Genomic DNA, 141585 nt, shown 5'->3' with positions numbered 1-141585 from the left:
CGTAAACGGCTATAAAACCTCTCAGTTGAGCTGGGGAGGAGGCGCTTGAGGGTGGGCACGGGCCAGGCTGCAGTAGGATCGGAAGCCAAGACACTCCACTGAGCACCCCAAACTCAACCCTGGATCCCAGGACAAGGGGCCGGGGGTGGGGCCCTTGGGGGAAGGAGGGAGGGAGGAGACCCAGAGAAGATCTTCAAGCCCCTTGGGTGGTGTTATGGGGCTGTCTCATCCGGCTGCTCCCATGATGTGCTGTGTGGCCTCAGGCACGTCACTCAGTGGCTCTGTGCCAAGGTTCCCATTCCTAGGAAGACAATGACACACACCCAGATGAGGAACCACACAGAGAGTTCATCTGTCCTTTGTAAAGGAAGGGGGTGGCACATACTGGGCACCACCCCCAGGTGGGCATGGTGTCTTTGGAAGGCCTACTGTGTGCTGGATCCTTTGCCCAATCATCTCTAATCCTGACAACAGCCTGCTGTGGAGATATTGTTGTGGATAAGAAACCTCAGATTCACAGAGGTGCACACAGGAGGTCAGTTCCCAGGGAGCAACCCCAGAGCTGGTGTCCTTTCCGCAGGTGAAGATGAAATCCGGGTAACTGGAGGGACAACAGGTAAGACACTAGGGGGACTTCCGGACAAGGATGTGGAGTGCTAGAGGCCTTCTGGGCCCCTCCCCTCCCCAGGGGTGCCTCTCACCCTCCAACACTTCAGGCCCACCCAGTCTCCCCAGGGCCTAAGGATTTCTGCAGCAAATTCCCAAGCACTATACCTGCTAACATGGCCCCATGAAAGCCGTTCCTCCCCTGGCCCCACCAGGACTGGACCCCTGTCTCCTGGTCTCCTGGGTGGAGGGTGCTGCCCTCCCACAAAGCCTCAGGTTTCCACCACTTCTACTTTAGGAGCGATTTCTCTGGGAGGTGGAGTATAGTGCTCGGGCCAGAGTTCCAGGGCCCTGGGCCAGGTTCTGGTTACCCCTAATCCCCACTCCCACCCCTACCCTCTCCCAGGCTTTGGATGCCTCTTCCTTCCATGGCTCCAGCCCTTCTTTTCCCTCTGGACACCCATACTCTCCCTCTCCCATAGCTCCCTGAGAACTGGTCCCCCCACTGGTTATGCCATCCTCTCCCTACACCCTCACAATGCCTCTCCAGTACCTGATCTCCCCTTCCTTCCACCGTGAGCCCTAGCTCTCTTCGTCCTCTTGCCCAAGTCCCTTTAACTCCTGCTTGCCCGCTATGGTCACCCACCCTTTCCCTCCCTCTGGCGTCTCATCTCCCTTGCTTCCCAGATGCCCCTTCCTTCTGCGACCCCCAGACACTATCCGTCCCCTAATGAACCTGTTGTCTCTCTCCCCTGCGCTCCAGGATCCCCAGCCCCACGTCCCACCCTTTGTCCCCTTCTTGGGATGAACCAGAACAAACAGTAGGAAGGCTACCCTCCGCCCCACACCTCCCCTTCCGTGGTGGTTCCCACCCCCAACCCCACTTTTCTCTAAGTTTCCAAATCAACCTTCCTCCAATAATAATGATAAAGCAGGAAGCTGGGCCGGAGGACAGTGCAGATTTTTCTTCTTGACACGGAGTTTCCGATTAAAGGCAAAGGGACATAAATCCTCCTGCGTAATTGCTGTGCTCCAGCTTGGAGCCACTCAGAGGGGAGGCGCCCACGCCTCTGCCCCTGCCCCGGGAGCCCCACCCCCATCCTGAGCAGGGCTCATCGCCCCCAGCCTGGGGCTGGGCTAGGAAGGGGGAAGGGAATGACGCCAGGTGTCCAGAGGTTGTGGGAAGGGAGGGGCATACACCCAGCAGGGGCCCTGCCTTTCTTTCAAGGGGTCCCAGCCACAATGATGGACCGCTGCCCCATGGCCCGACTCTAAAGTAAGCGCCTTTCCCTCCAGCACCAGGCAGCCCCTCAACCCCGCACATTGAGAACACACTTTATATTTCTGCAAGGCTTCTCGGCATTCATGAGCTCATTTGATTCTTGTAAGGACCTTGAAAATTATTAAACAAATATCAGATGGAGGGAGGGGCCCAAGTGATCAGTCAGAACAACACCCCCTCGTTTTAGGGGAACTCGGGCTGCAGAAGTGATTGGCTAGCGGCAGAGCTGACCTAGCCCTCTCACTTACGAGGGGCTGACACTGCTGAAATCTATTTAACTAGGGCCTAAATAGCCTCCTCCCAAATGCTGGTCTCACCCACCGGAGAAGTTCTTTAAATAATCGAGAATGCTTGCTTTATCCCCTGTGATTAGGGAAAGAAGACTCTGTTAGTATATGTAAATTGCTCAAGGTCAAGGGTTAAGGGCAGAGCCCAGAGTCCCAGCACCACCTGCCTCCACCTTCACACTCATTCTCAGAATTTTACCTCCAGATTCTAACCTCTGGTGACTGCAGATTGGACTCTCAGCCTGGCCAGGAAAGCTGCCTCCCCCTCATGCCCAGTGAGAACCCTCCCCAACTCTGCCCCTCCATTCTTTTCCATCCCTGCTGCTCACTCTGCTCCTCCATGAAGCCTTCCTGATTTGAAACCCATGGTTCTCCTCTGTTTCTCCCTGCACTGAACAACTCCCTCCAGCTCTTGCTAAATCAGGTCCTAGATGTGAGTGTCCCCCGTCATCAGACTAACAGACCAGGCCTGTGTGCCCTCCCTCTGAATTACCATTTCCCAGTCCTCCCTCCATCTTCCCTCCCACACCTGCCCCCGGTCTAGGCCCAAAACACTTGGACAGAGACGTGTACAGATGTGTGTCCAGGGGACCCAGCAGTCCTGCCTCCTTTCCTATCAGTGGCTCTGTCCACAGAAGCCCCAGGTGTAAACGCCCATGGCTTCTGGATTTCCCTGGCCCTCTGGGGCCATCTGGTCTGCTGCCCTCCCAGACTCCCTACTTCCCCCATATCTCTAGGGAGTAGGGTCCTCTAGCTGAGACCAAGGAAAAGAGAAGCCACCTCCACCACATGCTCATTCTGCTTACCCACCTATGAATACACCAGGGCCCGACCGATTCAGGCAAGGCCTCCCAAGGTCTGACCTCTAGGCCTTCTGCCTGAGCTTTTCAGACATCCAGATGAGTTGGCAGCTGACTGGGTCCTTCTCTCAAGTCCTGACATCCTCCATGAGCCACCCAACCCACATCCATGCCCTGCGTACCCACGCTTCCCTCTGCCACAGTGAAACTATGGGGGCAGGGTCCAGGGAAGACTTTGGAGCCTTCAAGAAGGATGTCCTGTCTGGGTCAGGAGAGAAAACAAGTGCAGGGGAGCACGAAGTCCAGCTTGAGAGGCTCAGGTGCTCCTGCAGAGAGCCTGGGCGCATGTGCCACACTTGGGGTGGCACAGTAGCACTGCCTGGGCCGGGGAGTCCTTGGTGTTACAGTGGGTTTGGAGATGTTTGTATAGATTCTGGATGCTGGTGTAAGGCTAAGGATATTGGAGTTTCCCTGGAGATTATGGTGGGTTCTCTGGGCTTTACGGTAGGGTTCATCTGGGATTTCTATAAGGTAGTCTAAAAGGCTACAAAGCCCGTGCTTCTTCCTGGGCCTGAACAGGGCAGAGAACTCGGGCTATTAAAAAAAAAAAGCCAGGTGTGAGGCAGCAGAGGTGGCCCAGGTTTCCAGAAAATGGGAATAATCTGAGGTTGCAGGCAGTGAGGCCCTTCTCCACTCCACCTGGGTGTTCAGGCCCCAAACCCTGGTCAACAGCCTTATTTATTGGCAGTGAGGGGCCAGGAGTGATTGTTGGCCAGAGATTGGGCATGCTTGCAGCTTTCTGTAGGGAGCAAGGACCAAGGAGAGGATAGTCTTCCTGGGTGTGTGTCCCCAACAACCGGGCTCTGAGCTCCCCCCTCAAGCCAAGAGCCATGCCTGAGTGTTACTGAGGCAGGGGAAATCTGGAGGAAAAAGATATAGACCCTTCCTCCTGAACACCCCAGTCTTCCAGGGGTGATAGCCCCTCACCTTGGACCCAGACAAATAGAGAATTGTCCTTGCAGCTTAGTGACGGAAAACTTCCTGAGAGATGGGGGTGTGGGGCAAGGATTGGGCAGAGAGTTGGGAAGGGAAGGAGGGGGTCCCAAGCAGGAACAGGCTGAGGGCCGTTTCAGAGGTGATCAAGGGTTGGGGGAGCTCTAGCCCCAGAGGCTTGGTGAGCGGAGAGGAGTCATCACTCTGTGTCCGTCATTCACTCAGCAACCATTCGCCAGGGCAGCCACGTTCCGCGCAAGGCACCAGGACACACAGATGAACTAGAGAGGCAGGGACAGCCACTGGAGAGGCTCCTAGAAGCTAGGTTCCTGCTCTCACACTTGCAGAGTTCTGTTAGCTTCTACCTCCATGCCTCTCCAAACCGAAAGATGTCCATCATCCATAAGTTTAGCTTCCTTCTTCCCCAGGGTCCCACCCCTGCCCGAGCCCTTGCCCTAGCCCACTCAAATATGCCAGTCTGGGCAGACTTTGGAGCATCTTCCGAGCCACAGGGACAGCAGGAGGGATTGGGGTTAGATGTTCTGAGTGCTTCCCCAGCTACAAGGAGGAAGAGATCTGAGGAGCTGAGCAGGAGGCCAAGGAAGAGGTGTGTGAGCACGTGAGTCCAGGCCTGAGATCCTCAGGCCGGCTCTGCATCGCGCTGGGAGAGGCATCATTCATCCGCCCAGGGGTGGAGATGGGGCAGGGGGAGGGGAATGAAAAACACCCACAGCCCATTAACCTACTTTTGCAACTTCATTAAAACAGAGTCTCCGACATGTCGCCATAAATTGTCTTCTGAGGAAGAAGCCAGATCCAACATCCAGTTCTAGCCTTGAAGCCTCTGAGAAGAGGCTAGAATAACCAGGGTGGAAGGGACACTGGTTACGGGGAGGGATGTGGGTCACTGAGTGTCTCTGCAGGCTGGACCAGTCTGACTGCCTATTGCAGATCTCCTAGGTGGGCAAACCACTGTGTGAGGGGCGAGAAGGGGATTTTCTATTATATTATACAGTGCTGATCAAAACCTCACAGCAATAGCAGGGATGTGCTACAGAGCACAAGGGACTATATTCAGTATTTATAATAAACTACAATGGAAAAGAATTTTTAAAAAGAATATAGATATACAGAATAAATGTATAACCGAATCACTTTGCCATACACCTGAAATGAACACAACATTGTAAATCAACTGTGATCGTGAACATGTTAGTCGCCCTGTTGTGTCTGACTCTCTGCAACCCCATGGACTATAGCCTGCCAGGCTCCTCTGTCCATGGAATTCTCGAGGCAAGAATACTGGAGTGGATTGCCATTCCCTTCTCCAGGGGATCTTCCTGACCTAGGGGTTGAACCAGGGTCTTCTGCATTGCAGACAGATTCTTTGCCATCTGAGCCACCAGCAGTAGAACCCTCACAGCTTTCTGGAGTCCCTCGTAACAAATCTAACAGTTCCTCTCAGCCTTTCAAAGCCTCCTTCAAGAAGCCCCGTTCTGCCCCGAAGCCCCCTTCTGCCAGGCCTGCCCTGAGCCTTACACTCACAGCCTGACCTCAGCAGACCCCGGCAGCCTCCAGACAGCGTGAGGCTCATAGCACCCCGGCTAAACAGGTGGCCTGGTCCAGCTGAACCAGCACCGGTCCAGCGCTCAGCGGGGCTGGGCTGCCACTCCCCCGCTGGCTGATCTGGATCCAGCTGTCAAGTGAGCAGTGAGCTGAGTGCCCAGGCCCCGGAGAGGGACTGCCAGGGGTCCAATCTGACTTTGCCACGGAAAGACCTCAGCTAAGTTACTTAACCTCGCTGTCCCTTAGTCATCTCATAGGAATAATGACATCTCACACAGTTATTGAGTCTTAAATGGAATGCCCCATGGAAAATGCACAGCACTTAGGACCCGGCACATCCTAGTACATTATTGTGTACTTATTTATCTAGGCCTTCACAGGCCTGAAAAGGATCTTAGAGTTCATGGAATCTGATCCTTGCATTTTACCAATGAGGAAACTGAGGCCCAGGGAGGGGAAGTAACTTGAGTCAGAGTCAGAGCCCAGATTTAGCTTCGAGCCAATCCAAGAATCTTCCACAAAATGTTCTCTTGAGCCTGAATGTCTTCATTTGTGTAGTGAGGGTATTAGAGTAGATCACTGGTTTCCTTCTTTTATTATTTATTGTTATTACTATTATTGCCTAAGAACCACTTTTCAAACACCATGCCTAATGTGCAAAGGTGGACTAGGTCTAGAGAAAATAGTGGAAGAGCTGGAGGTGGTCTGAAGCCTGAGCAGCGGTCCCTCCTTCTGCCCTGGCCACCACCCCAGAGGCCAGCCAGGGTGTCACAGACCCCAGGACAAGCCCCTGGCCGAATGACCTCAGGGCTTCTGCCCCTGGCACTCTGGGAGACTGGAGCCCAGACAGAGGAAAAACTCTTTACAGCCCCACTGGGAGAAGAAGGAAAAGAGACTGCTGTGATAAGGTTGCTCTACATCCTGTCTGCACAGAAACCAGGCGGAGGGAGGGAGGGAGGGATGCAGGGAGTGGACCTGAGGGCTACCCAGGTGTCCACCGCCCTCAAGTGCCTCCACCCTCTCCAGGCTTCCCAGCTCTGAGCTGCCCACACTCCTGCCATAGCTGCAGCCCAAGAAAACATGGCCATAAAACAGACATTTGCTTCAATTTTCACTTGGAGGGGCAATTTAGCACAGGCTGTTTGCAAGCTGTCGGAATTCTTTACGAGTCTCTATCATGTTTTCCCAAAATGCTCCCCCAAGCGGCTTCCCGGGGTCAAAGTTCATACATAACTATTTAGGGGGAAAGGGAGTTGGAGAGAGCATGGGAGATTCTGGAGAGTGGGGAATATGTATTTTTAAAATCAGATCAAGAGTGGCTGGGCAACTAAGAGCAAGAGAAAGCCAGGTCAGGACAGTCCCTGGTCGGAGGTGAGTGCTGTGTGACTTTGCCCAGCCCTCCACCCACTCTGGGCCTCCCACAAGCAGAGGCCAGTCCTGGTCATAAAAATGAAACATTGTGACTCAGCCCCCTCCCCCTGCCCAGGGCCTTCACACAGTTATTCACAATGACCCTCGATTCACAACCAAACCAATCTCGTTGTGTCCTGATTGGCATTTCTGCTCACCAGCTCTCACTCCCAGAAACTTCAGTCCCCACAAACTACTGACCCTTCTCTGTCCTCAGTCTCCCCGTCTTGGTATCCATCCGCCACTTGTTTTCTAGGGTCCTCCTTCCCGAAGAGAAAGTGCTAGATTTTACTAAATCCTGCCAGTTGTTCCAAGGAGGGGAAAAGTCACTAACCCAACTCCTCCCAAAGCTGAACTTGGCTCCTCTTCCTCAATTTTCCCACAGTCCCATCCCCTCTTTCCTCAACAGCCGTGGGTGGAGAGACGTCAGTAAGAATAAACCTCCCACACCATAAACAGAGCAGCGCTCCTGGGTCTGGATGCATGGAGGTCCTGGGAGATCACAGAGTGGGAAGCCAGACCCTGGGGTCTCCTGAACACACTCCAGGTCCTTCCCAGTGCCCTGTGAAGAAAGTTTCATGCCTCTAAGTTCATGTGGAGGCTGGAGCACGGGGGCTTGGGGGAGGGAGCACTCTGGGGCCTTCATCCAACCCTCTCCCAGGGGTGACGTGGGAAGCGAAGGGGAGCCAGAGGCCATAATGTAGGACAGGGGTCTCCCCTCACTCAAGACCCCTCCCCCTTCCTCACATTTCTGAGGAATTTTCCTGGCCACTGTGGATAACTCCAGCCTCAGTATTCCCAGGGAAGGGTAATGAGGCAAGGGGGACATTTCTCAGGCTGGGAGAGATCCCAGAGGTCAGGTCAGATTGGGGGCAGGGTGGCCAGGGGACTATGGGAACCTGGGGTGAGGGAAATCACGTGATCCCTGCATAGCGCATGTGCCCAGGAGACTCCCCCCATCCCCCCGCCACCCCACCATCCCCCCGCCCCCCACCACCATCCCCCGCCCACGGCCAGGAGCAACTGGAAGCTCACCAGGGCACTCTGCAGCCCAGACTAAGACCTGAGTAAGGCTTGATGCCATGTACCCCCAGCTGACTGCAAGCGAAATGAGCAGGGTTCCCTAGGAACAAGACAGGATCAAGGAAAGAGAAAATAGGAGAACCCTCGTGAGAGGACATGAGAAGGGAAAGGGACCCAGATGCACAACTCCCCACATAACCGAGGCCCTAGATGTTCTGTGTGCATGAATTAAGCTTCCACCTACTTAACCTTCTCTAATGCCTAAAAGAAGCCAGAAACATTCATCCTATTTTTCATATAAATTGAGGGTGCGAGAGGTAGAGGAAGTTGTCCAAGATCGCACGAATCTGTCTAGGCCTGACATCAATCTGCTTTCTTCCTGGGTCAGGAACTCTCTGGACCTTTGAGTTTAATTGCCACTGAGCTAGTTACCACCCCCAGTCTCCTCACCCACTCTATTGAAAGGGGCCATACCTGCATCTACCTGAGGATATTTGTCTCCATCCTCATCACAACAGAAATACAGAATCCTCCAGTAGGGAGGTCTAACCTCCTTATGACACAGAGAGGATAAGCTGCTTGCTCAGGTCACATAGTCTGAAGTCTGAGCAGGGACGTGATCCAGTTCAGAGGGATGTTTTTCCCAGAGTCAGGTTCTGAACTGTTTACACATACACATGCCAGGTGCCATGTTGGCACCAGAGAAATAAAAATGAATAAATACAGGCCTTGCCTGGAGAGACTCAGAAGTGGGCCCCTTCCCCCCACCCCAATCTGCAGAAACACTTCTCCAAATGTCAAGGACATGGAAAGGAAGGAAGTTGCTGTAAGATGAGACAGTCAAGAAGGCCTCTTGGAGGAGGTGGGCCTAACCCAGTAGAGATGGTTGTGAGAAGAAGGCTTGTGCCCTGGTGATCCACGCAGGAGGAGGAAATGTAAGTGCACACAACCTGTCTTTCTTTAGGAAGATGTTCCTGTGGCGGATTATGGGAGACCAGGTTGGGAAGTCAAGTTGGAACCAGATCAGACTTTGAACACTAGGATAGACAGTCTGAGCCTCAATCCATGGGCACTGGGAAGTCATGGAAGGCTTTCATCTGAGGCAGGAGAGGGGACCCACACAAAGGAGTTTCTTAGGGAATTTACCCTGGAAGCAGCTCACACAGCAGACTGCTGGAGAAAATGTGTCAGTGTATCTGTGTGCTGTCTCTGGGGTGAGTGTGTGTGTGCGTGCATGAGTGTGTGTGTGCATGAGTGCACGTGTTAGTGTGATACTAAGATCAGGAAAATCTGGTTTCAAAAACCGCCCTGGTCTGCTCTTGGGAAGATGATGGATCAGCAGCTCCCCACCCCTTCTGTCTCCCTTGTAACTGCCCTAAATAGGCCACCTCCCCCAGATACTCCACAAGCCTGCACCCAGCAGGCGCAGGAAGAAACCCTCAGAGAAGGAGACACTCGAGAACACAGATCAGGGAACATCTCCTCACCTGAGACTTCCCCTGAATCTCATGACAGTAGTGAAGGCCACCCTGGACACCAGGAAAGGGCAGCAGAAGGCGAGAGCTGACTACTCAGCAGCCTATGAACTCAGAAGGGCAGTGAGAGGCAAGTGGTGGGGTACAGTTCAGCCAACCGGGACCCATGTAAACACAGGGAGGAGGGCAAGTACCCTGGAGAGACAGAAGTAGAGACCACTCAGAAAAGGGACCACTGGGGGGCACTGGGAGCCCACCTGCCCCTCACCTTCCTGCTCACTGTCCTCCTCACTGCAGGCACAGAGGAAGAACAAGGGGAAGAGCCGTCTAACCAGGACAGATATTTTATTTTGTCCTCCTTTGGGACCCAGAGTGCCAGAGACTCAGGCCACCTCTCTTCCCTTAGCTGAGAGACTCCCAGTGGTGGGGGGACTGTGATTAATGGATTTTGGTGGGGCTGTCATTACTGAGCCCTACAGTATCCATTAATAGTGATCAGAGACCATCACAGCCACACCATCATATCCACTGCCCCGAGGTTGTGGGGGCTGGTAGTTAGGATTCCTGGGGTTATTCACTGGCTCTACTGAGCCTGGCCTGGTTTCCCTTCTTGAATCCCATGAAGAATCCTAATTTGGGGATTCATAGGGTCTTAGAGGCAGGACAAACTTGGAGAGACAAATCCCGTTCCCTCCATGACCACCTGTCTGCCCACCTCCAGCCCAGGCACTAGCGCCCACCAGGCATGCTCTGCAGCGGTGATCTGCTAAAGGTGTGCCCCACCCCCCCCACCCCCCGAGACCTTGCTGCCACTGTGGAGAACACTGCTGGAGTTCTGCGCTCTTTACAATCCCAAGGTCTTCCCCAGCCCTCCCCAAGCCAGCCCAGACATAGAGCCTCCCCCACTGATCTGTGAAAGCTCCTCAACTGTCCAAGTCCAGGGTCACCCAGCCCCACCCCTCCAAGAAGCCCTTCCAAGTTCTACCTCCAACCCTGCTACTCTAACTCTAGCCTTCTTCTCCTGCAGCTGTTCGCTATGAGCCTCCCACCAGCCTGGAAAAGGATGATCTCATTCGCCTTCTAAGAAGTCTTCCAAACCTTTGCCTCCACATTTCTGACTTGTGCACAAATGTCCCTTGTCCCTGACTGCCAGGAGGTTCTCCTCCATGTTTAACCTGAACCTTGCCCTCGGTGGAGTGGACTTGGAGAAAGATCGTTTATCCAAAGTCCTGTCCCAGTCACGACGTTACAGCAGTGACGTGCTTTCGTTCCCTCTGTCAGCCTTCCAGAAACCCCCCACCACACCACAGCCCCAGCCAGTGCCCCCTCACGTCCTTCAGGCCTGGCTCTGGCTCAGGATGTCAGCCCAGCCCCAGTGGAGCAAGCAAGTGGGGAGCCGTCAGCCCTGCCCAGCCCTGCCCCCACCCCAGGCTTGAGAAGGAGGTAATTAGGAACTGTGCAGTCCCTGTCCCCCAACAGGTACAGCTGAGCAGCTGCATCCATCATCAGGGGCAGCTGCCAGAGAAGGGGAGGGTCACGTGGCCCAGCCGGACCAACAGGAGAGTGGGGGGAGGCTGTGGGGGCTGGGGATTGGCTGATCAGCAGCTGGAGAGTCAGGGCTATAGGGGATAGCCTGAGAATGACCTTGTGGGGACTTTAGCCCCCAGTCTCTGCTCCTCCCTAGACACCCCCCCACTTTCCCCCCATCCTTAACCCTCCCAGCCACCCTTCCCTGCCTTTTTCTCTCCTCCTCCAGTACCACTTATCTAGGGTACAGGGCCCCTCTTACTGTTTTATTTAAGAAGAAAATGGCCTCTTGCGTGCTTAATAGATCTGTAAAAGCATGTGTGAGTGGGAGGGGGTAGTTTTCTGGCCTGGACAAGGGCTGGTGACCCCATGAGAAACACTGTGGTTAGGGCTGGAAGGGAGAAAGGAAAGGAGGGCAGAAAGGAGGGAGGGGGTGCTGTTTGGATGGAGGAAGTGTGGGTACAGGTGCATTTTTCTCTAATTGCTTGTGTTGGTGCCAGGGCGTAAGTGTGAAGGAGCGTGTGCTGGCAGCCATGTGCAGGCGCCTCGCGTGGGTACAGCCTGGGACGTGTCTTGCATACTTGCACTAACCTGGGTACGTTACCTCATGCTGCAGTGCCCTTGGGCAGAGATGGGTGGTTTGACCTTGACCTTGTCCCTGTGCGTGTGCACAGGCTTCTGTCCACTTGTGTCCACAAGTATCCGGGCCCCTTCAAGTACACTGTTGCAACGGGCTTTCATCTTGCCAATTTCTGACCCAGAGAGGGGAGCCCTCCCGTGATTTGCCTGTGCCTGGGATCCCTCAGTACATCCCCCAGCTGAGTGGGCAGAGACCCTCATGCCCGCCCCCAGAGCTACAGGTCAGGGTGGCAGCTGGTGGGAGAGAAGAAAGGGAAAGAGAGGAGGGGCAGCCTCCCCAACACCTGTGAAGGTTCTTCGTTATATATGCAAATGTCCTCATTAGAGATGCAGAGCGCTTCCCAGAGCTAATGGCTGCTGCAGCCATTTCTGTGTGGAAGTGCTGAGCAGAAGGGGACTGCGGCTGAGGGAGAGGAGGAGGCGGGACCACCGCCCTCCCGTTGAACGGCACCCAGGCTCTCATTCCCCAAGCCCAGTCCTGAGCAGTCCTGGGGAGGGGGAGCCCGTGGGAGGGCAGGCCCAGCAGGATCAGCAGGCAAAGCTCTGGCACTTGGCACTGCCTGGCCCGTTACCCCGACCTGGGGCCAGCCCTGGCCAGCACTTGCCAGCACGGTCCTTTGAGGAGGGCCGTGGTGAAATGCACATCCCCCCATCACCACCTCTCCATCCACCAAGCCCAAAAGCCAGGGTTCCTCTGGGTCTGGGAGCCAGTGACTCTGGTTCCTGCTCCATAGAACCCGAGGCGCCTCCTCGATACTACCAGCCCAGCCTGAGACGTGGGCAGACTTACACTCAGCCTGCTTCCTAGGCCTCACTTCCTGCCACCTCTGCCATCGAGCCCGGAGGAAAACAGTCTCACTGTCGTTTTTTCCTGTCACCCAACCACAGAGAACAGAGCCTGGTTCTAGTCGCCGCAGCCTCTCAGCCCCATTGGACATCCATTTCCAAACCGGCCACTCCTCCCAGCTACCTTGGGCTGTTTCACCTTGCTGCCATCATCATGGCACCAGAGACCAACACAAACACACAGTGAGCTCACCCGGGCCCTGGGAAACGTGCAGTCACCCTCACCTCTGGGGCACACACTGGCCCACTTTAGGTGAACTTGCCCTCAGACACACAGTTACACCACGCCACCAGCCTCCACTGTCCTTGAGTACAGCCGGCACCCCATTTTGGGGACAGAGTCCACAGAGACGTCCCCTGCCCTACCCCCCACCTCTCCTTTCCCAGCTTCTCCCTCCCCCTCCCGCCCTCCTCCCTGGGCACCCGTTTGCCAGGGTTATTTATAGAAGCAAGCGATAAATTCAGTGTGTTTCTCGGCGCGCAAAGCTATAAATAATGGCACAGATCATTAAACCCCGAGAGCAGGCCCAGCCGCCCCGCAAACAAGATGAAGTGCAAACCACCACGTGAGCGGGAGAGAGGGAGGCGCAAGGCAGAGCCCCAGACCCCGGGCCGCAGGTTCCAGCCTGCACCCCGCAGCCTGGTCCCCCTGAACTTGGGCCTCCGAGGAGCCTGCCTGGGTGGGCACTAGGGGCGGGGAGAGCAGAGGTGGAGCCTGGGCATGCACGCTGGCCCCCTGGGCTCACCCCCACCTAATCTCCACGCCCTCCCTCTCTCCTTCTTCGTCCTCTTTCCCACCTCCCGGACCTCTGCCTCTCTCTGCACTCCCTCACTGTTCTTCCATTTTTCCAATGTTTTCTTCTTCCAAGATTCCTCTTTCCCACCTCTCCCTCTCTCTCCACTTGTTCTCCACCCCCTGCCCTTCCGTCCCCCCAATTCCGAGTCTGCAGGCCCCAGGAGGGGCCCTGATCCCACCCCAGAGCCCTCAGAGGCAGAAAGTCCCCCGTCAGCAGAACGCTAGAGCTGGCTGCTGATTCAGTGTCTGTAATCTCCCAGGCGGAGGCGGCCGTGGCAGCGGGGCGGGGAGGGGGGACAGGGAAGATGGATGAGGAGCAGAAGAACAAAATGGCACGGACACCAGGGACGGGCTCCAGGCTGAGGCAGGTTCCGGGGAGTAAACCAAGACCCAGAGCTCAGCCCGACCCCACCACCGCCAGCTGGTCAGTGGGGCAAAAGAAGTGTGTGCGGGGTATGAAGGCCGGCGCCACGGGAAAGAGCAGGCAGATGGAAAGAAGCAGAGAGGAGCAGGCAGGGTGGCTGGCAGGTGTTGGAAGAGCCAGAGAAAGAAGGGTCAGAAGGAAGCCACAAAAATCAGGGGCACCGAGGCAGGGCTGACCCCATCCAAGCCCACCCACCCCTAGCTCCAGCGTGGACCCCGGGCAGCCACCCTGAATCTGAGGGGAAGGCTTTGGGGTCCTGAGAGGCTACCACAAGCCTCCTTCCTTCGCTTTCAGAAGGCTCCTCTACCCTTTGGGATTCACCCAACTGCACTCAGACCTACTTTTTAGAGGTCTCCCTCAGTCCCTGCTTTAAGTCACCTACATTCCAGGGTTTTCCACGCCTTCACACTGGGAGGGGGAGGTTCTTAACCACTTCCTGGCTCAGTGTGGGCTTCCTTCCGAAGGACAGAACCTAAGTCCAATAGGTGCCATATCAATTTGATTGAAGCCTAATTAAACCCAGGGATGGTGGTCAGCTCTCAAGCGATGTCAGGCAAATAGACTTCACATGGGACTGCGGGACGCAACATCAACCAGAATGTGTGGGTGCTGGGGGCTGGGAGATGGCAGGATGGGGCAGGATGGTCCAAGCCTCTGAAAGTTAAGGGGATCCATGGGCCTGAGGAAGGCGCAGCCTGGCCTTGTGGCCAGGGGTGGACGAGAAAAGCCTTGGAGCCTTCCCGCCTGGCCCTGCCCTCCATACCCCACGGCCGAGGAGGCCATCTGCTCCTGCTCGCTCCGCTGTCGGGTGCTTTGATGCAGAGCTCCGTTATTTGCCCGGGAATTTATAGTAGGAGCCAGGACAGCAGCTAAATCCCCCGGCCACAGAGGTAAATCAGCTGCCGCGATGGGCCGGAACGAGGGAGCTGTCGGGCTGGGAGGCGGCACAGCGGGGCTGGAGAGGAAAACACTTGTCCCTGCTCCCTGGGGACGGCAGCCAATAAATCCCCTCAGGCACCGATTAGGGCTGGCAGCCGGACCAGACCTGGAGGGCTGAGGGTGCTGGTGGCAGAGATTACACCACAGCGGGCAGCTCCCACAGAAACCGGCCGCATCCCGGGGCGGGCCATGAGGACTTCCCAGAGCAGCTGAGCCAATAACAACGGATGGAAAAGCAAAACCAGGTTTCCCAGGAACTGAGAGGGTGGCCACCACCTAGGAGAACAGATTCTCTAGAGCCCAAATGCCTGGGCTCCTATCCTGGCTCAGCTATTGATTACCTGTGTGACCTAGGCAAGTTACTCACTTCCCTGAGCCTCAGTTTTTCCATCTGTAAAATGGGGCTGACTAAACAAGGTGACAGGCATACAGTGTTTAGAGCAGTGCCTAACAATGTTGTGTTAGTGGTACCATCACGCAGCACAAGCCATCCATGCTATGTTAGAACTGGTCTTGTGCAGAGAAAGGAGAAGGGAGCAAATCTAGGGCTACCAAGACATTCAAAGAAAGAGGTCTCTTAACCCCACCGAGGAGAAAGTGAGAACAGCTTCTTCCGGGGTCACTGTCGATGGATTCCTGCAGGTAGGGGCACAGGCTCCTTGGTCACACAGGCTGGACTTCAAGTTTCAACACCTATTAACTACGAGTCCTTCAGCAAGACATTTCACTTCTCTGCAACTGATTGTCTGCATCTGTAAAATGGGGCCAGTAATACCATTCACCTCACAGGGTTATGGAGAGATTACATGAGATCAGACATAATCGAAGTGTTTACTGGTGCCTTGCCTGTGGTAAGTGCTCATTAAATTTTCACCTTGTTATTACTGTTATTTCAGCATGGGAGTGAGGGCTACACAGTGGATTCTAAATCCAAGCAGTGAAGGCGACAGGGAGACAGAGGAGGGGAGAGGGGCTAAAAGCTGGGGGCAGGGGCAGTGGAGTCAGTAACAGGAAAGGGGACCCGAAAAGGGAAAGGGAAGACAGAAGCAGGTGGGTAAAGATGGGAGACTTGGAGCCAGAAAGAGAAAAGGAAATGGCAGAGAGATGGGGGACAGAGAGAGATGGGGAGATGGAGAGAGGGAGAGGAGAATCCTGGGGGTGGGTGGGTGGGGGGCCCCAGATCAGGAGGACAAATGAATGGGGTCTCAAAGCAGGAGGTGGGGAAGTGGGAGGGGGAGAAGGGGCCTGTGGGGCATACTGAGGGGCAAGGGAAGTGAGGAGAGAAGAAAGAAGAAAAGTGATGGGAGTTCAGGCTGAGAGACAAAGGAGGGAGAGCAGTATCTGGAAAAAGAGCCAGCTGAGCTGGCGCGGCCCGTTATGCAAAGGCGATCCCAGCCGAGGCTGTGCTGCCCCCCTCCTGCTCTCATTTTCAGCTTGGCTTCCCCTGGCCTCCCTCTTGCACCCTCCTGCCATCTTCTACCTTCTCAGCCCCATGCCCATGGGGGGTTGGGGGCGGGTAATAAGGGAGGGCAAGGGGCTTGGGCTCTGCTCCCCAGGGGCTGAGGAGGAGAGAAGGAAACAGTCCCCAAAGTAGAACAGAACCCAGGTCCTCACCTCCTTCTGGCATCTTCCCCTTCATCAGTATGAAAAGAAGACAGTGGCCAAAAGAAATGCAAGAATGAAATAATAATAATAATAATGGCAGCTAAAACATTAGCAGTCTGCAGTTTACAAAATGTTTACAAGCCTCAAGTCTCCCAATACCCCTCGTGCTGTAGGCAATATCACTATCATCAAGGAGTCTAGCCTGCTTCCTACCTGCTAAGTGCGTCACTCGATCTGATCACTCCTCTTGACAATAAGCCTATTATCCCCATATTACAGATGGCAAGCTGGGGGCTGGATCCTATGCTCCATCTCTGATCTCTGATCTCATCTCTGATCTCTCCCATCTTTGCTACACCCTCTTTTCTATTCTCTCATCTCCTCTTGTCTTCTCTTGATTCCCCTCATCCAATGGGGCCACCTCACTAAACTTCACCTTAGCTATTTGTTTACTCCCCACCCCCATAGGGATAGGCAGGAGCTGGTGTGACTACATGGAGCCTTTCATGGGGGGTGGGGGGTGCCACCTGGCAGGGAGCAATCTAAAAGAAATCACACAGCAGAGGAAGTGAACTAGGACAATGTCTTCAAAGATGCTGGTTTTCCCCACATTCCTCCCTAAAAGATCTGAACCATGTAAGACACAGATTAAACAGAACCATTAAAACACACATGAAAGAATAAGACAGGGTCAACAAGTTGGGGTGAGAGAATGTCCCCAGGAAAGGAAACCTAAGGAGGGAGAATTACTGAACACTGAAAATACATGAAACCAGGGAGTAGCTGAAATCCTCCTTGCCACCACCAAAACCCCTTTACCTGTTCATTGGTCATGGACCCAGCACCCACTGTATGCCACGCATCAAAGGTGTGGTCAACGCCAAGGTCACAGACTTTTCTCTTCACTCTATAAGAAGACCCCCTGGAGAAGGAAATGGCAGCCCACCCCAGTATTCTTGCCTGGAGAATTCCAGGGAGAAAGGAGCCTGGTGGTTGCAGTCCATGGGGTTGCAAAGAGTTGAACTGAGCGACTATCACTCACTCATCACTACAAGTTTCAGGAGGTTTTACCTGAGATGGGCTGGTTGCAGTTCTTATAGAAGAACTGACAGGACTCTGGGCTCAATGAGCAGGAGAGTGGTGAGGACTATAAAGGTTGGAGGCCATGGGACACAGGGAGAAAGAAGGGCCCACACAACATTGTCCCAGGCTGGGGTGTCCCAGGCTGGGGTGTGTCTGTGGCAGCTTTAATTTCCTGCCCCAGGCCTCTCTGGGACAAGGCCCCTGCCTGCCTGTCAATCCATTCACCTTGCACACGATGCTGTTGACACCTGCTCCTGGCTACTTCTGCTCGTTAGCACATCAGCACAGGGATCATCAGGAACCAAAATAAATCAGATGAAAATAATATCCCACACTCTCCCACAGAAACAAAATCTGCCCTCGCTGTTGGCACAATTTCTCGCCTGTGGGAAGGGTGAGCGCAAGTGAGAGTGACAGAGGACACGGGCAGGCGGGGAGGAAAGACACGGATCCCTGTCAGGGAGAACCCCAGATCTGCTGGGCGGGGACCCTCCCACAATCACAAAAATGCTGTGCCTTCCCTAGAAGCCAGCAAAAAACAGACCTGGAAAAAAAAAAAAAACAGGGCCCACACCTGTATATGACTGTGGATGAGATAATGTACGTGTTAAACCTAAAAGTTGGTTCTCAGGAAGGCTGACACCTAGACTGGCCGGCGCTAGAGGTACTGGGAATGTGACCAGTTTAACATCTTAAAATGCTTTGAGGGAATGTGAGCAGCTAGTGGGGCTTCAGACTGAAGCCCAATCCTAGGCAGGTTAAGTGGGTTCAAGCATTCACCAGCTCAGATCAAACCATGCTCCACCCACTCAGCTGCCATGAAAAACTGGCCTCCTTTTCCCCTCCCTCTCCCTTTCCTGAAGCGGTTTGTCCTCGTCAGGGACTCCTGGGTAAAAGAACCTAAGTTAGGTTAGGAGTTAGGACAGAAGATCATAAAACTTCCCACATAATAAAATCTGCTCTTTCCCACAGTGGGGGGAAAAAAAATCAACAACACCCCCAACTCTTCCCAAACCCAGGCATCACTCTCTCACCTCCAGAGCCTGACCAGGCCTCCAGTGAGTACAGAGATGAACAAGACAACTCACAGAGATGGATCCCTCCCCGGAAGCTCAGGTAAACCAATAGGTGGCAAAGCCTTTCCTGCAAGCACCTCTTCCAATACTTGGACCTCCCTTCCATGGCTCCCAAAGGCATACAGAATAAATCTGCCTTCATGCCAAAGCACTGATTCCTCAGACTGACATCTAGAGCCCTCCTTAATACAGACCCATACTGAGCTCCTCTAATTTCTCCTTCCTCCATCACCCTCCCCTCCCCAGCTGCTGATCCCCATCTGCAGCACGCTCTGAACCATCCTGCTTCCAGCCCAGATTCCCTGGAATGCCCTCTCTACCACTTTCCAGGGCTCCCATAGGCTCACCAAAGCTCTCCCCATCCTCCTCCAAAGCCAAAAGCAAACCCACCTTTCATTCATGTTTATTGTCTCCCTTTTCACAAGACCAACTTCCTGGCTATCCTTCACTCACTCGTTCACTTGTGTGCTGAGAGGCAGTTTGGGGAATGTTCATGGAATTGGGTGAAGACTCCAAACCTGTTCTGAGACTCCCAGTGGTCTTAGAACTAAGTGGGCAATCCGTGACGCAGAGGTGGCAGGTGTCTCCAGAGCACCTTTACGCCATCCAGACTGGATCCTAGGGAAATGAGGCTGCTGCTGAGGGAGACACTACATGTGCTTCTAGGCTTCCTGCAACTGTTGGGAATGGTACTTCTGAGGGGCTCTAGGGGCCATTAGACCAGAGGTGGTGGTAGGCTGCCTTTCTTCCTCTGACTCGTCTCTCTGTCACTCTCTCAGTTTCTCTCAATCATCATAATTCTCTTTTTTCATTAGGCAGGGGCTTCCTTCTGCCTGAGAGACACCTCCCCTTACAGCTATGCTTCTCAAAATGTGACCCAAGCTGGGACTTCCCTGGTGGTCCAGTGGTTAAGAATTTGCCTTCCATTGCAAGGGGTGTGAGTTCAATCCCTGATCAGGGAGCTAAGATTTCACATACCTTGTGGCCAAAAAAACAAAAGCAATACTGTAATAAATTCAATAAAGACTTTTAAAAATGGTCTAGATTACAAAAAAAAATCTTTAAAAAAAAATGTGATCAGAGAATCTGCAGCATCAGCATCCCTGAAAACGTGCTAGAGATGCAAACTCACTGGCCCCAGCCAATCCAGTCCTCCAGTTTAACAAGATCCCCAGGTGGTTTGTATCCACATTAAAGTTTGAAAGAACTCGTTTAAAGAACCAGAAAAGCTAGGCTCAGGGCCCAACAGGGAGGCTGAATGCGCCTCACATATTCATTCATTCGTTCATTTATCCTTTCAATAAATATTTAATAAGCACCTACTGGGTGCAAAGTGCTGTGCTAGGCACTGGAGGAGGACATGGTGACCGATTCAGCTCTGGGTGCACAGGCTGGAGATGGTGAGGTCAGCCCCCGGTGTGGAGGAAGGGGGGTAGGGAGAGACAGAGGTGGGAGGGGTGGGCGGTGGGTTGGGTCAGGAACAAGGGGGGGCGTTCGACTGGAGACTCTCAAGACCCTGACACTGCTAAAGGATCCCTCCTACCTCTCAATACAGAGGATCAATCAGTGAGATGGAAAGGAAGCAGCAATGAGAACAAGGGAGAAAGCTGAGCTGGTAGAAACGGAAGATGGATACGAGGAAAAGTGAGTCCACAACAGACTCTCTGAACTACCCTCGCTGGTCATTCCAGAGACATGCTGGGTTTTACTTCCCGAGACACTGAGTGTCCCCTCCAGGACGTGCCCCACCCCACCTCCAGGCAGATGGCCTCCCACAACAGGGGTGCTCAGTGCCCCTGGGAATGGAGGACAGCGTCAAGCCCTCCAGTACCCCCCCCCCCACTCTGGGGGCTGAGAGGGGAGGAGATAGGTCACACCTGGAGGGAAGTGGCCCTGGCTGGGGGATTTGAGAGGCATAGGGATAGCAAGAAGCACACAGACGCCGGCGGGGGGCGGGGGAGGGGGTTCAGATGAAAGGGACCAGGGCGTGGAGAATGAACTGTAGGGAGGCTGGTTGGGGAGCTGCTGCGCTCAGCAGGGCAGGCAAGACCATGTCTTGGCTAGGACTGTACAAGTGGAGAGTGCGAGATGTGGTCAGGTTTGGGACATATCTGGATGACAAGGCTGATAGAACTTGCATACGGATTGAGAATGAGAGGTGAGGGAAAGAGAGATAATGATGACTAACTCCTGGGTCTGGGACCTAAGATACCTGCTAGATTAGCATAATCCAAAGTGATCTGGGGAAGGTTCTGGAAGAAAGGGTTGGAGCAAGCTTTGGAGAGAAGGAAAGACCTAGGACCTCAAGGGGGGAGAAGAGAGTCCATGTTGGGAAGTCATAAGGAATGAGAGTGAAGAGATGGGAAAAGAAGGGGGAAACCATCCAGGGGTCCATAGTTCAAGCTTCTTGAGGGCAAGAATAGTATCATCTGTAACCCCTAGGGTCCTTCATTGCTATTCTGCACATGGTGGGTTTAATCAGGTACTCCGTAAACATATGTTGCTTATTGAGAAGTGACCCAAAAGGCAGGGTAGGGTGGTATAAAGAGCACTCAACTGTGTCTCGGGAACCGTGGCCACCTACTGCCAGAAGGACCCTGGGCAAGTCACTGTCTCTCAGGGTCTCGGATCTTCAGGTCCTTTCTTGCCCCAATCCTCTTTCCTTGACTCTAAGATTAGGATGCTAAGCTTCGGGAGGCACTGTAGGTTCTTGAGCAGAGGTAGTATGAAATGGGCAGTCTGGAGGGAATGAAGCCAAGGCCCAGAGAGCGGGTCAGCATCATCTAGATGTGGGTCAGTGAGGGCCTGCCCACTCCCAGGGTGGCTGGGAGTGAAGAATGATCCAGTCAGGAGCCCCCCACATCTCACACCCAAATTTTCTTTGCTGTGATGTCTCAGCATTTGGGGGGAGTTTTCTACAACTCCACAACTTCTCCATATTGAAATGCTTAGACTCAGTCATTGGATGTCCTTTATGCTCTTTCTGTTCTCACTCCTTAGGGGATCTTAATGTCCTTGAGGACCCAAATTTTATATCTCCAGCCTGGACTTCACACCAAACCCAGATCTGTATGTCACTCAGCCTATCAGACACCCCTACTTGGTTGCTTAACAAGCATTCCAAACCTACCATGTCAAAGGACTTCCTTAGTGGTCCAGTGGTTAAGAATCTGCCTTCTAATGCAGAGGATGTGGGTTTGATCCCTGGTGAGGAAACTAAGATCCTACACCTAGCCGGGTAACTAAGCCCTGGAGCTGGTGCAATGAAAGATCCCACATGCTGCAACAAAGATACTGTGTGCCATAATTAAGACCCGATGCAGCCAAGTAAATATTTTTTTTAAAACTCTAACATGTCAAAGACTGACACCTCCCCCAAACCAGCTTCCTCCTGCAGTACTCCCCAAGTCAGCTCATAGCAACTCCAGTGGTTCTGGTCACTCAGGCCAAACCCCTTGGTCTTATCCTGACTCCACTCATTCCCTCACACCCTCCACCAGGTCCATTTGCAGATTCCTGGCCTCTCTGCAAAGTACATTCAGAATTTGACCATTTGTCATCACCACTGCCACCTCCCTAGTCCAGGCCGCCATCATCTCTTACCTGGTACTGCAGTAGGCTCCTGCCTGGTCCCCGCACTTCTGCCCTTGCTTTCTCAATTGAGCTCAACACAACAGTAAGCATTTTCTATAACAATACAAGGCAGATCGTGTCACTCGCCTGCTCAAAACCCTCCAGTAACTCTCCATCTTACTCAGTGCTAAAGCCAGAGCCTCACAATGACTTATTCATCCCCATGTGATCAGGTCCCCATTACCTCTCGGACCCACCATTCACCCTCTCCCTTACTCTCTCTCTCCAGCTGTATCAGCCTCATTGCTGTTCCTCCAAAAGCAGACACGCTCACATCAGGGCCTTTGCCCTTGCTGTTCTCTTTGTTGGAATGCTCTTCCCCCAGAAATCTGCATGGGCCCATAGCATCTGGTAAACGGCAGGCTCCATATGCTGAGAGGCCTGAGCAGGGATGAGACAGGGAATGAGGAGGAAGAGGAGATGCTAATGGAGCCTGGTCCCACAAAAGAAACAAAATGGGTCATCTTGCTTTCTCTGTCTTCCTCCTCTTGAGGGACTTGCTCCATTCTAGTTCCTTTAGGAAGGGCCCCATTCTCCCTCCCAGCCTGCAAGAGCCTCAAGCGCACATCCCTCCAGGACTCCATGGGCCTCCTGAAAAGGAAAACACTTCACTCCTGTGACACTGAATAAGACGACCCTCTCTGCTCGGCTCCAGGGGACCGGTGGAGAAGAACTGGTCTCCTCCAGTCATTCATGCAAGAACCTCATCTTCACCACTGTCCAGCGGGGCCTGAGCGAGTGAAGTCCATCACCTTTCCCCGCTTCTCAATCTGGGCTTTCTTTTCCTCCTCAGCCCTGCCTTGCTGCTCCCAAGCATCAGGCCCCCCATGCCGAGGAGTGACGGCTGGAGTGGCAGCCCAGCCTCGGGCCTCGGAGTGCTGGGGGGCAGGCTCTGGGTGTGGGGGGCCATCAGAGAGGCAAGGAAACAAGAGAGAGAGACGCGGTGCTGAGATGGTGATCCAGAGGGAACCAAGAGAGCATCGGCCTGAAAACGGGGGTCACACTCCGGGGCAGAAAAGGGGAGAGAAGCAAGAGCTGACAGATGGCAGGAGCTGGAGACAGGGAGTGCGAGAGACAGTCTCACCTCCCCCAGAGACAGACGGACGGACAGAGAGACACGCCAGAGGAAAGAGCCTGAGAGACCAAGAGCACCCGGGAGCGAGGGACGGCGGCCGAGACTACCCAAAGAGACGGAGGGAGGCACGGACAGGCCAGAAGGCTGCAAAGAAGGCAAGGGAGAAAAAAGAGCGGAGGCGGGAGTGGCGGGCGCGGGGCGGGCGCAGCGGAGCGGGCGCGGGCGCCGGGAGCCGGCTCGTAAAAGCTGCGCCGAGCGGGGAAATTGCCGCCAGAATCGCTGAGCTCCACAAAACGCCGCCCGCGCGGCCCGCCGCCGCGCCCGCTCCAATCTCCAGCCTCATCGCCGCGCGGGCTGGTTATGCATTTAAATGTTATTTAATTGGATTGCGGAGGAGCTGGGGGCCAGAGCGGCCCCCGCCCCCTCCCCGCACGCGCCGCGCGCCCGGGCGGCTGCCTCCTCCACAAATCTGTTTTCCGAGTCACAGATTGCCGCGCACCCCCTCCCTCCCCGCTCCACCACCCCGACGACTCCCCTCCGCGTCTGGGCTCCTTCTTCTGTTCCCTCCTCCCAAACGGAGCCAGAGGACACTCAGAAAGACACAAGTCCTCTGAAGATGCCTGAAAACGCAGGGGCTACACAGAAATACTCCAGACGCACAGGGACCTAGAGGCAGCAAAAATGGGTCACGGTGAATTACACGAGTGTCCATCTGGGAGATTTTTCAAAATGCAGAGACAAAAAAGATCCCCATGGATCACAAAAGTACACAAATGCATGCAATAAACCTGAGACCCACACTCTATAGGAAACACATCACCCTACCCCTTGAAATGGTTGTGACAAAGTGACACCACCATACAAGTGGCAAGATCATGCTAACTCAGTGAACTCTCATAGACCTTCCTAAAGCCTGAATATTCAGTGGAAGGACTGATGCTGAAGCTGAAGCTCCAATACTTTGACCACCTGATGCAAAGAGCTGACTCACTGGAAAAGACTCTGATGCTGGGAAAGACTGAGGGCAGGAGGAGAAGAGAAGAACAGAGGATGAGATGTTTGGATGGCATCACCGACTCAGTGGACATGAGTTTCAGCAAACTCTGGGAGATAATGAAGGACAAGGAAGCCTGGTGTGCTGCAGTCCATGGGGTCACAAAGAGCCCAATATGACTTAGATACTGAACACAACAAAGCCAGGTAAGGAGTAAAACACACATTCAATCTCAGAGCAGCCATCACACCCCAATAGCTTGCTCATTGGTGATGCATTTCTGGTGCTGGAAGGCAAACCTTTCCTTCAAAGACATGTTTTTCCTCTCCCAGTTCACAGCAGAAAGCATCATCAGATGAGGTTCTGAGAGGCAACTGCATCAGTCATCAAGTTTCTTAAAACTGAACAAACAAAACTGAATCAAAATCACAGCAGGTGAACACTGGAAAGGACTTCCTCAGAAAACAGAAAGTTCAAGATCCCAAGGGGTAAGACTGGGCTTCTCCCGGATCAACTGCAGTAAGAGACGCATTCTGCAGCCAGGACTAGGAGTCAGCCCCATCAAGGTAGATGGAAGGACAGAATGACCCGCTGAGGCATGTCCCCCACACACTCCCCGGAAATTGCTGGCCTGAAATGATCCGGGTCAAGTTGCTTCAATTAATGAAAATGGAAATGACAAGCTGGCTTGGCGCAGGCCATCAAGAAGGACTATTCTGGGCTCTCAGCCACTCCCTCTGCCAACTGGGCCTAGAGACTGACATCAGACTGAGATCCTCAAGAAGGAATTAGGGGCAGAAGAACAGGCAAGAAGATGTGCAGGAAAATCCCATTGCAGTTGTTTTGTTTTTGACAGAATGAGGACCAAAATAAGGAGAGAGAAAAAGGGGGAGAGAAAGTTTCCCCAAATACATTAAATACATTATAATTCAACCTTGACTGGTAAGCTTGGGCTGGGGCCAGGCTTGGCATTAAGATCTCTGAAGAAGAAAGCAATTTAGCCTCTCCCAAAGCAATTTATTTCTGTATCAACTGATGGTCATACCTGGGAAGTTTATCCATGTGTCTAACATCAATGTCTCATGCTCCAATTGAAATTATTTCCTTCTTTAGGGCATTAGGAAAAAATAGAAAACTGCTGGCCTACATCCTCCTAAAGAGGAATATTCGGAGAATTAAGACCTAGCCTGGGCTGGGCCTTAGTCTCTATTCCTCCCCTCCATTCCACTCATCTTTGCCCAGTGTATGCCCAGGCTGTTTCTGACCTTTTTTGTTTCAGCACCTGGACACCCCCTAACATACCTACTGCTGTTTTCCATCCTAGAGATTCATGGAACAAGAGATCAAAAAGGAAACCCCCTTTTCATCTCCCATAGAGCCAAGCCCAACCCCTGGTTCCAGCCAATCCTGGCCTGGAGCTCATCCTTGCAGATAGGGCTGGGAATTCTTGGGGCAATCTGACACCATGGTCCCCTTTTTTGAACACCCACTCCATGGAAGTGGCAAGACCCAGAAGGTGATGATAGAAGAACTCCCCAGCCACCACCCTATCCCACTGGCACACAACCTCTTGCCCACATGGAGAGCTGATCCCTTCCTCAGTCCATGTACCCAGAGCACTGTGTTTAGAACTTGCTCACAACACCTCTTCCGCTTGATTTATACTATAATCATATGCTTGTATCTCCTAGGGTCCGACAGTGAGCAATGTGAGGGCAAAGAACCATCTAATTTACCTCTGTCACCCTCTGTGGTACCTAGTGTAGGGAAAGGCACACAGCAGACATCAATAAATGTTTGTCAAATTGGGGAAGTGAAGGACCACACAGCAGTCAGACACGACTCAATCTTCCTTTAAGCCATCCTGTTTCAGAAAGGGGAAAAAAAAAAAAGAGGAAAAGTCTCTTTCCTCCCAACACACTCCATCCTGCAGAGTTTCAGAAGCACCCCTACCCCCAAGCCCAGTTTGGTTTCTATCCAGTTGAATATGTATACTTGTGTGCATGTGTGTGTGCATGCATACATGTTGGGGTGGGACTTAGAAGACCCCATCACTCCTCTGAACCAGAACTGGCATCACCATCACTGGCAAAAAACAATAAACTCTGAAGATACTCATGCTAATGGATGGACACTCTGGGGTAGATCTCCAAACCCAGATCTGAGCATGGCTTGTACATTCATCCTGGACACCTACTGTGCACCAGGTGTAGGGTTATACACGACGAAAGGAATATGAGACCCTCTCCTTGCCTCCAGGACACCCAATGCAATCCTGTCTTCACCTTGGCTGCATGTCCAGAGTACAAAGAGAAAAACAGATACGAGGCTGTGCTTCAGACCTCCCTAACCAACATCTCTTATTAAAGTGGAGCTGGGACACTTTCCTTTTTTAACACCTCTACATGTGAACTGATTCACAGTTCTATCCAATAGAACTTTCCACGATGATGGAAGTTCTGTGTCTGCATCATCCAATCAGTAGCCACTAGCCATGTGTGGCTCTTGAGCACCTGCAGTATGGCAAGTGACTGAAGAGTTGAATTTTTCACTTTGCTTCATTTTAATTAAACTGCCATGCATGGCTAGTGGCCAGCGAATCAGACTGCAAAACTCTTGATGATTTCACATCACTTCAATTTGGCTTTAAAATACTTTTCACAACATTGGTTTTTTTGTTTTATTTGGCTGCACCATGCAGGTTGTAGGAGCTTAGTTCCCTGACCAGGAATCGAACCCAGGCCTTGGCAGTGAAAATGCAAAGTGCTAACCATTGGGCTGCCAGGGAACTACCTCACAGTATTGTTTTTTTTCCACAATATTATTTTGTAGCAGCTGACATCACCATTCCCTTTGGCCCAGGAGAAAATAATGAGATTCCCCTCCCTAAGAACCCTCCCATTTGTACTGAAGAACCTGCTTTAGAATGGATGGGGAGTAGGGGCCAGTCTGGTGGGTTAAGGCCCATCAGCCAGCTAAACCATCACACCAGCCTCCATCCCCAGACTGGAGAAAAGGCAGTGAGTACCCATTTGTTGGTGGTTGACATGAGTCAGGGAAGAAAAAGCAGCAATGTTTCAGGTGTCTGTTATGGACTGAATTGTGACTCCCCAAATGCCTATGTTGAAGCCCTAATCCCCAAGTGACTTGGAGAGATATCTGGAAATAGAGCCTTAAAGAGGCAATTAAGTGAGGTCAAAAGGGTGGGTGGGACCTTCATCCAAGAGACAAGGTGTCCCTTCTAAGAAGAGAGATACCAGGGAAGTGCAACAAAGATCACAGGAGGACACGGCAAGGAGGCACGCCCGGGAGAGAGGCCTCAGGAGAAACCAAATCTGCTGACATCCACACCTTGGACTTCCAGTCTCCAACACTGTAAGAAAATAAATTAAGTCCCCCAGTCTGTGGTATTTTGTTATGGCAGCCCTAGCAGACTAACATGGTGCCCTTGGGGAAAGGGAGGCCTAGGACTTTTTCAGGCCCAGGGATGTATTAAGCCCCTCCCTAAAAAGATGCACCCCTAGAATTGAGGGCAACACCACCACTAGAAGCCAGATCCAGCAGTGACTCTGCCACACCTAAGTCATCAAGTCATCATGTTGGTCACTATTCAAGGGCCTTTACACTCTGCCCAACCCTACCCCTACCACCTCATGATTCTCACCCCAATGCTAGGCTTTCACACTTACCAACTCTATCACCCCCAGACATCTTCCCTACAAACGAATTCCCTCCCTTCCCATTCCTGACCCCACTGCACCTACACTGCCTCCTGTACCGGCCGGCCCCTCCCTCCTCCATCTGTTGGCTGTTTTACGTGCATGTGTTCTATGCACCTCACTTCCTTCACTGGACTGCAAATCCTCAAAGATTAGCCTAGCATTCAATTCCTTTCACAAGCTGGTCCCAACTTACTCTTCTGCTTGTTTGCCCAGCTGGGCCAAGTCAGTATTAATCTACCTGCCAGCCCATGAATCTAACAGTGCTCTTCTCTATGCTCTCCAAAACTGTCTCGATCTCTAAAGCCACCTGAAATGCCACCTCCTCCAGAGAGCTCTCCCTGACTACCTTAGCTAAATATATAAGGGAACAATGGCTTCGATCTCCGTGCAATTACTTCAGTGCCTGACCCAGTGCTCTGCAACATGGGGCAATAACTACATAGCAAAATTGCACTGACAACAGAAAGAGGAAAGGAGTCTAAGGCACATGGGGGTTCAAAATTGTAATTATTTTTTAATATGGCTGTGCTGGGCCTTAGTTGCAGCATGTGGGAGCTAGTCCCCTGACCAGGGATTGAAACTGAGTCCTCTTGTAATTCTGATGCCAACCACCTGGAGTTAGCAGAGACCCCTCAGGTTTAAGGGCAAAGTGCCCAACAAGACTGGGCAAAGTGCCCAACAAGACTGCCCTCACTGCAGATGCCAACTTCAGGTGCAGGGGTCCTCAGGTCACCTGCACTGCTGACTAACTGGCTATGAATTCAGGGGTTCCTACACTCCCCTTAGGTTCAATAATTTGCTAAAATGACACAGAACTCAGGAAAGCACTCCACATATTATTACAGTTTTATTATAAATGATACAAATCAGGGTGAGCCAAGTGAAGACACATAATGCAAGATCTGGGAGGGTCCAAAAGTGATTTCATGTCCCTTCTTCCCTGGAATCAGGACACACCACTCTCCTGACATACCTATTTGTTCACCAGTCAGGAAGTTCACCAAAGTCTCCGTGTCCAGAGTCTTTATAGGGTTTCATTATGAAGGCAGAACTGATTGAAATCATTAACCACATGGTTGAGTTCAATCTCCAACCCCGCCTCCCCTTCCTGGGGGTCAGGCTGATATTGCCTGGCTTGAAGTCCCCACCCTCTGATCACATAGTTGGTCTTTTGGGCATGGTCAGCCCTCCTGAGTCAAATTTCAGCAGAAGCTCATGTGTAGTCTGAGGGTCCCACCATAAACGACAAAACTCCCAGCGCTTGGGAAATGCCAAGGACCAAGAGGTTCCCTCTCAACAACCAAGAATGGAAGCCACTCAATTTATTTATTATACAATGGGGAGGACACATATTAAAAATATTATTTTGAGATCTGGAGATGGTCTATACCAGGAGCTAGAGTCCAATCACGTGTTCCTTATTAAGGTGGTCTATGCTCCTGACTAGATTCACTTTCCCAGGGGCCGACATGCAGCAGAGGTAAGAAATGAGTTAGCTGGAGATACCAGGCTCCCATCCACCCATCAAAGTGCCCCAGATAGCAAACAAACCACTCGACAGGCCTCTAAGAGAGATCCTGCAGCTCTGGCAAGGTAATTAGAGACTTTATACCATTACCCAGCCACCCAAGAGAACCTTTTGCAAACAGGAAGAGGTAAGGGAAAATATAAACTACCACCTTCCACCCCTGACGTGCAGGAGGGAAAAAAGGGCCAACACAAAAGGGTTTAGGAGCTTTTAATGCTTAGCCTGAAAAATCACAGGCTGGGTTTTCCATAAACTCATTGGTCCATCTCTGGCAGGGCAAGACCCTGCCCGTCACTCAGGATATGGGTGGAGGCCCAGACCCCCACCCCTCCCCTCACCCCAGTCTTCAGGGCAGAGGGGCTTCCAGTGTAGTGTAGTGTTGTGCTCCCCCAACCAGGAGGCAGGAAAGCCAGAAAAGCTGTAGTGAGCACCCACGTGCCAGGCACTACGCAAGGCACTTCTAAGTGTTATCTCAGTCAACCCCCACACCAGCCGGGTGAGGCAGGGACCCCCTGTTATAGATGAGGATCCTGAGGCTTGGAGAGGTCAATCCGCTTGTCCAAAATCACAAAGTGCACAAGTCTCAGAGCTGGGATGGAAATCCAGGTCTTCTGGCCTTTGCCATGCCGCCACACTGACCTCCCCCTGACCCACCCTCAGCCTCTCATCAGAAGTTCACTTTTAGCAGCCACGACTCATGCTTTGTCCCAGTCCCTGTGGGGAGACGGGGGAGCTGCAGGAAGCCGTTCTAGGACAGGTGGAGATCCGAGTGGGATCTTTTCTCTAAAACAGCAAATAGGACCTCAGAAGTCACTGTTGGGGTCACTCTGCCGAAGAGAGGCTCCAGGGAAGCAGCGAGGTAGAGCGGCTCACAGATGTTGGCTCTCTGTGGAGTTGGGTACCACAGACGGAAGGAAGGTGAAGTGAGTAATCAGGAGGGCAAGCAGGAGCAATGTCAAAACGGCAGGTCCCCCAAACTGAGGAGCCCAAGGGGACCTTGTGGCTCCAGTCCGAGGCGTGTGGTCATCCGCTGGCCCAGAAGGAAAGGCCTTGAACATGTCCTGTGCCAGCCGCAGGGCTGCTCAACTGGTCAACAGCGGCAGCAGGCCCAGCTCGTTCAGTCTCTCCTTGGCCACCGCCTCCCAGCCCTTGTTGGCCTGTGGGCTGCGAGGGGAGGGGTGCAGGAGCCCCTCCACCTGGACCTCGGGCATCAAACCGGCCAGAGCCCGCCGCGCCCGCTGCTCAGCCAGGCGGCCCACGCCCACCACCAGCCGCACCCCCAGCAGCTGCACCTGCCGGCACAGGGCCGCGTCACACACCCCGAGGAGCTGCTCACGCTGCTTGGCCGGCAGCTCGGCGGGGGTGATGTTGCGCCCGCTGGGAGCCAGAAGGAGCAATGGACACAGGTTGTGGACGAAACAGTGACGGAAGAAGACCTCGGGCTGTCCACAGAGGTTCCGGAAAAAGCCCCAGAACCGGGCACCGCTCACCTCGGACTGAGGACACTCCAGTCCCAGCACTGGTCGCTTGGGGTGCTCCTGGGGAGGGGTCCGCACAGGCCCCCCAAGGCCCAACCAATCCCGGACTACACTCACTTCCCCAAAGGGCACCTGTGAGGAGGAGAGACACACGAGGGCTTGGAACTGGAGACCTGACGCCTGGGGTCTGGACCAAGCAACCCCTTTCCACCTTCCAGAGGGATCTAGCTGTCTCCCACTGTCCCCACCCCCACCCCAAGGCTGGAAACTAGGATTCCTGGCCCTTGTCTGAGCCTGTCCATGTTTCTCCAGTTTTTTATGTGGTCTATGGTGCAGAAGAATCTACCCTGACTAGCCTTTGGGACCAGGCACAATAAACATGAGGGGATATCCGGCCCGACGCAGGGAGTGATAGGTAATGGGGGGGGACAGACAGATGGCCTGGGACAGAAAGGCGGCCAGGGTGAGAGGAGACACAAGGACAGGGCTGACTGTTGCTCCCCGCGTGCCCTCTCAGCCTCAAGCCTCGGGCTGTCATTTCCATTGATCATCATTGATCACCTTTCAGCCCCCAGTTGGGGTCAATAAAAGCGATTGAGCCTCCTGCCCTGAAGCCTCTTCCCCTCCCCCATCTGCCAAGCACCCCCACGGAGGGGCAGTCGCTCATTCGGAGGTCTGAGAGGGAAGCAGGCAGGCCCTGCGGCCGGCTCTGTTCCAACCTCTCCTCGACTAAGAAACAGAACCCGGGCTGTCAGAATGCCCTGCCTCTCTTCCCTGATCACCCGCTAACCAGTCTCCCCTGAGGAGCCCTGGTCCCTCTCCTGACCCCAACAACACTCTAAGGAGAGGGGAGATCCGGCAAGGCAAGGTAAGGATGGGGCTGGCGGAAGGAAGGGCTCTCAGAGGCAATTAGTGGACCGCTCACAAGGGAAACGGAACTACCATTAATGTGCTTGGTTAACTACAGGCAGCGAGGCCGGGAGAGTGTCTGAGACCACAGGAGCCAGGGTATGAGGATGGGGGTGGGGGGCGCACCCACATGTGTCCACCGTCATGCACACACTCCTCCACAGCACATGCAGCCAAGCGTCCACCCTGGACCCTCCCACTCCACCCCGCAGGGGAACCAAGCTCTTTACCCCCGTCTGGGCCATGCCAAAGGGTCCTGGGTTCATGCCCAAGAAAAGCACTTGCTTGGGGCCCTGGCAGTAGCGGGTCACGTAGCTGCGATGTGGCTCCCACGCATACTCCACAGGGTTGTAGATGATGCCCACGAGCTCGGAAAACTGCAGTTGCCTCAGCTCATCGTTAAGCCGAAGCTCCTCCTGCAGGAAGCCCTCGGCCAGGCTTCGAGGGGAGGGCTGGGGCTCCATCAGGGCACCTGCAGGCTGGAGGTGGGGCCCCGATGGGAAAGGCTGGGGTGCAGCCATGCCACCGTCACCTGGAAAACAGATGGACAGGCCCCAACAGCCCCAGCTGTCGAGTGGGAGGGGTCCAGGCTGACCAGGGGCCTTACTACCATTCCTTGGGCTCAGAAGAGACTGTCAGTTAGCCCTCAACCTCGAGGCAGGTCTTCACTCATCCCAGTTCCTGGTAATGAAGGGCCTTTCCTCTCCTGGATTCAAGTGCTCTTCCTCTTCATAAAGCACCTAGTGAGCATGGCCCGTAACCACCAGTCATCCCCCTCTCCAAACCCCCTTTCCACCAGGCATAGGTTTAGGGTCACTAGCTCCTAGGCCATGCCGAGGTTTTCAATGACTATTTAGATGGCAAACTTTCGGCACTTTTACTGTCATCCTTAATAAAACAAGCCCATCCAGGACGGGCTGTGTTCTGGAAACCAACGAGCTGAAGGTGCACAGCCACAGCGCAGAGACTAATTACAGAGCTGATTTCAACAGATCCCAGGTGGTGAGCAACTGTTCTGTGCCAGGTACCCCTCAATGAGGCATATAACAACCCCATGAGGTGGGCATTACTGCTCCCATGTTACAGGTGAGAAAACTGAGGCTTAGCAAGATCAAGCAACTTGCTGAGGGTCACGCATTTAGCAAGTAATGCAGCTGGAATCTGAACCAAACCATCTGACACAAGGCTTTGCTTTTCACCACCCATACCCATCTTGCTTGAGACAGTTTGATCAGCCACCCTGCTAATTCTAGAGCCCCCCGCCAACCCCAACCCAGATTTTTGCCCACATTCAAGAATCCTCAGTGGTGAGTGAGACAATTAGCAGACTCAGACTAGACTCCTACAAGCTATGAAACCACGGCCAGAGCTTCAGGTTTCCTCATCCAAATACTAAGAAAAATAATATCCACTTAAAAATACTGGAGACCCATGTGGCTCAGTGGCAAAGAATCTGCCTGTGATGCAGGAGACATGGTTTCAACCCCTGGGTGGGGAACATCCCTTGGAAGAGGAAATGGCAAACTACTCTAGTATTCTTGCCTGGAGAATCCCATGGACAGAGGAGCCTGGTGGGCTACAGTCCATGGGGTCACGAGTCGGACACAACTGGGAGACTAAACAGCAACACTTAAAAATATTACTATAAGAAATGGAATAAGATGTGTAAATGGCGGTCAGGGGAGCAAAGTGGGAAACGGAAGAGGACAAGAAAGAGGGAATAGGGAAGAGGCAGAGGCAGCACCCCAGCTAGCTTTGTAACCCACAAAGGCCACTCCTTCCAATCTTCCTTCTCATCACTCCCATGTGAACCCAGAGGCCCAAACTGATCATTCCATTCACACTTTCAAAATGCCTTTCCTATCTGAACTCCCAAAACCTAACACATGCTATTTCCACAAACCCAACTTTTCATAGACTCCTTGACTAAAGCAGGACTGCCCCACCCCCCCACACAAATTTGAGTCATACCTGCCCTTCCAGATGAAGCTCGAATTCTCCCTCTGGGAAAGTTGTCCCTCTTCAAGACACCGCAGCATTTGCTGTAGCTTCCCAGCCCTACCCAACCCAAATAGGTCTGGAGTGGGGCCTGGGAAGCTGTATTTAAACAGGCTTCCTCAAGAGATTCCGATGGTTGGTGATGGCTGAGAACCACTGCATGTCACCATGGTTAGTGGCATCTTCATGAATTCACACCTTGCCTCCTAGACTAGACTTGAGGCAGATCAGAGAGGAAGCCCTGTTTCATTTTCCTCCATATCTCCAAGGTCCCAGCTTCTATCTGACAGTTAACTGTGTCCATCTCATCTTTTTTCAATGCTGTTTAAAACTACCTTCTGGGAGTTCTGTGGTTGCCTAGTGGTTAGGATTCCTGCTATGAACTGGATTCAATCCCTGATTAGGGAACTGAGATTTTGCAAGCTGCGCAGCACGGCCAATATAAATAAGTAAAAATAAAACTACCTTCTACCAAAGATCCTTTCCTGACAGACTCCTCTTCACTTCTACACCCTGAGCTGACTCAAGGCTCAGCTGACCGCTCTTACTCTCCTTGCTTCTAAGTGTTTGCCAGGCTCTGGGCACGTTTCCATCACATCTGGGCCTCCCACAGGGCAGGGATCATGGTTCTTCTCCCTCTTAACCCCATGTGCAGGTCAAGAGTAGCCTCTTCCCCCAGATGGGATCACAAGGTTGACACAATAGCTTGATCCATCAACCTGTTCTCTGACCCTAGCCTTGGCAAAGTGGGAAAGAGAGAGGAAAAAAATCTTAACTATGCTCCAATATAATATAAAAATTTTAAAAGTCAGGGCTAAACTTAGGAAATCCTTCCCTAGACTGCTCTCAGAAGTCTTTCACTGATCTGTCCAGGTGGCTACCCAGGGCCAGCTGAACTCAAACAGGCTGAGCAGGGAGCTGTGGACAGCTTAGCTGTCTCCGGGGCCCATACAATGCCAATGCTAGCAGACTGCCTGCTCCAAGTCTGGCATCTCTCTCGGGTCTTAAGGTTGAGCCTACCTTTGATCTTTAGGGACCCATCCTGAAGACAGCAAGGCCAGGGATACAGACAAGAGTGACAAGGCCTTATTTTCAATGTTCTAGAATTTCAAAGCCTGATCAGAAGGCAAGAGCTACAGGCTGTGTGTCAACTGACTCTAATTCTAGTCCCGGTTTCATCTCTAAGATTCTCTTAAGCAAGTCATTTAACTGTCTTCTCTATGAGATGAAAATCAAAATTCCCATCCAACCTACCACCAGCTGTTAACTCATTTTTTCCCCCCAATATTTATGAGTCTCTTACATGATAGGGCTTGTGGTAGTCTTTTGGTGGGAGAGAAATCCAAAATGAATAAACGACTCATAAACGACTGTGACATGGCAGATAAACAACTGTAATACACTGTGACATACTGTGATTCCAGCTTTAATGTCCTGAACAAAACACCATAGAAGCCCAAAGGAGAAACCAGGAAGTTCTATGTAAAGTCACCCACGGGCAGAGATCAAGAAATGTCTGTTTCTGAAGTAACTGATAAATTACAGAGTCACATTAAGCACAAGTGGAGGGTGATCCACCGGTCAGTCTGGCCACCTAGGCTCTCTGGCACTAAACACAGTAAAGGCAAAAGGAATCCAAGACCATCTCCACTCCCGTGTGCCTTGGGGGCACTTCAGGAATCCACATGGACAATCAGCAAATCCTTAAAACCAATAATGATAACAATAATACTAACAGAGCATGGACTCAGAAACAACACTTCATCTCTCCTCCTAGTTCGAGGGGGCTGACAAGTAAGGATCCACAAGAAATCTCCACGTCCGCCCGCGGGCTCCGCCCGACGGGAAAGCCTCGTCTCAGCAGGTCTCCGGGGCGGTTCCATGGGCTCGGCTCTCTCTGCGCCGGGCAAGCCCCTGACGGAGAGAGGGGCCCCGAAACACAGACATTTCCACTCTCCACCTGTCACCTCTGGCTAGCCCGGGGAGCCCTAGCCCGCCCCCCAACGCCCCAGGTTCCCAGACTCCTACTTCCTCACCTGGTCCAGCGCCCCATCCGGTTTCCGGTTCCTTTTCCCACCCCAACCCCCGCCGGGCGCAGAGGACCGTGGGAGTTGTAGTCCACTTTGTTTAGGGAAAGAGATTGGCATAGCTGCCGCCACTTCCGCCGGAAATACTCAAATTCCCGGAAAGTGTGCTAAGTTCGCCATAAGTAACTCTGGGGGTTGTAGTTTATTCTTTACACCAGGGCTAAATCCAGACGACTTGAGAAGTGAGAAGCTAAGCTCTGTAAGGACCTTGACGATCCTGGGCTCTACATCACCTTTCCAAAAGTTCATATACTTTTCCCAAAGGGATTGTGAATCAAGGAGCTTCAACTATCTGCAGTCTCTTAACTCACCTGAGGGTATTAACAATGGCTACAGACTATTTCTAGCCCTCCTGCTGCTCCAGATATGAGAGACTTCTCCTAAAAAAGAAAAACAAAAACCAAAAACACCTCTCCTATGCAGCCCTCCAAGGACTGTATATAGAACACCCACGGGAAAAAAAAAAAAAAAAGAATACCCACGAAAGCACTTCTGGCATCTCTAATTAAACTCCTTAGTAATAACTTTGAGACTCTTGCATCCCTCATTACTGTCCAAGCCCCTTTACCATTTCACTTCTCTCCCTCCTTGGCCCTGCTGTCTACCCAGCCCTATTACCTTCCATCCTTCCCAGTCCTACCTCTGGGAATACTCTGTCCAGGACACCTTCCTTGACCAATTCTATGTTTGCATCTAACAGTTCATCCACTCCCACCTTCCCAACCCAATACTAATATCCAAAGCTGTCCCACTCCTAGCTTTGTTCTTGTCCTGTGGCTGGATCTGTTTCTGTGTCCTGACTATACTATTGTCATTAGACTGGAAACCCCATAAGGTCAGTTATCTTGTAGATTCTTCCCATCCCCACCCCCTGAATGGCCCCAGCACAGCCATGACTGAGACCAGAGGAAAGCAGTCTCCCTGCAGGTGGAGACCAATGAATCCCAGAAGAGGAAGAGGCGAGAGAACAAGGATGCTACCCACTTCTCTAGCCTCCCCTGCTCTCCTGCTGCTGCTAAATCACTTCAGTCGTGTCTGACTCTGTGCGACCCCATACACGGCAGCCCACCAGGCTCCCCCATCCCTGGGATTCTCCAGGCAAGAACACTGGAGTGGGTTGCCATTTCCTTCTCCAATCCCCTGCTCTCCTGCCAACAGATAAAAACTTAAAGGGTGCAGCAGGAGCTTTAGGGAGCTGTGAGCAGTGACCCTCTGAACCACAGATGAGAAACCACCCCTACCCTTGTAAGACTTTGGAAACTGAATTAATCATCCCCTTCAACAAAGTCCACTATTTCCTGAGGTTTCATTTGTGCCATATTCTCTCCCTCTCTGTGTCTTTGACTCTTTTTGCCTATGTATATGTATCTCTATCCCTAGTCTCTTGTATAGTCTCTCTCTCCTTCTGTATACATCTATCTCCCTGTCTCTGCGTTTTTCCTCTGGAATGAATGAAATAAGAGTATCCTGACTTTCGGACTGGCTCTTCACTCAGGCGTCTCTATCTCCATAGATCTATGCATTTCTGTGTTTCTAAACAAAAATTAGGCAGGGAGGGGAACCATGCTGGTGGCATTATCTTATTGCTTAAGAATTCTTGGAGGGAATTCCCTGATGGTCCAGTGGTTAGGACCCAGTGCTTTCACTATTGTGGTCCCAGATTCAGTCCCTGGTCAGGGAACTAAGATCCCACAAGCTCCACGGCTTGGCCAGAATTTTTTAAAAAACGTCCAGGAACCTCCCCATCCCTTTGACAACATTCCTGCCACCTCACCCGTCACCCATTGCTGCCAAGCACCATCAGGTTGTCGTTATAGCAGCCTCTCCACACTCCAAGTCAGCCGGCAGGACAGTAATAAGTGAAGTGACTGACAGGCAAGCAGAGATACCCCAGGACCCTGACCTACGATTCCATCTTCCTGGAAGGGCTACATAACTGTTTCTGTCCCTGTAAGCCCATTCACCCCTGGAAACCCAAAAATAGGGAGTCCCGACATGGGGAGAAACTAAGTCTTGGGCAACCTGAAGTCCCTGTAGCTGATCCTAGAGTGGCCTGAGGGCCTTCTCTGTCTCTGGTCCATGCTACTCCTCCCCACCTGGTGAGTCCCTCTCAGGAAAGATGGACGTGAGGAGCTCTCCCAAGTGGGGGTGATTAGAAACAGAGATCAATAGACTTTTAAGAGATGGAGCCTGAGAGATGAAACTTGGGCTGGGGTGAGGCTTCCCACCCTGCCTTGTCCATGTCAGTCTCCTGGCCCTCTGGGAAGTCTCCAAGGGGCTGGCTGGCATCCACGGATAGAACTTGTGGGGAAGGAGCAGAAGCAGACCTAAGCTGTGGCTTGGGCAGAGCCTAGAGAGTGGCGTCACTCTGTAGGGGCCAGCAGGGTTTGGGACAGGGTCCTCAGCTGCCCACCAGCCTGCTTCTGGAGCTGGAGCCCAGGTGGTAAGGGGTTAACCTGCGGGCTTGTTTTCCTTTGGTTTTCTTGGGCTGCCTGGGTTGTATTGGGCCACGAGCGCCATCTATCGGCCTCTGGAGGTCCTCGCTCTGACTCCCAGCTTACTTGGGCTTCCAGGCTGATCTTTCAGGTCTTTCCCTGCTATCTCCAGGCTCCTAGGGGAGGAGCGGGGAGCTGTCTAGATGCAGGGCTCCAGTGTGAAAAATAGCTATGGGGATTGGAGAAGGTGAGGGCCATGCTCCCCCTCCCCAAGCACCGGCATCACCCTGTTAGCTCCTGCCACCTGTGCCCTTGGGAACCCCAAAGCTTCAGGTGTTTGACGTTCAGTGTAGCCGTGTCCCTCTGCCCCAGTGCACCGGGGGCTGTCTCAGTTGCCCTCTCAGTCAGCCCAATAAACATTTAAAGGCATTGGAGTGGAGAGGCAATGTAGCAGAGGACTTTAGAGTGTGGTCTCTGGACTCAGACCGCCTGTATTAGAATCTCAGCTCTGCCACTTACTAGTAGTGACTTGGGCCAAGTGGCTTAATTTCTTTCTGCCTCAGTTAGCACAACTGTAAAATGTGATGATCACTGTAATCCATGTCTTCTTTTGTGATAATTAAATGACTTAATTACGTAAGGTGCTTAGTACAGTGGGTAGCACAGGGTTGGAGATCCATAAAGATCCATAGTTGTTGTTGCTTTATTATGGCCATATGCTAGGATCTCAGGCAGATACTAGTCTGAGGACCCCAGATCCAGGCCACAGAGCCACACCAGATACACAGGCACGAGGACAAGATTTGGCAATTTGTCCCCGGATATTTCCACAAAGAAATGAGCTAGATTTGGGGGCTGGAAGTTCAGGATTGCGAGGAAAGTGGTTTCAAAGTCAACAGGAGATGGGATGAGGGGAAGCTGGAGGAAGGAAACGCATTAAAAAAGAGGCATTAAATTTAAAAAAAAGAGAGACATGAACAAGCCCTTTAAATGACCTTGATTTAGAGAGGTGGCAAGGAGTCTCTGGGCTTCCCTGGTGGTTCAGATGGTAAAGAATCTGCCTACAAGTGGGAGACTCAGGTTCAATTCCTGGGTAAGGAAGATCCCTTGGAGAAGAAAATGGCTACGCACTCCAGTATTCTTGCCTGGAGAATCCCATGGACAGAGGAGCCTGGCAGGCTACAGTCCATGGGGTCTGAGTCACAAAGAGTCAGTCATGACTGAGTGACTAACACTTTCACTGACACTTTTGAGGAGTCTCTGATGCATGGGGTGAGCAAGGACCACTGTACCGCAAAGACCTGTCCTCCTTGGTACAGGCTGCAGTCTCAGGGTTTGATTAGGCTCCCCACGCCTCCAAAGATACATCATATCACAGCCACATCCCAGAGCTTGCAGGGACTTAACCCTCGATGTTTCTCCCCCAGGTGGTGAGGTGGTGGGGTGAGGGAGGGGACTCACAAATGGAGAAAGCCATCCGCACGTCCCATGAGTTCTGCTCCCACCTCATTCCTGGACCTGAAGAACCAAGGGGAACTTGGCTGTGAATCCATCCATTTGTTTCTTAACAGGTATAGTCATCTCCCTGTCTTTCTGCCTTCACCTACCTCACTGGGAAATGGGTACATAGAATTCTTCTCCAAGGGGCAAGAATGAAAGGCAGAATGATACCCTCTCGGTTAAGACAGAAACACAGAGCCAGTGGGGTCCCTAGTCCAGGCTTCCCACTCCACCACCCCCTCCTCAGCCCCAAGGCAGCACAGACCAGCTTTATGGATTGATGGCCCTTCGCTGGAGGCAGGTGACAGCTTCCAAAGTCTCTCCAACTCAGGTGCTCTCCCTCTCCTGGGGCCTGGGCGCCTGGGTCCCCAGGAGAGGAGCAGGGACTGGCTGGATGGGTTGATTTGCATGGCTTACTTGGGAAGCAATTATCGGAGGAGCTGTCAGCTCAGCGCAGTGCTCTCCTCACTAATCGGATTTCACCAGAGCCTGGGGCTGGCAGGGGTGGGGGTGGGGGTGGCTGAGTAATTTGGCTTGATGCAGTGGTGGGAGATGTCGGGGCCAGGAGGCTGGACAATCTGTCTGAGTGGTGTGAGAGTTGTCCAGAGCAATTATTCTGAGGCAACCACACAGATATCAGACAGACAGACAGCCAAGGCGACTCATCCTATCGCAGCGCCCTGCGACCAGAGATGAAAGTTGCACTTCGGGCAAAGTGGGAGATATGTCTCCCACAGATCGAGCCAAATTGAGCAACTGAGAAGAGAGGTCAAGAAGAGTCTGGGAGAGGGACCAAGTAACCAAGTGAGAAGAGGACCCCAGAACCCCAGCTTCCAACCTACCCCCGACCCAGGCCCTGTCCTGCCTTGCCCTCCCAGTATACCAGCCACAGGGCAGGGACTTGACCGAGTCTCCCAGCCCAGCTCCTCTCCCTACATTGCTTCCAGATCCTCTCTGGTCCCGCAGCCTTCTACCTGCCCCCTCCTTCCTAACCACCCTGCCCCCGGCTCCCTCTCTGCCCAAGGTTTGCAGGGGACTGTTGAGCCCGCTCCCTGCCTCTGTCCTCGTCCCATACCTTCCAGAGCAGTGACGAGGATGATAGCAAGAAGTCGCCTTTACTGAGGGCCCCTTCTAGACAAGACAGCACCATAAGAACTTGATGTGGATTCTCCCACCTAATACTCACACTAACATCATGAGGGACATGCTCTCACATCCCCGTGTGCTGATGAGGACACTGCTGCTGACCCAACTTCCTGAAGGAGGGACCACACCTGGTCTTGGCATCCCAAGCTACCAGGACAGCCTGGTGTGTGGCTCACGTACAGTCAATGTCTGTTTACTGAAGTCATGATTGAATGAATGATTTACCCTCTCCTCTACTTCCGGCTGACCTCTAGCCGGGTTCCATCCCCGTCCCAGCTCGCTCCTGTCCTGACCCCCCTCCCCTCCCCATCACAGCTGGAGCTCCCTCACACCTCTCCATACACTCTGTGCCTGACATCAGACAGCCTGACCCCCTCATCTGCTCCTGCCTTTGCACAATGGCCCATCTTGCCCTGCCTTGCCTGGAACATTCTTCCCTCCCCATTTCTCCCACTGAAAACATTCTACCTGCTCCCCAAGGCTCACATCAAACGCCACCTCCTCCTGCAAGCATTCCCTGATCCTCCCTTAGCTGGTACATCTCTGGTGACCCTTGTCACCAACTGTTCAGTTTCACTTATTGCTGAAATGCCTCATGAGCCCTGCTAGAGAGCGACGCTGAGTTTTCCCTCCTGAGCACAGGCCCGCCACCTTGTACCTAGTGCCACGCTGAGTCACTCAGTCATGTCCGACTCTTTGTGACCACGTGGACTGTAGCCCACCAGGCTCCTCTGTCCATAGGGATTCTCCAGGCAAGAACACTGAAGTGGGTTGCCAGTTCCTTCTCTGCCTTGTACCTAGTAGGTGCTCAATAAATATCTGCTGAAAACATGAATGTCTGTTCTCTGTTTTCATCTCATTTGGAGATGCTTTTATGGTGGGTTGAAAGGATCACTAAACCTTCAAGGAATTGCAGAGTTGAGGGTTTGGCACTTACCAGCAGTGTGACCTCGGGAAGATCATCACCTTTCTGGACCTTGGGCTGGGCATTTCATTCTTCACCTAGAAGGCAGGATGACAATGCCCACCTCACAGGACATGTGAGGCATCCTTGTCTTATTTGCATATCTGTCTCTGAGCTGTGGGGATCTGTCTGTCTCTCTCCATCTTTCTGCCTCACCACTGAGCCTCTGCCACTCAGGCCCCCATCAATTCAGGCCCAGAGCCCAGGAGTCCTACCACATCTCCCTCCCCGTCACTCAGGCATGTCGATTTTCCTGATGCTACCATTCCCTAGAGGGAGGGGAGATGGTCTCACCCTCTCCCAGGGAACCCAGTGGACCAGCCTCACCTTGGCTCCCTCTCCCCCTTAACAAGTGAGACCTTGTGTTTTTCCTCTGAAAATATTAATAATAAAGAAACAAGGCACTGGGCATGGAACTGGATGCAAATTGGCCCCAATTCTCAGCCCAAGGAAGAGAACGCCTGAGCTACGGACTCAGAAAAATCCTGTGCTCGTTTGCATGTCATTTGCATTATATTTACATGTGATCAATTTCATGTTCAAATGCACAATCCTCCATCCCCAGTTTTTCTCCCCCAGGGTCCCCTCAGCCACTGCCCCCATCATACCCCCACCCCAGCCCCTGTCCTTCTTCCCCTGACCCCTGCCACAACCCACCTCATCCTTTTCCTCCTTCCTGCCAGGGTCCCCAGCCCGCCCCCTTCCTTACCCGCTAGGACCCACTTGCCCCACATCCAAAATAGATTCCTGGGGTCTTACCCCTCAGTTCAGGAGGGACATCCCTGCCTGCCCCCTCCCGCCCTGAGCCGGGCGGGCACAGCAGACAGCAAGCGCGGCTCTCAGCAAATCCCAGCCCCATTCAGCCTGGTGATTAATGGCGCTGCCCTCCCCATGAACCTGCCTTTAATACTGAGGAAGTTATGAAACCGCTATACATCAGCAGCTCCGGCCCCACTGCCCCCGCCCGCCGCCTCCTCTCCTCCACCCCCCACCCTCCAGCTCCCTCTTCAAAATCTCATTTGGGCTCCTGCCGCCCGGGCCCACCCCTCCTCTGGCCTTTGCTGGGAGGAGGGGGTGTCTGCCCCTGCCGCCATCCTGGTGAGGACCCACATCTCATTTTCCCTTCCTCTCTCCCCCCTGCTCCGCCCTCTCTCCCTCCCCACCCCCCACGGCTGCATCTCCGGACCCATTTAGAATTGCTGACATTTTATCTACATTACATACATCACTCCGTCCCCAGCAGCCATCTCTCATGGATTGTCGGGGGGGCGGGGTGGTCCTGAGCTTGGGTAGATGGTGGGGAAAGAGGGTAGAATTGGGGAGATAGATGGCACTTCCTCTCCACCCCTTTGCCCTTGGACCCTCTCCCTGGCCACCTGGGAGGTTGTGCAGGCTGGTAACCTAGCCTCCTCATGTGAGTCCCTGCTGTGTCACCACATGGAAAGACCTTTCCTTAGACTGCATTGACTAGGAAAGTCCATGTTGCCCAACACCCCCCCATCCTCCACAGGGGCTCCGCCACAGGAGATTATGAAGGTGGTTGCTTAACCTCTTTTAGCTGACCTGTACTAGTATTTCCCATACCTATCTATCGGGAAGTCCCTCTGAATGTCTAACCAGTGTTCCTCATGCTGCAGTCATTATTTTCTTCTTGCTTTGTCCTTAGAAGGTTGAAAAGCAATATTACCTCTCAAGTGAAGTAAACCTTTTGTTCCAATGCCTGAACAGACATAAATACGGCCACCAGCCCACATCCCTGAGTCTTATAGAGGCAATAAGAGGGTGGGACCCACCCTAGGCAGGAGGAAACTGAGACCCAAATTCAGGAAGAGGAAAGGCGAGAACCTGTCTGAGACCAAGAGACAAGGACTCAGGGATCCCACAGTCCCACTGAGCAGTTTTCTCTCCACAGAGGGATGGACAAGGCTGAGGGCAGCAGCAGATATTGAGGTCTAGACCAACGGACAGAGAGCCGAGGGGGAAAAAGGAGGAGCCGGGAGAGAGACAGGCAAACAAAGAAACAAACAAACAAAGAACCAGACAGACAAAGGGACCATCAGCCCGGGACAGGCAGACAGGCGGGAGGAAGCCCACAGAGGCGCTGGCGCAGCGTGGCCTCGGCTGGACGCATGTCTGTCTCCATCAGTCAGGGTCTCTGGGGCTTGTCGCCCACTGGGTCCAAATCTATCCACTTCCCCGGGAGTGCGCATTCTCCACAGGCCTTTCCACGCCTTGTCCCTTACCCTTCCGCCTCCCAGCCATGCCCCATCCCTGCCATTCCTCTCCCAGGTCATCTTTCTGACCTGCCCTTCACTCGCCATCTCAGGGAGACTCAGACACTTCCTGTGGGCTTTGGGAGGCACCCAGAGGAACCCGGCCAGTCCTCCAGGCATGGACAGGACAGGCAGGGCTCCAGCTCGGGGGATAGCTCCCAGGCCTGCAGAAGGGAAAGTGCAGCACGGCATGTGTCCCCACGTCTGGCCAGGCTCAGCCACCGAGGCCGGAAGGGACCCGCTCCCCTCCCCCCTCCAGTGCCTCAACTTCAGACAAAACAGACCTTAGGCAGTGGGTCTGGGGGGGAGTGGCTGATTTACATATGGTTTGCATCTCATTTGCATGTCCCTGATTCCCACTTATCCCACATACCCTGTTTCGCCAATTGCAGGCTCTCTCCAGCTCAATCTGGTCCCTAGAAGGGCTGGGGGCGGAGAGAGGGTGGGGCTCACACACTGGTGCCTGCCAGTCTTCCCTCCACACCCCCCTGCCAGCACAAGTCACATTTCTGCCCAGCCAATGGGCATTTCCTCTCCTACCTTAGAGCTACCCTCTCAACCCCATTTGCCAGCCACACATGGTCTTTCAGACATGACTTTCACTGTCCTGCCTCTGACCTTTGTCCCCACATGTCCCCCAGCCTTCCCCACCCCTCTGTGTTTAACTCAATATTAGCATCCTTCAAGGCCAAGCACTAAGCCCTCTCCTCTTCCATGAAGACCTCACTGATCACACAGCCCAGAAGGATCATAAAATTACATTTCTCAATACTGGAAGGCACTTCAAGAAACCCCATGGTTTGTCTTACTGGTTTTCAAGTAGACAATGCATCACTATCCCATTTTATAGAAGAGGCAACTGAGACCCAGAATCAGTTAAGTTTCCCAGTATAGGCAATATAGGCAGCAAGCAGGGAGGAAGTTTGAGCCCAGGACACCCTCTCAGTGTTCCTTGTCGTACCCTCTCCTTGTCATTCATTTATCTGGGAGCAGTGCCATGTTCTGGGAACCCTCTTTTCTGGTCAGTGAGCAAACCACTGGATCTTATTGCTTAACTTCTCCTAGATTGGGATTTTAGTCTCCCAAAATCTTCCAGGGTTCCACCACAGAGGACTACTGCAGTTCCCTGAATTCTCCATGCCCTTTCCTAGCAATATGTCTTTGCCCATGTTGAGTCCCCCTGAAAGGTCTGCCTTTCTTCCCACCCCTTTATGAAGTAGGAAAACTCCAGCTCATCCCTCAAAACCCAACTCAACTAATCACCTCCTCAGTGAAGCCTTCCCTGATTTTCCTCCATGGCTCCCTAGCACCATATTGAAGCCTCCGAGGCAGTACTTGCCATAATCGTGCTGACGTCCCAGCCTCCCTCCTTAACTGCGAATCCTTCAAGGGCAGGGGTCACCACATCCTGTTCAGCTCTTTCCACAGAGCGCACAGTGTTTAATTGGACCAGATTTCATCACTTTCTTCCTTCCGCAGCCCAGGCCCATGAACAGAAGCATCAACCTCTTGGGGAGGTCAACAAAAAAGACCAAGGAGTCAGAACCACGTGCAAAAGAAGTCCCAGGAGACGGTCCAGGAGTACAGGATGTGCGTTTCTTAGTTTTCTAAACAATCCCTTTCACCTAGCTTAATGCCTCAAGGAGAGAGAAAGGTGGAGGAAGAGAGAAATAGAGCTGAGGGGAGGATTGGGAACAGGAAGAAAAGAGGTGGGGTGAGGGGGCAAAGGGGAGAAGAGCAGGGAGGAGAAGCGGGGAGACCAAGCCTTTGATCCTCAAGCATGTCCAACATAGACCCCGCCTGTGGCCCTAGTATCATGTTTGGTCCCTTTCTCCCAGCCAGGAACATCTCTCCTGCCCAAGAACAAGTGAGGCTGGTGGGAGGGGGCGAGGGGCGGACAGGAGCACCTGCTGTGCTTCTGCCCCCAAGTCCCTTCACACACCTTGTCTCACAAAGCTCACCTGAGCTGCGGGAGCTGTTATTCCCATCCTACAGTTGGGAGTACTGAAGCAGAGAGGTACCCCATTTGCTTTCATGCACTGGGGTCGAACCCCAAAACTCTGCTCTCTCCACAACCCCAGGGCCCTCTCGGCATTGAAGACACACGAGAAAGAGGGGCAGATGACATTTCACGCCCCACATGGCAAGTCGAGGTGCAGAGGACAGGGGGTACCAGTCACCTCCACACTCCATGGAGGAGCTTGAAGTGCAGGGCCATCTCCCACTGCAGGAAGGGCCCCTCCCCAAACTTACATCAGTGAAGTCTGCCTAGTAGGTCGATGACGTTTAATCTGCTGTCATTTTTTCCTTCCCCCGTCAGTGATCACGGCAATGGAGAGATCAGTTCAGATGTTTTCCTATGAATGACCCTTCACAGGGCTCTTCCCCATCCCCAAAGTCCAAGGATCCAGCAACTTCTGTGGTTCTCGGATGCCCAGGGGCAGGCACTGGTATGGTACCCAGCCCTCCTCTCAAAGCCTTACTGGGGAAGTAAGGTGGGAGCGTGGGATCACAGAGGACTTCCCCCTTTCCCACAGAACCAGAGCCTCCTCCCAGATGAACGGGCAACTTCCCTGTGTCTAGCCTCGCTCAGATATCCAACCCAGTGACTTGTGCCTTTCTTGGTCGGGAAGTCCCTCCTGATGTCTAGCTTACATCTTTGCTGCTGCTGCCTGTCCAGTGCTCGGCTGTAACAGAGCAGAGTCTGCGCTCTAATGGTCAGGGGATGGGGAAGAGAGGAAGTTCTTCACTTTAAGCCTGCGAAGGGAGGAGTGGCAATACAAAAAAAAAGGAAGATGGGGCTCACTCACTCAGCCCCATCTCTATGCCTCAAAGCAAGAGGAATGGAGGGTAGACGGCTGAAGACTTCCTGACAGAATTGGATGATGAAGGGCAAAGGCGGTGTGCCCCTCCAGTGGCCTCCCAGCCTGGCAGAGACCCCTTAGCGGCAGCTGCAGGAGAATGGTCGGCACTTCCAGAAAAGCCCAGGGCGCCGACGCTGCTGGGAATCCCTGCGGCTCCGCTGGAAAGGAGAAAAACCTGATCCCAGAGCCCCCTTGTGGTCACACGCAGGCAGGACAGGCAGCTCTGCCTGCCGCGATCCCCAGGGATGGCGGGGTTGGAGACCCTGGAGCCCGACTCAGGGAGGCAGCTTCCAGTGCCCCATCTCTGGAGAGACCCACTCTGCAGCCCTGAGCTCATCACACCCCCCCAGTTAACCCCAGGGACAAGGTGTGGACAGAGGCCAAAGTGTCTCTGCAGCCCCGTGTGAAGGGCTAATGCAAAACCTCGTAAGTACAGTCAGGCACGCACACAGGAACAGCCACGCACACTCCTGGCTCCACAGATGTAACGGCACACACAGCGGTCTCCCGAGAGGTGGCTCCCACAGATTCTCTGCTGCCCCCGTCCTGAGAAAGAGAGGGATATTGGAGTGGGTGGTGAGGGCATAGGTCCAGAGCAAGGACCATGGCCAAGGCCAGGTTGGGAGGGTGCCCTGGCCCATCCCTCATCCTCAATGGGACCCTGAGGAGCCCAAGACCACTACCACCCCCACACCAGTGTCAATGAAGAGGTCAGAGGATTGGTACAGACTCAACCTAACAGGGGCTTGGGGGGTGTGAAGAGTGGGGAGTGGGGAAAGGGAGAGAGAGGGTCATAAGCCTAGGACTTACCCCTTGGATCCACAGCCTTCTTTCAGGACTGTTCTCTTTAGCTAGTTGGAAGTCCTTCCAAGCATCTAACCTCGATCCTTCCTGCTGGGATCAGAGAAGATTTCTCCCTAGGGATTACTCTGTGTTGTTATGAACTAAACAAACACTTCTGAAACCTCAGGAGGAAGCGGGTTTGGGGAAGGGGGTTGGTAATGAATGAGAGGGAGGGAGCAGGAGGCAAGGGGGAGGTAGGTGGGACAGGTGGCCCTCAGGAAGGTGGGGTTTATGACTCTTCTCCCCACCCATGAGGAAGGAACGGAGATTATGAACTCCCTCTGAAGGAGGCCTTGGGGCAGAAGACAGGGAGGACTTTCCAGAAAAAGACTGATGAGTCTGAAAATATTTTAGATTATTACAAACTGCAGACGATAGGGAGAGAGAGGAAAGGCAGAGCAAGAGAAAAGGTCAGGAAATGGAAAAGGGAAACATCTTTTCCATGAAAAAGAAGAAAAATGAACACAGTGGAAACAAGAGCCGAAGACCTGCCGCGGTGAGGACCTGTGATAGGACTGTTGATCCTAACCGCTCTGGGCTTCCATCTACTCCCTGTTCACCGAGATGGGAGCGACAGGACCTGCCTGGACTCTCCATGAATGCAGCCCAGTGGCTTCCTCCCAGGTGCCCACTGGTGACTGAATCAGAGCAAAAGGCAGGAGGGGCCCTGGGAGACCCCACAGCCTTCCAACTCCACCCCCATCACCTGTTGTTGTTGTTTAGTCACTAAGTCATGTCCGACTCTTGCAACCCCATGGACTGTAGCCCACCAGGGTCCTCTGTCCATGGGATTTCCCAGGCAAGAATACTGGAGTGGGTTGCCACTTCCTACTCCAGGGGGATCTTCCTGACCCAGGTATCAAACCCACATCTCTTGCGTCTCCTGCATAGGCAGATGGATTCTTTTCCCCTGAGCTGCCAGGGAAGCCCCCCATCACCTGTCCATCCATCAAACCATTATGGCCTTAGGGCAACAAGGTAGGTGCTGACCCCAGAGCCTGTGGATCAAAGGGACCCAGGAATGTGAATTCTAACCAGCCCTCAGGACATTCTGAGTCAACATCTGAGAACTGCTGACTTACCTTGCACTGTCATTTTTCAGGGGAGGGAAATGAGAGGCCAAGCAACCTGCCCAGGTTGCCATCTGCACACCCACACGGTCCCCACACGTGCAGTCAGGGAGAACTTCTCGTTTCTTTCTGGATGCAGACTCCAGGAAAGGTCTTCCTGGCCTTGCCTCTTGGTCCTGACTCATGGGGTTCTCTGTCCCCTCTCTGACCTGTGTCCAAGGGCTCTGGCCTCACTGGGACCTGAGTTGGGTCTGAGTCCCTGATGTCCATCCCAGCACCTAACATACAAGAAGCGTTCAATAAACATTTTGTAGAATGAACAACTCTATTAGTCAGTCTCTTCTAACCTCCACCCTGGGGGCAGGAACTTCCTCGGAGTCCCTGGGAAGAGGCCAGGAATTAATCTGCTGGCTCCTGTTCCCTCCAGTCTGGGTCTTAGAGGGAGCGGGGACCAGCTCCCTTGCCAGTTTTCCAGAGCCAGCCCCAACCAGGGCCAAGAGAGGGGCAGGACCCAGCTCTGCTTCTGGGGCTTGCTCCATGAGCAGCTGGCCTACTTGTCCTCCAGGTAAACACGCGAGGTCAGGAGCCGGCTCGGGAGACCAGGCAGGGCTGGTGGCATGAAAAGACCAAGTGTAATGGGTGTTCCACCCCTACTCCGCAGCCAAAGGCCAAGAGAGGGACCAACCTGAATGCCAGTGGGGCAAGACTCGCATGGTCCACCTCAGGGGGTCTGTCCACTCTGAAGGTCTCCTGCTGCAGAAGGCCAGGTGGACACAGACTGGAAAGATCCGACTGAGCAGGAGAAGAAGACAGTAGGGTGGTCCAAGGAAGCTAGTCAGCACCACCTACCATCACTCCCGCAGTCGTGTGCTGGCAGGCTGGTAATGGACTGGAGAGAGTCAACTAGAGATGGCGTGAGCTTAGGAACCCCCAGGGCTTAGTGACAGCAAAGACAGCAAGGGTCAGAGGGGAAGAAAAGAGAGAAAGCAAAACATACACAATGGCACCCATGCAAGGAGGGCAACTTGCCTCCATCTGCCTCAGTTTCCCCTTTGATGCTGTTGTCCGTCATACGGACTCATCACTCATCACACAGCCACTGCCCAGCGGCTGAGCTTCCCTGCAGATTCCCAGAGCACTGAGGACCCCCTCCAGGAGGAGTGCGGGGTACCTGACAAAGGCAGGCATGTGCGTTCTTGTTCCGGATCTGCCATGAATGTGCTTTGTAATTGTCAGAAAAAACCTCCCCTCACTAGGGCCCTAGTTTTCCCACCTGTTAAAGCACAGGAGGCACACCGGGAGGACTTCAAGATCGCCTCCACCTCCACTCCGAGAGATAGTGATGCCACGTGCGTAGAGATGGTATAAGGCAGTGGTGGGGAAGAGAAAAAGTCTGCACTCAGAGTCCAGATGCATCCGTGCCTCTTCTTCTCAGATGGGGACACTGAGGCCCAGAGTGAGCCCATCATGCCAGGACCTCGAGGACCCACAGACCCTCAGTGACTGACATGTGATCGCGCATCAGCAACCTCAACACTGCGGTAAGGAGCTTACAGAAATGCAACATCTCAAGCCCAGCCCCAGACCGACTGGACCAGAATCTGCATTATTTTGGCCATGCCAAGTGGCCTGTGGGATTTTGGATCCCCAACCAGGGATTGAACCTGGGCCCTTGGCAGTGAAAGCATGGAGTCCAAACCACTGGACAGCCAGGGAGTTCCCAAGAATCTGCATTTTAACAAGATCCCCAAGTGATGTAAGGTTTGAGAGCAGCAGATGGCCAAACACGTGGGTTTCACATGGATCCACTCAGGCCCAGCTCCTATGCCTACTGTTCCCTCCCCTGCAAAGTGATGAAAAAATTTCCTTCACAGGGTCATCAGGAGGGCTGGGGTCCACATGGAATGAGAAGTGTTTGGCACAGTGCTTGGCCCGCGGTAGCCTGAGGAAGCAGTCATTGCTTCCTAGTTATTGGAACTAGGGCTTGCACCATCCTATGATACATTATCCTTAGTGCTTGGAGCTTTCTTGGGACAGCCTGGTTACCTGCTGGCTGTGTGATCTCAGGCAAGGCACTCAACTTTGCTGTGCCTCCATTGCCTCACATGTAGATTGAGAGTAGTCAGAGCGCTTCTCCTGTAGTTATTGAAGGACTAAGTAATTGAATGATCTGATGCATGTGGCAATAACTACTTGATAATTTTTTTTTCATTTTTTTATTCAATAATCTTTTTTTGGCCACTGTGCAGCATGCAGGATCTTAGCTCCCCAACCAGGGATCAAACCTGTGCCCCCTTCACTAGGAGCAAGGAGTCCTAACCACTGGACCACTAGGAAAGTCCCTCGACAAATATTTCTACTGCTATTATTGCAAGGGCTCTGATGTCCAGAAACCTAGTTTTCTTCACCCTGCTGGGTCATGAGGAAGAGGCTGGGTCAGAACCTCTTGGAAGGGGAGTCAGGAAGGGGAGGACTGGACCACTGCCAGCAGCCGCCATGCCCAGGGACGGAGCAGGCACTTGCTCCAAAGCCTCATTTCTGAATGAGACTGTATGTGTGCCTAGATCATGCTGATACACAAACACCCACTAGTAATAGCACCAGGGTAAGAGTTTGAAGGGGCTTCCCTGGTGGCTCACGGATAAAGAGTCCACTTACAAAGCAGGAGTCGCAGGAGATGCTGATTCAGTCCCTGGGTCAGGAAGATCCACCAGAGGAGGGCATGGCAACCCACTCCAGTATTCTTGCCTGGGAGAGCTACAGCTCCACAGGGTCACAAAGAGTCAGACACGACTGAAGATACTTAGCATGCAAGAGTCTGAAAGCTTTGCCGCAAACTTGGTGTGCGCGCCTTAACAAGTAGCTTGCCTTCTCTGTGCCCTCAGCCTCCTCATCTGAAGAAGAGGATCGGGCCATTAAACAGTCTCTGAACATTCTGATTCGGCGGTTCTGCTCCATTGAAAAACACACACCTGCCCGCCCTCCCCCTACACATCACAACATGGGTAACCGCAGGGCAGCCAGCACTCGCCCCTCCCCACCTCACCCTCACCCTCACACACACACACACACACACACACACACACACACACACACACAGGTCCAGAGGCCAGATGGAGGCATTCTGGAATCAGCCTAGCCAGGCGGCAGACACTGGGCTCTTCGCAAGGCCCCTCCCGCCCCTTCCCTCCACAGGGCCAGGTGAGCTGGGGCACACCCCTTCCCAGGCAGCACAGTCAGGTGTCTGCTGCCCCCTCCTGGCCAAAGAAGGGATGGCTGCCTGGCCTGCGGAGCCAGACCCAGGGCCTGCAGGGGTGGGACGTGGCGGTCCAGCCGGCACCCTAGTCCTTAGAGTCACCTCCCCTTCCGTTGCTTCCCTTCCAGGATCCAGATGAAAGCTTGAGAAAAAAAATGAGGCCAAGAAAACCCATTGGCTAATTCGGACCCCTGGGCGAGGAACAGAGACGGGAAACAGAAATAAATACCAGACATACTAATATTTATTATATTAGCACAGACACTTCATATGAGCCTGGCAGGGTCTTAAGCGCTTTACACATATTACCCCATCTAGCATGACCTGCCACTTCACAGTTGGGGAACAAGGCAAAGTCACCTCATTACATGGCCAACGGGGCTCACGTAGGGGCTGACCCACCCCTCAGAGGAAGGAGCTGAGAAGGACCAAACAGAGGGAGAGACTCGTGGACGCAGCTACAGAAACGTGGGAGAGGAGGGGCTGGAGAGGCGAAAGGAAAGAGCAGCAGGATGGCCGGGAGAGGGAGGGGTGGAAGGCGGGCTCCCCTTTGACCCCAGGGCCCCAAAGATGCTATCAGGCCAGACCCGCCGGAAAATCCTTCCTGGATCCCTCCACATTCCAGCCTCTGCCGGGCTGGTTTTACAGCCTCTCGGTGCTGCTGGACACTGTTTATGGCAGCCCCATTCTCCAGCCCTTGTCTCCAGGCCCCAAAGGCATCTGGCCAGGCTGAGGGAGGCTTGTGAGGGCAGGGGTCCCCCGCCCAGCCTCCCAACCCCTCCTTTGAACCCTGCTGGGCGCCGGAAGGAGGGGGCTGGGTGGGCGCCACAAGGGCCCCTTCCAGACTCCTTCCAAGCTCCTACTGCATGTCTGCGGGGAGGAAGCAGTCTCTTGGGCCTGGGCCACCCCACGAGGACCGAGTCCCAGCTCTGCCAATTCCTTGGACACATGATTTCCCATGATTTAACCTTCCCCAGCCTCAGTTCACCATTATGTAAGATGAAAATAACAGTACCTCACGGTTATTTTGAGAACTTGACATATTATAAAGAAAGCATCTGCTCCAAATGGTAGCTGATATTATTAGCTATTACAGAACTTGTAAATGAGGCAAAGAACTAGAGAGTCCCACCCCATTCAGTGGTCCTAGAAAGTTTCCACTAATTCTATTTTCAAGCCAGTCCCTCTGTGCTACTAGCAGGTTGGGCCCCAGGCCAGGCCCTTCAGCCTCCACACCCTCCGCCTGGGCTTGGGTGTGTTGCCCTCTGCTGGCGGTGGGCAGAACTGCAGTCTCCTCCCCCGCCTGGGGGCCTAAACACCAGGGGCTTTGGGAGGAAAGAGGCACCAGGAGGTGGAGAGGTTGCTCCGGTGCAGCAAGTACCGGACAACCTCTATGGAACCCAGAAAAAGACCAAGGGCAATAGGACCCAGAGAGGGCTCGGAGCAGGAGTCAAGGACTGGAACATCTGTATTCTAGGGAAAAGTTTGGGTGGATGAAGCTGAATGGAAGAGGAGGGATGAAGGAAGGCTTTCTAGAAGGGCTTCCCAGTGATGCAGGGAGAGTTGAGGGGAAGGGAGCGAAGGAAAGTGTAAGACAGCTCCTTTCCAGAGACGTGCCCACCAAAGACAGCGAGGGCTAGGGGACCACATACCTCCAGAGACACACAGAAACGGGGGCATTAGGGATGGGAGAAGGACGCCCTCTCGCACACTCCAAGGATGGGAAGAGGTTAATTGAGTCTGTCTGCAGGCAAGATAAAGACTCCAGCGGAGCTGGAGCTGGTTCCCTGGAGTGTCTTCCAGATAACTCTCAGAACCTGGCTGAAGATGAACAACTCCCAGGGAGATCGGGAGGGGAGAGCCAGGAACCCAGCCTCCTCCACTCTCCCGCCCTCCTGTCCACTCCCCCAGTCCCTTACAGAAGTCGGGCCAGAGGAAGAACTTGCAACCACGGCTAAGGATGCACAGCATTACCCTTCCTGGCCCCCAGGCACTGAACATTTATGGATCCCCCCTCCTCTGGCTCCCTGGCCCCTGCCCACCACTGGGCAATTTCCTCAGAAGGGAACTCAACCTCCAGGGACTCTGGACACTAGACCTCTCCTCAAAGTCATCAGCAACGAGTCCTTGAGCAATGTCAAGGCCTGCAGGGCTACAGTCCCCCTTTTCTGAGTCTCCAGACACATCAGGAGGTCTGCTCTCCCCTCTTTCAATTCCTTTCCCACCAACTACCCCCTCCCTACCCCACCACCAACCCAACTGTCAAGAATTCCAAACAAGAGGCTGGGTTCCAGGCCCCGTGTTTGTGTTTATCTCATGACAGGCTCTGTCTTGTCAGAAGCTGCCCCTGTGCCTGACCCCCTGCCCACCCCCAGAGCTCTGCTGAGAGGATACATTGAGCAGGGGTGCCCACAGCCCAGGGCCTCGGGAGTGTGGGTCCCATATCCTCAGAGCAGCCTGAGCCCCAGACAGGTGGAGCTGAGCCTGCGAGGGCCCCCTCCCCACCCCTTTCAGAGAAGAGTCTTGAGGAAGGGCCTGCAGAGAGGATGTCAAGAGCAGGAATAAACACAGGGCATGGGAGAGAAACTGGAGCTCCAGAACTGAAACTGACCCTAAGCAGGTCATAAACAAAGCAGGACTACAGTAAATAAAGAGTGAAACCCACCATAAACAGAAAGTGAAATGGACTATGACAGAGGGACCTGGGGTCGTTAAAAACATGATCACTGACCCCTTCCCAAGAAAGCCATGAAGGGAAGGGGCCCGGGAACACCTGGCCCAGGGAGGAGGAGGCCTGGGGAAGGGACAGCGTGAGGGACAAGAGCTGACTGCTCACTGATGGGGCACCACCATGAATGTGAGTCGACGTAGCAAGAAAGATGGAAATGAAACTTAGAGAATGACTTCCTGGTGTCAAGGGCAAGTGTCATCTGCCACCACTTTGCCTTTTCTGTTGATCCTCACATCTCCCCTCCCTCCAGCCCCACAGGGCAGTGGGCAGAGTCCCGGGAAATAGCCAAGGGGGAAGATTCAGAAGCTGAGGCCCACTCCAAACCTCAGGAGAGAGAAGCACCTGAGTAGGGTGGGTGGTATGGAAAAGAAGGCACAGAAGGAATCGTCAGATACCCCAACAAGAAAAAAATATGAAATACTGGAGTCAGCGGGGCTCCAAGTTCAAAGGTAGAGAGCCAGCCCTCTGCACCCTCCCTTCCTTCCTCCCCCGTTCTCCTTGCTGTCTCACCTTCCCTTTCTCCTTCTTCTGGTCTCTACCTCCTTTACTGCTCCTCCTCTCTGGTGGCATCCACCCCATTCCAAAGCATCATTCCAAAACTCTGAGTCAATCCCAGCATCACTCTTCTGTATCAGCTGACCCAACAGACAAGGGCTGTAGGGACCTCCAGCACATTAAGGACTTGTCTCTGTCTTTCTGCCTCTCCCTCTCCCTACCAGGGCCCCCTGCATTTTCACCCTGTCCATACACACTCACACGCACTCACACTCACACATCCTCATAAGTGCAAGTTCTCACTTTCATGTCATCTCTGTGTGCACGTCCTGGGCTGCCATGTCCTGCCTCCACCTGAACTCTGGAAATCAGGAAGAGAAGGATGAAGTTGGTACCTGCCCTTGCCAAAAAAGGAATCCAGGTAGATCCCCTTCAACTCCTAATCTGTAAGCATGAGTAGGGGCCAGGGAGGTAAATGATGGGGCCTATGCTGCTGCTGCTAAGTCGCGCCAGTCGTGTCCAACTCTGTGCAACCCCATAGATGGCAGCCCACCAGGCTCTGCTGTCCCTGGGACTCTCCAGGCAAGAGAACTGGAGTGGGTTGCCATTGCCTTCTCCGATGGGGTCTATAAACCTCCCCAAATTTTCCAAGGACCAGGAGAAGGTCCAGACATCATCAGCCTTTAAAGCCATAACCTGCTCCATTGCTGCCCCCCCACCCCCACCACACAATTACTATTCATAGTGCACAGCTGGGTGATTAATGACCTGATTAATAATTACTCAGGCTAATAAAATAATTAATTAATTTGGCAAGTCATTATTTATCTGTTCATCCTCAACCTGAAACTCTGCAACTAGGAGTTTGGGAATCTCCCCTCCAGGCTCTTTCAGAAATGTGATCATTAATGTGAGTAAGGAAGGATGGGGGGATGGTCCCTCTTCATCCTGAGATCCTCCCAAGGTAGGAGAAGAGACAGCCTGAGGGCTTTCTGAGAATGCAGATGGGAAGGGCTGCAACAAACTGACCAGGCAACCTCAAGCCCTGGAAGGAGCTGATTAGGGAGGTTGGGGCTGTGGGGGAGGGGGAAGGACACTTTTTGGGGAGGAGGAGAGGAGACCATAACAGCGAGTTGGGGATGGGGAGCCAAACACCCAGGTTTGGGGAATTCTTGGATGTATTCTCTCCAGCACATGATCGATGACACCATTTTCAACAAATGATCTTTATCTCGCCTCTTGTCTCCCAAATTTATGATGTTGCCCCCAAGCCCCAGGCTAGACAAGCAAGGATCGGGTGAGTCCTGGGGTGGGAAGGGGGCTGACTTGGGGTGAGGTCCAAGAATCTGTGGGGTGTCTCCGGGACTCTGCAGAGGGGAGAAGTCTCCCTCTATCATCTATTTCTGGGCTCTTGAGAAACATAGCTCTGCACAGGACTTAGAATTGAGTTTCTAGAACCTACAGAGTCTGGACCAACCCCCTCCCAATAGGGATGGGAGAAAATAGGGACAGCTGATCTCCTGGGGACTGGGAAGGGAGGCAGAATCCGGCCCCTAGGAGGGAGATGATTGGCATATCCAGCCAGTCTTTAAATAGGCAGAGCTATCTGCCACATTCCAGGCAGAGGGGCATACACAAAACACGGATTCTCTGATGTCTGGGGCCATTCACTGTAAGTTCAGACCTGTGGTAGGCTACCAGTATGTGCAAGGACAAATAACCAAACCTTGCCCTAAAGGCACTCAAGTTCCTATGGGGGAAAACAGACTTGTAAATAGATAATTCCCTCTGCCTTAAGTACCATTTTTTAAAAAGTATATAAAATCCACAGGACCACAGAAACATCCTGCCTGGGGGTGTCAGAGAAAAACAAAGAGGGGACATCTGAACTCAGCCTTGAGGGGAAAGTTCCTACTCTCCCCAAGTGTGAATGGAAAGTAGTGCAGAGACACGGAAGATCGAGAGCTGCTTGGAGAGTTATCAAGGATGGAGGTGGCCTGAGCAGGAGTCTAAACCTTTTCCTGCAGGTAGTGAGGAGCTAGGAGAGGTTTAAGTAGGATAGTGACCTGCCCTTTGGAAAGAGAATATGGAAGGCGCAGAAGAGAGACGATAGCAGAGGGTCCAGTTATAAGGGTGAATGAAGCATGTCCCCGCTAAGAGATCCCGAAGGTCTGACAAGTCAGGACCAGGTAGTGGTCTGGAAGCTGGGAGCAGGCAGTTTAGATTTCAAGCCTCCATGAGTCTGAGTATAGAGACTCTAAGCCTCAGGCTGCAGCGATTTTCCTCACCACCCACAGCCATCCCACCAGCGAGGGTAGAGAGAAGGGCAGGAAACCTGGGACTAGGACTTTGATCCACCCACAATTTTGAGGGGTGGGGAAGAGCCAGACCCTCCTCCACAGAGCTGAGAAATAGGGGGATTCTGGGCCAGGCCTGGCTGGAGGGTCAGATGTCTGGGTTCAGCACGGCTTCAGCAGGGGGCGTGGACATGAGACCAGAGACAAGCAGAAACCCGCCCAATGGGTGGGCACAGGGGAGGGGCCGCGCGGCGGTGTTCCCTGTCGCCAGCAGAGGGCGCGCAGGAGGCAGGCCCGATCTGGAGTTAGCCGTATTGAGTTGGCCTCGCGGGCCCGGGCGCCCTCTGCTGGGGGCCGATCCTGGAAACTCGGACCCGCGGCTGCAATAGGGGAGTCGTCTTCCATCTCTCCCGCTGGGTTACACCCAGAATTCCGCAGGAACATGGGGTTTCGCCCTGGAATAATAGATCCTAGGTCTGAGACAGCCGGTTCTGGGTTGAACTTCCATAGCTCACAATTTACGTAAAATAATACTTTCTCATCCATTTTTTCCAGATCTGGAAAGTGAACAAGACGGGTACATCCCCATTTCACAGATGGGGAAATGGAGGCTTCAAACCGCGGTCATATGGTTAGTAAGTACAAGACTTAAATCCAGGCCTCCACCCCAAGGCTATACTTGATGTTCTTGGTGGTGGTGGTGGTTTAGTCGCTAAGTAATGTCTGACTCTTGCGAGCCCGTGGACTGTAGCCCTCCAGGCTCCGCTGTCCATAGGATTTTCCAGCGAAGAATACTGGAGTGGGTTGCCATTTCCTTCTCCATTCATGTCCCTACTATGTGCTAGTCAACGTGTGGTCACTGTTCACAGATGAAGGATCACCCAGGGAAACAAACTAGAGGGCCAAGAGGAAAACTAGTCCGGCTGGCACGCGCAGGGCAAGCCCCCCTTTCCCAGGGGTAGAGAGAGGCCACTTAAGGAAGTGCTCTGAGCGCACCGAAGGGCGGGGCGCGGAGGGCCGAGGTGCAGCAAGAGGCAGTGTGCAGACCTTCGTGGAGATCTGTGCCGCAAGCGTGAAGTCCGAGACTCTTAACCTGGACTCATCCAGAGACAGCTCGCCCCTCCCGGCAGGGGGAGGGCTCCCAGCAAGCCCCAGGCGGGGGCGGGTCGCAGAGCCACCCAGAGTCTCTCCCGGTGGGCGGTCAGACTGAGCGCACCTGGCCGGACACCGCCTACCCCTTGGGTCCTGCAGCCGCTTCCGTCGGGGAAGGGCGGCTGCCTCCACCTACGCTTCTGCCAACTATGTCTAACTCTGAAACTACATTACCTTTCCCAACCCGGCCACCCTTGACGGACTTCCGTGGTTTCGGGTAACTCGCCTCCAGCTCCTGAGTACAGGGTATCATTACCCCCGCAGGTCTGACTCCAAATGGGGAAGTCCTTCCTGATGTCTGACCACCATTCTGCCTGCTGCAGCTAAACCTAACAAGTTCTGTCCTCATGGGAGAAAGTGGGTGCTTTAACTTTCCTCCTTTTAGCTAAAGAATCCAAGCCTCCAGCCCCTTTTCCACATCTTATTTCCCCATCTTGACAAGGCCTCTTTTTAGGGATCCTCGTGATCTTCATTTCTCTTGCCTTTCCTGGCCAAAATAATCCAAAGTGTTTTCTGATTGGTTGTCCTCTCCCTTCCAGTATCCCCTCTCTGTACCGGACCTCCCCAGCTGTGCTGATGTCCAAGTCCAACTCGCCAGGATCCACAGACGGCCTGTTTCCCCAGTAGGGCGCTTAGTGCGCTGCCTCTATGGTGCCCTCCGGTTTTTTTGAGGTTCCCTCCCCAGCTTCTGAACAGGACACCGCCACGTCCTTTCATTCATCTCAAAAACATTTACTGGGCGCCTACTATGTGTCCGGCCTGAGTTCCTCCCCTCGACTCACTCGTAGCCTTCTGCTGCTTCCTAGGCTTGAAGGAAGGAGCAGGAGATCCAAGAGTGCCAATCTCCAGTCCGGAGCTCGAGTCGAGAGAGCTGAAGGTCGTCTGCAACCGGGTGAAGCCACGAAGGTAGGGCGGGGCTGGTCGGACGCCTGCGGGTCTGAATGCTCGGGAACCGCAGAGAGGACACTGCGCCAAGCGCCGGGGCCTCCCAGCGCTCTGACCTGGCGCAAGGATTTCTCATTCTTAGCGCAAGGAAGACCCCTTGTGGCCGTTGTGGGAAGAGCAGGCAAGAAATGAGGGCAACAGCCGGGAGATGACAGTCCCCAGCCCGACTCCCTTCCAGGTCTAGCCTGGCGGGGGGTGGGGTGGGGGAGGTGAGGGGGTGCTCAGTGGCTAGCCGTGCCCGGAAATCCTTCCTCCCTCTTCCACACCCTCAAAACTCAACACTACCTCGGGAGTAGTGTTCTTACCAAATCACAGGGAAAATGTCTGAAACAGTAGCACATGTGACTGTGGTTAGACATCTGGAAGGACTTTTCTAGAAGCGGTTGGGAGGACTCAACTCATCGCAATGAAAGGATGAAAGGAAACTGACCTTCCGACCCTCCCCAGGCGGTGAGGAGAGATTCGTTACTGAGGCTGAGGCGAGTGTGGGATTATCAGGCCCTGTGGTGCGGCTGCCTCCGCTTGGAGAAGGAAGCTCTCACCATCCCGGATGCTCAGAGAACGCTGGAGCCGGGCCGTCTCTCTGCCCGCATCCTAGGGGTGAGGGTTGAGGAGTGGGGTGCACGAGGTCATCGGGAACAGGAAGGGGACTCCACGTTCGTCACAGCAGATTGTCACAGTCCTGAGAGGGGACGGTCAGGGCAGGGATGATGCACCCACACACACTGTGTCTGAGGTACGCCACTCCCCACCCCATCCCCCTTGGACGCTGCAGGCGACCGAGCCCTGTCCGGGCAGCATGAATTTGCATACATTTGCATCCCCAGCTGCGCACAGCTGCATCCGGTTTTGGACCATAAATTCGTGGCGGGTGGCTCCTGGCCAGCGGGCCCCGCGCGGCGGGAGCCTTCTTTCCGCGCGCCTCCGCCGGGTCTGTTCACGCCTCGGGCGCTAGCGGTTTCTCACGCCTCCCCGAGCCGCCTCCCCCCGGTTCGCGCCACCTTCCGGGCGTCTGTCTGCCTCTGCTAGCCCCAGGCCAGGCCTAAAAGCCCATATCCCCGTTCTTCGTCTCTCTGGGTCAAGCGACGTATTCCTCTTGCTCTGACGCTTCAGGCCAAGGATTTCTGGGCAGATTTTCCTGCCAGGACTAAAGCCTTCTAGGTAGTAGTTCTGCTTCCGGAAGCCCCTTGCCAAAAACAGGTCTAATCATGGTCAGCATTTGAAATTCTATGGACTCCCCAGGCCTGCAGAATAAACCGTGTATTGTTCACGCTCACCAAGGAAAGCCCCTAACATTTCGTCAGCATCTCTCTTCTTTATCTTTAGCCTTGTCTCCTGCATCACAGCCAGACCCAGACACATAACAGCGTGTGCTTCAGTAACACAAAACTGCAGGAGGGTATTTAACTCCCCGGGAGCCCTCTCCCTCTGCCTGACCTTTACCTGCTCCTCGGTTCCACCTAGACTGCCCCTCCCTTTTGTCTGCTGGCCCAACATGTCCTTAAATCGATGCTAAAACGTTTCCTCCTCTGGGAGAAATTTGTTCCCACCCTAACTTCTCTTAGCCTTGGCAATTTGTAGTGACATCTGTTAACTACTCACAGTATAAACGTTTGGTTAGTTGCACCCACCAAATTGTTAAGACAGGGACTGTTTGTTGCTGGCTCTCCCCACCAGGAGATGTTCAGAAATATGAATGAATGAAGTTGCAGTTCCCCTAGGCACTCAGAGTAGAACACACATATGAGACATTATGCTGGCTTCAAGCATCCTTTACAAGACATTTGTGAGGCCACTTCCTACCCTAACCCCATTCCCTTTTGGTCCAAGCACCTCTCCACTGGAAGACTGTGAGGAGTGAGAAACCGGGATTATGAGTAGAGAGTCGGTGCAGTGAAAGAGCACTGGACTCAGAGTCATGAGGCCTAGGGCTGCATTACCTTGGAAAAGTTACTTCTTCCCACGGAGGGTGTTTCCTCAACTGGGAAGAATGGGAAGAATACTGACCACTTAATAGGGACTTCATCATGATTGAATGAAATAGTTCATGAAATGCCTGAGTGCCTGCTCAGTCACTTCAGTCATGTCCGATTCTTTGCAACACCATGGACTGTAGCCCGCCAGGCTCCTCTGTCCTTGGGATTCTCCAGGCAAGAACACTGCAGTGGGTTGCCATGCCCTCCTCCAGGGGATCTTCCCAACCAGGGATCAAACCTGCGTCTCTTGCATTGCAGGCAGTTTCTTTACCACTGAATCACAGGGGAAGCCCTCATGTATGCTTGCTCCATATCAAAAAGTGTTGGATTTCTTGAGATTCCTGGCAGACGACGTGAGGATCCATCTTGCTCCCGCCCCCTGGGGAAGAGAGCATCTCCACTAACAGTCCAAGCCAAGACACTTAGGGGCCTGAGGTTTCCAGGGCCTCCACTTTCAGCAGTCTGCATTCTACAGGAACGCAGGAGATAGCAAGACATTTACCCAGGGAGGTGGAGGTCACACCCACCTGTCCGCGGATGGTCCTCACTGCTGTTCCCCTAACGGCTACCAGGGGGCAGCACAAACCCCCAAATCACCTCAGGCTGCCTGACCACTAGTGGCAGGTACCTCCTGGGCCATCTCAGAACTGAGTCCTGGTCCCTGACTCCCTAGTCTATTTCTACCATCCCCTCCCAGGCAGGTCTTGGTGACTCCCCAACCCCCACCCCTCGCCCAGCGCCTCCTGCTTTTTCTGCTGGTTTTGTGTTCTCTTGGCCAACTCACAGCAGACTCCCAGGCCTCCTCAATGCCCAGCCTCCCCTCAATCACGACCAGTCTTGCCCTAAGTAGGCATCCCAGGATTGAGGAGGGCACAGTTCAAGCCTCTGGGAACAGAACACAGTAAAAGTTCTGGGGAGGACAGACCTGGGTTCCAGGCCCGACTCTATCACTAATCAACTGTGACACCTCAGGCAGACCACAAAGGGCTTGGTTTCTCTCAGAGTTGTGAGGTGTCTGTGCACTTGTTGCTCTATGTGTATCTTGCTCAATGTTGATCCCTCTGCCTCTGCCCAAGGTTCACCCTACCCCTGCTCAGGCCAGAGCCTCCCTCATACCAGCCGTATGTCTGGCCTGGTCTCGACCTCTCTGAGCTGGTGACAAGACCCACCAACCTGCTGATGTTCCTGGATGCACAGCCCTCCGCCGCCCCATCTCACAGACAGGAAGCTGGATGAAATTGTCCCTGTCAAGACTCTCCTCACCTTTCTTTTATGGAGATGGTGACCAGGAGGTGCCTGGGCACAACTCAGCTGCCCTTCCCTGCCATGATGCTTCTTCCTTCACTCTCCACCATACCTCATCCTTCTCACCTTTCTTTTGACTCTCTCTTCTTTTTCTCTCCTTTTATGCACCCACCATTTCTATTTTCTCTCTCCTCTGTCTTCTGAGGCTTGGTTTCTTCCCATCCTCTCACCCTCTGGAACCCCTATTCTCTCTCCATTGTAGATGTTTCCCCTGCTCTCCTAGGAGAGCTCTCCAGCATCTCCTTTCAATACCCATCCAACATCTTCTGGTGCTTCAAGCACCAGCCTCACTGATAAGGGTGTTGAGACCCAGACAGTGCCATGCAGAGAAAGCAGGAGGGCGGGAGGGAGGACTGGAGCTGAGGCCAGAGTGTTTGGGCAGGGAAGGTCTTGCCAACCACGTTAGTGTTCTTGGTGAGTTTCACACTTGCTGGTAACAAGGGAGGCCTTCCCTGATGCCTCAGATGGTAAAGAATCTGCCTGCAAAAAAAAAAAAAAGAGAATCTGCCTGCAATGCCAAAGACCTCAGTTCCACTCCTGGGTTGAGAAGATCCACTGGAGAAGGTAATAAGGGAGACAAATCCAACCTCCCTTGATGTCATGGTTTTTTTTTTTTTTTTTTTTTAGGCCATGAAGCATGGCTTGTGGGATCTTATTTCCCCAACCAGGGATTGAACCCGGACCACAGCAATGCATCTCATTGTTTAAATTATGTTTACATCCTTGTTCACTGTCCATCTCTCAGAAAGTCTGTAATGACCATCCCCCAGCACCAACTATATCCTAGACTGTGAGCTCAGAAGGAAGAAACAACATATCACTCCATCCATAAAGCTCTTTGCTTGGAGAGGCCTCCAGGATGCTTGGGAGGGGACAGAAGAAGGCACGTGGACACAGAGGGGACAGAGGAACAGTTGAGGCCCAGAGTTACAGGTCTGGGACTCATGAGCTTTATCATTCGTGGTGGCTGAAATGATGAGAGTGGTTGAGCTATCTCAGGAGGAGGGAACCCAGGAATGAGAACCAGAGCTGAGGGTGGAACACTGGAACCATCACTAGTTCAAAGGTACGAGGCTGAGTTGAAGCAGCCAGAGAGGTAGAAGGGGGCCTTCTAGACCCCAGGTCCTGGTAGAATCCATATGTAGTACATTCATATTAATTTTAAGAAATAATTGTTAAGAATATATACTGCTATTTGTGTTTCACCTGGGGTTAAAAAAAAGAATATATAGTGCTATGGTGCTATTTTATGATAAGCAAAAACATACAAAATGGTGAGTGCTGAGTGCTCAGTCATGTCCTATTTTTAAGACCCCATGGACTATAGCCCACCAGGCTCCTCTGTCCATGGGATTTCCCAGGCAAGAGTACTGGAGTGGGTTGCCGTTTCCTCCTCCAGGGGACCTTCCTGACCCAGGGATTGAACCCACATCTCTTGTGTCTCCTGCATCTGCAGAAAGATTCTTTACCACTGCGCCAACAGCACACAATGTGAAAATATGAATTTGTCTTCTATGGGCAAAAATCTGATTATAAATAAAATAAATATATGTATTATATTAATATGATAGGATTATGGTTTTTCCACTTTTTCCTTTTATCAACTTTTTGTTATGATTGTAATAAAAGATAAAATATTTTGTGAAAAATGAAATAATTATTCAACATTTGAGCTAACTCCCCTCAGGAAACTGACAGCCAGCACGGGAAATTAATTTAACCAATATCATACAGCCTATGAATGACAAAACCTGACTTGAATTCTCATCTGATGATTTTTTTCCCAGTTCTCCAGGCTGTTCTGGGCTGGTGCCTTGGCTAATTCTGGCGCAAGGTCAGTTGTGAGCGTCTATTTCCTCCTAATTTCTCTCAAACCACACTTTACCCTGCCGCTGCTTGTGCCCTTGACCTTCCCGCAGGCTTGCGAGCCTTGCAGCAGCAGGCTGCCCGAGGCCCTCTCTGGCCTCTCCGCCTTTCCACCTGAGTAGACACAGTGCCTGCAATTTTCTGCTTCTGATCTGTATGGCTGTCCTGGTACAGAGCTCTGAGCAGCTTTCCTTTGCCACCATTAATGACTTCCTCCCCTAGGCCCACAAGGCGTCTTCCAGAGCCTGTCCTGAGCACAGTTCAAAGCACCTCTCAACCATATTCATAAAGGGTTTGGGGATGATCTTCTCCCTGAATTACCTAGGTCATTGCATTCCCTCCATTAGAGTGACTCGACTGGGACTCCATGGAATTTAACATATTCAAATGAGCAAAAACATATATTCAGAATTGTTGTTCTGTCGCTCAGTCGTGTCTGACTCTTTGTGATCCCATGGACTGCAGCACAGCAGGCTTCCCTGTCCATCACCACCTCCTGGACTCATGTCCATTGAGTCAGTGATGCCATCCAACCATCTCATCCTCTGTCATCCACTTCTCCTCCTGCCTTCAGTCTTTCCCAGTTTCAGGGTCTTTTCCAATGAGTCAGTTCTTCGCATCAGGTGGCTAAAGTATTGGGGCTTCAGCTTCAGCATCAGTCCTGCCAATGAATATTCAGGATTGATTATACTCAAATTAACACACCCCTTCAACTCTCATACACACACAGACCTGCCGTTTCCGTGGTGGCAAAAGGGGAGCCGTTTGCCTGATCCATTTTGGGGGGATAGCAACAACTATTTTGTTCTGAGAAATCACTAATGCACATTAGCAGACCCTTGCCTTCAGTCAATGGGACCCCAGTACAGCCACCCCACCGCACCCAACACACTCCTCTCAGACGCTTCCTGGGATGCTGGAAGCAAAATTGGGCGTTGAAGGAAGACATATCAGGATTTCAGGCACTCCACCTCCTACACCAGGGTGGGGAAAATGAAGTTATTCAGGATGCAGAAGGGCGTTCCAAGTTTAGAACAGTTTCTAGATTTTCTGGGTGGTCATCCAGTCCACAGCAAAGATGATTCTAACTCAGGACACATGAGGGTAAACACTACATTGATTCACTGCCCAGAGCTCTTCAGAAGTAAAGTTCCAGCCCTCTGCATCGGGTGAAGGAGAACATATTATGCCTGGACGCAGAGGGTTCAGTCTTGAAGGGCCTTGCGGGCTCCGCGGTGAGCGTTCTCGTTCCTCCTACCTGTGGTACGGCACGCGCGCATGCGCACATGCCCCCAGCACGTCATGGTTTTCCAAGCCTCCTTTCCTCCCATCCTTCCTCCTTTAATTCTGGTCTCCCAGTCTTTCACAGGGACATCCTTGTACCCCCTTTTCTCTCCCTCCCTCCCTCCCCTGCTCCACCTCCTCCAATCCAAGCTTGCAAGTTCTTCCCCAATCCTGCCTAACCCAGCTCCTTAATCCTAACCAGAAACCTCTGATCCAAACCCTCAGATCTGCAATGAGTGAAAAACCCCATTTATTTCAATGGGGTGAAATAAAGGGAGGGGATGAGAGGTCAGATGACAGTCCCTCACCTCCCTCTACAAGGCAGGCTGGGCTGGCCTTTTGGGGTGAGGGCGGGAATTTGAGAACTGTTTTGACTTGCCCTTGATCCCCTAAACTGATGAATGGGGCAACAGGAGTCCCCCATGAAGAAAGTTTTTACTCCCATGATGAAAGGCTGCAACAAATTCATACAGAAGTAAGTATCCAATTGGCTTAGCTGGACACTAAAGATCAGTGTTTTCCAGCCTGGTTACAACACCCGAGACTCCAGTCATCTCAAGGAGGGTTATGAAATTCTCAGAAGTTATTATCTTAAAAATTCTCACAGAAAAATATCACACAATGAATTGACTTTGTAGGGATGGCAAGGTTTTTTCTCCCCTACAAAATCATAAAGAAACTAATAAAAATAGAAATGGTTTTTCAAGGTTAAGAATCCTTGTTTTAGACATCATTGCTGAGAAAATCAGAAGGGCTGAGGGTAGAGAGATGCTCCAATCCCCAGAAAAAGGAAAACGGGTGATACTCTTCCCCATTCCTCCAAAGGAGAAGTGGGGGAAAAAAACATACTTTTCATTTTCTCTCAACCCCTTCGCTCAAGGCCTCTTACTGTCTACTCTTAGTAACATTAAAATAAAAGAACAAGGAGAGAAAAAAAGGGGAAAAATTTTTTTAATGATTTTAAAAGGGAAAAGCAGAAAGTGACAGCAGGTGACAAACAGGAGAAAAAGTCAGGGGGTCAGGTGGTGGAGGAGAGGCAGGAAGGGTGAACACGTGGAGAGATCCTGTGTCCTAGTCCAGGAATGGACGTGCCTGCATCCTCCCCAACAACACCTTTGAGGAACAGACAGCCCCTGCTCTCACCCAGGATCAAAGTGGCAGCTCCATCCCCTCCAGCTCCCAGCTCTAGGTGCAGACTGGAGTGGAGAAGTGAGACAGGGATTAGAGGCAGGGGGGCTGTGACAGATGCCAGAGCCTGGTCAGCTCCAGGTCTCTGGGAGCTGACTCTCCCGGTTCTTGCCGGGAGAGTTGAAATGGAAAGCAGCAGCAGGTTACAGTTGGGGCTGAGAAGTAATGCAGAAACAGGCTTCGAGAAGAGGTGCTGCATGGTCTTGGAAGTAGCAGGAGTGGTCCATGACATTCCTGCACAGCCCAGGCAGGGGGTTCAGCATCCCTGCCCGCCCCTCCCTCTCCTGGCAGACCTCATCTGCCCCGCCCCCACCCTTGCTGCAGATGGAGAAGCAGAATTTCATAAGCTGCAGCAGCTGTGGCCAGTGCCTCCGCTCCTCACCAGCTTCCTTCCCCAGAAGAGAGCAGCAGCAGGAGGGAGGGGTGGAGGGGGAGAGAGGAAAGGGTGCAATAATAACCCCAAACCTTTTCATCTCAGCAGCCCCCATATTTATCAGCAAGCTCAATTCTCAGCAGCTCTTTCTCTCTCCTTGGCTCATAACCAAATGATCGCACAAGGCTTTGCTGAGAGGAGGCATGAGGCCGCTGAGCCCGCATCGCCTCTCCCAGTCTGGGGGGTGGGAGGGAGTGGGGGGCACCACATTATACAGAGAAAGAGATGCACCTGTTTCCAGCAGTGGCGGGGGTAGAAAGAGCTCATAAAGAGTCCCAGGTTGTTGCAAGAAAGATAATAATTTGATGGGGTTGAAATTAAATGTCCAAATTGAGGCTGCTTATGGACTTTGAAGGGGGTGGAGAGAACATGGGGGGTAGAGACCAGAAATGAGAAGAAAAAAAAAAGACAAAGAAAGAGAAAAACACACACGATGGAGTAGACAAAAGGGAGAAACCATAAAAAACACCGAGGCACAAATAAAGACAGAAGCTGCGAGAGGAGGGAACTGGCACCTGGAAAGCAAGATGTTACAGCTGCCGAGGGGGCTGGGGGAGCAGGAGAACCCTGGGAGGAGGAAACAACCAGACCTTGCATTCGTGTCTTCACCAGGTTCACAACTTTATGCAGGCGAGTCTATGTGGGTTCTCCCTCCCCCTTTACCCTCCATACTGTGCCCACGTGGAGTGCTCACACACCAGTTGGACAGGCTTTGCCTTATCTGTCCCCCACCCACCACCATGGGTCACACGCCAGGCCTGGAGAGCCTCTTGGCCTATCCACAGGCTGTTAACGGACTGTGTTCTGCACACACTCTGGTGCAGCAGCTCCCAGCACGGGGGCTCTGGGGCCCCCCTCTCACTTCCTTCCAAAAGCGGGAGGCTGCCTGGGGGGCTGCTTCCTCTTAACAGGGCGATTTCAAGCTATGCACTCAAGCCATCCAGCTAAGCACAGACTCCCACGCGGCGGCCCTCCATCTCCCCCAGGCTGTCGGGGGGCCTGCATTGATTTTGCGAGCTCCGCAGCCCTTCAGTGGAGACAAAGGGGGAGGCATGCCTGGCCGGCCGGCCAAAACCTCATCCGGCATGCTGAGGGCCAGGGTTCCCGGGAGAAGAGTGATGAGCGGCGGAGAGCTTCGCTGAGTGCCGGGCAGGCATACTCCGACACACCGGAGGGAAACAAAACCAAGACACGGCTGTTTAGGAGTGGGAGCGAGTGTCAAAACTCCAGAATCGTGCTTCCTGACGGGCCCAAGGCAGAAATAAAGTGGCGTGATGGTGAGAGAACTAGAAAGAGATGGAAAGGGAAGGGGGCAAGCAGTCCCCAGCTTCAGAGGTAGGAAATAAATAATGTCCAGAAGGGTCTGGCTCTGAAGTGGACCAAATGGCTCTCCTGTCCCATGTTTATGAGGTCATGGACCATTAAACCAGCCAACCTACAGATGTCTTCATAAGACTTTACGAGATTAGACTGGGGAGACCCTATAACTCAGCAGCAAGAAGGGAAAACAGGAGGGAGAATTGCAGATAAGAGATGGTGGAAAAGGAGAGGAGGTGCCTCTCAGTGGGAGGATGTCTGGGTTCTGGCATCCCTCTGTCTTCACTTCTCGCCCCTGAGGTTCTGCCCATGTTCCTATGAGATTCAGAACTGCGACAGGCTTACATTACCCAGCAAATGCTTAATTATCTGTTTTCTTTCTAATCCAACTTCCAATTGCCCCCCAGCCCCCACCATGCCCCACAATCATTGGATGCTCAATTCCTTTGGTATTTGTGAAGCAAATCAAAAAGATCATATTTATAAACTCACATGTATTGGGATTTTCAAACCTGTTTGTCCATGTGGTTTTCCACAAATTCAGGAACTAGGAGCTGACTTTTCTAGGGTCCCTAAAGGTTAATGTTTATTCTTCCAGTCATTTGGAGCAGACAGGAGCTCTACTCAGAAGGAAGGCACGGAATCTGAAGGGGTTAAGGGAAGGAAGGAACAGGGTACATTCTCTCATTCCCGCAGCCCCTGCCACCCTGTGGTTGTTTGCAGAAAGTCAGAGACCAAGAATGCTTAGAAAAAAGCCCTTTTCTCCCAGCTCTTTCAGAAACCCATGTGCTGCTACTGGCTGACGTTTGAGACCAAATTAAGGAGGGAGGGTAAGACCCACATCTTCAAACCACCACTCTGGATCCGTACTTGAAAAGCAACCATTTATTAGAACCAATACAAGAGTATGAAAAGAGGGAAAGGGGGTGGACGGAAGAGGGGAGAGAATGAGGTCTGCATCAGATGTCAGGTGTGGAAACACGTAAATTGCCTACTTTGAAACATTTACATTTAAAAGGCGAACATATATATATATCACTTATCCTAAAAAAAAAAAAAAAATCAAAAGCAGACATGTTTGGCTGAAATATAACCAAGAAACACAACCAAAACTCCCCCACAAATCAAAAAAGGTCCATAGAGAACTCAATTTCCCATTTTTCCATTCAGAAATCTGGCTACAAAGTGTGATTTGTTTTGCTGCTCAGGATGGTACTGAGTGCTTGAAGAAACCCAGCTCCTGAAGTCTCTCGGAGCCCATCCTGTGGGAAGGGGTGGGAAGGCCTGTGGGCTGCGGGCAAATCAGCTCCTGACTACTTGGCAGGATGGCAGGCGGTGCTCTCTCCATCCTCCAGGCCTCCCCAGAACCGCCTGGTGCTGCTGGCGCGGTGAACAGGAGTCCACGAAACACCAAGAACTGGAATGTGACTGCGGCGAGGGGCCAGGACCTTGTGCTTTCTCGTGGGTTACACATCTAGGGCCAAGGAGAGGGAGAGAAAGAGCCCTACTGGGAAGAACAGGAGCCGGCTGAGCCCCTAGACTGAGACGGAGAGTAAGGCTCTTGAGTCCACACCTGGGCAGATAGTGTCCGAAAGTTTTCCCGAACCAGAAGGAAAAAAGGTCAGTCAGGTTCAGACTGTGGACACTGAGAAAGAGATGACAGATGCTGAAAACAGTGAACTGGCTGAAGCTCTCAGGAGTATCAATGCCCAATTCTGAGTGTTAATCATGTCCCCAGAAAAAAAAACTTCTACTGTGGCTCTTTGTTTGGTGGGGGATGGAGGAAGCAGTTACGTTTACTGAACCAGCTGGTTCCTATGAGGCGGCGGAGGCTGGAGGACAGGTGTCTAGAAGAGGTGGTGACCCAGATATCCTGGGATCAGTTCAGGGAGTGAGAACATAAAGCACGCCCACGGTGTGTACTTCGCTCCTGAGACAGCTCCAGTATGTTCCAAGCCTTAACTCCCAACCTGCAGAGAAACAAGCAGCAGCACCCGACTCCTTAATCCAATGCTCTCAGGTCTCAAACAGCTTCTTTTTGTGGATGCAAGACAGAAATACTGAGTGCCGTGCCCCGTAACATCCTAAGTTAAGTCTGAACTATGAAGACTCATTCATGAAAACACTGTCAACATCTGAACTAGCAGCTTTGATGAGGGGTGGGGGGCAGAGAACTTGCCGAGGTCACTAAGTAGTTCCAGCCTTGGGACAACTCAGTGAGGACAAAAACCTAGACTTCGGCTCAAGGCATCCTCCATCGAGGACCCTTAAGTATTCTGTCAACTATGATTTACAATGCCTCACGACACCCCTGTGAGGTAGGTCAGTATTATTACCCCCATTTGACAGATGGGGAACTGAGGCATTGAAAGGAGTGACTTGCCCAAGGTCAGCCATTATGAATCAGTGGAGGAGCTTGGCACACAGTCAAAATCCACTCAATTCTTGTTCCACACCCTGGAGCATTTTTCTCAGAGTGCACTTGAGAGCAAAAGAAGTCGGTAGGCACATCTCACTCTGCAAACCAGATGAACTTAATCAACCCTCAAGTATTAACTGATGGCCTATTATTTATCCAGCATAACACAAGGAGTCTTGGAGAAGGAACAACCTACTTCCGAAAGTCATGCGTTAATGGGCGTTTTGAAAATAAAGTTACACTTTAAACATTAAGGGCATGAATTCTTTTATAAAGAAATACTCAGTTTATCATAAGATGTGAAGGACTAAGTCACACTGACTTCTCATAGTTCTATACTGAGTAACCCAAACCCTGAAATTCAGAATGAAGCGAGACCACGCTCAAGCAGAAAGCCAAGAACCACTTCCTCAGCGGCAGTGGGGAGTGCTCTGAGCTCCACGCTGGTGGGGAAAGGCCACCAACAGCAGTGGCAACTTTCTCTACAGGCTCCCCTGGGAACCTTGGCACCAACCAGCTGCTGCCACTCGTCCTTCCCCCATGACACCCAGGGGTGGCAGCTTTCCACCCTTTCTGCCTCAGCTCAACCTCAGGAGTTGTGGTATCTTCACATCAGTTCAAGATGAAGGAGACAGATGGTGACACTTATTTTTCCATTTAGGGAGAGGGTACGAAGTGGTATGAAGTGATCTCTATTAACTAGTCAGAGACTCTTGTAATATTCCTACCTCCTGCCAGAGGCCTAAATCTTTAACAAAAGGCAAAAGAAAAACATATCCCCACCCCCTTTGGATTTATACTGGATTCTGGTAGAAATCACTGACTGTTATCCTAAAACTAGGGGATAAACTAAACTAAACCCACAGCCAGTACTGGTTTAGAATCAAATTGTAAGCTACTGGAAACTGCAAAACACTGACTTGAACCTTTAAAAGTGCCGTGATATGATGACACTCGACATCTTCTAAAGTCTTTTTGAAGAACCTCCAGGCAGGAAGCACCTCCTTTCCTCCATACTTGCAGTAGCCAAAGCAATAGGATCCTACGTACATCAGAAGCTCAAACAGTGAGTTAACACACACAGTATCACGTTCACCAGGGATACTCTAGTTCCAGGAAGGACCAACCACTTCAAGACCTAAATATAAACCTTTTTTCATTGATTGCTGATCACACTGGGTAAGTCCAGGTGATGAGAAAGTTCAAGACTGATTAAAGCAGCAGTGACAGTTCAGGGTCAGTCTGCATTAGAATTCTTCAAAAAGCATGACAAACTGGCCATTGGGTCCTGGGTCAACTGTGAGGGTCACACTTATCAATGCCAGGGGACATCACCAAATTAAAAAAGAAAAAGAGAAAAAGGAGAGGAGAGAGAATGACAAGATAAAAAGTTCATTGCATTCAATTTAGCCTAATTTCTTGATAATAGTTTCCTATTAGATTTTCTGATTAATACTGATGGCTCTTACCTAGGCTGTGATAATTAGGTTTTGATCTATTGTGACATTAATGATCACAATCAGTTGACTTTGAAATTGTCTTAATTAATGGCTCTTCCCTTGTTGGCTGCCTCCAGTGCAGGGTCTGTCTCCTCCCCTACCACCTTGTTTTAACTCCTTCTCTTACTGACCTCAGAGACAAATAGCAGGAGGATCACTTTATTCCAATGAACCAAGATTTTAAACTATCTTAAAACATCTCTCTGACAGAGGAGCAACATGAAATGTTAGGTGAAATGAGGATCAGAACAGAAGGCTAGAAAACATGCTCTCAACAAAGAGGAAATATTCTATCTGAGAAAACAGTCAGTAAAGCACGATGTTAAAGTGGCAAAGACAAACTGAAGAAACTCTAAAAAGATGAGGTAGTTTAAAATTCAAGAAATTCAGCGCAAGCAAAAAGAAACTAGAATCTTTATGAAGCTATCCAAAGAACCTTCACCTTTAAGTCAACTTTCAATTAATCCAACTCTCAATTATGCAGGCAGAGAAAAGTATCATTTTTCCTGTGGTCACATGGTCAGAACTAGGACATTGCTTAAGGTCAGACTGTTTCTTAGCATGGCTTTCTTAGCATGGCTCGGCCTCACCCTGGACCTCCCCAGACAGATTAAGTCCAAAACTCCAGGTCACATGTATTTCTGGGAGGCTTCCGCATAACTGACGCAAATATCTCCTTAGATATCACCATCTTGCAGCGTGAAATAAAACTACACTGTCCAGAACAGAGGCCCAGGTGTCATCAGATGGGCCCAAGCCTTCTTTTCAGCACATCTTTTGTCACTGGAAAGTATGTCCCTGTTTTAAGCTCCAAGTCAGCCTCATGTTAATTCCTTCAAAAAGGATGAGAAACTGAAAAGGGTGTGAGCAACTCTTGATCTGCAAGGAATACATTTTATAGAATCTACGATGAAGTAACAACACAAAACTGGCTCTGCAACACAGTTGATGCTTTCCACAAGTAAGGATTAACTATACTAATAAATACTTCGGCAAAGAACCTAGGGACCAAACCCAGGGGTTCTCAACCCCCTCTTAACCTGTTGTTCTCTCTCAGGAGTAGCATTTCTAACTAAACCTGTTATCTTTACTTTTTGGGCTAAAACAAACCCTTGCAGTTCATCTATGGCCAGTTACCTTGGTTCATCCAAGGTCACAGATCTTTTCTACACACGAACCTAACCATCACCCTACTACTCTAGAACCACAAACTACACCAACCAGTGGTCTCTGCCCCCAAATATAAAATATGTGCCCATTTATAACATTTATTACACTATGCAACGGTATGAAAATTCTCTGAGGTCAGGGACTGCATCTTTTTGAACTTTGCATCCCCAGGGCCAAAAAACTGTCCATTGAATGAAGTAAATGCTGATGTACACTAATGTGACAGGAACTGGATAGCTCAATACAAATCCAGTGACTAACTGGGCGGGTGGGGACCCCAATTCTGCGCATATGCTTTTAGGGGCAAGCCAGGTAACACCTCTGTTTTTGAAAAATGTAACTTTTATGATGAGTGGTAGAGCCAAAATGAATAAATACACTGGGTTTAGACCTTTCCTCTCTCTGCCCTGACAAGTATGCTTGCTTGGTGGTCTAGTTACAACAGTACACACCTCAGCACTCTTAACCTTCACTCTAAAAACCTAAACCAAAAGGATGGAGTTACGGGTGCTAAATGAGCTGTTTTTTTACCTCGTTTGTAAGAAACCATTTCCACATCTCAAATCCAATGACATAACCCTTCCTGAGGTTCTTGTGTCACCGCGATCTTATTTTAGGCCCCAGAATTCAAACCCTAAGGGCAAAGACAATCACTCGCTGGCCCAAACATGGATCCCTCTGACCCCTCTGCACCTTAGGTAAGCTGGGCTAAAAATAGATCCAACCAAATCACAAGATGAAAATCACAAGCACCTTCCCCCAGGCCCCAGGATTTGGCCTAAAGATAAGGAAATTGAACTGCAGGAAGGCTACAGCACAGGAACAAAGAGTTAAGAATAATTGAAAACTGCCCAAGAACAAGACCAGCTTTTCTTCAACAATAAAAAGTAGTACAGATATATGGCTGAGGGACTGCCAAGAACCATCTAAACTTTCGAGTGTTAGAATACCACAGATCCAAATGCTCCCTTGAGCAGAGGAAAACTGGACTGCAGAAGGAAAAATGATATAGCCCTCTCCAGGTTAAAAACGGGTGCTTCCATCAGGGCTGACATTCTCTAACAGCTGATCTTAACGTGAGGGCTTCTGTCCAGCCCAGGGCTCAGAGAAGCAGCCATGCTGACTTGGTAGACTCTGCTGCTCACAGCTCTGCCACATTCTGTGGCAGGAGAAATCCTTGAATGCTGATTACAAGAAACTCAGCATTAGTAAGATGTTTTGAAAGAGGACTAACACAGGAAAAACAGATTTTAAGCCCCTGAGACTTAGGTATTTAAGAGTGCTTAGCTCAGGGCTACTAACTGTTCTGAGAGGAGAAAGCCCGAGGAAAGCAGGTTTCTGTTCAGGCTGCAGTTCTCCAAGGGCCTGGACAGCTACTTGACACAATCAAATGCTGGAGGTACAGGCAGGCGTCTAGTTTCCTTACTTCTGAAGGGCTGGGATGAGTACTGGCGCTGGCTCCCTCTATTCCTACAGAACTGGCTGGAGAGAACAAGTTGTTTGGGCAGCACACAGTATAAGACCTTGATTTCAATAACTGTGGACAGAAAAAGATGAATGGAGTGAAAACTAAAGTATTAAAGCAGTGATGAACAGAAGACAATACTGGGGGTTTTTTGTTGAAAGAAACCAGATTTTGATGAATGTCTTAAACATCACCCATAACTCTGGCAACCATGTGTCCCAGGTTTCTCAAGACCAATCTCAGCACCAAATAATTCGGCTGTATTTTTTTTTGTCCATGGCCTAGATTTGCGCTCTAAAAACGTGGTCACTGTACTGTTTACATGCCCACTCCTCCTGGGAGACACACACTAGCTACATGGATGAGCTGTCATTTTCTCCACCTGCAAATTGAGAGACCCGGATCATCTCCTCAGCAGCTCTGGCCTACTCTTGTCCTGTTCTAGCACATCCTAATTGATATCCTTAGTTACTCGCATGAAAAACCTCTTTTCTGACCATCCTTTCTTTCAGATGCCCATCAGATTAAGCACTAACAGCTGTCAATTATCCAGCCCTTGATCTAGGCCTCTAATTCCTTTAGTTAGGGAAGATAGAGATTAAACTCCTACCCATGTGAGGTGTGGGTTATGAGTTCTCACCCAATCACATTACCATTCAGAAGGATTTTCTTGGATGGCTAAAACCAAAAGCTTCATTGTTCCAGTCTGTCATGTCACTGCAGCAACAGCTGTCTTCTCAACTGTGCAGTATAATCTTTGACATAATTTATACAAGCACACAGAATTCAATCAGCAGCTGAGCAGGGAAGCAATGTTAACAAATGCTATGAATGGGTATATGATTTGCATATTATTTGGCTCATCTGTGAACTGGATCAATCTCTCCTTTCCCCTCATTACTCTGAAAAATCTAGAGATGGTTGAATGCTCCTGGCCAGACAGCTATATGTTTTAAAAATCAAAACCAACCACAAAAACAACCTCAATGGCTGGTGAACTCTAGAGTTAAGGCTATTTCAAGCATTTATTCTTATTTCCTCAGCTTCAGGCTGGGACAAGGATGTTCAAAACCCTGCTATTTCCTTACTTTTAGTCTTGATTCTCTAGCCCCCTTTAACTACAAGAAAAAAAGGGAAAAGAGAAGTAGGGTGTTTCTTGGGGAACAAAGGCTGAAGGCAATAATCAGAAAAATAATCTCTCAACATAATGGCAAAGCAGGAAGAAGCCAAAAAAGAAATACTTTGCTGAGTTGGGGAGAGGCTGTATCAACATGCTAATGCTGGGGCCTGTCATTCTCAGAGGTTGATAGTCTTCCACAGAAACTAAAAAAAAAAAAAAAAAGATCCAACTAAGAGTTTTAGGGTGGAAAAACGGAAGGGAAGTAACACTTTGGGAACTCTTGGTGGCAAATCCAGAAGTCAACAAAGCAAGGAATTTATGATTATAAATGCTATGAATATTTAAAATTGATACTGTGGCCAGTGGCTCCCCTCCAAGAATTCCCCACTGAAAATAATGGCGTGGAGGGGAAAGTGGGGTCCACTGAGAAGTCTGAAGCCTCTTTGGTAACACGACTGCTTTGGGAGGCCACAAAAACTGGCAGGGTTGGAGGGTGCTTAGCACCTTGGCACAAGCACCAGGCAGTCACTCACACCTATGTAAATATATAATCCAAATGGGAGAGATGGAAGGAAATCACACATACATGCCAAATGCGATAGTAAAGACAACTGTATCCTACCCCATCATCCTCATGTACTAGTAGCTACAAATTTCCAGTTAATAATCTTGTCATTTTCTAACAGACTTCACCAACTTGCAGAAGCCGAATCAGGGATTGCTAAGAAATAAGGCCAAAAGTCCTGGGGGTAGAAGGAATGCCTTGACAAATCTGAAGGTAAAATTTCAAGCCCTCCAAAGGATGCCACTCTTCTGGGAGGATGGTGAGGACGAACGGCACAGGGTGGCCCAGAAGACCACATCAGGAACCCTGTATTCTCCTGGGTAGAGCTGAATGAGGTTGGGAAAGCCCCAACAGGTAGGCAGTTGCTATTGGCTTTTTAAAAAGACGGGCAACATCTTTTCCATCCCAACATCTCAAAACAAAGGCTAGCTGGTCATCAACATGTTCTAAGAACCAAAGCACGAAACCAAAATTCAACATCATTATAACAAAATCCCCCACCTAAAAAGCAACCAACCCTGAAAAGATCAAGACTCTAAGGTGATTAAAAAGTTAAAATTAATCTTGAGGTCACAGGGGAGCAGAGGGAAGAGAGTAGGGCAAAGGAAAAAATGCTGGGAATTACACACAGTATGTAAATGCCTGGTCTTCACAGAGAGACACTTATCATGAATCAGACCATCAGTTATGCTACAAGAGAACCAATACCAACATTTCTCCTGTGGAGCACAGTGATAAGCACATTTTTTATGGATGTGTTTAGGATAGAAGGGGATGGGTAGAAAGGAGAGGAGGCAGGGAGCTGAATGTATTATGTACAAAGAGAAATGACAGAGACCACCCCCTCCTTTAACTCTTTGCTGTTTCTTTCTCTTTGTTTTCCGCATCCTCAGGATATGCATGCCACGTCAGTCTCTCTTCATAAAATGCTATCACAATTTGTGGACATTTAACATTGGCTTCTTTTGCAAGAACCAGGTCTGCTTCATCTGTGTCTTTCCTGGAGAGAAAGAATATGAGACTTAGAAAAGAGGAAGAATCAGAGTCTGTCCAAACACTGGCTTATATTACTGAGTTATGAATTAGCTGACTTGATTTCCTCTTCATCAAAGGGAAAAGGATCCTAACGGCTCCATGATTTCAAGGAGAAATTTAAGTCAGTGAATCAAATTGTTAGTAAACATCATTTAACTACTACATCAGGAAGAAACAGAAGTCTTCAGCTAGAATAGATGGAACACACAGCGGGTTTAATTAAAAGACTGGAAATTAAACTACTATATAAATTCTGCTCTCATAAGTTTTATTTGTGTATATGAGCATGTGAGTGAACACACAATCAAAGCTACATTCAGCTCTATTGATAACGCATAAATTGCTCAATCCAGTTTCTGGATCATCTGAATCATGAAAGGGTCCTGACCCTCCTTATCTCTTGACTCTTTTAAACACTCATTCTTTTGGTCAGAACTGGAGGTTGGAACAATAAGAAAATAGAAATTTAAGTCAGCAAAGAATGTAAAACCTAGTCACTAAAATATAATGTAGTAATTAGCTGCAAATTCAATTACCCAAGTTACACTTGCTTTACTATCCAGTGTAACAAAAAGAACAAAAATCTAGCAAGTTCCTTAACCAGGATTCCAAATCAAGAAAAAAAAAATTTTTTTTTAATTAGAATTCCACTGAAATGTGGGAAAAGACAACTAACTCCTTTTTATCCCCTTCCACCTAACTCCTTTTCTAGAAAGCGGAGATGCTGAACTCATGGAGGTAAGCATTATGGGTAGGAAGAGGAGGGGGAAAACACACAGCTTAGAGCAGCTACCCAAATTTGGATTATGGTGGAAAAACCTAGTTAATATGTGAATGTAAGTCATTAAGTTCCACATATGGATAAGTGGGAAAAGCAGTCAATACAGCTCCTGACTTTGGAGAGATTATAGTGGTTCTTCAAATGTAGGCTTCTGGGTAATTTACCAGCAAAATTTCAATCAGATAAAATATTAAACCTCCTGACTATCCAACTTTTAAGGTAATTAGCTTCCTTAGTGGCACTGTAGCAGGAACCCTCTATTTAGAGATCAAACTTAAATCACAAGCCAGAACACTTGGAAACAGAGAGGTAGTGGGGCTACACCATAAATCACTCTGTCTTTAAGAAACCAAGCTGAGGGGAAGTAACTACACTTTCCTCTAAGAGCTATTCCCTCCACCGGATGAAATAACTTGTGCTTTGGCTACTATTATCCTTAATGCTTTTGTTAAGATTACTTTTCTCTTTTACACATTATTCAGCGGTCTTGGTCTTCAGTGGTGGCAGAAAGCCTCACTCAATTTCTGTCCCATGGCCACAGGCTCATGGTGTAACGGTAAATGATTCAGAACTGTGTAAATAAATGGTTAGGTCATGTTTATATGTTTCCTACCTCAATCCTACCATTTTCTGGTATGTGGGCTAATGTAATTTGGCTTAATACCAAAGTTTTACAATCTTAAATCCACTCTGAACCATAATTCCCATTTAACACTGACAGCGGATATCAGTTAAAAATTTAGATCCCTGACGATCAGAATTCTTAGCTGGAGAATACTCAGTCTTCCACACGAATTCAAGTCACCGTAAAGAAACACAATTGCAGAGGGAGGCCCAATCTCTCTCACCATTTCATTAGGAACATTAAGTCACCACAGGAATCTGTCGCCCCAATGATCTTTTCTGGTTCCAGTCCTCTCTCAAAGCCCCGAGCGATATCATTGCTCTGCTATAAACAGAAGATAAAGAAAGGTTATAGCTTGGAGCTAAGAGTAAAAAACCTCCCTGTTTCTCAGCTCAACAAAGCACAACCTAAGTTAATATTACTGGATACCATTTTTGTCACTCAATTCATAAAGTTCTTAGAACTTCAGAAATACAATACTAGGTCAGCCAGTAACAGAGATGCTAAGAGCTATTTTGCATGAAGATGCAGCTGTCCTTCTAGTATTCCATCAAAGGATTGGGAGTGGCCCCTAAAACTGCTTAATATCCCTTAAATATTCTGGAGTCATCATCTAGGAACTCCTCTCATCCCCTAAAATATCCTTAAACTTGCTTCTCAGATGATAAACAAGTCCAGGTAAACTAAATCCTTTTTCATTCTATAAACTTCAAGTATACCACCTCTCAATCTTTGTTTTCTGGACTTTCAGTTCATCTAACACTCACCAGTATTTTTAATACTTCTTTTCGCATAGCCATCTGTACTTACAAATGAACAGTGATTAAGAAGGGATTCAAAGAACTACTGTAAAACAGCAAATTTCTTTCAGAGATCACATACTATAATTCCCATGCACTAGGGAAGAGGCCCTGATCTGTGCCTGTCCCCTCCTGATGGAGATAGGTTGTTAGCTTTATAGAGTAAACTGGAGAGGGATTTAAAGCAAAAAAATTCTGTAGGGGATTATTCAAACTTGGTCAAATTGCAGTCATGCAATCTAGATAAGGAGCACAGGATTTGATTCAGGTGTGACGGCACTGGTGAGAGCAAAATGGTGAAATTTTATACAAACCAGGTAATTTAAACAACCTTACTATGGAAGATAATGCCAGCTTATCTAATGGTAACACAAAAAAGACTTAGAAAGACTGCCCAAATGAACTAAATCGCCAATGTCTGATTTTCATGATAAAATCTCTGATCTGCCATTCATCTTGCTTTCTTCTGAGAGATACAAAGCCTTCAGTATCCAGGTGGTCCCAAAGATACCAGGACCCGTACAGAGCAGGAAATCCCATGCATGAATCAGGGGACATACAGGCTCAAAAGCATAGCCTCTTTTGGGGCGCTTAAAGGGAGGAGGTTCCCAGATGTGCACACAGCTGCTCACAGCTGGAATGCTGGCACAGCAACCAAGTCGTAAATCATAGCTGGCGGCTGAAAACAGTTCGCCACATCGGGAGGGAAGAGAAGAAAAATGTTCAAGCTGCTGAAAAGGAGCCGAGGCGAGGAAAATGCTAAAATCATCACACAGGCAGTAATCTTAAATCAGGCATAATGCCGACTAACAAATTTCTTCCGCAGTGGTCTAAAGAAAGAAATGAAATCCCCTCCTGCACCTTTAAAATATACAATCACCTATCTTCCCAGCTGCCTACATGACAGCCATCAGCACTGCTGAGAATGCTGCCAGGGGCCCCAGGTGAACATTATAATGTAAGGACATGGGTGTTGGGGGGTGGTTTTCAAGGTCAGCAGCATCAAAACCTGGCCTAGGAAGGAAACTGCACTGGCCAGCGTCTCAAAGTCAGATTGCTCCTTTTTTTTTCTTGCCCCCTCCCCCAGACTACTCCTTTTTAAAAGAATAGAAACCTTAGGTTGAGGAAATACACACTATATGTCAAAAATGGCTACAGAAGTCATGCTGTGTTGTTTCTTGGTCTCCTTACTTAGCTAGAATATGCATCAAATGACAAAAACCAGAATACAAAGGACTAATAAAAAAGTAAAAAGAAAGATAGAGCCAAGTCTTAGCTCCTTAGAGAAGGGAAGGCATTTTCAAATTATTTACTAGTACGCGATATCATAATGATATACACACCTCACCAGAATAGGGCAGTTTTAAATAAGACTGAAAAAATAAAACCAATCAGGGAAACAAACAAAATACTAGAGTCCACTTTCACTGACAGCCTCCAATCTTTCACTCTTATTTCAATTCTTTTTGGAAAGCTGTTCTCCCACTTTCTCTCCTCTGGAGACCAGGAATCACCTGTGTAAGTCTCTAGAAAATACTAATGCATAGGTCCAACCCACAGAAATTTGAATTTTATTGGTCTGGAGTGCATCTTGGGCACAGGAGGCTTTTGAAACACCCACCTGCCCTCCTGCCATGAGTCTAATATGCAGCCAGGGCTGAGAACTAATGCTCTAGCAAGACGGGTATCCAAGGAGAATGAAGATAAATATGGACGCTTATGGCAGGGACGCTAGAAGATTCAGAAGCAGACCTACACTTTTATTGTATTAAACTTTAAGGGTATGATATATCTTTTACCACAAAAGACTTCACAACCTTGAAATTAATGAAAGTAATGGAAGCTGTGGGGGTGGGGGTGGGGGTGGAGACACATGTGCACAGATGGAAAAGACATAGACGAGAAAAAAAAAGACAGTAACAGTGCTTATGGCTACTTAAGAGCTAAATATCAGAAGGATTAAAATAACTGAATCAAACCAAAATTTCATAAACACATTTTCAAAACTGAACAATAAAGATTCAAAAGGAAGATGAAAATTAATTTATTTGAAGTATGTAAAAATACAATAGGATCAAAAGAGACTAAACATGCCACTAAACTGTTCACTTTAAAACAGTTAATTGGGGACTTCCCTGACGGGCCAGTGGTTAAGACTATGCACTTCCAATGCAGGGGGCGTGGGTTTGGTTCTGGTCAGGGAATTAAGATCCCATATGTGTTGTTGTGGCCATAAATAAATAATTTAAAAATAAAATAAAATGGTTAATTGTATGTTATGTGATTTCACCTGAATTAAAAAAGAAAGAATACAAAGGGTTAAAGTTAAGTGCTATCTTTGGAATAAAAGAAAAAAGTGGTAGATATTTTAAAGCTTCTTCCTACCCCTAAAAAATTCACAAGACTCTCCGTAAGACAACTCAGCCACCTATGCATGAAAAAGGCACAGAGTGGCTGAATGTTTTACAGGGATTTAATTTTGTCACTTTAACACAATTCAGCAGACACATATTACATTCCTTACTCAGCCAGGAGGGGGCGCTGTAGTGGATCAACAAAACTCCCCAAAAGCTCTTTCTTACAGGCCATCCTTAGAATAAAAACAAACAAAACAGTGTCCCCCTTTTTTTGGGTGGAGTGAGGAGGAAGCACGGGAAGCAGAAGAGTTGGGGGGGTGGCGGAGGAGAGGAGAAATAAAGCTTACCTCTCTCTTTTTTTTGGATTTGATATCATCAGCACTGTTTGAGAAATTGGATTTCCTCTTGTTACTTTCTGACTTCTCCCTGGGTTTGTTATTTTCACCCTCCTTCATCTTCTTATACTTTTTCATAAACTCAGAAATCAGCTCAGGGCAATCCAAGTTTTTCTCAGGTTCCCAAGTATTGTGCTCCCTGGGCAAGAAGAATGGAGAAAAAAGGAAAGAAATGAAGAAGTTTTGGGGTAGGAGGGAATCCAATACCTTACTTTACAGAAGACAAATAGGAAAAAAGGAATAGAATCCCTATGCTTAAAGGAGATAATAAATTTGATTCTAGAAATCTATCCAATATATCCACACACACACAAAAACTTGCACACAATTATAGCAGCATTTTAGTAGTCAAAGACAGAAAACAATTCAAATGCCTACCAATTGGTGAATAGATAAACATAATATGGTATATCCATACAATGAAATACTATTCAGCAACAAAAAAGGAACATAATACTAAAATATATGCTACAACATGGAAGAACTTCAAGGCTGTGCTAAATTAAAACAAAACAGATGCAAAACACCATACACTGTCTGATTCCATTTATACGAAATGTCTAGGAAAGACATTGAAAAACAGAAAGCTGATCAGTAGTTCCTTGCCGCTAGGGCTTGCAATTAAATACAAACATATCCAAGGGAATTTGGGGAGGTTATGGAAATGTTCTAAAACTGGACTATGCTGATGGTTGCACAACTAAAAATTTACCACGAATCACTGAATTGTATACTTCAATAGACGAATTTTATGGTATGTAAACTGCATCTCAATAAACCTGTTAAACATTCAAATGTAAGTTCTGCTTTGTAAGTGGCAAATGTGATCTCATACATCATCTATGCAAATCCTGAAGAGAGGACAATCTAATTCTAAATGCATTCCAGTTTACACTGTCTTAATTATGTTACTTATATTTCAAAGAAATGCCAACAAATTGTTGGAAGACTGAAATAGTTAATTAGAAAAAAAGGCAGTAAGGGTTAAAATCATTAGAATTTAGGCGAACCATAAGAAGGAAAAGACTCAAAATTGGTATTTGGAGCACATTAATTCAATGCTATGGATTCAAGTCTACTGTCTCTAGGTAATCAAAATGCATTTCTACATTAATAAGCAAAAATAATTTAAGTTAAATAGCTGTGTCTAATTAAACCTGGATCAAGGGGAGTCCTTCTATGAGGAAAACAAAGTTTGCATTCACAAACTTGTTCTCTGTATTCCCAGCATGGATTTTAGAAATGCAAATCACCAATACCAATAGCAGGCTATGGAATCAAAGCAAGAAATGTATCTTCTTTGGGAAAAACCAAACCAGGCATCTTCTTCACTCCTAGCCAGTGGCAGAGGTTCTTTCATTAAGAACCAGATACATTAAGATATATCTATACACATATCACAGACAGTTTCTATAATCCCTTCACTGACTTAGGAAATATTTTTTACATTTACGCACTATTTATTTTAGATACTTTATTAAAAAAAAACAATGAAGTATCTTTAAATGAGAATGGTTTGAACACATGCTATAACAATAAGAATGATGGAAAAAATAAAAAAAAGAATGATGGAAAAATCTGAGGTATACTCTAGACTTCAGCTTTCTGCAAAAAGAGCTTAAGAATGAAACAAAGTTTATTTCTAAATCATTTGAGCTAAAATTGGAAAGCCTCTCCCTCATAGCTCTTCTTTCAGCCAAAAAAAAAAAAAAAAAAAAAAAAAACACCCTCATATAATAACTTTCTCCTAAATTCACAGATTATATATAGTTTACAATCCCAGGAGAATGAAGGCACCAAGAGGCATGCCAACCCTGTAGTATAGTAAGCAAGCTAAGATGCGGAGGTAGGAGAGTCTCTGTTGCCACCAAGGAAAGCCAGCCTTCTAACGGGATTATCCCTTTCCCAGCCAAGTTGGTATTGTTTCCACAGCAATCAATTTTCACCCAAAAGGCAGCATGGTATAACTTACAAAGAATCTGGATTTTAGCACCAAAGAAATGTGATGCTGGATCATTGTTTTAGCATGTAGCAGGTATGTTATCTCTGGTAAACAATTAATTTCCTCATCTGTAAACTCAAAATACCTCTAAAGGCTGTTAGGAGAATTACAGAGAACACATGAGGTAGGATATAACCACTGCCTAGCAAACAATAGGTAGGACAATGTTGAAGGGGCACAATCTGTCTCAGTCTTTAATAAGACTCCGGATACTTTTGAAAAACTCAAGACAAATGTTAATCCATCTACCCTAAATATTTTCTTTACCTCTTTTATCTACGTAAGGTACCAATAGCTCAACTACACAGTCTTCAAATTCTTCAGAACACCCAACAATTTCCAGTGATGATTCAATGGGCCAAATAAACACCCTTAGAGTCTTCAGGTGTATTTTTGGTTTTAAAGATTTATTTTCGCCTGTGGTGGTTCTTCACTGTTACACTCAAGCTTTCTCTAGGTGCAGCAAGCAGGGGCTACTCTTCGTTGTGGTGTCCAGGTTTCTCATTGTGCTGGCTTCTCCTGCTGCAGGGCACAGGCTCCAGAGTGCCGGCTCAGTAACTGAGGCACACAGGGCTTAGCTGCTCTGAAGCAAGTAGGATCTTCCTGGACCAGGGATCAAACCAGTGTCCCCTCCATTGCCAGGCAGATTCTTAACCACTGGACCACCAGGGAAGCCCCCTTCAGGTGTATTTTAATTCCTATCTCATGATCCGCTAGGCCTCTCAAATTCATAGTGCTCATCTCTAGAGGATGTTGTGATACCATGCTTCTTTAGAAATATGGAGGGCATATTCTGACTGCTGTGCTACCCACATTTAGTTCTCTATGTGCTACAAATGCTAAGCACCCTGCAGTACATGGAACTGTCCCACCTAAAACACCAACAATGCTCCAGATGAGAAACTTGATTCCCATAATAACCTTAACTATATTCCAAAGGCTCCTGATCATACCTTTGTCCAAAGGTACTGACAAAGCATTCAATCTTTTATTCAAGTCTCACACTTTAAAGTTGTGATGTTCAATAAGGTAGCTACTAGCCACATATGGTAAGTGAACCTTTGAAATGTGGCTAGTATGAACTGAGATGTGCTATAAAATGAAAAATATACAACAGATTTTAAATTCTTAGCATGAAAATATAAAATTTCATTAATAATTTTTGTATTAATTTTTAAATAGCATTTTGATGGGAGTGTCTAATAAAAGATATTATTAAAATTCATTCCACTTTTCCTTAATGTAGCCACCATAAAATTTAATACATCTGGCTTGCATTCCATTTCTGCTGAACACTCCTAGGAACCTAAACCAGTTCCTATCAGCTCACTGGTGTTCAGAGAAATCCATTCTTTGTTGTCAGGCATTCTGGGAAGAGAACTGAGAAATTAAGGCAAAATGCCTAATGATTACACAGCTTCGTGTAATTCACTTTTCAAGCTACCTCTTCTGTGCTTCAGTATGTGTATATTTACTTCAGCACTTAAAGCCAGTTACTGCCTAACTCTGAATACTCAGAACTTCAGCATCATTCTTAGAGCTCACTGATGTAAGAGGGGTTTTAAGGTCTTTAAAATAAATAATAGTAAAAAAGACAGAGGAACAAAGATTATATTAAAGTGTTATTGTAGAAATCAGGTGGTATGTATCTGAGTGTTCACTCAATTTCTTTTGCGTCAGTTATACATATATTTTAAATTTTTAAAAATAAATACTGGGTCTCAGATTTAAGTCTCTTATTAGGATGAGTGTTAAAAAAATAACAAAGATGAGTGTTTCATCCTAGAACACTTTTGAGAGCCAAGGGTCATTATGGAGCGCTATGGGATCAACTACAACTTCTTCTACTTAAATGTATGTATTTTAATTTAGTTACATCCAAAAGAATAATAACAATAACAGTTTACACTTACACTGACCTTATGTGTCTGACTCTATACATTTCCCCAACATCTCTATGATATATACTATTTCTTATCCCTATTTTATTGAGGAAAGAAGATTAAGGAACTTCACCAAGGTCAACCAGCTCATACTGTAAGTGGTGGGAGCAAGAATCTGGACTCAGGCAATCTGGCCCCTAATCTATGCTTCTAACCAGTTCATTACACTGCCTCTCAAAAGCAGTCTCATTAGAACACCAGCTCCAAGAAGGGGAGACCTTGCTTAGTTTACTGCTGTGTCTTGTGACTCTTAGAAAGGAGTGCAGGCGAGGAAAGAATAAGACAAAGATGGTGATGGTTCCCAGGGAAATGAACCAAAGCTGTCTACCTGTCTGAGAAAGTACTTACTCAGAAAAGCCTTTCCACTTCAGTAGATATTCCACTTGCCCCTTGACCACACGCCTGTCTAGCACCTTCTCCACGACGTACTCCTCCTCGTCTTCTGAGGAAGAGCTGTCAGCTGTCCGCTTGGTTTTCTTCCCCATGTCTCACGCTGACGCCCCTGAAGGAGTAAGGCCACCGGGTTCCTGCAAACGGGAGGGACAAAAATGGTCAGAATTCATGTGAGCAGTTACAACGTTCACTCTTCCTGATGGGACGCAGCGGGTATAACACAGCTGCCATATACCCTTCTCTTGGGTCCTGAAACATTCTACAGATGAGTCCTAAGAATTTAACCAAAAATGGACAGATCCCCACTTTCTTAATTACAACTTTCTCATCAGCTCACAAGATCAAAATTATTAGATGGGCACAATTATCTAACTCTAATTTCAGATTCCATAGAACAAGTAGTGTGTGGTTATTTTACTCCTGGTACCTCTACAACTGTCTACAAGTCATAAACCGGAAGAGAAATATGGAAAACCTTCCGTTTAAATAAGATTTTTTACAAAAATGGGAAAAAAAGAAAAGCCACCAAAATATAACTTTCCTCTGCTCTGAGCATTCTGAACAGTCTCTCAGCAGAACAAAAAAGGCCTGCTCGGGCATGTTTCACCACATTTTCAGTGACTCGGTACATTTCCCTTCAACAAATTGAGCTTGTCCCTTCAGAGCATCCATCAGCTCACAAAAGCAAGGCTGACACCTCAAATATATTAAGCCTCATCTTTCATTTGGGGATAAGAGGGAGGCGGGGAGGAGAAAAATATTTTTCAGTCCTAAAAATCAAAACTAGTCATTGGGCTGTTCAGTAATTAAGACTCAACTAATCCAAATATTAAGGAGGTATCTCTCCTCTTAACTGGAGCTGACTTTGGGCCAAAGGAAGAGGAGGAGGAAAAAAGAGGTCTGGTCGCAGACTCACATCAACATGAAGCCTCAAAACACAGAAGAACCATTCATAGACCCAAGGAAAGCTGAAGTAAGGCAACACAAATGGAAATTGAGTTAAGCTCAGAAATATGCACAACCAGGGGGTACGCAGCAGAGACTCTAGTGTTTTAAATTCCCTCCTTGTTGTCACCACAATCATTTTTAAGAATTCTTCCTTAACCATGTTAAATGGTGCCTAGAGTCTGGATTACAGAGTAGCAGGGATTGTTTTCTTAGCTGAACTCCATTTTTATCTTGCTGTAAACCTTAAAGCTTTTTTTTTCAGCATTCTAAAAATATTTTCTTTCTGATCAGATGACCACCCCAGGAGTAGGAAAGGTCACTACTAATCTCAGAATTTTGTCTTTGTGTACCATAAAAAGTTGCATTAATCAATTTACTTCAAACTAGCATAATTTAGGGAATTATTCCAAGAATATATAGTTGTAAATCATACCTCCAGAACTTACTAGCAATAGGTCTGCCCACCCAAAAAAACTGTATGTTTTTATCAAAATACTTCATTTGGATGAGGGAGTAGGAGTGGGGGGAATGTAAGGTAAGGAGTTTCACAATAATTTTTCCACGAATTCAGATGAAAGTCCTTTAGGTTCAAGGGGAAAAAAAAAAATCTGATTTATTTAAAATAAAAGCAGCCTCCAACCTCACCAGAGACAGGAAACGTCAAATTCCAGGGAGAATACCCCACCCCACCCCCACTCACCTTGGAATTTCCGGGAGCTGAGCAGTTTAGGTCTGAGCGCCAGGGTTAAAACCAGCCCCGGGTTAGACGCATGCAGTTAAGCATTGTGACTATGGCCTCCCCTGCCTCACGAGGAAAAACAAGGATTTACATATGTGTTCTTCAGTTTCAGGGAGGAAAGAGGGAAATCTCCCTTTATACCTTCATGCAGAAGAGGAGCCCCAAAGGCAGAAGATGAATGGGGGTTCCCTCCTTTACCTACCGGATCGCCCCAGTTCTTTCTTTCCCTCTGGGCTAACAGGAGGGGCCTCCCCTCCCAGGTCTGGGGCTTGGCGGGCTGGCAGCTCCCCCGCCCCCACCCAGCTGCCTAGGCGCCACTGCGCAGCTGTCCCAGTCCGTTGCCATGGCAACTGGCAGCCGTACTAGACTAAGGGGGGTGAGAAGCAAACGGAAAAGTTAAAAGGCTTAACTTTCCTTTTCAGAGAAGGCTGGGTGGAGAAGTTGGAAGGTACCTCCCTTGGCCTCAAGTCTAAGGCATTCAGAGCTCCAGGGAATTGGCTCTTGGGTTTTTAAATCCAGAATTTGTGCTTGTTTCTCTAAGAGCACTGGGAATTTAATCAATAGCATTTTAAGATCTAACAGGATTATCGCTCTACTGGAAGCGGGGGCGGGGAAAGGCTAGATCCTTCTACAACACGATCAGGACAAACTACCGACCCCTTAATCCAGCCCACCAGGAACACTTTAGGCAAGGCCTTTTCTACCATCTGTCACTGAACAGTTAATTAAAATTGGGAGGGGGCAGGTGCAGGGAGTAACAAGAAAGGGAGAAGAGAAGTATTTCAAAGATACTATACAACTTTCCTTCTTGGGGGGATCACTAGATTCAAAAACAGAATCTAGGGACTTGAAGCACGACCGAAGAATCTTTCGACTAAAATTATAGATAGAAAACAATTTAATTCTCCAGTAGTTTTTAAAAACAGAAGGGGAAGGAACAGTCCAGTCACAACCATTGCTGTTAATTGAAAACCACTTCTCAGTTGTTTTTGTAATATTATAAAACAAATTTTTAAATAATTACCCACTTGGAACATTAATTATACAATATAATAATTAAAACCTCGTGTATTAAAAATTCCTAATACTTGACAAAAGGAGGGACTAAGATAAAGAAGAGAGACTTAAGAGACTTGCAGACCCATGAATGTTCCTTTCTGCTGGCCTTAAAGAACATTTTAGAGAGCTCCACAACTCTGCTCTCTTCTTTACAGATATGAGTCTTTTAGAGACAAAGGCTGCTGCCACAAGAGAGTATGAATAAGGGACAATCAAAAGCAAAGAACCCGACTGAGGGGGAGAAAAAAAAGAATGGTGATTCTGCCTATCAAACAGAAGAAACTGTAGGGTATGAGAGCACAATGGACAGTTTTCAACTATGAGAATTTCTTCAACTTTGAATAGACTCATCAGGAAATCTGAGTAAAATCTGCCTTTCTCGACTCTTCCTAACTTTTTAAAACTTTTTGTAGTTAAGCGATATGAAAACAATGCCAAAGGAATTAGATCAGAGTTGTGATTCTGTGATTAACTTGCCATGTGTGATCCTGAGTAAATAAATTTTAGGTCTAACCCCAGAATCACTAAAGGGGGTCAAATAAATCCCCACTGCCTACCTCCAAGGGAAAGGGTGAGTTTATGGTGAAACCACAGGCTGGTAAGTCCCTCAAGAGAAGCTTTTATAAAATATTACAGGGCCTAATACAACAGCAGCAGGAAATACGTGACCTTCCAAATTCCTAAGCCATTAAGCCATATCACATGCAGTAACTCCCGCAGTTCAACATGTTAGAGAGCAAGAAAGGAGGAACCTTGTCTTTGTTAACCTGGTGCTGGTAAACCAATAAACTTTCAGAGAAAAGGCAGGCAACCTTTTCTCTCAAGGGCAAAATTCTTACTCCTTAAAACTCAGGGAAACATTGGAGATTGCAGAATGAAAAAACAGCAGTTCTGTGAAGGGATAAGGGAGAGGAACGAATGACAGCAATACTAAGATTTTAGTGAAACCTTTTAGGAAAACAAGGGAATCCAATGAGGAAAGGAACAAAAACATTCTGGTGTCCATCTTTCTCCTTAAAATATCAGGGAATAAAGAACCAGATCAATTCCCTCTTTCCCACTCTTAACAACTGGCTAAAAGGCACATGGCTAAGATCCTTTTCTCTTTGGGAAATGGGTTTTGCAACAGCTGACAAATCAAATTGGGCCTGATGCCAGGAGTCAGAGTCCAACCATAATATTCTGTAAAGAATGGCATGCAATTGTCTTGTAAATCTCCTGGACAGTCACAGATCAGAAGCTGGCAAGGATGACGACATAGTTCTGATGGAATGTGTCTTATCTTAACCTTGAAGTTACAGATCTGCTCAGGAGCAGCAGTAAGAAATGAGAAATGCACTCAGACATCGGAGGGGACATAATTCTCTTTTAGACAGTGCGACCCAGTGTGTTAGGGTCAAATGAAACACAAAGCCAGACGGACAATTTAAGGGCTAGAGCCTGGACCAGATAAAGCATCTAGACTGGTGGTTCACGCTGAGCTTGGGAGGAGGGAGTGTTCCAGTGTGAGAAATGAGACATGGCTGGCAGGATGATGGAGAGATTAAGGTAGAATCCCGATACCATGACGGAGGAAGAGAGGCTGAGCCTCTTGAGCACAACCTTATTATCCTTATGGAAATCTCCATGGGAAGGGGTGAGCTTCTCGAGTCCCATCTTTCAAACATAAGAGATCTCGGCCTTTTCTTGAACACACGCAGGAACTCTCTGGTAAAGGCATCAACAACTACAGACAGAGTCCAGCAATTTAACTGCCCATCAGATCACGAGAAAGAGCAGGCCCCACCAACCCTTCATATCAATGATACAAGGCAAATTCACCTTATAGGCAGGCCCCTGTGTGCTGGGGGAAAAACACCTAAACCAGGGAATCTGGTGAGAATTCAGCCTTGGACAAACATCAAAGACCTTTGCTGTCAGGCACAGTCAGAACGCACATTCCAAGTCGATGATAGGAAACCTCTTTAACAGATGAAATCTTCCAGAAAAAAAAACAGGAAGAGGTGAGGAGGTGAAGCAGAGAGGGACCAAAAGAATCCCATACATTGTAAGGGTAAAAGAAGATTTAAAAAAAAGGTAAAAACTGCCAGTCCCCAGAAATTTAGAGAGGGCATCACAGAAAGCTGGGGCAACCCAGAAGAATAGTAAATGTCATGATTAACTGGTTGCATTAACAGATCAATACTGGAAACAGAGAACCACTCATATAAGATTGTTGGTTTCTGTACTCTGCCCAATCCCTCCATTCACTACTTATCAAAGTCAGTTGTCCTGGTGGCTTTTGCATTTTCATGACCACTTACAAGCAAAAGCATACACACACACACACACGTGTGTACATACACACACACAGTGTGTATATATATATAAACTAGGACTTCCCTGGTGGTGCAGTGGGTAAGAATCTGCCTGCTAATGTAGGGGGACACAGGTTGGATCCCTGGTCCAGAAGATTCCACATGCCGCAGAGCAACTACGCCCATGCACCACAACTACTGGGCCCACACTTTTTAGCCTGGAAGCCACAAACAACAACTACTGAGCCTGTACACCTAGAGTCTGTGCTCCTCCGCAAGAGAAACCACCCCAATGAGAAGGCCATGCACCACAATGAAGAGAAGTCCCCACTGACCACAACCAGAGAAAGCCCGTGTGCAGCAGTGAAAACCCAGGGCAGCCAAAATACACATACATACATATATATAATAATTCTAAGTCTTTCTCTAAGCTTTCTTTGTATTGTTTAAAAAGTAACAAAAGCAACTGCTAAGCTGCCTCACTGAACTATCTAATGAACTATCTGGCAGTGGTAGTCAAGTGTCAAAATGCATTAATCAATGAGCTCTTTTACAGAATTTTAATATAAGTTTTATAAGCACACTAAGAATGCAAATCTTCTATAAAAAAAAGTCAATTCTATAGAGCAGCAAAGGTCCCTCTCACATGTGTTAATTAAATATGCCACTGACAGGCGACTTCCGTTGGTCCAGGCTTGAGAAACTCCCAAGTCTCCCCTAAGACCCTTGGGGAAAGCTGTTGGCTTATGTGAAGATTAAACTGTCAGCTACAGTGTTGTCTTCAAGGCGTCCTCTTTACAGCCTATTGTAGCAAATAAAACAGATGAAAAGAAACCAAATTTACAGAACCATTTTAATCTGGTCTGTATTCTTTGCTCTTTATAGATCTAGAAGTACCAATGGTTTTAGGTTTGTCACACATACAGCATAAAACTAAAATACCCTCTATAAAGATGTTTTCTTCCACTAGATTTATGATTTCCAAAGTATTAGCCATGTGGCATCTTAACAAAAACACAGCATAGAGATGCACATTACAGCTGTCCTGGCTGTCTCAGGTTTTGTTAAATGGGCTGATAACTATCACTCTACCTCCACCAAAAGCCTATGAGCATCCAATTCAAGAGGAGTTAAAAGCTTTTTAAATGTCTATTTAAGAGACTGGATTAGGAAAGAGTTGAGGAGGAAGATTAACTGTGGTCGTTAACACCCCTATCATTAACAAGCCACATATAGGCAACACAAACTTTATTAATAGAGAGGAGTGTGGAAAGAGGAAATGCTTCTCCCTTGGCTAGCAGAGCTCCAGTTCGCCATCCTTGGCCTTAAAAATCAGGCCAAGGCACTACTTCCACCAGTCACAGAATTATTCTGGGGCAAAGTATCCTATTTGCTGATTATCTAACCCTCCCGCGCCAGCAAGCAAGGGAGTAGAGTCTTTTCTTCCTTTAGATTAAAACACACACATTATAAATGGAGATAAAAGCTACCCTATAAATTTCATTGTAATGTCCTCTAAGCTCTGACCCCATTAAAAAATATAAATGAATGTGTACTACAGCAGTTCTCAGAACAACTCAGTTTTACATTTGGTTCATTGGTACATTTAGCGGTAACACAAATTCTTGGTATCTCATTACCACATCACAATCCCACAAAATAACCTTACATGGGATTTGTTTTTCCTATATTCAAATCTACTGTGTTTCGTCTCTTAAGTGTCTTACTTTCTCTAAATTTAGTTAGGGAACACCTAAGCCATCATGGGCAAGAGGTTAGCTATTCAATTGTTTCTTGATTCAAGAGAAAGTAGAATTTGGTACCACTAAGGGGAAATGTCTTCCAGATGGTGCCTCTGAACACCTCTATCCTTGGAATGTACTGAATCTCTCAAAGTACCACAGTCTCTGGTGTTAATCTCACACCAACCCCTCTCTATTAATTAAACATAATGAAGCATGAACTAGTAGAGCTTGTCACCTTTCATGAGGAACCTGGCAATTTCTCCATAAATTTTAAGAAAAATGGATAAGAGTACCATTTGAGTAGATGACTGCAAATCTCAGATTTTTACATATCACTTTGGCAAATCATGTTCACAGAATATGGAGGGGTTAAAAGAGAACTGAAGTGCCCATCCCCAATTAAAATCACAGTCATAAAGCATTTCTCAAATAGTCGTAAACTTAAGATGCACGCCTATCTAGCTTGTCAGCAGCTTAAGGCCTACAATGGCTTCTTCAGATCAGCTCAACATTTCCTCTATTTGAAGGAAGAGCTTCTACTATGCCTAACAATTTACATTCTACCATAGTCTTAGTTTACCAAAGACATTCAAGAGTCATAAAAATTAATTTGCATAACCATAAACTAAAATCACTAATGTAACTACTGAGATGGTATTAGACTTTAGATCAGTATGGTAAAATCTGATTAACACATCCTGACAAGTTTTTATATAATTGGAATAAGAAAGATATCTCAGACTGTAAAACTTCCAGGAGTAAAAGAGCATTCCCTCAGCATATGGCATAGTTTTGTGCTCTGCCATTACCTTGGTGTATTAGCAACATGAATTATATTGAAGTCATAGCCTACAATTTAGATAAATAAAATCAACCCAGTATTGAACTTTTTCCCATCCCATACAACGGTATCCTTGGCAGCTCCTTGGCCATCTATTAAGATCCTGACCAATTTCTCTCTGTGGCAATTTAAAAGCTGTAAAAAAATACATAATGGGTGATGACAGGAGAAACAAACCCACACCAGAAATTATTGAACCTTGTACATCTTTGCAAGTGTCTCTATTGACATATAAGTGTGAGTTACTACGCTACAATATCATAAAAGTGTGCGCTACACTTTAGATATATTGATAGTTAAATGCAAAGAAAGGCCACCATCAGATAAATGGCTTAAGGGATGGCCAATCTCAGACCACCCAGCTCTTCCACTGAGCATTCTGACACATTGCTTAAGCCAAATAAGATGTTTTTGTCCAGCTTCCAACCATCATCCCGACTCAGAGCCTATGCCAAAAGGATAATACAGTAATACTGACCCTTGCTCTAAAATTGTCTGGTTGGTTATATATTTACTGAGAGCCAAGTAAGTGTCAATAGTCCATGAGCACTGAGTTTAAGCCCATCTTCAACTTAAGAACTAAGCTGAAGTATCACCAAGTCTCTCCTTGGTTCAGTCAGCAATGGCTAGCACCATCCCAAAGGTTGTTGTAAAAAAAAACCTATTAAAAGGGCAACTAGTTAACAGTCAGTATCAGAACTAGGAATAAGATGTGGGTCCTATCCCAACTAGATCACTGGAAAGTTGAACGAGACAGGTCACTTAACCTAAGGTGTTAGCACTTTGCCCTGCTTATCTCACAGGTCTGCTGTGGGGGAATAAAAAAATTAGAAAACACTTTTAAATATATAAAGCAGAGAATTTAAATGTCTGATAGTAGATGAAGTTAAAAATACACTTCTATCTTCTGGAAGAGTTTGTATAGGATTGATGTTATTTCTTCCATAGAAGTTGGTAAAATTCACCTGCCAAGCCATTTGGACCGAGTTTTTCTCTGTGGGAAGGCTTTTAACTACAAATTCCATTTCCTTAATACACACAGGTATAGTGAGGTTCTTAATTTCTTCTGAAGTGAGCTTTGGTAGTCTGTCTTTCAAGGAAGCCATTCATTTTATCCTAAACACTAAATGCACTGGCAAAACTTCATAATTCTCCCTTGTAAAACTCTGACAGTGTCTATAGGATTAGTAGTGGTATCCCTTCTCTTATTCCTAATGTTAGTAATTTGTCTTTTTTTCACTGATCAAACTTGCTCACTACATTATCTTCTCCCAAAAAAACAACTTTCAGTTTCATTGATTTTTCTCTGCTGGTCTTGTTTTATACTTCATCAACTATTCACTGCTTTTACTTTCACTATTTCCTTTCTTCTGCTCACTGTGGGCTTGATTTTTTAAAATTGAATGAATTTGTCATGTAATGCTGTAAGTTTAAGGTATACAGCATGTATATCTTTGATACATTTATATATTGTAATATGGTGGACACTGTAGTGATGTTTATCACATTATATAATTACAGTATAATATTATCCCATATTCATGATACCATGCATTAGGTCTTTTTTGATTTTTTATTTTTAAAAATAATTTTATTTTTGGCTGCACTGGGTCTTCATTGCTGTGTGAGGGCTTTCTTGAGTTGTGGCGAGCAGGGGCTACTCTTCATCGCGGTGCACAGGCTTTAGGTACGCTTGCTTCAGCAGCTGCAGCTTGCAGGCTCTAGAGCATGGGCTCAGTGGTTGTGGTACATCATGTGAACCTTCCCAGACCAGAGATCAAATTCATGTCCCCTGCATTGGTAGGTGGATTCTTATCCACTATTTCACCAGGGAAGTCCTGCATTAGGTATTTAGAGTTTATTTACTACTTATTACAACTTTGTACCCTTAAACATCATCACTCATCCCTTTTTCTAGGTTAAGCCAGAAAGACTCTAGATCTTTCCACCTTTTTGAAAAAACCTTTTATTTGTATTGAGGTATAGCAGAGTACAATGCTGCAATAGTTTCAGGTGAATAGCTAAGGGACTCAGCCCTACATCTGCACCTGTCCCTTCTCCCCTTAAACCCCCTCCCTTCCAGGCTGGCATGTTACACCATCAGCGTTTCCTGTGCTATATGGTGGGACCTTGTTTATCCATTTTAAACATAGCAGTGTGTCCATGTCGATCTCAAACTTTGTCTTTTCAATTAAAGCATTTACTACTATAAATTTTCCTCTAAGCACTGCCTTGGCTGTATCCCACACATTTTGTTATGTCATCATTTCTTTTTATTCAGTACAAAATATTTTCCAATTTTTTTGTGTGATCTTGTCTTTGATCCATAGGTTGCTCAGAAGTATATTGTTTAGTTTCAATTATTTGGGGTGTTTTCCAGGTGTCTTTCAGTTACTGATTTCTAATTCCATTACAGCCAGAAAACATACTTTGTATAATCAAATCCTTTAGAGATTTATGACAGACGGTCTGACTTGTTAAATGTTGCTATGCACTTGAAAAAAAATGTATATTCTCTGCTTCTGTTGGGTGGAATATCCTATGAATGTCTATGGTATCAGGCTCATTGACAGTGCTGTTCCAGTCTTTACTGCTTTGCTGTCTACCTGTTCTATTAATGGGCTTCTCAGATAGCACAGTGGTAACAAATCTGCCTGCCAATGCAGGAGACTCTTGTTTGATCCCTGGGTTGGGAAGATCCCCTGGAGTAAGAAATGGCAGCCCATTCCAGTATTCTTGCCTGGAAAATGCCATGGGCAGAGAAGCCTAGCAGGCTATACAGTCCATGGGGTTGCAGAGTCGGACATGACTGACCCCACAGCACACATTATTTCAGTTCTTTTTTAGACTAAAAGGTGTTGAAGTTGCCAATACAATTGTGAGTGTGTATTATTTAGTTCTATTGTTTTCTTTCTTGTATTTTGATGCTTATTATTAGTTGTGTAAATTTTAGAATTATTGTATCCTCTTGATGAAGTGATCCCTTCATCACCTACATTAGTGTTAACTCCTTGCCCTACTTTCCTCATGTCTGTTATGGAAAAAGAACAAAAAAAACACTTTGGAAAGTACACAGGAAACAAAAGGTAAAATGTTTTATAACAGAAGTAGTTAAAAATAACTTTAATGAATTTTCTGAGCTATCTGTAAGTTTTATCTATCCTTGTCTCCAACTACACATATAAATGAGGCTTGCCTATGTTTATCAGATTACTAGATATAATTTATTGTTGTGAAATACTCAACAAATTAGCAGTATATTACCCTCCACAACTCCCTGTGAGGTAAGTGAGTCTTACTGATTTAGGGATTCGAAACAAGGCACATGGAGTTCAAGGATTTGCCTCAGAAACCAAAGATAGATTTCCCAGCCTGTTGGGTTGACCTCTTTGTAAAGGGCATTTTATTCCGACATAATTATGCCCGCTGGCTCAGATATGAACTTGTTTTATTCTAAGAATTGTAGATTACAATCAGAGAAACACTTGAATTCAATTTGGTTCCTCCACTCCATGGAAGAAATAAATAACGAGTGTGTTATAAAACTTGATCTTGAAGCAGTCCTTTCAATGACACCATCTCAATCCCATGCTTTCTGGTGTGCTTCCTAGCAATGAAACATGATGGAACAGGTACTCAGTAAGTCTGAAGAGTAAGACTGCATGTCGGAGCTTCCCTGAAGGTCCAGTGGTTAAGAGCTTCCACTGCAGGGAACTAAGATCCAGCATGCTGCACAGCCAAAGGAAAAAAAGACTGCAAGTGAAAAATTTAAAATCTAGGTCCATGACCTAGTTTCAGGTAGAAAAATCTGTCAGGTTTTTTTTTCCTTAAAATTCTGCTTACTCCCCTCTCTGAAAAGAAATTTATCTTAACTGAGGCAAAATTGACTTTAAGTGTTTAAGTTTGATGAACTAGTCTTACTGGATAGGAAATCCAGACTACACAGTCCTCAGCTTCATTGGAATGAATGATAACCAGTCAACAACTCAGTTTTCTGTCCCTCAAGTTCTAGGGAAACCCAGCTGGACTACATTGGCCCAAAATATAAGAACGAGTTTTTGATTTGCATTTAAAATTGACTCCAAAAATAAACTCCCAGGACAATCTAGGAGTCACTTCATAAAAAATGTTAGGTCTAGAGAAACTGTTAGTTATCACCTAGCCAATTCCTTCCATAAGAAACTAAGGACTAAATGGCTCACTTTGACTTCCCCTACTCCTCACCACTTGCTTCTCATTTAAAAAAATAACCTTTTCTTTTTTGAATTAGGTAATATTTATTTGGATAGGGATTAAAGAACCAGGGTATAGTAGTCTGAATGGTGCCCCCCACCCCACCCCCCCCACAAAGATATCCATGACCTAATCCCTCAAAGTTGTGACTATTTATATGGCAAAAGATGTGCTTTAAAGATGTGAAAGGAGAAATTTACCCCAGATTATTAGGTGGGCCTTAAATGCAATCACACGTATCTTTTTAAGAGGCAGGAGTTCTGAGAGAGACATATAGAGAAAGCACTGTGAAGACAGAGCAGGGAGTGAGGAGGCAAGGAAAATAGACAACCACCAGAAGCTAGAAAGGCAAGGAAGGGATTCTCCCCTAGGGCCTCCAGAATGGGCTCAACACCTTGATTGCAGACTTCTGGCCTTCAGAATTGTGAAAAAATAAACTCTTGTTGTTTGAAGCCACCAGGTTTGTGGTAATTGCAGCCACAAGAAACTAAGACACAGGGGAAATAAAAGTTTAAAAATAATAAGCCAAACATTTATAAAACTAATTACTGATGCAAAAAAAAAAAAAAACGTGCTTTAAATGACCCAAAGAATGTCTAAATCCTCTAATCTTTCATTTTAAAGGTAAGTTGAGGCAATCAGAGGATGCAATTTACCTAAAAGGATGGCAGATCTGAGAAGACAAATTCAGAAAGGTCTAATATTTACATAGCTGCTAACAAGAACAGAGTAGGTTTTCTCCCAAACATGCTAGCTGGTAGAGCTCCCGGGCAGACTAAACATAGGCAACAGTTGTCACTGTGGGTGTTCTGCCAACACAAGTGTAAAGTTGTCATCAGAAATGAATATGTGGCTTCGAGTGGCTTACAGAAATCCAACAAATCTGCGTCCTGGACTCTGCACAAGCCAACTCTTCTCAGGATGACCTGGACTCCTTCCCATTAGTACAATGATCAGTTAAAGCCATCCTCTACAAGGAGGGAAGGGAAATCAATTTATGTCAGAGAAAAAAGACAATTGCCCAGAGTCCAGGGTCATCAATAACAATGTGTAAGTATCAGCCATACTGAGTCAGTTATAAATGATATCTAGCACTATAATTTATTGCTTTTAAAGTAAACATCCAGAGCATTTAGGCCCAATTTCATATTAGGTGAATGGAAACAAAAACAGACCAAGTAAAAGGACAAGAAAAAAATGCTTTACCAGATGTGATATGAGCTATTTCAATAAGATATAAAAATTATGCTATGTGGTTAAATAAATGGTAAAAGCAAAAAATACTAGTCTTCCTCAGAAACCTCTGTACCCTGGATAGCTTTCTCTGTTTTCCAGAAATGTTGTCAAGGGCTCTGAAAATCACCAGAACTTTCCTAGATATATAAAAATCCAGTCAATTCAAAGGTATGCTGTCTTTGTCTTTCCCCAGTTATCATCCTGCTCACCTACTACCCGAGAGAAGCTTTCCACCTACCGGATTTCAGACAGACTAATGAAGATGTGTTATTTTCCCTTTTAGATAACAATCATTTTATGTTTGGATGCAACAGGATATGCCTCTAAGTTCTAAGCACAAGTGTCTGAAATTTTTGTAACATACACTCAGCATTTTGTATTGCTAAGAGTGTCTAAGTTAACAATCAAAACAAGTTCTCCAAAAGCAAGAAATAAAAGTCTAAACTTATGATTTTCAATATGAAAGTCTCAAGATTTCAATTAAAAACTACTCACCAAAATTTCCCCACCAGAGATATGTTTATCAGACCTATTAACTATGACAGTGTAAGAGAACTTAAAATAAAACAAGCAACTTTTACTCACACATCACAGTAAACCAAAAAGTCTAGGTGCAAGTCCTGAAAATTTTCAAATAAAAATATACTATTAAATAACATCAAATAAAGGATCACTGATTAATTTGTTTATAGACCAAAGTAGGTAGGGCTGGAGATGGAAGTAATCTACTCAGAGAGTAACCTAAGGAGGCATGTTTTGGTTTACCTGTTCTTCAAGTCAGTATTTCTTTTCCCCCAAAGTATAGGTCTCTAAACAGCTGAAAAATCAGTTCAGCAGAAATCAACCTGTGTTTTTAAAAAAATGAAATAGAGTACTATAAATGAGAAAATGTCAGAATGCTTTGCATATCTATTTGTATAGTGAAACTTTAAAGGAAAGAGGATTAAGTCAGATGAGAATGTAAGAAGCATCTGAAGAAAAGTCTACCTCTCCAAAAATTTATTTGCCATTATTTGAGGAACCCAAACACAAGATGCAATCAGTATTTAAATGGAAAGAAATGGTAAAAACGTTAATGTAGCTTTCCTTTTATCCAATCAAACAGTGATCACTCTACATCTGAAGAGATAATCATAAGGACTTAGTGATCCATTTACCAAAGAACACTTCCTAAACACTTCACCCATCTTCTCTCTAAATTCCAATTGGTAAAATAAAAGATTTTGACAAGATAATCGATTCTACCATCTGTCATTTCAGATCAATGGTTTTCAAGTGGAAACTCTGCACCCTTCCCTCAAAGGACATTTGGTGACATTTTGATTGTCACAAGAAGAGGTGTGGGGGAGGTGAGATGCATTTATCAGGCTCAAAATGTCAATATTGCTGAGACTGAGAAACTCTATAGTAGATCAAGACTGTATTCCTTTCAAACCTAAATAAATCAGGAACAGATGGGGCTTCCCTGGTGGCTCATATGGTAGTCTGCCTGCAGTGCAGCAGACCAGAGTTTGATCCCTGGTTCGGGAAGATCCCCTGGAGAAAGGAATAGCTACTCACTCCAGTATTCTTGCCTGGACAATTCCATGAGGAATTGGCAGGAGCCAGGCAGGAGCCTGGCAGGCTACAGTCTATGGAGTCGCAAGAGTCAGACAGGACTGGACAACCAAAGCTTTCACTTTTTTTTTCACCCTTAATCTGTATCACTTTAGTTCTTATAAATGTTAAAAACAAAGTAGCTGCATTATTAGAATACCTACAAACAGCTTACAAGCAAGTACAAAGTAGGTTTTCCTTTTGCAAGTGCCAAACAGAAAAATCTTTCCTCTGTTCACAATAAGCTCAGTTAAAACCATCTTCCTTTTGTATGTCAGAAAGGTCTCTACTCATAACAGTACTTCATGTGTATCTGAATTTATTACAATATTTAAAGATTTTCTCTTTGGCAATAAATCAGTAAATAATAGAGCAATACAGACTCTGATACAGTCAATATGTAATTAAAATGTTTTACTAAAACATACCGGACAGAGTAGAATGGCCATTACCAACACGATATGGACTGCTTATAAAATACTTTGAAGGAAATATAATTAAAAGGCAAAAAAAATAACCCAGGTGATGAATGAGTCCTATCTCCAACATCCTAAGTATTAACCTCCTTAAGCAACTTTTTTTATCTAAATCCAGATATCCTCAAAGAACAGCAGAAAGGGCTTAGGAGATCTGTAATGACTTAGAGAGATACAGATGCAGAGAAAAGATCCTCAGAGAAGAGAAGAACTTAAAAGATTTTGAGGACATGGGCAATGCTTGTAAAACACTTAGCATGATGCCTAGCAAGTACACAGAAAGTCACCTTTTCAAAATTTGTATTTTAAAATCGAGGGTCACCTTACTTCTTAACGGAAAAATAGCACTTTTTTCAGGTGTAAGGAGGTGGTGAGAAGTACTTGCTTGTAACTAAAAAACACAAAAACAATTGGCTTTAAAATTTAACTTTAATCACAAATTATTATCCCTTCAAACATTTAAACATTGGAGATTCAACCTGACTCCATCCCACTGTAACCCTGGAGGTAACACCCTTTGTTATTAGGCTTGCCAAAACTTTTTCTATGGATTTACAAATTTCTTTGTCCGTGGAAATATGCATTATTACTATTATGTTGACTTTTTCTGGGTACCTTTCCCCAACAGTACAAAGAGATTTATCCTATACTTTCTAATATTTCAAGTCAGTTTTCGTAAAGGAGTTTTCAAAATAAAAAAACATTCCTTGTCCCCACCCCCCCCAACCTAAAAATGTGGGATTGTGGGATGTACCGATGTGGGAAAACAAAAGCCAAAATTCAGGCATTCAGGAGCAAACTTACATCTTCCCTACCAGGTAAGTGTGTGGCCTGGAAGGCCAAAGGCTTCGTTCAAATCATTGTGGATAAAATGCCCACCCCCACGCGCCTTCGCAGGCAGCGACTCCTCATCCTCGCATCCCCAAATCTAAGACCTCCCTCTGCTGGAGCGTTGATTGGACAGTCAGCCCGAGCGCTTTCAATAGGCTGTGTGCCTACTGGCTCCAGATTTGGTCTATCCATTTAAGCGCTCGACTCCCGCATCCCCCATTGGAGTCAAACCGCTGCCTCTCTGAGGAGCCCAACCTACCGCGCGCTTCGTGCTCATTGGCTCAGTGAGCCGCTGCTCAGGAGGAGCAAGCCCTCCTCCTACATACCGATGGCCCAAGGACCGGTCTGTTGGCAGCTAAAGGCAGACCCAATTGGCCTATACACTCGCCAGTCAAACTCTTCGGCTGCAAAGCTCCATAGAACCTACGGGGATAAAACATCCCGCCCCTGTTCTTCCATTGGTTGGGTGGACCCACCGCTCCCCCTTCACGATCCCCCACCCCGCGGTCCATTCATTACACACAATAACGGGACCAATTGGAGTCGGTTCAAGACCTCGTATGCGTAGGCAAGACTGTCCGCCACTTACCCGGGATCGAGACCGATCACTCACGCTAACGTCTCCCCTGTTCTTCTGTGGTGAGGCCACAAGCCACCGCCGCTGCCGCCTCCTGCGCAACGCCAACCGCCCGCCAAAACGGATCCTTCCCTGCGCCTGCGCGACCAATCCTGAGCCCGGACCCTTTCCCCGCCCATTACGCCTGCGCAAAAGGGGGCCCAACTCCCGCCACTACGCAGGCGCCTTAGGTTCGCCGCCGTCTCCTGCCCGCCATTTCACGTGTTCTTAGCGCCAGGCGGAACTTCTTACGCGCCTGCGTAAACTCGCCATTTTCCTACACATGCGCTCAGCAGGCAGTCGTTGCCAAAAAAAGAAAATATTGTAACTTGCTAACTACTTTTCTGATGCATAGTATTAATCAAGGCTTGCCAGGTAAACTGAGTATAAAATTAAGACCGTAGAGGATTAAAAAATTTCTTTAAATAGCCTAAGTACATTCAAACATGAATGATTGAATTACTAGCCAATCACACTAGTTAAGAAGAATATTACTCGAGAGCCAATAGACCCCGAGGGGTGGAGACTACGTAGAACGCCCAAATGGATGACGTTACACAGTAATGCAGCACCAGAAACCAATGGTAGGGGAAATATGTTTCAAATATCCAATCAGAGCTATTCGGGGGTGGAGTCTACCAATGCCGAAAGCGCGGAGGCGGGATAAAAAAGGGAGGCCGAAGGTAGGCTGGCAGATACGTTCGTGAGGTTACTCCTTTCTGCCCGTGGACGCCACCGAGAAAGCATCGTTGAAGACTTCCCCGCCTCCACTGCCGTCATGTCTAAATCAGAGGTGGGTAAGAAGCTTTCTACAGTTGAATATCCTTTCCTCTTCCTTTCCTGAGTTTAGCAGGGTGCAGCTTGTTTGGCTGCTTGCCCCAGCCCTGTCGACAGTTCTGAGATCGCTGCCCAGGCCTACCCCTCCCTGAGTTGAGGTCGCCATTTTGTCCTCGTCGCCATGAGGCTGCTGTCTTGCGACCCTTAGCATTCACGCCTGCTCGGTGCCCCTTGCAAAACTCTTACGCACGTTTAGTCTGTTTTTTACCTTGTCCCAGTGGCTACTTTTTAAAAGAGCAGCTACAGACGGATGTGGGCCGTGTAGTTCTCTCTCCTAGTCCTTTTGTTGGCGCGTGCGTCGGAGGGAGAGTAAGGGACGCATGCGCTCAGAGCCTCCGAGCCCTCCCAGCCCCCAACGTACTGCCTCCCCCCGGTGGGGAGAAGCACGTGGTTTGCTGCGCCCCGAAGGAACAATAAGTGCTTCGTACGTTGCTATCTGTTTTCTTTCTTGCACCTGAAAGGTGGTTTGCGTTATAGCTCTACTTACTTCTTCCCCTCCTCCATTCCTAGTCTCCCAAAGAGCCCGAACAGCTGCGGAAGCTCTTCATCGGAGGATTGAGCTTTGAAACAACTGATGAGAGTCTGAGGAGCCATTTTGAGCAATGGGGAACTCTCACAGACTGTGTGGTAAGACTTAAAAGAGATAAAGGGTTGTAGAACTAGTTGGTTTCCTTGACTTAAGTTGCTGCGGCTATTTGAATCGTAATAGGATGGTGTGGCTTTAACTGATTAAAAAAGCACCCAACTGATTTATTGTAGATGGTTAGTGGGAAATGGAAGGACTTGAGATAAAAGGTTGGTAATAAAGTTTCTTGTTGCCTTAGTCAAGGTAGAAAAGTCAACCATTCGGGGGTCTTAACATGTGTTAAACATTTTAAGGTAATGAGGGATCCAAACACCAAGCGCTCCAGAGGCTTCGGGTTTGTCACATACGCCACGGTGGAGGAGGTGGATGCGGCCATGAATGCAAGGCCACACAAGGTGGACGGAAGAGTTGTGGAACCAAAGAGGGCCGTGTCAAGAGAAGTAAGTACCTTTTTCCTCTTTGAATTAGTCATTTGGAGGATTAAATAAGTTTCAATAACAAAAGTTAATTTCTCTTAGGATTCTCAAAGACCTGGTGCCCACTTAACTGTGAAAAAGATTTTTGTTGGTGGCATTAAAGAAGACACTGAAGAACATCACCTGAGAGATTATTTTGAACAGTATGGGAAAATTGAAGTAATTGAAATCATGACTGACCGAGGCAGTGGCAAAAAGAGAGGGTTTGCTTTTGTAACCTTTGATGACCATGACTCTGTAGACAAGATTGTCAGTAAGTATCAGGTGGCTGGCATTTGTTAAGGGTTCCGAAATCCATGCTGTATACTGAATTCTGAGATGATCTGTTTATTTTCAAAATCGTCTAGTTCAGAAATACCACACTGTGAATGGCCACAACTGTGAAGTGAGAAAAGCCCTGTCTAAGCAAGAGATGGCTAGTGCTTCATCCAGCCAGAGAGGTGAGGGAGTTTGCTACTTAACTAAACCGTAAACATAATTTTGATAATTCTAGTCTGTACAGCCCAACACTTCATCTTGATTCTTCAGGTCGAAGTGGTTCTGGAAACTTTGGTGGTGGTCGTGGAGGTGGTTTTGGTGGGAATGACAACTTTGGTCGTGGAGGAAACTTCAGTGGTCGAGGTATGTTTGGCTATAGTTTACTAATAAAGAGTTAATGGTAAAATTGTAATGACCCCCTGATGACTTGTTGAAAGTTACATTTTAATCAAAATGTAGTTCTGGGTTCTCTAACCAGTAACTGTTAAATAGGGGAATAGTTCTAATTGAATGCTTCCTTAAATTTATACTTAATATAAGCTAACTTGTATGCAATCCACATCCTTTAGACCTAGTTTTTAAATTCCACTTTCTTCTAGGTGGCTTTGGTGGCAGCCGTGGTGGTGGCGGATATGGTGGCAGTGGGGATGGATATAATGGATTTGGTAATGACGGTAAGTTTTGTTAAAGAACCACAGGTAAAAAATTTTGGCAACTTTTAGAATAGGCTAGTAGAGACTAAAACCCTAGTGCATGATAAGCTCAACTATGACCTAATAGCATGTTGTGAGCAGGCTTTTAGCCGTGCTTGCACAGAATTTGACTGCTGAATACTTTTGTCTTATTGAGAAGACTTGTATTCTTGTAGGTGGTTATGGAGGAGGCGGCCCTGGTTACTCTGGAGGAAGCAGAGGCTATGGAAGTGGTGGACAGGGTTATGGAAACCAGGGCAGTGGCTATGGCGGGAGTGGCAGCTATGACAGCTATAACAACGGTGGAGGCGGAGGCGGCTTTGGCGGTGGTAGTGGTAGGTATCCAGTGATCCAAGTATTTGGCGCAATAGCTAGATTAGCCTTTTAGAGTTTATCCCTAGGAGGATTTGATGGTCTTAAAGCATTGTGTGTTGTGCTGCATGGTACTTTTTTTAATGGGCTTGCAATGCTACCTCCTAGCTTTAAGCTGGGGCCGCCTCACTCCCAAATAGATGGATGCTTAAGTGGATAGTGGTGTCTTCATTTGGAATTAGATTAGTTTCTAGCAGGATTTAGTGTTAACTCTTGGGATCTTAGGTGCTTAGTTGATGTATCCAGCATGTGTTTGCTGTTCCCCTGCCTGGGTAGAGGCCTTAAAGTCAAGAGAATGTGTACCTTTTTATTATGGTATGGTGAGTTGGGTGAATTTTTTAGTTATTAGATTTCAACTGAACGCCTTGCCCATGAAATACAAAGATAATCGAAATTGGAGAGCAGGGCAGATCAAGCAGTTTTTTTTTACTCTGAACACTAGGATTTCTCATTTTCCCTGAGTAACATATAAAGGTCCTCTTTTCAATTCTTAGGAAGCAATTTTGGAGGTGGCGGAAGCTACAATGATTTTGGCAATTACAACAATCAATCTTCAAATTTTGGACCCATGAAAGGAGGAAACTTTGGAGGCAGAAGTTCTGGCCCCTATGGTGGTGGAGGCCAATACTTTGCCAAACCACGAAACCAAGGTATGGTATATATGTGGCATTGGAGGGCTAAACTAATGATGTTTAGGAAAGCATTAGATCTTTTGGCAGTGCAAATGTAGAAACCAAAAAGCTGGCAATTTAAAACGTTGAGAAAATTTTAAATGACTGACTTAAAATAGTTTGAGTTGGGAAAATCACGTGAGCTCCAACCTGTGATTTTCAACTTATGCAATGTAAATCAGTTAAGCCCCAACTATAAAAACATCGTTACTGTTCATACTTATAAAACTTAATGTAATATAAATTTTGTTCTTAGGTGGCTATGGTGGTTCCAGCAGCAGCAGCAGCTATGGCAGTGGCAGAAGGTTTTAATTACTGCCAGGTAAGTGAACACCTTTTTTTGTTGCTGTTCTCACTTAATTGTAATTTACGATGAACCCAGTAACCCTAATATAGCTGAGCAGTGCAACATAGTTAACATTATAATTACAGTAAAATTGTGGATATTAAGTTAATATTCAGATCAGCAAAATTTGTGGGAAACAACTTGCTATTGGATTGTAGCCTTGAGTCTTAATATGTTTAGATTAACAACTTTATTCCATATTGTTCAACAGGAAACAAAGCTTAGCAGGAGAGGAGAGCCAGAGAAGTGACAGGGAAGCTACAGGTTACAACAGATTTGTGAACTCAGCCAAGCACAGTGGTGGCAGGGCCTAGCTGCTACAAAGAAGACATGTTTTAGACAATACTCATGTGTATGGGCAAAAAACTCGAGGACTGTACTTGTGACTAATTGTATAACAGGTTATTTTAGTTTCTGTTCTGTGGAAAGTGTAAAGCATTCCAACAAAGGGTTTTAATGTAGATTTTTTTTTTTTGCACCCATGCTGTTGATTGCTAAATGTAATAGTCTGATCATGACGCTGAATAAATGTCTTTTTTTTTTTTTTTTTTAATGTGCTGTGTAAAGTTAGTCTACTCTGAAGCCATTTTGGTAAACTACCCCAACAGTGTGAAGTTAGAATTCCTTCAGGGTGATGCCAGGTTCCATTTGAAATTTATTTACAACCTGCTTGGTGGAGAAGCTGTTGTCTTCAGAACCTTGGTGTAGTTGAACTGACAGTTACTGTGTTGTGACCTGGAGTTCACCATTAAAAGGGTCACCCATGCAAAGTCATGGAGGTTTTTTTTTTTTTTTGGTTATTAATGATTGTTGGCACATCCTATGCAATATATCTAAATTGAATTATGGTACCAGATAAAAGTTATAGATGGGAATGAAGCTTGTGTATCATCCATTATCATGTGTAATCAATAAAAGATTTAATACCCTCTTGAATGGAATGACAACTGTATGGATTTGGGACTGGCAGAGTTTTGGACCTTCCCTACCCACTACCCCTCATGTTGAATGCTTCTATCAATTCAAGTTCAAAACTCTGCCAGAGAATAGAAACCAGCTGCTGGCTAATGCCACCTCGTAAATCCACAAATTAGTTTGGGGGAAGACCTTTTTTAAAGTGACTAGTGCCATTAAGAATTTTATTCAACACACACAAAAAAACAGGCTTACATTAAAGGAAAACTGCAGTTTCTGTCCTGGTTGGGTGGGTCTTTATAGTAGTTTATGGATTGACCACTTACTATATGGAGATTAAAAATTCATGTGGTGAGAAACTGTATCGTCTACTTAAATACGTGCTAACTGCAGTTTTCCTTTAAATATGGCACAAGATCACACAACCATCCTAAAATGTTGCTTGTATAGAAAATGACTTTTAAACCTTTATAACGTTATTATCCAATCATTGTTATCTGTACATAGCTTCCTTTGAGCCTTCGCTTTGGTGCCCTCAATTTCAGTGCCATTGTACCTCGTAGTATAGATATTTGTTTACCACTAGGATTGTGTACTCCATCCCATGGGTGTGTTACCTGGAATTTTGGGGAGGGTTGGGGTGGGGTTGGGTGGGAGGTGGAGGTGGGTGGGAAAGCATGGGTAATAGTTCCATGAGCTTGATACTGGCTGAGTTTGCAATGGCAGGTGGAACCTTAACTATTGAGGGAGTTTGCAGATACCTCAGGATTCGTGACAATGCCTTTAAAGATCCAGGAGAGATGTTCAGCTACTAGGAACTGCTAGCAAGTATAGCGCGAATGGCTCCGAGCCCAGACACTCTACAGCTGAGAGTAGACACTTGTGGTATGTGGAGTACAGATAAGCCAGGGGCAGGCCACGGCACTCCATGAAAGCTAGGAGAGTGAAGTTTCAGTGATCATCGCAAGGAAGGAGGCAGACAAGAGTAAGGCACACCTGACTCTTAGGACTAGCGGTCAGAACCAGGAGAAAAGGTTTTATTGCTATGCTGATAGGTAAGAACAGATTTTACTTACATCCATATAGCTCTCTAAAATCAAGCCTTCTCATTTTCCTTAATATATTGAGCCAAAACTAGTCCAGTTAAGCTGAACTTGGTTTTTCTGGAACTGAGTTGCTTTAAATTGACACCCTACTCTTGGTGGCTCCCAAATGAAGGAAGTGAGCACTTTTAATTACCTCTCTACTGTGATATATATTTACCCTTTAATTTCTATATTTCTTACCTTCCTTTGACCTATTTCCTTAAAACAATGGCTCAAAGTAATATTAGAATCTTCCCCCCAAATGCTTGTGGGAGGTTGGGTGGGCCGTTAGTGGGAGGTGGGGGGTTAGCCTGAGATGGAACTTGTCTCTGAAAAAAAGCTAGTTCTAAAGGCTGTTTACTTTTCTAGGGAGGACTCTGCTACCACAGGCATATCACCTCTTAAAAACCAGAAACTTCAGTCCAAGCTCATGGATAAAAAGGTAAGCTTTTATAAAGTAACAATGCTTAGTATTTCCAAAGAAAAATGACAAGCTGTCCCTCATAGACTAGCCAGCAAACACTATTAAAACAATTGGGTTCTCAGTGAAGAGAATGGGTATAATTGTAGACTCTTTCATCTGCTTATGTACTTTTCTTTTTTGTTTTTGCAGAAACATCCTTAATGAGGACCTTTATCCGAGCCTCTTGGTGCTTGATTGTCACTGCTATGCAGTTACTTACTACCTGCTGTGCAGCGTGAATCATTCAATTTTGTGAATGAACTTTAAAAAAATAAACTGCATTTAACTTGGTTTTGTGCCTTGTTTTCTCTCCATGATATTTATGGTAAATAACTTGGTGCTGCTTGTTCTTTACCAGATGAAGATTGAGAATGGGAAATAGGGGAATTAATGACAGCCAGGTGTCTGGTACACCAGAATTGTACCCTCATTTCTTATTAGTGTTTCTTATAGTCAACTGTAATTGTTTAAAGAAAACTGCAATATGATTGCTTTAAGCAAAGCTACATGATAATTCAGATTAAGTTGGGATGAATTATCTGTTAAGTTCTTGAGTATAGTGGACCTTTCCTAGGAATGAACAAGCTTTTGTTGGTCAATTATTTTCAGCTTCAAAAAGAGCCAGCAGACCTCCTTTACCTCCTTTACTTCACCTTCGCAAAAGAAGCCTAAAAATGTGTTTGAAAGCAGTAGTTATAACTTTCAGCAAGTGCTTATATTTTTCTCTAGCTTGTTTCCATCCTTGGTAAAAGAAAGCTTGTGAATCCATCAGTCTGTTATTAACCAGAATTAAGAGTAAGGAAATTCCTGTTTTTTTATATGAAGTAACTGAGGAAGGCAATTTCCTCATTCAAATTTTTGTGACCCACCCTTCTGTCTTTGACCTGAAGTACTGATAAGTACATGTGTCTGAAAATCTTTCCCACTACAGTGTAGCTCCATGAGAGGTGTCTCCTGTTTACCATATCTCCAATGCCTAGAATGATGCCTTGAGCTTACGTGCCTATTAAATAATTTGTTGAATAAATGTCTAGATTAGTCTCTGAATTACCATCTTTGTGGGTTTGATTTGAATGAAAAAACTTTAGTTTGCTATCTCAAACTACCTGACCCTACATTTTCAAGTTTTTGAGAAAGTTGACAAGATGGACTGTCTTCAGATCTATTAGGAAGTTTTTGTTCTGTGGAGACCAACGTTTTCTGGATCTGTAGACATTAACTTTGTATTTCAATCACTTATGATTTTTTTGTCTCACAACTGTAATGAGTATCAAGAACTTAAAAGTAAGCTTTCTCTAGTGAAATGGAATAGAAGTGTTAAATAGAAGCAAAATGCTTATATAATCTAGTGATCAGGAAGATTGGGAACTGCCCCAAATCCAAGCAGCAGGACAAAGGTGTGGTGTGGAGGGAGTTTGAAACTTCACTGTGTCCTAAAAAAACACTAGCAAAAGGCCCCAGATCTTCAAGGATCTAGAAGGGAAGTAGGGGTGGGGGAGGGGCAGAACACCAAAACAAGAATTGGATAACATCTAACATAACCAGGGAGATGGATGATTTAACCAAAATGCATATGGTGTGTTGCTGTGAAGCAAGTTTTATCCAGTCCTGGGTGTCACATCCTCTCAAACTTGTTCACTCAGTGGTGGTTGACTCAGACCCTGTGAACTGCAGCACGCCAGGCTTCCCTGTGGAATTTGTTCAAACTCGTGTCCATTGAGACAGTGATGCCATCCAAACACCTCATCCTGTTGCCCCCTTCTCTTACACTCAGTCTTTCCCAGTATCAGGGTGAAAGTTGGGTTCCAATCCAATTCTCTTGTTCCAACCAAGGAAGGCCTGTCCTGTGGGCTTGGACATTCTAGGCTTTTCAGTACTAACAGTCAGGAACAGAGGGTCTAGCCAGCTCCGGCAGCAATCCTAGCTCTATAAATGGGCCAGCCGAGAAGGTGGGGTTCCTTAAATCATTCATGGCCTCTGGCTCTGAGAAAGGGATTGAAAGCGGTAGATCACACTGCTCAGGCCCAACTGTTGTGTGTCCCGTCCTCCTACAGTCATAGGGGACGGAGAGAAGCAAGCTCAGCAGAACACCCTCCCCACCAACAGGCAGTGAGCCCTGAGGAGCACCCCAGATTCATCACCCTCCCTTGAGAAAGAAGACACAGCAGAAGGCTATTTGTGTAGAGTGCTTTATATACCGAAGCTCAATCGAGACTGGGAACCTAGAAAACTGAACCATGGAAGAGAGATTCCAGCCCTCCCCTCACATCCTTGCCTCCAGGCAAGCCTCACTGAACACACCTCGGACCTTCCAAATGCCAGGTTTCCCACTGTGGTCCCCTGGTCTGCAGAACTCAGCTCCCCCTGGGCCTCATGGATGGGGAGGACCTTTATTGGAAGAGAATGCAGGAAACCCCCATCACCAGTCCCACCCCTCTGGCCAGCTCAGTCTATGGCCTCCATCTTGGTCCCCCGGGGCACCAGGAAGATGGCCCCATCAGGAGCCTGGTGTAGCGCATACTCTTCGGGGGAGTAGCTGTTGCCTGCTTCATCCCGCAAGTGCTGGAAAATGTCACGATACAGGTCCGTCAGCTGTTGGCGCATGACCTCCAGGGTCCGGTCGGCCTCGCCTCGGGCCCGGAGAAGCCGCTCCCGCTCGCTACCCAGCCGTTCCAGTTCCCGCTCCAGCTGCACGATGGTCTCCAGCTTTCTCTTGCGACAGTTCTGGGCGGCCACCTTGTTCTTGCCCCGCCTTCGGATGTCCCGGACCAGGGCCAGCTGGCTCTCCGTCAGCGGGTACCGTGCCAGCAGCTCATTGAAATCATCCACCGGCAGGTTGACGATCTTGTCCGTAGGGAAGGGGATCTTCATGGCCAGGGCCCGCCGCTCATCCCGACTCCCCGCCTCCCCCCGCGCAGTAGACTTGGCCCGCACAGGGCCTGAGGAGGGTTCTAAGGCCAAAGGGGTCTCGGCAGGTGGCAAGGCATAGTTGGGGTGGGTCAAGGAGTTGGGCATTAGTGAGTAGGGGTACTCCACTGGGTACATCTCTACATACTCGCTGCGACGCCGGCCAGCCTCTGTCCCCTCCAACTCAAGAGATTCAGCGTCACTATAGTTGAGGGATAATCCTGAGTCAGATTCTGGGTCTTCTTGGGGCTTGGACGGCCCTGCTGACAACCCAATGTCCAGGAGGGCCAAGGGGTCTGGGAGCGGGTCACTCAGCAGGCCCGAGAGGGTCAGTGGTTTGGAGACTGGTACGGTCATGTTGCTGCCATAGGAGTACGGAGGGTCTGGGACATGAGACGTGGGTGCTGGGAGCTCATAAGGTGGTGTAGGAAGGGGAAAGCCAGGCTCCGAGTGGATAGAGCAGGGGCAGTAACTTGGAGGTGGTGGGGGCCCTGGGTATGGGACGGGGGCTGGGGGCTCGAACGATGGCTCACTTGGAGCATTCAGACCCTGCAAGAAAAGACACCGAGAGGTTTGTCGACAGGCTGAGAAAGAGAAGAAACCCTCTCACTCAGAACCAAACTGACTCCCACTGAAAGAACCGGTGAGATAATCACAAGGGAACAGAAAGTTGCTAATAATTATTGAAAGCTTCTGGCAAAGTTGTGACACAGCAAGCTGATGAAGAAAGCAGCTCAGACAGGAAGGGAACTCGCTGAAGTCAGACTTCAGAAAGGACTACCTAACGCCACAACAGTTGTGGAATCCTCTTCAGAAGTTCTTACTGGTTTGAGATGGCTCTTGTCCCTTTATTTTCTTCAGGAAGACAAGGGGTCACTCCAAGATGACCCTTGGAACCCTTTTCCTGCTGCCGTGATCTAGGGTCAAAGGGTCAAGTTCAGACCCTGGCCATGCCCTGGGTGCCCAGCAGAGGGAGCTGCTGTGTGGGAAGAGGGCTTAGGGCAGATCCTGGGGGCCCAGGCTGGCGGCAGGGGAGAGAATGGAGTGGGCACAGTGCCAGGTCTGGGGCAGAGAGTTACTTTGGGGAGCCACCGTCAGCTCTGCCCTTTCCCCTCCAGTCCCTCTGTCCCTGCCCAGGTGCAGAGAGGAGGAGAGAACATGCTGGGGAGAACAGGGCCCCCAACCCACCTTGGGGAGCCACCCTGCTCCAGCCCAGCTGGGGACAAAGGCATCATTGTTAGGCCAACAGACACCCCTTTGTCCAAGTAGCAGGAGGAAAGGACCCCGGCAGAGCCTGACCCCACCCCTTCCCGAGGCCCCTGAACTACAGCTCTGCTACCTGCGGGAAGGGGCCCAGCTGCTGAGGACAGGGGGAGGAAATGAGGGAGGAAGATGGGCAGGCCTGGAAGAGGGCAGAACAGAGGAAGGGGAAGAAGGGAAGGCGGGGCAGGAGGTGAGGCTGAGAGACACGAGCAGAGTGGCTGCCCAGAGAGCTTGCACCCTCAATCAGATCCTCCCTTCCCACCACTGCCATCTCCTGCTCATCCGCACCCCTCCCCCTCAATGCTCTGGCCTTCCCTCCAGATCTCTTCAACTCCTGCCCTTCTTTTGACAGTGCCCAGAACATTTCCATCTCCAGACCCTGGGCTCTGCTTGCTCCAGCGCCAGCCCCCACACCCACACCCCTGCCACCACCCACACCCAGGGCCAATCCCAGCCCAACTCCCCGTTTCACTGCTTCCCCTCCCCCCACCACCTCATTCCCCCTACCTGGCTTACCTGCAGCTCAGTGATGGACATGATCTCCTGCCAAGTCAGTTCCATCTCCCCTGGCTCCGGAATGGGCAGCTGTGTCACCCTGTTCCTGCTCTGCTGTGGAGGACACGGGGGCATCCTACTGGGCCAGGGCCTGCTCCAAGGTCCCGAGAGCCCAGACAGTCCCAGCAACCTGTGTCAAAGGAGAAACAAGGGTTAGGGCCTCTCCTGCATGGGTCAGCAGTTTTGTCCTTCTTCATTGAGCAGCTGGGCTTCCCAGGTGGTGCAGTGGTAAGGAATCCACCTGCCAACACAGGAGATTCACGGGGTTTGATCCCTGGGTGGGGAAGATCCCCTGGAGGAGTAAATGGCAACCCACTTCAGTATTCTTGCCTGGAAAATCCCATGGACAGAGGAGCCTGGCGGGCTACAGTCCATGGGGTCACCAAGAGTCTGACAGGACTGAGCGACTGAGCACACAGGCATGCATGGAGCGGCTCCCCCCAGCTTCACCTGAGGGAAGGAGACGCCTCATCCCCCCATTCATGCTGGACTCATCAACGACTCCTTAAGCTAGAAAGCCTTTTTCTGCTCTGTTATCTCTACCTCACCTGCTATGGCTGTAGGCAGTTCCTCTGGGAGCACAGTAGGTTTTATCTTCTTTTCAGATAAGATGCCTTCTCTTTCCCCTACTGCTTAACTCCTCAGGACTGTATCAGAGGCCAGGTCAGAAGCCGCATCACCTAGGGTTGTGGTTTTGTTTTTCCTATCTCCTGCAGCAGCATCAGGGATCACTCTTGCTCTCCTCCTCTGCCCTCAGTTTTAGGATCTCAGTCTTTTCCTTCCAAGTTGAGAGTGAGTGCATGGGGATCCCCCAGGAGCATGTTGTGGGAAGAGCCAAGCAGACAGCCCCTCCCTTTCTCTAAGATAGGGCCCAGGCCTGCTGGCTGATAGCAGCCCTGCCCTCGCCTCCTATCCTGGTCCTGGGCTCCCCTGCCTGGGCCAGATAAGGGGTTTATCAGCGGCAGGCAGCGAGGAGGAATGGTCTCTGGAGACACTGGGCCTCTGCCCTGTGTGTGTGGCTATACCTCACCCCACAAACCAGGTCATATAACAACCACAGCAAAGACTTACTTGGCATTTGTTGAGAACTGAGCCTGGGAGTCTATAGGCATTCATTTATGAGATTGATTTTCACAAAGATCCTATAGGTCCATTCCGCAGCTGAGACTCAAGCTGATAAATAGCAGAGTCAGGTCTGGTACCTAGAGTTGCTGATTCTACTACCTATCCCACCTTCCAGGCGCCTTCCCAGTCCTGCTCCCATGTCTTGCTTCGCCGAGACTCTACTCGCAGTCAGCGTCAGTCAACTCCTTCTGTAGAATCTTGGCCTCTTTTCTCTTCTAGGGAATATTTCTTTAGAGACTTGAGTACTCCCTCCCTCCCAGCCCCTTTGCTTTGGTTCTGGGCTGGAGTTGCAGACCTGTGCAGCAGCAAGATGTTGGGCAAGCCATCGCCTTTCTCTGAACCTGTTTCCTCATTTGTAAAACCAGGGAGTGAGACAAGCTGAATTCAGAGGTCGCTCCCTCTCTGCTTGGACAGTTCAACATTCTCAGCAAGCCCTCAGCCCTGCCTTCATCTTCTCCTTTCTGTCACCCTTTCTCCTCACTCCACCTCCCTGTTCCCTGACACCCATCTCACCCTCATCTGTTCTCCCTGCCTTTGGCAAGACACTCCAAGTAGATTTGTCAGGGGCCCCCTGATCTCTTAGGGACACGCACCATACCCTGTGTGTGTTGTAGAAGTAAAGGCAGGCAGACGGGGTGGGTGGGGGAGACTTACAGAAGGACAGACAGAGTGTAGGGTTGGGTTGGATGACCTTAGATCACCACAGGGATGGCCTATCACAGGTATTTAATATGGAATCCACTCTGACTCACCACAAAATTAATGAGAGCTGTAAATTGTCCTTTCGAAGGAGGATCACCCCAAGTCCCTGCCTGCCCCCTCCTTGTTATATGGCCATCCCTAGAGCTGGGAGTTGGCACAGGCCCTTGGCCAGTGGGCAGAGGGCGGGGTGTTTATGTCTGTCCAGGATGCCATTTCAACACCGGAACCCCACCTTCTCCACCCAGGTTCTGGCGGAAATTGCCCAAAGGCAAAGTGAATGGAGAAGGGGTTTAGGGGGCAGGGACGATGACTCTTGCCTCATAGACCTTCCCTCTCACACACACACATCCCGTTTTGTCCCTCCGTATAATTTCCCGGATCTGACTCTTGGGTGCAATACAAAGATCCTGCCCTAGGAGGCAGGAGACCAGGTTCTCTGGCATTCCACATGCATGATCTGGGGCAAATTGCTTCTTATTTATTCTCTCCCATTAAATGGAGACAGACCTGGAGAACCTCCTTATAGTAGATTGTATCTGGCTCAAGCAATCACAAACTTTATTGTGGGCTGCATTCACCTGGGGTGCTTGTGAAAATACAGAATTCTGAAAGCCACCCCAGATTCATCAAAATTGAATTCATAGGTACAGGTACCTGGCAATCAGCCCTTTAACAAGTGGCCTGGTAGGTGTTTCTGATGCCAGAGGCCCACCTTACTTTGAAAATTATTAACCAGTCCAACCATATGGATTTACTTGAAAGAACACAAAGTCAGAAAGTCTGGCAAGTAATCTCCAGACTTCTCGCTTCACAACCTCGATCCAAGCAAGGCTGGGTTCTAGGCTGCCCTGGTCTCTGAAACTAGATAGCAGCCCCTTCTCATAAAGTCCAGGAATTTAATCCTCCCCTTACCCTAGGACAGGGAAATGAGAATCCAGAAGGGTCACTGGGGGAGACAGGAAGTAAGGAAAAAGGCAGTTAAGGAGAACCTCAGGATCAACTCCAGCCAGCTCTCTGGCACAAGTCTGCGCCAGACCAAAAGGTAGTAGTCTGTTCTTCCCTAGACACTCAGAGATGGGTGGTGGTCTACACACCAACTGTAGGCCCCTCTGGATCTTAGGAGCCTACCTTCCTGAAGACAGGCCAGGGAGCTGGCAGCCAGTGGTATAGCTCAAGGAGAAGGAATCAGATCAAATAGAACATCACAAAGGGTACAGAAGCTGAAGTCCTGGGAGAGTGCAGCCTGCCTCCCTGTGTCCCTTTTCTTTTACAGCAAATGGTCCTCACTTTCAGTTTAGCCCACACTTTGAGGTCACACAGCCATCCTGACCCCCAACACTGCATATCAAGTAGGATGGACGCCATCTCTGGGGACTATAATCCACCCCCTTTACTCTCATCCTAAACCATTCTGGTTTACCCAAAGAGATTTTATCACAATCCCTGAGTACACGCAGAATGACCTGGAGCTTTATGTTTCAGGATACAGAGTGAGGACCGTTTGGGGAGGGATGCTGTGGAGAGGAAGGCATTCGGCCCCATCTGTGGCCCCAGGGCCCTAACACCTTGACAAGGGGGAGAGACAGAGAGAGGGCTTGCCTCTGGGACCCTGTTCTGAGGCTTATTAGACTTCCCTCTCCTCTCCAGGTGTCAACAGAAGCAGTGAAAGGATGGGGGGAGGGATCAGTAAAACTTGGGATGTGGAGTGATGTGTGAGCAGCCTGCAGCTTAGAAAGATTAGAAAGAATCTCCAAAGAGAGGGAGGCACACCATAGTGAGAGAAAGCAGCAGAATGTGGGGGAAAGGAGGTAGGCGGGAGGGAGCCATGGGGAGGGAGAGGGAGTTGAGGGTGTGGAGAGAGATTTGAGCACAGTGAGACTGAGCACAGTAAGATGTGTGGGGTCACACAGGACTCAAAGAGGTGCATGGGAACAAGGGAAAGAGGGACGAGCTTCTGCCGTCCCGTCACCCAGTCACTAGACCCCAACTTCAGCCCTTAGGAAGCCCAGTGATGGAGAATCTCAGCTCCAGCAGGTGTGACAGGTGACCTCTCTGCCACTGTCCCCAGCCATCTGTCTCCTCAGCTGCCAAGATTTCTAGTCAGATGCAACTATGCTGCGGTGGGATGCCTTCCTCTCCCTCCCAGTTACAGCTGATCCCCACTGCCCCGAGCCTGGAGAAGAGAAGTCTCACAGGGAGGAAAGAATTCAGCACCTCCAAGCTCTAGCAGCCCATCTTGGTGCCACAACACTTCTCAGCGACCCAGGCGTCCACTGTCTCAGTTCCGCAACTTCCCCGAGACCTCCCCAGATGGCTGGACAGGGCAGCATGATGGGATGGAGCAGGGGAAAGGATGGTACCGCATACCTGAGAGTCCAGCGACAGCCAGCCTGCCCAAGGGTTACTCAGGGTCACTCCCCAGCCCCTGAGGCATCCCTCGGGGGACCACTCTCTGGTCCCCATCCATAGCATTTTGCCCCAAGAATCCCAAAGGGCTCAAGAAGCCACGTAGGTCTCCCAGTGAAACTCTCACACCTGTCAAACTCCTAAACCAGGGGCAGCCTGGTAAGGTCTGCGACCTCCTAGGATCGCCCGGCGAGTTGGTTCTTCTCCCTTTGGCTCCTCCGCCTCCCCAGCCTGTCCCCAGATCCACTGCAGTCCTCCTCCCCGCCCGCCCCGCAAGCACCTGTGGCAGGGTCCCAGCGGGGTGAGGAGAGCGACGAGAGAGATGAGGCCGGCCTGGGCTGACACCTCCTGGGTGAGGATCTCCTCTACCTCTGAGAGCCGCGGAGGGCTGTGCCCCGGCCCCCGGCCATCGCTGAGCGCCCAGTCTGGAGGCTCCGGGAGCTCCGGGCGGTCGCTGAGCGCCCGGTGTGGAGTGCGGGGAGCTCCGGGCCGGCGCACCAGCCTCTTCTCTGAAGCCCTCGGCCTGAGTTCTCCGTCCTTCCTCCAACCCTCCCCTTTCCCCGTGGCCCTCCTCTCCTCCTGCCCCTTCTGGCCAAGAGAGGAAACTTGAGCCCGGTGTGGTTTCTGCCCACACCCCGCCCCCACCTTGCTCCCGGCCAGCGTGGGGCACACATGGCTCCCAGCCCTCCGTGTGAGCCCAGGAGTCCAGCCAGCTCTGCGTTTCTCCCACGCGTATGATGAATTTCAACCTGATGATCTAAGCGGCAGAGCGACCTCTGAACTTCGTACAAGTTGTAACCCCTTGCCCTTTGCCCCTTTGACTCTTTTCAGGACAGGGAAACTGAGTCCTGGCAAGGTGGAGAACAGCTGGAGAAAAGGACCAGATGTCTAACATCCCAGTTGTTAGGCAGGTAGGCCTTCGGGACACTGCTTTTATTTCAGGAAAGCCTGGGCTCTGGGAAAGGGGTAGGGGAGCTTCTAGGGGAGGAGGGCCCAGCCTCTTTGATGCGTCCTTTCACCTGTAGCCTTCTCCCCTCCCCCTGCAGCCTCGGATGTCCTAGGACAAAGGCCTCTTTCTTGGCCAGGTTTGTTGTCCGTGTGTGAGGGGAGTTGGGGTGGAGGGGAGCCGCCTGGCAGGGACATTATTCAGCTGCCTTTAAGGGGACCCTAGATGCCCTCTGTCCTTGCTTCCAGGCAGTCACCCCAGTCACAGGGCAGCCACATACTCGACAGAACAGGACATGTGTGTAGGGTGTCAGGTCCACCCCCAGCATTCACAGCAGCTCTGGGGCAGGCCAGTAAGTACCCCTGGAAATCACTCATTCATCCATTTGCCTCCAAGCCACAACCCAAGTTCCAGGCCAAACAGATCTTTCTCCAGAGACTAGGAGAAAAGTCTGGCTTCCTCCTAGCTTTTAGTAGCTTTTAGCTCTAAGGAAAGTCTTTCCTATGTCTAGCTTCACTCCTTACAGCTGCAGCTTACACTTTTTCTATTTTTTTTTCTTCTTATGATATTCAAGTTAAATTGGAAACAGTTATTGACTAAGGAGGTAGGCAGGTGCCACCCTAAGACAGGACTGGTATTCAGGCAGCATTCTATGATAGGCTTGTGTTCACTATTAAAATAATGAAAACATTCTGTCCCACTTGGTAAAGAATAGCTTCTGGGAGTCTTCCAAGTGTTCCCCATCATTACAGTACTATGTCAGCCACCCCAGTTCTCTCTCAGGATGCCCCCAACCCAATAAGACAACCGAGAAACTCAAGAGGCAATGTGATACCTGCAGCCTGTGTGTGTGGGTTTGATCAACACCCATGCCAAACCCATAGTTCAGTGATTTGAATTCCATCCCTGCCCCAGGACATTATAATTCTACATGCATGATCTGTGTGGGGCAGGAGGTGACCCATGGCTTCATTGCATGTTACATGCAGGTTCAGAATCTCTTGATGACCTGGGTATGAATCTAGGTCACAAATATGAGTACTCAGGTAGCTTATGTATTTATTTGGGCCCATTGGAGGGGATGAGGGGTGGTGATAGTCACTTGTGGCTGATTCAGTAATGGTATCAGGTTACAGATAGTCAACAAACATTTGCTGAATGAAAGCTACCAGTTCAGGACACTATTTGTGGCATCACACATACAATTATAACATAAGTTTTCCAATGAATGAATGGATATTTATGGAGTGTCTACTTATCATTCATTCATTCAACAAATATTTGTTGTGTGTCTATATTATTTCCCACTCCAGAAGTATACAAAGATACATAAGAATAGTCTGTGTCCTTATTAACAGCCTACGCAGGGAATTCGGGGTTTTCCAGGTGGCACTAGTAGTAAAGAATCTGCCTGCCAATGCAGAAGACTCAGGAGATGCGGGTTCAATCTTTGAGTTGGGAAGATCCTCTGAAGAAAGAAATGGCAACCCACTCTTGTATTTTTGCCTGGAAAATCCCATGGACAGAGGAGCCTGGTGAAATACAGTTCATTGGGCCACAAAGAGTCGGATACAGTAATAAAGGTCTATATAAAGTGCTATGGAGGGACTTCCCTGGAGGGCCAGTGGTTAAGACTTCTCCTTCCAATTCAGGGATACCGGTTTGATCCCTGGCTGGAGAGGGAAGATCCCACATGCCTTGTGGCCAGAAAACCAGAACATAAGCAACAGAAGCATATTGCTTGTAACAAATTCAATAAAGACTTCAAAAATGATCCACATCAAAAAAAAAAAAAAAAAAAAGACACTATGGAGCTGAACTGCTGTTGGGGAAAATTCAGAGCGGGCTTCACAGAGGAGGTGACAATTGAGCTGGGCTGTGGAGAATGACTCAGGGTTCACCAGGAAAAGAGGGGAGAAGGGTATTCCAAGCTGAGGTGTGAAAACCCGGAGGCATCAGACTGAGAAGAGTTCTCAGGGTTTCCTAGGGTGGAGTGTGGGGTAGGAAGTAGTGAAAAATAAGTTTGGGGAGATTGACTGGGGCTAGATTGTAAAAGTCTTGAAAGCCAGACTAGGGCAGTTGTGTTTCATCCCATGTGCAAGTCAAAGACATGTTTGAAGCAGTTTACTTGCTTTCGGGGACAGACATGGTCGTATAGGCTGAGCTAAGTCAACAGACAGTCCTCATTTAGGCGGCTGGCCAGGATATCTCTCCCACCTCACCCTATTCCCCTCCTGTAGGAAGAGGCTGTTACTGTGGTTAGCAGGCTGTATTCTGCCTCTAGAACATTCTTTTTTTTTTTTTTAATGTATTTATTTATTATTTTTGGTTGCACTGGGTCTTTGTTGCTGCACACAGGCTTCCTCTAGTTGCAGAGAGTGGGGGCTACTCTTTCTTGCAGTGTGGGCTTCTCACTACAGTGGCTTCTCTTGTTGCAGAGCACAAGTTCTAGGCGCACATGGGCTTCAGTAGTTGTGGCTCTTGGGCTCTGAATGCATCCTCAGTAGTAGTGATACATGGGGTTGGTTGCTTCGCAGCATCTGGGATCTTCCCAGAGAGGGGATCAAACCCATGTCCCCTGTATTGGCAGGCGGATTCCTATCCACTGTACCTCAAGGGCAGTCCCAGAACACTCTTTACAGCCCCCCAGGGGTGGGGATATTTCCTTTAGTCCCCTCCTTTCAGATTCCTGCTGTCTAGAGTCAACCTCCTTCTATCTTAAATCTCCTTTGCTTGATGTAAGATTAACAGGGTATTAGGCGCCTGAATGGGTTGGACAGTGCCTGCAGCTAGGCAAGGCAGAATACCTAAGATTTTCCTAGCCCCAAGATCCTCCTGCTTCAGCCAAAGTGGCAGAGACAGAGTGTAGAGAAAAACATGGCCACATATCTTTACTGTTATACCGTTCTTCATCCATGCTGCTCATATACCCCCAAAAGGCTGTCTTGTTGTCACCTCTGGTCAATTCACCCCACCCTCACCCCAATGCGTGTGCACACTACCATCAGCATCAGGGCAAGCCACAGCCGTGTTGCCAAACACCCTACCGGATTATGCAACCAGCTTCCCGAGTAGGGCGGGGTGGGTAGAGGTGAAACCCGGGGAGGGCCACAGGTCCCAGAGGGAGCTGGCTGCCTGGCCTGCTTGCCTGCTGGGCTGACCGCAGTGGCCCCAGGGGGCGGGTGCAGGGCTGGCCCTTTTATCAGTGCCCTGCAGGATTGCACCCGCCACCCCCTGGCTTCCTCTCTCAACAGACGGAAAGGGGAGGCAGCCACAGGGTGCAAGGGAGGGCTGGGCGTTATCCTAGGCTGCAGAGCCTGGCGGTTACCCCGGATGCCTGCGGGAGGTGTTGGAGGGGGTCTGGGACCAGGGAATAGTGAGGCCTCTCTTATTCAAGTAAGGAAGGGGAGATATAAACTGAGACCCAGATGGTGGAGCCAGATGTCCTAAGCCATCCACTGGTTTTTCCTTGTGTTCCAGTTTGGATGAGGATAGGATAAAAAAAAAAAGGTCTCTGAAGAGGTTCCTTTCCATATATAAGAATTCCAAGAGGATTGACTCAGGAGACAGGACACTGAGCTCCACTATCAGGTCTAAAAAGTTTGTGGCTCTCAAGGGTCCAGAGAGTTGGGGAGGACTGAGGTTCCCAGTCTTGGCATCTGTGGGTTATTCCTGGGTAGCAGAGTCCCACACCTAACCTAAGACACATGAAGGCTGATAGATGAGTTCAGAATAATCCAACATAACCCCTGGAGCTTAATTCTAAATCCAGAGAGGGGAGTACGTTGCATGGCATTCACTTCAGTTGTCACTCAGTCGTGTCCGACTCTTTGCTACCCCATGGACTGCAACACGCCAGGCTTCCCTGTCCATCACCAACTCCCCGAGCCTACTCAAACTCACGTCCATCAAGTCGGTGATGCCATCCAACCTTCTCACCCTCCGTTGTCCCTTTCTCCTCCTGCCTTCAATCTTTCCAAGCATCAGGGTTTTTTCAAATGAGTCAGTTCTTAGCATCAGGTGGCCAAAGGATTGGAGTTTAAGCTTCAACATCAGTCCTTCCAATGAATGTTCAGAACTGATCTCCTTTAGGATGGACTGGTTTGATCTCCTTGCAGTCCAAGGGACTCTCAAGAGTCTTCTCCAACACCACAGTTCAAAAGCATCAATTCTTGGGTGCTCAGCTTTCTTTATAGTCCAACTCTCACATCCATACATGACTACTGGAAAAACCATAGCTTTGACTAGATGGACCTTTGTTGGCAAAATAATGTCTCTGTTTTTTAATATGCTGTTTAGGTTGGTCATACCTTTTCTTCAAAGGAGCAAGCATCTTTTAATTTCATGGCTGCAGTCACCATCTGCAGTGATTTTGGAGCCAGCCCAAGAAAATAAAGTCTGTCACTGTTTCCATTGTTTCCCCATCTATTTGCTGTGAAGTGATGGAACAGGATGCCATGATCTTCGTTTTTTGAATGTTGAGTTTTAAGCCAGCTTTTTCACCCTCTTCTTTCACCTTCATCAAGAGGCTCTTTAATTCCTCTTCGCTTTCTGCCATTAGAGTGGTGTCATCTGCATATATGAGGTTACTGGTATTTCTCCCAGAAATCTTGATTCCAGCTTGTACTTCCTCCAGCCTGGCATTTCACATCATGTACTCTGCATAGAAGTTAAATAAACTGGGTGACAATATACAGCCTTGACGTACTCCTTTCCCGATTTGGAACCAGTCTGTTGTTCCATGTCCAGTGCTAACTGTTGCTTCTTGACCCGCTTACAGATTTCTCAAGAGGCAGGCCTGGTATTCCCATCTCTTTAAGAATTTTCCACAGTTTATTGTGATCCACACAGTCAAAGGCTTTGGCATAGTCAATAAAGCAGAAATAGATGTTTTCTGGAACTCTCCTGGTTTTTCGATGATACAATAAATACTGGCAATTTGATCTCTGGTTCCTCTCCCTTTTCTAAAGCCAGCTTGAACATCTGGAAGTTCATGGTTCAGATACTGTTGAAGCCTGGCTTGGAGAATTTTGAGCACTACTTTACTAGCATGTGAGATGAGTACAACTATGCGGTAGTTTGAACATTCTTTGGCATTGCCTTTCTTGGGACTGGAATGAAAACTGACCTTTTCCAGTCCTGTGGCCACTGCTGAGTTTTCCAAATTTGCTGGCATATTGAGTGCAGCACTTTCACAGCATCATCTTTTAGGATTTGAAATAGCTCAAGTGGAATTCCATTACCTCCACTAGTTTTGTTCATAGTGATGCTTCCTAAGGCTCACTTGACTTCACATTCCAGGATGTCTGGCTCTAGGTGAGTGATCACACCATCGTGATTATCTGGGTCATGAAGATCTTCTTTGCATAGTTCTTCTGTGTATTCTTGCCACCTCTTCTTAATATCTTCTGCTTCTGTTAGGTCCATACCATTTCTGTCCTTTATTGTGCCCATCTTTGCATGAAATGTTCCCTTGGTATCTCTAATTTTCTTGAAGAGATCGCTAGTCTTTCCCATTCTATTATTTTCCTCTGTTTCTTTGCATTGATCACTGAGGAAGGCTTTCTTATCTCTCCTTGCCATTCTTTGAAACTCTGCATTCAAACGGGTATATCTTTCCTTTTCTCCTTTGCCTTTATCTTCTCTTCTTTTCTCAGCTATTTGTAAGGCCTCCTCAGACAACCATTTTGCCTTTCTTTTTCTTGGGATGGTCTTGATCACTGCCTCTTGTACAATGTCACGAACCTTCATCCGTAGTTCTTCAGGCACTCTTGTCTATCAGATATAATCCCTTGAATCTATCTGTCACTTCCACTGTATAATTGTAAGGGATTTGACTTAGGTCATACCTGAATGGTCTAGTGGTTTTCCCTACTTTCTTCAATTTAAGTCTGAATTTGGCAATAAGGAGTTCATGATCTGAGCCATAGTCAGCTCCCGGTCTTGTTTTTGCTGACTGTATAGAGCTTCTCCATCTTTGGCTGCAAAGAATATAATCAATCTGATTTCAGTGTTGGCCATCTGGTGATGTCCATGTGTATAACCTTCTCTTGTGTTGTTGGAAGAGGATGTTTGCTATGCCCAATGCATTCTTTTTGCAAAACTCTATTAGCCTTTGACTTCTGCACCTTTGTGTGGTGTAGAGTAAATAGAATATTGTTGTTGTTCAGATCATGAATCTTAAGACCTGGACTTGAGTCCCTGCATTCACTGGTTACATGACTTTGGGCAACTCAACCTTCCTGAGCCTTGTTTATTTACAAGGGAAAATGGAGATAAGGATGATAATACCTGTTCAGTGAAGTTTGGGGGAAGATAAAAGGAGAGCAATAAGTGAGGCTGGGGAATGACAGGCTAGGCTAAGTAGCTTCAGTTGTGTCTGATTCTGTGCAACCCTAGGAACAATAGTTCACCAGGCTCCTCTGTCTATGGGATTCTCCAGGCAAGAATACTGGGCTGAGTTGCCATGTCCTCCTCCAGGGAATCTTCCCAACCCGGGAATCGAACCCACATCTCTTGTGTCTCCTGCATGAGCAGGTGTATTCTTCAGTAGCTTAGAAACCTGGAAACCAGAGTGCCTCAGAGGCTTGGGAATTGAGAAGAGTCTACGTATCTGAAAGTCACACTCTGGTGGAGAGATACCTGGAACAGAACTGAAACCAGTAGGGAATCTCGTTCTGGGAGAGAACCAGGACTAGAATGCAGCAGTGTTTGGGGGGCTGGGTGGTAGACTTTCAGGAACTAGCTCTGGAGCCATGGCTTTCCCACCCCAGCACTATTGGGCGGGGCCAGTTTTAGCCACACAATGGGCATAGTGCCAGCCTTATGTGCTTCAGTCACCTTCCAGGAACCCCAGAACCCTCCCCCTCACCCCAGCCTGTTGCAATCCTCTGCAGTGGGCGGAGCTTCCTGGGAAATCCCACCCTCTGCTCCTCAGAGGATGGAAGGCTTGAGGTCTGACTATTCATTTCCTCCTTTAAACAGGCACCCTGCTCTTTCCAGTCTCCTATCTCTGCTCCTCCCACTCCCTTGCACCAGAATGCTCTCCTTGGACCTTTCTACCAACCAGATGCAGTACAGAGTGGAAGAGAGATTGGGTTTGAGTCTCAGCTCACATTTAGAAGTTCAGACTTGGGCAAATTATATAACCTCCTTGAGCCTTGGTTTCCCCTTGGTAAGTGGGGAGAACTGAGCTTCTTGTGAGGGATATAAGAAACTGTACATATAGTGCTTATACAGAAAGACTTTAATGTTTGATCCCTTCCTCTGATCCACTGTCCAAGACCCAGCTTCGTTCAAGTTCTGTCTCCACACCACTTTCTTGGGCTACTTTAATCCTTACCCATATTTTTTTGTCTAACTCCTTTTGCAATTATTTTATGTACCAGAAATTAATAATCTCATATAAATGTTTTCCAGTTGAACCATATGATTTTGTGTGTTATATCATCCTGTAATAGTGATAACATAAACTATATTAGGGGGCTTCCCAGGTGGTGCTGGTGGTAAAGAACCCACCTGCCAATGCAGAAGACATAAGAGACGTGGGTTTGATTCCTAGGTCAGGAAGATCCCCTGGAGGAGTGCCTGGCAACTCACCCCAGCATTCTGCCTGGAGAATCCCATGGACAGAGGAGCCTGGTGAGCTACAATCCATAGAGTCACAAAAGGACTAATGCAACTTAGTCCTCATGCATGAAAACTGTATTATACAAAACCTGTCTCAAGCATCATAGTATAATGGTTAAGAAGACAAGTTTTTTTTTTTTTTTTTTAATTTTTATTAGTTGGAGGCTAATTACTTTACATCATTACAGTAGTTTTTGTTATACATTGATATGAATTAGCCATGGATTTACATGTATTCCCCATCCCAGTCCCCCCTCCCACCTCCCTCTCCACCCGATCCCTCTGGGTCTTCCCAGTGCACCAGGCCCGAGCACTTGTCTCATGTACCCAACCTGAGCTGGTTATCCGTTTCACCCTAGATAATATACATGTTTCAATGCTGTTCTCCTGAAACATCCCACCCTCTCCTTCTCCCAGAGTCCACAAATCTGTTCCATACATCTGAGTCTCTTTTTCTGTTTTGCATATAGGGTTATCGTTACCATCTTTCTAAAGTCCATATATATGTGTTAGTATACTGTAATGGTCTTTATGTTTCTGGCTTACTTCGCTCTGTATAATGGGCTCCAGTTTCATCCATCTCATTAGAACTGATTCAAATGAATTCTTTTTAATGGCTGAGTAGTATTCCATGGTGTATATGTACCACAGCTTCCTCATCCATTCGTCTGCTGATGGGCATCTGGGTTGCTTCCATGTCCTGGCTATTATAAACAGTGCTGCGATGAACATTGGGGTGCATGTGGTTCTTTCAGATCTGGTTTCCTTGGTGTGTATGCCCAGAAGTGGGATTGCTGGGTCATATGGCAGTTCTATTTCCAGCTTTTTAAGAAATCTCCACACTGTTTTCCATAGTGGCTGTACTAATTTGCATTCCCACCAACAGTGTAAGAGGGTTCCCTTTTCTCCACACCCTCTCCAGCATTTATTGCTTGTAGACTTTTGGATAGCAGCCATCCTGACTGGCGTGTAATGGTACCTCATTGTGGTTTTGATTTGCATTTCTCTAATAATGAGTGATGTTGAGCATCTTTTCATGTGTTTGTTAGCCATCTGTATGTAAGAAGACAAGTTTTAGAGTCAGAAATGCCTTCATTCAAACCTTGGGTCTGACAGTCACTTTGAGATCTCAAGCAAGTTCTTTAATCTCTCTGAACCTAATTTTACCCACCTGTAATTTGGGGATAATTATAATGCTTATCTTACATATTATTGTGAGATGTTAACAACTGGGTATGTATGTTTAATTTAGTGATTCAATGCCTGGGATATAATAAACACTATTAAATAGCGCATATATGGTACATCTATTGTTATAAAAGAAATATTAAATAAATTAAATTATTGTTAACTAATAGTAAACTTCTTGTGAGGGATTGCATTTTATGTTTTGTTTTTTTTTTAAACCATACTCCACAGCATGTGAAATCCACCAAAGATTGAACCTGCGCCCCCTGCACTGGAAGACAGAGTCTTAACCACTGGACTGCCAAGGAAGTCCCATGTTTTGTCTTTTTTATATATATCTCAAGGTGTCTATTTCTGAGTACAGCATACTGTCACCCACTCAACAAATATTTATAGAGTATTAAACAATTTGCTAAATTTGAAGGATACCAAAATAACTGAGGAGTGAGCCTTGCCTTTGGGCAGACACATGTATAAACAGATAAATGGTGATGTGAAGTAAGAATGGCTAAGTTACATTTCAGGGGGAATGAAGGAAAAGGAGCAGCTAACTTTCTCAGGAAAGGCCTCAGAGAGGAGGAAACCTTTCAACTAGTCTTGAGAAACAGAAGAATATGAATTTTCTAGGGAGAAAAATGGAGGACAGCATTCTGGGAAGAAGAAACATTCTGTGTAAATAAACAGTGGTGGGGGAAAAGTCTATAAAGTTTTGATCAGTTACAGAGTGTAGGAGTCCAAGGGTATTTTTAAGGAGATCTGGGTGGAGGGGTAGTTTCCCGAACTTTCCTGGGAAAGTAGGGTGGGTCGTGGTGACCAAGCTCAGGGCCCCCTCCCTGCCAGGCATCTAGCTGCCTATCAAAGTTCTCGAATAGTCCTCTCCCTCCAAGGACCCTGGGGCAGGTTTGGCTGACCTCCCCTGGGAGTACCGAGGGTTTTTCCCAAATTGCTTCCAGTCTCTCCGAGTGACTATTCCCGCCAAAACCGACAAGAAGGGGGCATCCTGGGATTCTCTTCCCTATCGTCCCTTTGAGTCCCCATATCTTATGTATGGTGATGGTGAACCAGGATGAGCATTGTCTAATTTGCTCAGCGTCTGGTGCTTTGCACTCAGTTGCCCAGTCATGTCTGACTCTTCGTGATCCCGTGGACTATAGCCCACCAGGCTCCTCTGTCCATGGGATTTTCCAGGCTAGAATACTGGAGTGGGTTGCCATTTCCTGCTTCAGGGGATCTTCCCGACCCAGGGATCAAACCCAAGTCTCCTGTGTCTCCTGCATTGGCAGGAGGGTTCTTTACCACTTCGCCACTTGGGAAGCCCCAGTGTCTCTGGATCACTTCCCAAATTCTCTTGTGTTGAAAGCTCTTCCCATGAAGGCTGTCTCCACACCAGGGCCTCCCACTTTCCCTGATTATTGTCTGTGTTCTTTCTGGTTGCAGCTAAAACCATGCCCATAGAACGGTATCTGTAGTCTCTGGATTTTTTTCCCTCAAAGAGATCACTTGCCAGAGAAAGAGATATCCACAAGGAGGAAGGTGGAGGGCTCTTTGGCCCCATCATCCCCCAACTATCAGCTTCCCTTTTTGAGAATGGAGAGAGAGAAGCAGAGACAGAGACCCATCCGATTGATGCAGAGCCAGCATCTCAGTCATCCAGAAAGGAAATGAAAAGACTTCATCGCATCTCTCTCTCTTGTGTTAGCAGAGGTGGAAAGAAGAAATAAGGGAACACCAAGAGTTAGAAAAGAAGATAGAGCTGGAGCAATTCAGTGCAGACAAAATCCTCTGAAATTGAAAGTACTTATTCCCTGGTGATCCAGTGGTTAGGACTCGGCACTTTCACTCTCAGGGCCTAGGTTTGAACTAAGATCCTTCAAGCTGCACAGAGCAGCCAAAAAAAAAAAAAGGAAAGAATCATCCTCTGTTTACCATCTGCCTTTCCTTCTCATACCCTAACACTCTTCCTCCCATCCTAATACTCTCCTGCCTCAAAGACCGATAAAACATTAGTACTATCTTTTATTTTATTTTATTTTTTATTTATAAATCTTTATTACAGTAGAAAGCTGGAGAATTTCCTGGTGGTCCAATGGTTAGGGCTGAGCTTCCACTGCAGCAGCCACAGGTCTGATCCCTTGTCAGGAAGCTAGGATCCGACAGGCTGTACAGAGCAGCAGCCAATTAATAGTTGTTTGCTCTTCTATCCCACATGCATCCATCTGGCTGCCTGTTATGTCTGACAGGTATCATAAATGCCCTTGAATCTTCAGGACAACAGAATATCTGCCTTTGTTTAGAACTCCTCATTCCTTGCATTGTAGTCACTACCTCTCTTCACACCCCAAAGAAGTCATCCATAGAAAAAAACATGTAGCCATCATCAAAAAGTCAGGCCAGCTGTTTTTGACAAGTCAAGGATTCAAGTTCACCTCTTCAACTTCCAGCCAAGTCTGCTTAATGGCTGTGTGCTCATAGGTACAGCAAGCTTGAGCTTTAAGACCCCAGCAGTAGTTGTCATCCTTCTGGTATACAACTGCCCACCAGAAGCCATCAAAATCCACATTGGAATCATGCCTGCCGAGGTTCCCATTACTGCATGAGAACCCCACAAAATTAAGGTTAAGCAATGACAAAAATGGTGCAATGCGAAATGCCGCCATTTAAAGAACCACGTGGCCTTCCCAAGAACAGGAGGCCGAGGAAGGTTCATTTCCAGGTCATTAACAAAGACCAACTCGGTGAGTCGGGTTGTGCCGCCATCAGAGTCGTTGGCATTCATCAACACTCAGATGTCCCTACCAACACAGGCTTCATCAGGGGCATAGTACTATCTTTTAATTTTAACTTTATTGATTTAAAAAAGAAAAATTTTTTTTGGCTATGCCATGAGGCACGTGGGGATCTTAGTTCCCCAGTCAGAGATCGAACCTGCACTGACTGCATTGGAAATGTGGAGTCTTAACCCCTGGACCACCAGGGAAGTACCTCAATTTTATTTCTAAAATAATCCGTCCACTTCCCTTCATATCCAGAACTATAAACTTGCAGACAATATAAACTTCCTTGCCCCTCTCAATCTCCACTGAACTTTCTTGCAAAACAAAACATATTTTGTTAAATCCAATGATTCAGCTTCTTCACATCTATACCTGGACAGCTAAATATGGATGGAAGAGGGACTTACCGGGTGGTCCAGTGCGCTAAGACTCTGCGCTCCCAGTGACAGGGGGCCAGGGTTCAGGTCCTGGTTGGGGAACTAGATCTCACATACCATAGCTAAAGATCCTGCATGTCACCTTGAAAATCGAAGATCCCTTATGCTGCAATTAAGACTCAGCACAGCCAAATAAATAATACATATTTTAAAATATATATATTGATGGAGGAAATTTCAGAATCTTGTTAAGTAGTATATTTCAAATTTATGCCCCTAAAACTCAACTAATTCAAATTTATGCCTCCAAAATTCAACTAGTTGCTAACTAATTCTATATTTACCTGGTAAATTCCTCTTTTGTTTTTTCTTTGTGTGTGTGTGTGGTAAATACTCTTTTCTACTCTACTCTGTTCAATTTCAAGCTTTCTCTCTTCTAAAATCTCTAACACCACCTCCACTTTTGCCCTTGCCTATATTTCATTGATAAAATAGATGTAATCTGATGAGACTTCCCATTTTTCCAATACGAAATCCTCCAGCTTACTTGCATCTACATGCTTGACCTTCTACGTCATTAAAATGAAAGAAGTACCCCTGTTCCTAAGTAAGGCCATCCCCTCTCAGTTCTCTGAAAAGATGAGAAAATTAGATTCCTCTGGGTGCATAGCTAAATTCAATTCTGCTCCATAGCAAAGTGCAGCCAACTGCATGGATTCAGTCCTGCAAAGACTGATAAAATAATTTAGAGGCAAGACTGAATCACAAGGTGGTAGTCTAAAGAGTTCATCCAGGTAGAACTCCCCACCCATTCTCTTGGATGAAAGCAGCAGCTATATAACCCTAAGAAGCTTCATCTTTGTGGTCTTACGTTTCATCATAGCTGTATGTTGGGGAGACACTTCCTATACATCAGAGACAAAGCCAGACTGTTACTAGGTCAGAAAGATGCTACCTTCTTCTGTTGTCTCCTTAAGACCTGCTTCACTGAGCACCCAAGACTTGAGTGACGTGTCCTCACCAGTCATCCTGTGGAGGGCATGTGGCCACATATCTAGCCAACAGCTGGAGCTGCCAACACTGCTCTCTGTGATTACCACTCTTTGTACTGTTTCCCATTCTGCAGTGGCTGCAGGAGAACAGTCTATGATTGCTTTAGCAAGAGGCAGAGCAAGCCCTGGGCTTGGAGTTAAAGTGCTCAGCTAATACATTCATTTCCTTTGTGTGTGTGTGTGTGTGTGTGTGTGTGTGTGTGTGTGAGTGTTGTGTGCTGGGCCTCGAGAGACTTGTGAGATCTTAGTTCCCTAACAGGGATTGAACCCAGGCCACAGCAGTGAAAGTGCTAACCACTGGACAACCAGGGAATTCCCTTATTTATTTTTAATTTTTTTAAAATTTTATTTTCTTTATTTTTAATAATATAGTTCCCTGTGCTATACAGTAGGTCCTTGTCAGTTACCTGTTTTATTAATATGTATAGTAATGTGTACATGCTAATTCCAAACTCCTAATTTATCCCTTCCCCCACCTCCTTTTCCCTTTGATAACTGTAAGTTTGTTTTGTATGTCTGTGGGTCTATTTCTGTTTTGTACATAAGTTCATTTGTCTCATTTTTTTAGATTCCACATATAAGCGATATCATAACTGATACTATCTTTCTCTGTCTGATTTACTTCACTTAATATGATAATCTCTCATCCATGTTGCTGCAAATGGCATTATTTCATTCTTTTTGTGGTTGAGTAATATTCCATTGCATTTATGTACCACATCTTCTTTATCCATTTATCTGTCAATAAACATTTAGGTTGCTCGCATGTCTTGACTTTTGTATTGTAAACAGTGCTGTGATGAGCACTGGGGTGCAGTATCTTTTTGAATTATAGTTTTCTTTGGATATTTGCCCGGGAGGGGGATTGCAGAAATATATGTGGTAACTAACTCAATTTTTAGGTTTTTAAGGAACCTCCATACTGTTTTCCATAGCAGATGTACCAATTTATATTCCCACCAGCAATGTAGGAGGGTTCCCTTTTCTCCAAACCCTCTCCCACATTTATTATCTGTAGACTTTTTGATGATGGTCATTCTGACTGGCATGAAGTGATACCTCATGGTAGTTTTGATTTGCATTTCTCTAATAATTAGCAATGCTAAGCATCTTTTCATGTGCCAGAGAATCCTCTTTCCTAAACATCACCGGAGAAATATTTACAACTTTTTGTTGTTGTTGAGAAGGGGAATTCTGTGCAGGCTATCTCTTCCCATGAAGACAAAGTACAATTCAAATGACTAGGTTTCAGCTTCAGTCAGTCTAGGTGAACTGTGTGTGGTCTTAGGCAATTCTAATCACTTTTCTGAGTCTCTGGTTCCATTCTAGAATGGAAAAGCACAACAACAAAGCCCTTCTCAATATCTCTGAGTACATGAAATACAGTTCCTTCCACTCCTAGGTTGATCTTAGAGTGACAAGAGAGAGAAACATTGTTGACCTTTTTCTTTAAGATGGCCCAAACCTCAGCTCGCATGCCCAGAAATTGATTTTGGTCAATTAATTCATGTTGGGAGAGTCCATTTAGTCAACCAAGACAGCTGACTAAACTTAATAAAGCATAATATATAAGCCAAACAGTTGATTTACATTGTTTGTTGTTCAGTTGCTGAATCATGTCTGACTCTTTGCAATTCCATGAACTGCAGCACATCAGGCTTACCTGTCCTTCACCATCTCCCAAAGTTTGCTCAAACTCATGTCCATTAAGTCAATGATGCCATCCAACCATTTCATCCTCTGTTGTTGCCTTCTCCTCCTGCCTTCAATCTTTTCCAGCATCAGGGTCTTTTTCAATGAGCTGGCTCTTCGAATCAGGTGGCCAAAGTATTGGAGCTTCAGCTCCAGCATCAATCCTTCCAATGAATATTCAGGGTTGATTTCCTTAGAATTGACTGGTTTGATTTCCTTGCAGTCCAAGGGACTCTGAAGAGTCTTCTCCAGCACCACAATTCAAAAGCATCAGTTCTTTAGCACACAGCCTTCTTTATGGTTCAACTCTAATATCCATCCATGACTACTGGAAAAACCATAGCTTTGACTGTATGGACCTTTGTCAGCAAGGTGATGTTTCTGCTTTTTAATACACCGTCTAGGTTTGCCATAGCTTTTCTTCTAAGGAGCAATCTTTTAATTTCATGATTTTTTCATTTCAGTCACCATCCACAGTGATATTGGAGCCCAAGAAAATAAAATCTGTCACTGTTTCCACTTTTCTTCATCGTTTGCCATTCAGAAAACTAAAATCATGGCATCTGGTCCTTCATGTCAAACAGATGGAGAAACAATGGAAACAGTGACAGACTTTATTTTGGGGGGCTCCAAAATCACTGCAGATGGTGACTGCAGCCATGAAATTAACAGATACTTGCTCCTTCAAAGAAAAGCTATGACAAACCTAGACAGCATATTAAAAAGCAGAGACATTACTTTGCCAACAAAAGTCCATCTAGTCAAGGCTATGTTTTTTCCAGTAGCCAAGTATGGATGTGAGAATTGGATTATGAAGAAAGCTGAGTGCCCAAGAATTGATGTTTTTGAACTGTGGTGCTGGAGAAGACTCTTGAGAGTCCCTTGGACTGCAAGGAGATCCAACCAGTCCATCCTAAAAGAAATCAGTCCTGATTATTCATTGGAAGGACTGATGCTGAAGCTGAAACTCCAATCCTTTGGCCACCTGATGCCAAGAAATGACTCATTTGAAGAGACCCTGATGCTGGGAAAGATTGAAGGCAGGATGAGAAGGGGATGGCAGAGGATGAGATGATTGGATGGCACCACTGACGCTATGGACATGAGTTTGAGTAGGCTCCAGGATCTGGTGATGGACAGGGAGGCCTGACATGCTGCAGTCCATGGGGTTGCAAAGATTGGACATGACTGAGTGACTGAACTGAACTGAACTGATGGGATCAGATGCCATGATCTTAGTTATTTGAATGTTGAGTTTTAAGCCACCTTTTCCACTCTCCTCTTTCACCCTCATCAAGAGGCTCTTTAGTTCCTCTTCACTTTCTGCCACTAGAGTGGTATCATCTGCATATCTGAGGTTGTTGATATTTCTCCCAGCAATCTTCATTCCAGCTTGTGAGTCATCCAGCCCAGCATTTTGCATGATGTATTCTGCGTATAAGTTAAATAAGCAGGGTGACAATATATAGCCTTGACATACTCCTTTCCCGATTTTGAATCAGTCCATTGTTCCATGTCTGGTTCTAATTGTTGCTTCTTGTCCTGCACACAGGATTCTCAGGAGACAGGTAAGGTGGTCTGGTATTCCCATTTCTTGAAGAATTTTCCACAGTTTGTTGTGATCCACATAGTTAAAGGCTTTGGCAAAGTCGATGAAGCCAAAGTAGATGTTTTTCTGGGATTCTCTTGCTTTTTCTATGATCCAATAGATGTTGGCAGTTTAATCTCTGGTTCCTCTGCCTTTTCTAAATCCATCTGGAAGTTCTTGGTTCACATACTGTTGAAGCCTAGCTTGGAGGATTTTGAGCATTATCTTGCTAGCGTGAAAATGAGTGCAATTGTACAGTAGTTTGAATATTCTTTGGCACCGCCTTTCTTCGGGATTGGAACAAAAACTTTAAATACTTTTACATAGATTTACATAGTTTGACGTAGAACTTACAGTAGCCTAGGCAATCCTATTGACTGATGAAAATAGTTGATAATTTTGGAAGTCAAATGTTATAATTAGAAGTTTTTTAGTGAACAAGTGATTCAAATTAGCTGGATAATTTTGATGGCTAATAGAATTGCATCTCTCACCTTTGTAAATATATGATATTCACTTGGCCAAACAGGGATTGTTCCTCCCTAAACATCACAGGAGAAATAGTGACAACTTTTTTTATTTGGTTGAAGAGAGGGAATTCTCTGCAGACTATCTACCCTTTCTAGGAAGACAAGCTGCAATTCAACTGATTGGGTTTCAGCTCCAGCCAAGTTAATATAATTGATTCTGTTTCTGTTCGCTTCAGCCATTTTATTATAATTGATTGGGTTAGAGTTTGATTGTGTTAGGGCTTCAGCCATTTTACTTTAAGTGATTAGGCTGCAGAGCTTTAGATACATTGATAGAATTATGCTTTTCTGAAACTGCATCAGGTTATTTGCTACTTCTAATAAGGCTGATCGCATCCATTACACTTTGACTTTTCCTTATTTCACTTGTGGTATACAATCTTTTGAGTGCATTATCCTACTGTTACTATTTAGCAGGTTTACTGCAACCTGAAGAAATGCAATGGCTTCCTAGTTGGTCCTTCTGCCTTTCCTTTCTCCTCCAATCTTTCCTATACACACAGTTGTCAAATTAATCACCTTAAAATCTGTTTCAAACATCCTACAAAATAGGAGAAAATACTTGCAACTCATATATCTGATAAGGGTCTAGTATCTGGACTATACAAAGAACCCTTAGAACTCACCAACAAAAAGACAAACAGTCCAATTAAAAAATGGGTAAATGTCTTAAATCTGTTCAGCTCAGTTCAGTCATTCAGTCGTGTCTGACTCTTTGAGACCCCATGGACTGCAGCACACCAGGCCTCCCTGTCCATCACTAACTCCCAGAGCTTACTCAAACTCATGTCCATTGAGTCGGTGACACCATCCAACCATCTCATCCTCTGCCATCCCCTTCTCCTTCCACCTTCAATCTTTCCCAGCATCAGGGTCTTTTCAAATGAGTCAGATCTTCATATCAGGTGGCCAAAGTACTGGAGTTTCAGCTTCAACATCAGTCCTTCCAATGAACACCCAGGACTGATCTCCTTTAGGATGGACTGGTTGGATCTCCTTGCAGTCCAAGGGACTCAAGAGTCTTCTCCAACATCACAGTTCAAAAGCATCAATTCTTTTGGACTCAGCTTTCTTTATAGTATAACTCTCATATCCACACATGACTACTGGAAAAACCATAGCTTTGACTTTGTTGGCAAAGTAATGTCTCTGCTTTTTAATATGCTGTCTAGGTTGGTCATAACTTTCCTTCCAAGGAGTAAGCGTCTTTTAATTTCATGGCTTCCATCACCATCTGCAGTGATTTTGGAGCCCAAGAAAATAAAGTCAGCCACTGTTTCTACTGTTTCCCCATCTATTTGCCATGAAGTGATGGGACCAGATGCCATGATCTTAGTTTTCTGAATGTTGAGCTTTAAGCCAACTTTTTCACTCTGCTCTTTCACTTTCATCAAGAGGTTCTTTATTCTTCACTTTCTGCCATAAGGGTGATGTCATCTGCGTATCTGAGGTTATTGATATTTCCCCTAGAAACCTTGATTCCAGCTTATACTTCCTCCAGCCCACTGTTTCTCATGATGTACTCTGCATATAAGTTAAATAAGCAGGGTGACAATATACAGCCTTGACGTACTCCTTTCCCGATTTGAACCAGTCTGTTGTTCCATGTCCAGTGCTAACTGTTGCTTCTTGACCCGCTTACAGACTTCTCAAGAGGCAGGCCTGGTATTCCCATCTCTTTAAGAATTTTCCACAGTTTATTGTGATCCACACAGTCAAAGGCTTTGGCATAGTCAATAAAGCAGAAATAGATGTTTTCTGGAACTCTCCTGGTTTATTGATTATCCAATAAATACTGGCAATTTGATCTCTGGTTCCTCTCCCTTTTCTAAAGCCAGCTTGAACATCTGGAAGTTCATGATTCAGATACTGTTGAAGCCTGGCTTGGAGAATTTTGAGCACTACTTTGCTAGCATGTGAGATGAGTACAGTTGTGTGGTAGTTTGAGTGTTCTTTGGCATTACCTTTCTTTGGGATTGGAATGAAAACTGACCTTTTCCAGTCCCATGGCCACTGCTGAGTTTTCCAAATTTGCTGGCATATTGAGTGCAGCACTTTCACAGCATCATCTTTTAGGATTTGAAATAGCTCAAGTGGAATTCCATCACCTCCACTAACTTTGTTTGTAATGATGCTTCCTAAGGCCCACTTGACTTCACATTCCAGGATGTCTGACTCTAGGTGAGTGATCACACCATCGTGATTATCTGGGTTGTGAAGATCTTTTTTGTACAGTTCTTCTGTGTATTCTTGCCACCTCTTCTTAATATCTTCTGCTTCTGTTAGGTCCATACCATTTCTGTCCTTTATTGTGCCCATCTTTGCATGAAATGTTCCCTTGGTATCTCTAATTTTCTTGAAGAGATCGCTAGTCTTTCCCATTCTATTATTTTCCTCTGTTTCTTTGCATTGATCACTGAGGAAGGCTTTCTTATCTCTCCTTGCTATTCTTTGAAACTCTGCATTCAAACAGGTATATCTTTCCTTTTCTCCTTTCTTTTTCACTTCTCTTCTTTTCTCAGCTATTTGTAAGGCCTCCTCAGAGAGCCATTTTGCTTTTTTGCCTTTCTTTTTCTTGGGGATGGTCTTGCTCCCTGTCTCCTATACAATGTCACAAACCTCCGTCCATGGTTCATCAGGCACTCTGTCTATCAGGTCTAGTCCCTTAAATCTATTTCTCACTTCCACTGTATAATCATAAGGGATTTGACTTAGGTCATACCTGAATGGTCTAGTGGTTTTCCCTACTTTCTTCAATTTAAGTCTGAATTTGGCAATACAGAGTTCATGATCTGAGCCATAGTCAGCTCCCAGTCTTGTTTTTGCTGACTGTATAAAGCTTTTCCATCTTTGGCTGCAAAGAATATAATCAATCTGATTTCAGTGTTGGCCATCTGGTGATGTCCATGTGTATAACCTTCTCTTGTGTTGTTGGAAGAGGGTGATTGCTATGACCACTGCGTTCTCTTGACAATACTCTATTAACCTTTGCCCTGCTTCATTCTGTACTCCAAGGCCAAATTTGCCTGTTACTCCAGGTGTTTCTTGACTTCCTACTTTTGCATTCCAATCTCCTGTAATGAAAAGGACATCTTTTTGGGGTGTTAGTTCTAAAAGGTCTTTCTTGTATGTCTTCATAGAACCGTTCAACTTCAGCTTCTTCAGCGTTACTGGTCAGGATATCGACTTGGATTAACATGATATTGAATGGTTTGCCTTGGAAACAAACAGAGATCATTCTGTCATTTTTAAGATTGCATCCAAATACTGCATTTTGGACTCTTTTGTTGACTATGATGGCTACTCCATTTCTTCTAAGGGATTCCTGCCCACAGTAGTAGATGTAACAGTCATCTGAGTTAAATTCACCCATTCCAGTCCACTTTAGTTCGCTGATTCCTATAATGTTGACATTCACTCTTGCCATCTCCTGTTTGACCACTTCTAATCTGCCTTGATTCATGGACCTAACATTCCAGGTTCCTCTGCAGCATTGTTCTTTACAGCATTGCACTTTCCTTCCATCACCAGTCACATCCACAGCTGGGTGTTGTTTTCGCTTTGGCTCCATCCCTTCATTCTTTCTGGAGTTACTTCTCCACTGATCTCCAGCTGCATATTGGGCCCCTACTGACCTGGGGAGTTCCTCTTTCAGTGTCCTATCTTTCTGCCTTTTCATACTGTTCATGGGGTTCTCAAGGTAAGAATACTGAAGTGGTTTGCCATTCCTTTCTCCAGTGGACCACATTTTGTCAGAACTCTCCACCATGACTCGACCGTCTTCAGTCTAAGCCTACACAGCATGGCTTAGTTTCACTGAGTT

General features: G+C 47.9%; 4 protein-coding genes and 1 non-coding gene across 16 annotated transcripts; 1 reads left to right on the top strand and 4 right to left on the bottom strand.

Moving 5' to 3' along the window:
* Window positions 1-30122: 30122 nt before the first annotated feature.
* Window positions 30123-42698, bottom strand: SMUG1 (single-strand-selective monofunctional uracil-DNA glycosylase 1). Of its 5 annotated transcripts, XM_070454357.1 has the most exons (4): window positions 42606-42698; window positions 41820-41884; window positions 31947-32248; window positions 30123-30939 (listed from the first exon to the last, which is right to left on the bottom strand). In XM_070454357.1, exons 3-4 carry the CDS (start codon window positions 32235-32237, stop codon window positions 30412-30414), a joined length of 819 nt encoding a protein of 272 aa, XP_070310458.1. In that variant the 5' UTR covers window positions 32238-32248; window positions 41820-41884; window positions 42606-42698; the 3' UTR covers window positions 30123-30411. The 5 variants fall into 5 exon arrangements, with proteins under 5 accessions (XP_070310458.1, XP_020750780.1, XP_020750779.1 ...); XM_020895121.2 differs by lacking the exons at window positions 41820-41884; window positions 42606-42698 and adding an exon at window positions 35751-35830; XM_020895120.2 differs by lacking the exons at window positions 41820-41884; window positions 42606-42698 and adding an exon at window positions 35751-35769 and having other exon boundaries at window positions 31947-32456.
* Window positions 42699-70011: 27313 nt separating this feature from the next.
* Window positions 70012-105469, bottom strand: CBX5 (chromobox 5). 6 transcript variants are annotated; one of them, XM_070454355.1, is made up of 6 exons: window positions 104301-104438; window positions 104038-104134; window positions 87666-87844; window positions 83325-83511; window positions 80044-80144; window positions 70012-78379 (listed from the first exon to the last, which is right to left on the bottom strand). In XM_070454355.1, exons 3-6 carry the CDS (start codon window positions 87800-87802, stop codon window positions 78229-78231), a joined length of 576 nt encoding a protein of 191 aa, XP_070310456.1. In that variant the 5' UTR covers window positions 87803-87844; window positions 104038-104134; window positions 104301-104438; the 3' UTR covers window positions 70012-78228. The 6 variants fall into 6 exon arrangements, with proteins under 6 accessions (XP_070310456.1, XP_020750788.1, XP_070310457.1 ...); XM_020895129.2 differs by lacking the exons at window positions 104038-104134; window positions 104301-104438 and adding an exon at window positions 105373-105469; XM_070454356.1 differs by lacking the exon at window positions 104038-104134 and having other exon boundaries at window positions 80044-80141; window positions 104301-104439.
* Window positions 105012-111319, top strand: HNRNPA1 (heterogeneous nuclear ribonucleoprotein A1). 3 transcript variants are annotated; one of them, XR_002314158.1, is made up of 12 exons: window positions 105012-105120; window positions 105675-105791; window positions 106044-106190; window positions 106269-106479; window positions 106574-106666; window positions 106755-106847; window positions 107084-107158; window positions 107353-107511; window positions 108043-108198; window positions 108476-108541; window positions 110935-111007; window positions 111179-111319. XR_002314158.1 is itself a non-coding variant. In XM_070454353.1 (11 exons), exons 1-10 carry the CDS (start codon window positions 105106-105108, stop codon window positions 108529-108531), a joined length of 1122 nt encoding a protein of 373 aa, XP_070310454.1. In that variant the 5' UTR covers window positions 105012-105105; the 3' UTR covers window positions 108532-108541; window positions 108777-109839. The 3 variants fall into 3 exon arrangements, 2 of the variants coding, with proteins under 2 accessions (XP_070310454.1, XP_070310455.1); XM_070454353.1 differs by lacking the exons at window positions 110935-111007; window positions 111179-111319 and adding an exon at window positions 108777-109839; XM_070454354.1 differs by lacking the exons at window positions 107353-107511; window positions 110935-111007; window positions 111179-111319 and adding an exon at window positions 108777-109839.
* Window positions 111320-113203: 1884 nt separating this feature from the next.
* On the bottom strand, window positions 113204-120541 carry NFE2 (nuclear factor, erythroid 2). The gene is made up of 3 exons (XM_020895006.2): window positions 120267-120541; window positions 115715-115883; window positions 113204-114484 (listed from the first exon to the last, which is right to left on the bottom strand). Exons 2-3 carry the CDS (start codon window positions 115826-115828, stop codon window positions 113474-113476), a joined length of 1125 nt encoding a protein of 374 aa, XP_020750665.2. The 5' UTR covers window positions 115829-115883; window positions 120267-120541; the 3' UTR covers window positions 113204-113473.
* An 11955-nt stretch (window positions 120542-132496) lies between these two features.
* On the bottom strand, window positions 132497-132574 carry LOC139030960 (small nucleolar RNA SNORD74). Its single transcript, XR_011483395.1, has one exon. It is a non-coding gene; the product is annotated as a small nucleolar RNA SNORD74 (small nucleolar RNA).
* Window positions 132575-141585: the final 9011 nt, after the last annotated feature.

The sequence above is a fragment of the Odocoileus virginianus genome, chromosome 24, assembly GCF_023699985.2.
Source record: "Odocoileus virginianus isolate 20LAN1187 ecotype Illinois chromosome 24, Ovbor_1.2, whole genome shotgun sequence".
In the NCBI taxonomy this organism is placed as follows: domain Eukaryota; kingdom Metazoa; phylum Chordata; class Mammalia; order Artiodactyla; family Cervidae; genus Odocoileus; species Odocoileus virginianus.
The sequence above is the reverse complement of the archived record's forward strand: the minus strand, read 5'-3'. Positions and strand labels throughout refer to the sequence as shown.

Bases quoted from the DNA above. Each gene is read 5' to 3' on its own strand.
- SMUG1 (XM_070454357.1), bottom strand. From the start codon at position 32,237: ATGGCTGCACCCCAGCCTTTCCCATCGGGGCCCCACCTCCAGCCTGCA. The intron at 30,940-31,946 runs GTAAAGAGCTTG...TCCTCCTCACAG, and splicing joins TTGGCATGGCCCAGACGGGG to GTGCCCTTTGGGGAAGTGAG.
- NFE2 (XM_020895006.2), bottom strand. From the start codon at position 115,828: ATGCCCCCGTGTCCTCCACAGCAGAGCAGGAACAGGGTGACACAGCTG. The intron at 114,485-115,714 runs GTAAGCCAGGTA...CTTTTCTTGCAG, and splicing joins TGTCCATCACTGAGCTGCAG to GGTCTGAATGCTCCAAGTGA.
- HNRNPA1 (XM_070454353.1), top strand. The intron at 106,848-107,083 runs GTATGTTTGGCT...ACTTTCTTCTAG, and splicing joins AGGAAACTTCAGTGGTCGAG to GTGGCTTTGGTGGCAGCCGT. The intron at 107,512-108,042 runs GTAGGTATCCAG...TTCAATTCTTAG, and splicing joins CGGCTTTGGCGGTGGTAGTG to GAAGCAATTTTGGAGGTGGC.
- CBX5 (XM_020895129.2), bottom strand. From the start codon at position 87,802: ATGGGGAAGAAAACCAAGCGGACAGCTGACAGCTCTTCCTCAGAAGAC. The intron at 83,512-87,665 runs GTAAGTACTTTC...CTTCTTGCCCAG, and splicing joins AAGTGGAAAGGCTTTTCTGA to GGAGCACAATACTTGGGAAC. The intron at 80,145-83,324 runs GTAAGCTTTATT...TTCTGTTTATAG, and splicing joins AATCCAAAAAAAAGAGAGAG to CAGAGCAATGATATCGCTCG.